The sequence below is a fragment of the Artibeus jamaicensis genome, unplaced genomic scaffold, assembly GCF_021234435.1.
Source record: "Artibeus jamaicensis isolate MK-2021 breed Jamaican fruit bat unplaced genomic scaffold, CSHL_Jam_final contig_240, whole genome shotgun sequence".
NCBI classification, from domain to species: Eukaryota; Metazoa; Chordata; class Mammalia; order Chiroptera; family Phyllostomidae; genus Artibeus; species Artibeus jamaicensis.
This window is the reverse complement of record NW_026521506.1, coordinates 11,394-155,572: the sequence shown is the minus strand read 5'-3', so window position 1 is coordinate 155,572 and position 144,179 is coordinate 11,394. Positions and strand designations below refer to the sequence as shown.

Below are 144,179 nucleotides of genomic sequence, written 5' to 3'. Positions count from 1 at the left end.
GCAGGAATGTTTGCCTTTGGATGATTATGCCCCAGAGCAATGAATCAAATACCCATCACACAACCACATAATAGGTGTTCTCCCCAATTGCAGTGGGCCCTATCTCCCAAAAAAGTCACAGGGAAAGTCTTCATCTCTAATCAGAACAATATCCAGTTAGCACCGCTTTCTGACTCAGTTGAAGATACCCTAGTCTTTGAAAGAGTATATAGTTGCCTCTGCAAGGCAGCCAGTTTTTCAAGCATCCCTGGATACAGACTTCCCTAGGTATGGTGGCCTTAGATGTACTCTGGGTTGTTCTGATCAGTGATTCCCATGTAAGGACCTTGCCAGGCAGGTGAAAAAGAAAAGATTAGATATCAGCCTGGTTGAGGGGAATCTCACCTGTAAAATCAACAAAGTTTTAGAAAACACAATGAATTTAAAATCATCATAAAAATTCTCCTTCATGGCTACTGTGACTTTTATCATATGCTATGTTTGCACTACAGTGAGACTTCTAGCAGCAAGAATGTGTTTTACTTTTAAGTGGAGGAAAGGAAATTAATATAATCTATTTGTCATCAGGAGAGACCACCTTTAAAAAATCAAATAGCTCCCACAATGTCATTTTATACATATGTCAAAGGCAGGAAAAGAGGATCTACTCTTAGATGTCCATCTGGCTGTGTCCTGATTGAAGAAAAAGAATTCAGGTGCTACCAGGGGTAACATAAAATAAAACACAAACAAGAACTAGTGGGTGTGGTCCTCTGAAATTCTTAGGTTTCTATGTTCAGAGTAAAAATTACCCTACCCACAAAATGATCATTGATGACATCATTTATGATGCCTTTGCCCTTCAGTTGGCACTGCACAGGCACTGCTTGGTTCTTCACCACATCTGTAAAGTGCATTGCCACCAGCGGGGAGGTGTAGTTAACCTGTAGGTAGAAGAACAACGAATTCTAAGTGTGAGAAGAGGTGGCTGTGTGAGAGGACAATTGGATGAAAGTGATCAGATATTTAGTGCATGATAGGATAACTTCCAAAAGAAAACAGAGTAAATCCCATGATTCCAAGTCACAAATGGCTAAAGTAAATGATGTGCACTCTCTGCCCTGGGACAGTGGGGAAACACATTTCTCTCATAAATCACTGTCAGATGTCTGATTGTCCTCTGAGGAAAACCAATTCTAACTCAGTATGATATGATTTCCTGGCTATCAGACCATGAATCAAATCAGAACTAGTGTCTGTCAAGTGTTTACTAGAGATGAAGCTTTCACTACCCCAAAGAGAAACAGGTAAGTGGGATTGTTTGGGCAAAATTTAGCACAATGGCAGTGATTTGTCTGTTCTTGGCTCTGTCACAATGCTATGTGACATTGGGCAAGTCACTTCTTTTTGAACCCAAGTTTCTCCATCTGTAAACTGAAGGAGTTAGACCACACAATATCTGAGATTCCTTTAGATTTGGTAGAAAGAAGTGATTGTGATAGGAATTGGTAGAGTGAGCTCCTGGTCTTGGCCAGTAGCTGTTCATTCCACTGTTATTACCTGCTGCTCCCTAATTCACATAGATCCCAGACAGCATTTCCTTTGCCTCTAAATCCCTTTTTGACAGCAAAGACTGAAGGAGGTACAGGCTTACGTGAGTCAGTTTGCCGTAGTAAGGGTAGTAGCGGAGGTCAAAAGAAGCAGACTCTGGGTAGTAATTGATGGATCGGATGTCGTTTTCATCACCTCTCTGTAAGTAAAAGCAGGCATATGTGGGGTGCTGGGTCACTCAGTTGGATCCTGAGCTAAAGGGACCTGTACCCCAGGTGAAGTCACTGTGTGACTCACAACCACCTGTCCCAAGAAGACCATGAAAGCAGAATGGGGTAGAGCTCAACTCAGGCCTATCCCCGGAGGAGTATTTCCAGGGAGACACTGTGTTTTGGCTTTTCAGTAAAAAAAATACTGACTAGAACACCTGGACTGAGGAGGCCAAAGGTGCCCAGTATGGCTCTGTGCTGGCTCCTAGGGAACCCAGACAGAAGGATTCTAAAGGACTTGTAGTACCTGGTACTGCTCTGGCAAGAAGACCTATTATGCCAGCTCCTATCCAAAGAATCAGACTGGGCTTAGCACTCTGTGTTGGACTTTGGAGCTGAGACAGGTGTAAGTTGGAACGTGTTTAGTAAATCCCACCCACAACAACTTACCCACTGTGGATTCAGTTCTGTTGGAAGACAGATCAGATGCAGAGGGACACAGCTTATAATTGGCTCACCTGAACTCATGTCTCTGACCACATTCTCTGTAGTGCTTAATAACAATAGGTGGAGTCAGGAAGATGAACAAGTGGGGCCCGGTACTGGAAATGATTAAATAAACAAGTCTACCCTCATCATAACATGACAGATAGGGGATTGCCCATTCTACTTATGCATTTGTCTTGCCCTAAAAAGCAGAGGTCTGGGGCTAATAAGGGGCAAATTTTATATCACTACTAGGAAATCACTCACTAGGGTCATGTGATGACTTCTGTATATCATTCTTAGTATAAATGACTCTCCTTAATTTATTCTAGTAATTACCTCATCCTGCTTGATTTCCACAAGTGGGTATGGATTTGACCAGTATTTATTACTATAGAATTCATAAAGACCCTTAATGTTTCTTTTTTTAATAAAAAGAAAGTTTTCAGCAAGGTTTCATTTAGGCTGAAAATGAATGGCTTCTACTAGGGAACTATAAGCAGGACTCAATCCAATTAATACACTGGTTTTAGACCCAGTTGGTCTTTACAATTCATTTATATATTCTTCTAAAAGGCAATCAAATTCATTTTTCATGAATGGTTTGTGGAACCAATTCTACTAGTGTATGGTCATACCTCACATGTGTGTATATTTATTTACACATACTCACGTACATGTGAACAGAATGAAAGTCCTTCTACCTTGTTCACCTGGCAAACATGACATGACTTTTCAAAGGTCATCTTCAACATCACCAACCCCTCCCCACCTGCCGTCTGGAACCAACCTTCCCTGGTCAATGTCTCCACTGCACCTTCCATAGCACCTGTAATACTTGATTGTCCTAATTTCAGAGAATGGCATATTTACCTTGGCACTCCCAACACCTAGTAAAGTACCTACCTGATGTATAATAAGTGATCAGTAAATGCTGCCTTTGCTGTTTTCTGATCTGCCACCATTAAAACTGGAGTTTTGAGCTGTATTTCTACTACTGAGATGGCATTACCTGGCTTCACACATTTGCAAGACAATTGTCCAGGGCTAGGGGTGCAGCTGATGTTGTCAAACAGGAGGGAGCTACTGCCAATTTAAGAAGCAAACCTTAGATCTAGGGCTTTTTCCTACAAAGGAGCTAATTAGGGCAGATGAGATAGGAGTTAACAGTCCCTTGAAGGACAGTTAATTAGCATATTAATGGAGTTGTGTTTATACTCCCTTGTAGTCATTTGTTATTGCAACACAAGTGCCACTGGTCATTGCTGCAAAAAGTGAAATTTGGTTTTAAAAGCAGGGACTAATGATTGTAATGAAAGCTGTTTGTTTAGTACAAAGAAATAAGTAATTAGAGCTGAAAGCAAAAGTGTAAACAGAATCCCAATTAATGACTTGGTATATTGTTGTTCCCTGCTGTGGCCCTTTGCTGAGGTTCAGTCTTTGGCTTTCTCAGGTATAAATCAGCACATACACACACTACACGCACAAACACACAGGAATTGAATGCTTTCTGGAAATAGAGAGGCCCTGAAGTTACTAAAGGGAGGTGTGGGTATAAAAAGATTAACTCTTTCCCTAACCCATAGCCAACCATCCATGGTAAAACCTTGGAAGGGATGAACCACCTTTTTGCACGAAGTAGGTGTGCTAATAATGCTTACTCAAAAGGAAACTTTACCTGAACTTTGCAGGAAACCTTCACAGGATCTCCAAGCTCAGGACGAAAGCCTACAATCTATCAAAAGAAAACCAGTGTTTTTTTTTAATCAAACAGATTTGACAGTAAAAATTGGGCTTTTATAAATTCTATTCTACCTTCTCAGAAATGTTACAAAAAGAAAAAAAAAAGCAAAATATCTTCAGAGCTGTGCAACTCAGCTTACTCCTTGTACTTGTGTCTGATATTTTTACAGTGGTAATTGTAGTAAGATAACTCTAAAGATGTAAATAACTTTCTGGTTTCAAGACGGGTGTGCCCAGGAAGGCTCTGCCAAACATAAGACGTGGCAGCAGAGAAGAAAATGCATTTCTTGTGATATGAGCATTGTCCCTCACCCCAGCCCAATGTCATCCTCTGTTCCAAACAGCTCAGGATCTCATTGCCAACAGAGGGCATCAAAAGGGGCAGGTTTGGGGGTGCAGGAGAAGAATGGAAATAGGGAGTGTTCAAGGAGAAAAAAGTATTATTGCTTGATAGTTTGTCTGATCGTTTATATTACTGATGCTGTCAGTAAAAATGACCAAACCAGTAGTGTGTGAAGACAGAGCCCTGGAGAAATGGAGTGTCCAGAGCCCTCCTACCCAACTCATCCACTTATCATCACCAGAGTGTCAAGGACAAATATACCCGGTTCATCTTTAGAAGAATGCAGGGTTGTCCAGTAGAGTAGCCAAAAGTAGGGTCCTCCAGGCCAGAGCAATTCTTCAGGAAGGAGCGCTTAAATTGGCAGGCCTTCTTGTCCTCATCTTCATTTCCATCTTGGATGAAGTACTGTCCCGGGGGACAATCTACATTCATTTCCTCTTGAAGACTGTCATTATAACCTAAAGTGTGTATAGGTGGCAAAGGGCCATGTTAGATAGGAGCTATAGGGGAAGGCCATGTTTTCAATAGTCTTCCTCCCTAGTTTTTTTTTTCCTCCAGCTTGTTTGTGCTCTTCAGGAACCCCCCTAAATCTGCCCTAGGCCCCTTGACAAGGGATTAGGTGCCCAAGGCCCTTCATTAGCAATAAGTCTTGGGGAAGCCTTCCAGGTGTCCCCTCAGCCCACTTTGATTGTCTGCCCCCTTGCTTATCATTCCTTCAGAACTTTTGGATATGCATTTCTGGGTCACTTTATCACTTCTGTCGGGAGCCGGCCAGTAACCGTCCCCAGTAACCGTCCCTTGACAAGGTCGGGACAGCTGAGATGCATCTGCAAGGCAGAGGCAACTGTGGCTGGATTTCCTGTCTATCTCTCCTTACATGTTTGTTTTGGTGATTAAAAGGTGCTGGGATTATTCGACACTTGTATTTCAGGTTCATTGATTAGCATAATTCCAATGAAGTTGTACAAAATAATTTCTTGACCAGAGAACAAAGTTCCCTCTAATGAAATAGCTCCTGAATGTCTAAAAGGTGTTGGAGTAACAGCCCCTCCTTTACCTTGAACAAGAATATATATTAATTAGAATTGAGCAGGCAAAGAAACAGGGAAAGCTTGTTGGATACCACAAACTAAACATGTAGAAACAATTACCAAGGAGTTAGAGCCCATAGTACATAGAGAAACATTTTGGACAGAAAGATAAATAGCTAAGTTAGACATCACAAAGGCCTTATAATGAATTTCCTAACCTCTGCTTGGTCTAGCGTACCTTTTGCCCCATGCCAAATTCTAAGACCTTTAATAAACAATAAGACATTCAAACTCTGTACATAGAGCTATTTCAAATTTTCTGATTAATGGCTCTCCTGGTCAAAACAACTTTTGTTTAACATAACTGAAACTATGGAAAATCTTGTATTTTTCCTGGTTACCTTTGTATTGATTTTTTCTGCTTAATTGATCATGGTGTACTGCAAATGTTAATCACTACCGAAAATGAAAATATAAAAACCTGCTTGTACTTGCAATAAACGGAACAGATCCACGGCAAACTTCTACTTTTCATCATTTCTTTTCAGATATGGTAAATTGTAAATGTAGAGCACTGCCTCTTTTACTTCTAGGAGAGGAGTAGGCACATAAGCAAATTTTGGAAGACGGGCTAGATCATGCCAAGGCATGGCACATTATAAGGCAGCAAAGCTCCTGGGTTAAAGTTCTTTAAGTTCAGCCTAGGAGACATATCCCTTTGAGGTCAATGAGAGGCACTGATGCAGGAGAGTAAGAAGTATGTGTTGTGGAACCCATGAAAGGAGAGGAAGAAGAGGAGAAGGAAGAAACTAGATCTTCATTCTTTACAGAGGGAAGTTAGCACTGCAAAATAGAAGCTTAGGATGAAAGCAGAAACCAATGACAATCATAGTGTCTTCACTGAGTGGGTGAGAGGGTGAGATCTTGTCTGCTGAAACCTGAAGCACTTCTACTTAAGTGTCCCTTTACATTGAATGGAATGCAATATGAGTCCAAGGTACACTTACTAGGGAGAAAGCTAAAAGGGGCTATGTGTGAGCTGACTCTTTGGGTTACTAGATGTCATAGATCTAGGCTTTGGAAGTTACTACTAATTCAATTATTTCTAATTTGGTTCTAAATGATAGTGTCAGACAGTCCTGTTAGATCCAGCCCCTATGCATTCATGTTTCAAGTAGCTCAGTTTTTCAGAAGAGACTGTGTACCTACAATCTACTAGAGGTAAAACTCCAAATGTACTGCTGGATCCTCATCTAGACAGGTTGTAACCTGTGTTTGATATTATTAGGAAGCAACTGGGAATTTTAAATCTATTCTAGTTATGGCTAAGCCTTTATTATTCCTCAGACAAAGCTACATTCAATTCAAGGCTTTGTTTTAATCATGTTTTAGAGCAAGAACTGTGTTCAAATAATAACTTTCTAAATAGATTCTCTAATCACATGTTCATTGTTTCTCTTGAGATAGTTCCATAAAAAAATAATGTGACATGGGCATGACCCTTATTGCAAAATCCCTGGCCTCATGGGAATGAAAATGATACTCTGGGATTTTTATTTCAGAGATATATTCATTTAAAATAGGACACATTATCTATGCTTAGGGGGGGAAAAACAGTGCTTTTCCTCATGTTCCCCACCTCTGTTATCAGGTCAGAATTGGTATTTCTCCATCTACTAGTTTCTCAGAGGAATTTCTTCAGCGGAGATTTCAGCAGTACATTTGTAAGAGCTCACAAGCATTTTAAAAGTAAAAAAGATATTGTTTTGGCTATGATGTCCAATATGGAATTACATGGACTCAGAATGAACCCAGCCCCCCTCATTTTATAGGTGAGGCATCTGAAGTTTAGACTTACCCCAAATAACACTGAGCATTACTTATACAAAGTTGAGTTTCTAATTTCTGGTCATATGCCAGTAGCAAAGAATTATGAAAAGCAGCACTTCTCAAGCTTTAAATGTTATACAAATCATCTGTGGATCTTGTTAAAGTGCAGATCCTCATCGAACATGTCTGGGGTGGGGCCTGAGGGTCTGCCCTTCTAACAAACTCACAGGTGGTGCTGATGCAACTGCTCCCTGGATCATGCTTTGAGTAGCAAAGGTGTCAAAAACATGGGCATGTGTTTAAACATTGATTCTACTGCTGGGAGACTTTGATCATGTTAATTCCCCTTTCTGAGCCTCAATTTGGCCATTTTACAAATGGGGACAATAGACTCTGCAATGCAGTGTTAAAATTAAACGGAAAAATGTGTGCATTTTAATAACACTTCCCATCACGTAAGAGATTGTTTTCCTCTTAATTCAATGTACATTCTACTGGCCACTTCTACCTCCCTTGCCCCACTTCAGCCAGGCCAGGCCAACCAAATTAGTCTAGCTGCCTTTTTCCCCCCACAAATAATAGGTCAGTAAAGCAACCTCACTGGAGCTCCTCTTTTTTGTTTTTTACTTTATACAATCCAATTACAAAATAGGCAAAGGACCTGAATAGACACTTCTCCAAAGAGGACATACAGATGGCCAATACACATATGAAAAGATGTTCAATGCCACTAGTCATCAGAGAAATGCAAATTAAATCCCCATTAAGATACCCTCTCACACCTGTAAGAATGACTGTCATCAATAAATCAACAACCAACAAGTCCTGGTGAGGATGTGGAGAAAGGGGAACCCTTTTGCACTGTTGGTAGAAATGCAGATTGGTGCAGCCTCTGTGGAAAGCAGTATGGAGATACCTCAAAAAATTAAAAATGGATCTGCCTTTTGACCCAGCAATTCTGCCTCTGGGAATATATCCACAGGAACCCAAAACACTAATTCAAAAGAACATACATACCCCTATTTTCATTTCTGCATTATTTACAATCACCAAGATATGGAAGTAGCCCAAGTGCCCACCAGTAGATGAGTGGATAAAACAACTATGGGACATTTACACAATGGAATTCTATGAGCCATAAAAAAGAAGAAAAATTTACCCTTTGTTACAGTATGGATGGGTCTGTAGAACATTATGCTAAGTGAAATAAGCCAGTCAGAGAAAAACAAATACCATATGATTTTACTCATATGGAGTCTAATGAACAAACTGAACTAACAAGCAAAATAGAGACATACTCATAGATGGGGAGCAGGATGACAGCTAGTATGGGAGGGCAGGTTAGGGGGTAGAGGGATTGAGCAAAAAGGAAAAAGGACATGGACATGGACAAGTGTGATGATTGCAGTGGGGGAGAGGGGGTATAAAGGGACCAAAAGGTAATCAACAGAGCTCCTCTTTGGTAGCTGGATAAATACAAAGGCTGTGTACTCTGTGTTTTACCCTAGCCAAGATGCTACCTCAGATTTCATCATAGGGAAGGGCTTCTCAAAAAGCCATTCGTTAGTTCCTAAAACTGAATATGATGATGTTATAGAGATAGGCATCTTGACACTTCTGATAAAAATGTAGGAGTGACTGCCACCCAGAGATGCTTCCTCTAACTCCCTTCTGGAATGCATTAAATAAAGACCCTTGCTCTCTTACTTCAAGATAGCTCATCTCCAAGAAATGAATTATCTTACCTTGAGAAAGTATAGGAGACAGGGATCTTCCAGTTCTGGAGAACACTCTTCTTTTCTCACCGCTACTTCCCTGCCCCCAGAATTATTTTTTTAATAATTGATCATATTGAGCCATCTGGATGTGCCCATGACATAACTAGGTGCTGTAGGGTGTTCAAAAAAAGAAGGCAAGTTCTCTGCCCCAATGGACTTCTCATTTTGCTGGAGAGTTGGCTTATATGCTTTCAAGGCAATGTGCAACCATAAATTAGAACAGTTTTTATCATATCTACAGGTTCTGAGGGGGATGCAAGGTAAGGAAAGACCAGAATAGGCTGGAGTTAGTAAGAGTCTGTCAGGTGAATTTTGAATTCCCACCCATAATCCTTCCAAAGAGATTGGGCCATTCAGAGGAACTTACTTACCCTGGAGAAAACCATTTAGGCTAATCACATAATGCTGCCAAGTGTCAGGTTCAGAAACATTGAAGTTGAAGTTGAGGCTATGGGCGAAGGGTCTGATCATAACTCCTGGCAATGGAAACAGGTTTTGGATATATTAACCCATTCTTGGGATAATATTTTAGTATTGATTCCCATAAAACCATTTTCCCCTAGGCAATGAAAATGAAAAGGACCATAATTTGCCAAGTACCATTTTACTTTTACTCTTAATAATTGAATCTCTAAGTCATTACCGGGAAGAGCCAAAGTTCATTGAGGCTGAACATGCTGTGCAAGCAGATTTCTGTCCAGCAAGTTCTGATAACACAGGGCATTTGAACACTCACCAGGAGGCTTCACCCTCTCAGTGAAGGTTGGCATGTAAGGACTGATGTTCAGAAATAGCGTGTACATGCAGAGAGTGATCACAGCAGCCAGGGAGGCATAGAAGAAGAAGTAAATGACTAAGATCATGCCTGCAGAACAATCAGAGGTAAAAGTGGTCAGTGCTTGCCAACAGCTCTGCCTCCTTACTTGAACTTGTGAACCAATTCAAAGCAGATGGCATTTTTTAAATAATTCCTCAAGATTCAGTATATCTGTCCTTGTTCACTCAGATTTCACCAATTTGAAATTGGTGAGAATTGTGTCAGAGGGCTGATTGCAGTTTACCTTTATAGTATTTCTGATGGAAGGGCTCATTGAACAAATGATGACCATGAACAAGATTAAAGAGGAGTGGAGTTTAAAGTACTGCAGAGGAAAAATTGCTTGGGGGTCCTCTGGACAATAGTTGATGTCCTAAGTACAAATCATTCTTCACTATTCATTAAGGCAGGTGTCCTGAAGAGTCCTAGCAGCTTGGTTCCAGTGATTAGATGTATTTGCAAGGGATAGAAACAGTATTTCTTGTCACATAGCCTGTAATTCAAGCTTTTGATTAATTTCCATGGGACTTGCCTCTACTCAAGGCAAAGCGAAGTTTCACTCTACTTATTTCAAATCTTATTCATCTTTAGCAAAAGTTTAAGTGGCTCTGCTTTAAAAAAAAACCACTAACATAGTATAAGAAAGGAAGGAGTAGGAAACTCCTTAATTACTGACACTTGGTACCCGTGAGCTCTACCTGTGAGCTTGGGCAAATTACAGAACATCTCTGCACCCCAGATTCCTAGCAGGTAAAATGGGAATAAGTTTAGCACTTGCCTCATATCCTTCTCTACATCTGTAACAGTACAGTAGTCCCCACTAATCCATGGTTTTACTTTCTGTGGTTTTAGTTACGAATGGCCAATACTGTGGTCCAAAAATATTAAATGAAAAATCCCCAGAATAAACAACTCACAGGTTTTAAATTGTGCAACATTCTGAGTAATGTGATGAAATCTCACCCTTTCCTGATCTATCCTGCCCAGGATGTGAACCATTACTTGTCCAGGGTATCCAGGCTGTATATGCTCCCTGCTCATTAGTCACTTAGTAGCTATCTTGGTTATCAGAATGACTATCAAGATATCACAATGCTTGCATTCAAGTAACCTTTATTTTACTTAATAATGCCACATTCATATAACTTTTATTACAGCATATTGTTATAATTGTTTCATTTTATTATTAGTAATGATCGTTAACCACTTACTGTATTTAATTTATAAATTAAACTTTGTCATAGGTATGTATATATAAGAAAAATATAGTATATATAGGTTTCAAACACTCACTAGAGGGTCTTGGAATGTATCCCTTGTGGGTAAGGGGGGAATACTGTATTGGGAATTCAGTCCTCCCTTATATCCTATCCTGACCTTACTACTTCGTAACTGTTTAATCTTAGACATGCTGTTGACCTCTCTGGACCTCAATTTCCTCATCTATAAAATGAGAGTAATTAGTAATAGTACTTGAATAACGCATACAAATAGCATACCACAGAGCCTGGAAGATACCAAGTACTTTATAAATTACAGTCTTCATCATTGTTATTATTATTGCTATAGGACCAGAAGCATAATTGTGTGAATTCCTCCTCTGTGGGTTGTATTAGATTTGCCCAGGATTAGGCAGTACCGTGTGAGGTAAATAAGAGTGAGATTGTTGCTGAGAAGCTCTTTTCAAGTCTTCCTTGAGGCTCTCTCAGCTCCACTCACAACACTGACATGATGTTGCAGCTACACATTTGAACTGAATCATGAACCAGAAACTGGAACAAACCATGCAACTTTGCTGTACCCAAAGCCAAATCCAAGTACTAGTTTTCAAATTGAACCATGAACTAAATAAAATTAACCAAAAAATGACTGGAGGAGAGGGAAAAATCCTTAGTAATCCAACTGGAAATGTAACATGGACAACAGGTTGGAGAGTGCCTGTGGGAGCAAGGTGGTGAGTGGGTAGGGCAAAGGAGAGCAATGGGGGAAATTGAGATAACTGTAATAGAACAATAAAAGAGATAAACTAAAGCATAACTGGATTATGAACACATTGATTCAGCTGGAGTCCCTGGAGAAGAAACAGCAGCACCTATGTGGCTGTGATACTTAGCTACTGCTCACTGGCTGTCCTAATGAGATGTGCCCTGTGCCATCTTCTTCATTCCTTTACCCTCACCCCCATCCTAGTAATGGATTAACAGCTGAAGCCAAGCTGGAGGACTGGAAGACTCAGTTTCATGGATGAAAGGAAAGCAATAGAATACAAGGAAACTCCTTTGGAAATAACTTTCTGCTTGTGTGACCAGGAAGCTGTAGATGGGAGAATGGCACTAGCAATGAGTCTCAGTACTTCCAGTACTGCCACTTATTAACTATGTGATTTTAGACAAGTTACTTACCCTCTCTAAGCCTCAGTTTCTGCATCTGTAAAATGGGGATAATAATATTACTACCTCATATGCTTCTTGTCAGTACCCAATAAAATAACATGTAATCCCTAAGAATAGAGGTTGCCCAGCTACCAAAGGAAAAGCTCAGAATATAATAATAGGCGGGTGAATATGTTGGTCATGTTGCTGTCTATGCTCCAGTAGGCACCTAGTTCTCAAGCAGGAGGGCAGCAAGGCATATGCGTGGTGGTCTATATTTTAGTATCATAATATTCCCTTTGCTCAGGGGTAGCTGAACAAAAGAAGCCAGAGTTTACGGACTGTCCTTAGACCTGTTACCAAGAGGCCTGGATATGGCCTACTATGCAGTGTCCCCACTGCCATATCTTCCCTGGCGAACTTGAAACTTCCTCCTTCATCCCTACTCACTGGCCTATCACTTGTTCTCCCTGGGATCAATTGGGATCAGCTCATCTACTGAAGTCCCAATGGATGGCTATTTGTGGGTTAATGTGAGACACCCTCTCCCAGAATCACACTTGCCTTTCACAAGTCCTGTTTTCCAGTCCTCTTTAGGCAAGGGAGAAACAGCTGTGCCCCATTTGGAGCCCCAGTGAATGTCCAGAATTTGTCTACAGCCTCCAGAATGTCGGAATGTTCCCTGAATGGTACATTTGTTCCAGTTGAGCTCTTGAGGGGTGGGCAGGAGTGGGGCTGAGAACTGAGGGGGCGTGAAGGAAGTAGGACTGGCTATTTCACCCTGACTGAGCTGAATTAGAAACATGCACAATACGGGAGAGAATTCTTAGCCAAAGGAGCCTTTAGAAGGCGTGACCATCAACTTCAGCAACCTAGATCCTTGGCACTAGGGAACTGTTATTTCATCCATGGCATCCTCTATTTTGTTTTATTCTCCAAAGCAGAAGCTGCTCTTTTTCTGGGCTGCACAGAGAGTGTGTCAACTGTGGATTTGACCATAGGCAAAATCTATTGAGGAGAAGGTTCAACACTAATAGTTCAAGAGGTGAGTAGGACTCTGGGAGAGGAGTGCTGGGGAAATTGTGAAGTGAAAGTGGTGACAGCATGTGGTACAAAGAGGAAATACTAAGGCATTTGATTCCCCCATTGATCAAGCGATTTGGGGGCTCAGCCTTAATCTCTAGAGATGATCCCTTTAAACCTAATTTCTCTGTGTACACCATGGGAGCAAAAAGCACCAACAAACTGGGGCCAGGGGCAGGTCTCCTGACTCTCCTTCTCTAGCATTTCTAGGTGAAATGATAAGGCTTTATAAATCCTTGGTCAGGTTAGCAGGGACTTAGGTCTCATATTTCAAAAGTAGTAATAGTTTTCAGAGTACTTTCATCTTTACCATTGTAACATCTTATTGGAGCCTTAGGCTGATCCTGTGAGAGAGGCAAGGCAGGGATTATTCCTGTCATTTGGTGAGTGAGGAAACTGAGGCTCAGTGAGGGTAAATAATGAGCCCAAGGCCACACGGATAGAAGGTGACAGGGCTGGGACTTCGAAAAATTTCTGTGGTTTTACAACTCATTGTTACTGTCTCTCTGCATTGCAAATGATTTTGAGCCAAGTGGATTTCAGATATATAATCAAGTTTCTTCAACTACTTGGAGTTTGTTCTGATGGGATCTGCCCATAGTCCAGGCATTTCCCTATGCATCGATCCTTTTACATGATATCTAAGAGAACTTTGCAGACAAGCCCATTCAACATATGGTAAAGGAGTCCTGGACATCTAGCCAAAAGGAAAGGACACCCTACTGGGGCAGTGGGACAACTGGGACTTACTCCAACTCTGACCTGTTCGGGCCAGAAACATCCTTTTTTCCGGATCCCACAGGTATTCGTTCATGATCTGCAATTTCCGCCACCAGGTGTTGCCTGTTGGCTGACCCTGACCCTCTTCCTCCTCCTTTTTCTCCTCTTTTTTTCCCTCCTCTTCCTCCTCCTCCTCCAAATCGGGTACCAACATCACCCGAGCCTCTTCTTCTGCTTCTTCCTCTTCATCTGCTAAGTAGTTCTGGTTCACTTCATCCTGATCGTCCTGGAACAGTGACAAAACACAATTCCCCTTTTGAAAAAATGTCCAGTGGCACATCCCACCAGCCAAATATAAATGGAAAATAATTCAATATTTGGAAATGCTTCAAATTTTCACTTCCCCATAAACATACCCATTGTTACAAAAGGTGTATTTTCTTTCTCTCTGTTATTTTGGAAGAACTATCCTTTATATGACCCATTTTGATCCAATATCCTTTCCATAGAGACACAAATTTTATTATCAGCTTTAAGCATTTGAGCTCTTTCCCTAGGACTGCTTCTGTCACTACTCTGTCCTGGGGCCTTGGCCTCCTGCTTGACTTTGTCTGGCTTCTCAGGACAGAGCTGAGCTCAATGCTGGAGGATGGGGTAGTTTCAGACACTTGTGTCTATGATGGTAAATTCTCAGTCCAAACTAGCTTTATCATAACACCCAGTACACTTTCAGCTGCTGCACCTCACCACTCCAAGTTGTGGTTAAAAATAGCCCTGGGTAGATATCAAGTGGGGAAGCCAACTGCTGGACCCCTTCTCAAAACTTAGACTGCCTTTCCAACAGAAACAAGTGGTGGGGGGCTACTTGCTACTTCTTTGACCGTTATCTGATCTGGAAGCTCTTTCTGCCTTAACCTAGTTGAACAGACCACCTGAGGGCTGGGGCCCCAACTGAGACTTCCTTAGTCTCCACCACCCCAAACCCCCTAGGCAAAAATCTGGGCACATAGTAAGTGCTCAGCACATATTTATTTATTGATCGATTGCAGCCATTACTTGAGATTGGAAACTGTAATCTTCTCTGAGTGGTTCTAAGAAAATTAAACCAAGCAAACAAAAACAAACGAACAAAAAAAAAACACACCAGACTTCACCAAATGATATTTCAAATGCCTCCCAGTCATAGGCCAGAGAGTTGGATCTTTGCTGTTTATGGGTCTGCCAAGGCTCACTGCAGCAGCAGAAAATGAGGTCGCCCTCACTTGTCTCTGCTGTCCAAAGCTGGAGAGTGGCAGGGCCTGTGCACCTGTTGGGGTTGGATGTGTCAAATGATAGAGGCCAGGGGCTCCTTGCTGCCCCCTCCGTGCCTAATTCCTCAAAGGCCATTTAGAGGACACTTGACTAAAAATTCTGCCATTAGTGAGGAGTGGCCTCAGAAAATTGGATTGTTCAGAATCGGTAAAAGTGATACAGAATGATAAGGCTATACTCTCAGCATTCAGTCTGCCCAGCACTATCTAGCTCTTGATTACAAGCACTGTTGAGTTACAATCTAATTTGATAAAATGTACAGCTTTATATCATACACCATATCAGAGCTAACAGTGACCTTGGAGATTCACTTGCCCATCTGAGGCTCAGAGAGGGAACAGAACAAAGCCACACAGCAAGTTCATAATAGAGTTGTCAGTCTCAGAACTTTTGTCTCTCAATACCCTGGACAAGGATGTTTCTACCCTATCACATTGAGCACAGGTGCGTAAAGGTGATTTAGCAGATTTATGGAGAACAACAATGTGTTACATTCTGTGCTCCTGAAAATATTATATATGCTTATAAATGAGGATTTCTGACTCTGACATGGATTCATAGTATAAGGCTTAGGAAAATAAACTCTATTACTCAATGTTAAATGGATTAATAAATGTTCTTAAATCTCACTTGGGTGTGAACATATGTACACATTTCACCTCCCGGAGTACATTCTGAGCACCCAGGGAGCAGGGTCCATATTTTCTTTCTCCTTGATGTCCCGCCACAGTGTGCAGCCCACAGCTAGGTAATGGGTGGGTACTGAACAATTGTTGATGATAACTGCCTGACTCGGGAGAAATGTTCTTACAGAACTCATTGCTCTCACCTCAGCAGTGATGTGAACTGCATTGAGTACTCATCATGGCCCCAGAGAGTCTACTGCAACTGATAATTTCAGAGAATTTGAAATGTAACATTTCATCATGGAGGGATTTACATTCCCTTTATATTTCCTGAACAAGTTCCTTTTCTCCCCTTGTTACCTATATGCCTGCCCTCCACTTTTGCTTCACAGAGGAGTCAGCTGGCCCTGGCTTCAGCCTGATCTTATCTGTAGATATGAGCTCTCGTGATAATCCTATTAAAGATAGCTTGTCATTAAAGCTTTACCCATGTGGGAAGAATTAACCTTCTATGAGCTGATTTCCCCATGGCTGTCATGATGCCTCAGTAATCAAAAGCTTTAAATATCTTTTTCCTCTCTCCTGCTTGCTGGTATAGGAGAACCTCAACAATGTACAAGGGAGGTGCTTTTGTGCAACTATTTAATGGAATCCATCAGGGGATTCTTTGGTAATGAGAGGGTCTGTTTTTGTCAGTTCCCCAAAGTAGCACTTCCCTCAAGTGATAGTGTGAGTGTGTTGGGATATAGTAGTGGGTATGTGCTAGGGCCATCATGTTTCCCTAAAAAGGGAAGAGTCTGAAGAATGGAGGGTAGCTCCATTTTGAGCACTCTAAATATATAAACATATAAACAAATATATAAACAAACAGTATAAAGCAAAGGACAAATTTTTGTCCTGCATTGAGTAATACCCTGTAAACATTTGAATTGGTTAATTAAAAAAAGAAATTAGTACACAATTATTCACTGCATCAAATCATTTCTTTTTAAATTTGATTGTGTTCTCTATAAAGAGCAAGGCCCCCTGATGCATTGAAAAATCCAAACCAGAACAAAATAGAAACAGACTCATAGATAAAGAGAACAGACTGACAGTTTAAAGTGGAGAGGAGGGTTGGAGGGCTGGGTGAAAATGGTGAGGGGATTAAGAAATACAGATGGGTCCTTACAAAATAGTCACAGAGATATAAAGCAGATATATATATACAGCATAGGGAATATAGTCCATAATATCATATAACTATGTAGGGGGCCAGGTGGGTACTGGAAATATGGGGGGGGGCCATTGTGTATAGTACATGATTGTCTAACCACTTTGCTGTACATCTGAAACTAATACAACATAATATTGAATGTAAACTGTAATTGGAAAACAAAAAATAAAAAAACAAGAAGATCCAAACCAGTTGACAAATCATTGAAATTATATTCAACACTTTAGAAACATTACATAGAAAAGAAATCAAGTAAGGAACAGTTACATGTGCCCTAAAGATTGTGACTACTCTAAGAGCTGGAAAGGACTTTGGGATGTCCAAAAAAAGATTCTACAAATTGTGGCTGGAAAGTTAAGGAAAGCCCTTCGTAGGTGGATATGAGGTTAGAAGAATTTATGTTTTCCTCTGCTGGCTCTTGACAGTCTTCATTTAACTCCCTGATTAAATAAGTGGCCAGTCCCAAAGAAAAATGAACTAAGCTTTGTTTCTTTCTGGGGCTCAGATCACATTCCTCTTTGGGGGAGATTTCAGAATACACCTCTTTTTTAAAAAAAAGTACTATGTGTACTTTTTATATATATTCATGAATTATAGCAAAGTAAATGCAAAGAAACTTTGGGTTCAAAGAAATTTGCAATGCACCCTGGAGATAAATGGCAACATCGAAGGCGTGTGTGTGTGTGTGTGTGTGTGTGTGTGTGTGTGTGTGTGTTGGTCAGGGTCAGGGCAGGGTGGCACACAAGATGACAATGAGTGATGGAGTGTCAGAGGGTTGGGGTTTGCATTCCGCAAATATAATGGAAAGCCAACAAGATTAGAAGTGAGAAAACTTTCATTCTCACTTTGGTGTGTCTACTAACTTGTAAGTCACTCCTGTGCTCTGAGCCCCAGCAGCTTTCTTTACATGAGGGGTCCTAGAAATATGATGTCTAGCTAGGTGGTGCTTTTCATTTCCTCTTCCCCTTCCCTTCTCTCTTGGTTAAGTTTCCTGCTATCAGAATAAAACCTTTACTCCCAAAGGTCTTTTTAAATTCTAGGCTCCCAAGAAAATTTCCTGTCATTCTCTGGCATCTTCCCCTTCCCTTATCTTTCTTCCATAGGAAGAGGAGCTTCCTCTTTCATCCCAGAAATTTAGACTGAAATTGGGTGCTGGGAGTCACTGTTCACTCTTGAAATTATGGGGTCTCTTAAACTTCCTGTTCCTGTTCATCCCAAGGAGAAACAGCCACAGGCAAAAACCTACACAACCCCCACTCCACCCCACTAAAAATAGGCAACAAAGTATGCTGTTCCCTGGGACTCACAAGTCTGTAGCGATAACTGTGAGGAAAGGCCGGAGCCCTTCTGGACCGGAGCTGCCTTCTCATGGCTGTTCAGTGGGCAAAGATGCAGAAGCAGGCAAGTGGGTAAAAGTTCTGGAGCTTCTGCTGGTACAGGAGACACTGGTTGCTGGGGCCACTTGGCATCTAGTAAAAGTGAACCCTTCTGGCATGAGCCCTTCCCCAAAATAATCTAATGTGCTCCTCTCTCATTGGTTGGCCCCCTCCTTGAATCAAAGGAAAGCCCTATAGAAAAGCAAGCTCATCATTACAGGGAGGGGGAGATATTCTGGGTCACGAGGATGAGCAACTCACCACCCCCCTGCCCTCCTCTAGCGCCTGGGATACTATGAGCCCAATGGAAATCTTAAGTCGTGTTCTTCTCAATTGAGAGTTGGATATCTGTGTGTTCCGGGGGTGGGGCGTGGGTGGGAGTTGGGAGTGAGGGGAGATGGCTAAGAATAACTTTCTTTTTTCATCTGGCTGATGTCATGCTAAAGGATCTAGGGTGTCAGAAAAGATTCCCTTTGCTCTCCCCACCCCACATACACACACTAAGCCGCCTACAATATTCCTTGTTTGTGTCAATCCTGAAAATGTGGATTATAAATCCTGATTTTAGAGGCAGGGTTTTCTTTACCCTTACCCACCCCAAAGAGGGTCTTGTAAATAATAAAAATCCCTTTTCTAGCCACATGTCAGAATGGCCCCATCATTCAGTGCCCCTCACACACACACACGCCCCTTGGAATCCTGGCCAAATTTCTGTAGTGGTTGAGATCTATATTTATCCCTTAGCATCAGGGCAGGGAACAAGCCAGAACTTTGCAGTGTCAGTTTCCCAGACATATATAACTCCTGAAGCCAATGTGGGATCCAACTAAAGAATAATTAATAGAAACAGCTAAGAACATTGTACAGGATTTTTGGTTGTTTGATCCACCCTACCAGAGCCTGGGTGGCTAAAAGGCCTAGGTAGAGTTTGTAATCTTTCCTTCACAAATCATCCCCCTCCCACTTCATCCAGATGACTGGGAATATTGCATATACTAAGATTCTGGGCATATTCATAATCAAGAAAAATAGCACAATGGCCCCAACTGGGTAGCTTAGTTGGCTGGAGTGTCGTCCCATATACCAAAAGGTTGTGGGTTCAATCCCCACTCAGGGCACATACCTAGGTTGATGGTTCAATTCCCAGTCAGGGCACAATCTATGTTTCTCTCTCACATCTCTCTCTCTCTCTCTCTCTCTCTCTCTCTCTCTCTCTCTCTCTCTCTCTCTCTCATCAGTAAACATATCCTCAGGTGAGAATTTTTAAAAAGAAGAAAGTAAAAAACAAAGAACAAAGAAAAATAACATGATAGTTTAGATACATAGATAGGTAACTGATAGGTAGATTTAGGTATCTATTCATAATTCCAAATCTCAGCTATTCTGATACAGATAGCTTCAATAGTGGTTAATTTAAAATAAAGACTACGTTTAATAGATTGTTACTAATTGGGACTCCTCCTTAGCAGAATCTCCTCCAATACCCTTATTTGAAAACAAAGAGGCCAGTATCAAAAAAAGAAATGCATTTACTCTTTTGGAGTTCAATAAAAGCAAAATAGATTACAAGGGATAAACTGGTATTAGTAGATATCAAGCTCTACCTCTTACACTTTCTCCACTTGAACCTTTTATGTGATTCCTGATGTTAAATGTGAAATTTCTGAAGCCCTCAGAAGCCTCAAAAAACAAACAAAGAAAGGCCAGGTTAACTGGTCTTGTCTTACTAAGCCAGAAAAGAGAGCAAAATCATGTTAGCAAGATTTCAAAAAACAAGAGTGAGAGGCAGCACTATTTACAATAGTGAAGCTATGGAAACAACCTAAGTGTCTGTCAACAGATGAATGGATAAAAATGTGACTTGTTTATCATGGAATATTGTTTAGCCACGAGAAAGAAGGAAATCTTGCCATTAGTGACAACATGGACTTTGAGGGCATTATGCTAAGCGAAATAAGTCGGAGAGAGAAACACACATTCCATGTGATCTCACTGATATGTGGAATTTTGAAACACCAAACTCCTAGAAACAGAGACTAGAATAGTGGTTACCAGGGGATATGTTGGTCAAAAGGTACAAACTTGCAGTTGTAAGAACAAGTTCTGGGGATCTACTGTATAGCAAGGTGATTATAGTTAATAGTACTATTTTATATATACTAAAAGTTGCTAATAGACTATATCTTAGTGTTCTCACCATAAAATATAAATGGTAATTACGTGGCATGATGGAAGTGTCAGCTAACACTATGCTGATAACTATTTTGCAGTGTTTAAGTGTGTCAAATCATATTGTGCACCTTAAACTTACACAATGTTTTATGTCAATTATATCCCAATAAAGCTGGAAAAAAACCATGGGTGGGAGGACAAAAGGGGACTTGGAGTAATGTGACCTCAGGTAACAAAATACTCCATTCTCCAGACTATCTTGTTCCCTAGCGCTGTAGGTAACTTGGGGTTTGCTATATAGTTAATCTATTTCCAATGTATTTTTTAATATTTTTAATTTATCTTTAGAGAGGAAGGGAAGGAGAGAAATATCAATGTATGGTTGCTTCTTGTGCATCCCCTGCTGGGAACTGGCCTGCAACCCAGGCATGTGCCCTGACTGGGAATCGAACCGGGAACGTGTGGTTCCCAGGCCCGCACTCAATCCACTGAGCTACGCCATCCAGGGCTATTTCCAATGTATTTCGATGATAGCCCAGGCTGCCTTCTGGAATGCCAGTTGTTGGGTGGGATAAAATAACAAAATCCCATAGGATCTCAAAGACAAAAACCTGTATTTGAGTCTGCACTAAAAAACCCTAGCTAAAGGAGAAAACATCCCTCCCAATTTTGGAAAAAGAGTAATCAGGTTAACAGTGCAGCAGACTGGAGCCAGAAGTGGCCAGTGGGACTGTAATTGCAGCAGTGGCTACAGTGGCAAGAGAGGAGGGAGAAAGGAGAGACTTTGAATGTGACAGTAGATCCAAAGGCAAATGATTCAAGTCTCTAAAACTACACATGTATGTCCACTCACTGGACACAAGTGTTAGCAGCTGCTTCTATAAGCCCCTTTTCCTAGTTGCCTGTTCCAATAAAACCACATGGTTGCTAATGGGGAACAGAAACAATCTCACAGATTGGGTCCGACTGTTCCCAAAGAAAGAAAGAGATGGTAGCACTCTTCAGGGATATTTGGCTCTACTATGGATAGGTTAGTTTATGGCATTTGTTCTTGTGGGTCATTTCTGCTATTGTGGGGGGAGTGGGAGGGAGGAATGTGTCCCAGAGCTATCAAAGAGCAGTTTTGTACTTCTACTAGGGATTGGCTAAATCTTCAGGGAATCTCTGGGAGATCATGTACAGAGGAGCTTAAGAGTTGTTTGCCATCTGGCCATGGCTGATGTGGCTCAGTGGATTGAGCTCCAGCCTATAAAACAAAGGGTTGCCAGTTCAATTCCCAGTCAGGGCACACACCTGGGTTGCAGGCAAGGTCCCAGGTTGAGAGTGTGCAAGAGGCAACCACACATTGATGTTTCTCTCCCTCTCTTTCTCCCTCCCTTCCCCTCTCTCTAAAATGAATGAATGAATGAATGAATGAATAAAGTCTTTTTTTTTAATTACCAAGAAAAAAAGAGTTGTGTGCCATCGGAGTCACCCAGGTATTGTTGAGTGCTCTCTAGAACCCCAGTCCTTTCCAGCACTCATGACCTTGTAGACTCTGAAGTCATGGGTGATTAAACTACAGGCTGGCCTAGGGCCTGAGGCTGCCTGTGAATGCTGCCCAGCATAGAGCGTCATCTTAAAAGTGCATGGAGAAGGGAAACTTATTTGGGGCTGCAAATATCAGGGAAGGCTTCCCAGAATAGGTGGGGTTTGGGCTGGACCTTGAGGGGCAGTCCTTCAAGCTGGAATAGCTACTGCCTGAGTTTGATAATGCCAGTATGGTCCCCAGTGCCTAAAGTTCCCCCTCCCGAACAGCTAGCCTCTGAGTAGTGGCCAGCAGACGTGTCCAGTAGGCTTACTGGCTAAGGCCAGAGAGTTTCCTTGACCTGAATAGTCCAGATAATGGCCCCAGATCCCTATTTCACTGGGTTCCAGGAAGAACCCTTAGCGCATCACATTTCTGAACAGAGTTTCCATCTGTTGAGTACAGTTGTACTGTGAGAGATGCTTTCATTTTGAGGGACGGAGAACCATAGGTTTGTGACTGTATAAGCCTAGACTCCTAGGGGAAAAAATGAAGACTTGGGACATTATGAGGTCCTTGTGAAGATGCAAACTTATTTCCAGTGGTTAAAAGGCACTAATGAGTATAATGCAGGCAAGATATGTTAGTTCAAACAAACAACTAATTGGAATTAAGAGAAGTGTACAGCAGCTCCTAATGAATGGATATGCTAATTGGTATTCTTTGCTAGCCCCTTGAGCTTTGGCTGTGACATAGACTAGCCTATTAGATGCCTGCTCTGTAATAGCTGCTGAACGCTAGGGCCCTTTATTGCCATGGTAACATTGATGTCTAGAGTCTAGCTGAGCCGGATCTCTTAATTTACTACTCAGGCCGCTACAATTCTTAGGGTTTTATTATTCTTCATGCCCCAGGTGCCAGAATGGCAGTGAATCATGCTTATTCATCCTCTGCACCACCCACAGTGTCTTTGAATAAGTCAGGGTGTCTCTTACTGTGTGTGATGAGCAGATTATTAAGTTAGAGCCTATTTCTGCCTTAGCTAGACTGGTGCCTCTCAGAAACCCAATGTACCTCTCAAGCTGCTTTCTCACTTGCTGCATCAAATGACTTTTGGCAAGCAGAGTGGTGGCACTGCAGTGGGTCTACAGAGGCCCAGTCTCCCAGAAGCCTTGTGCTTGCTTGGTGGGCAGGGAAAAACAGAACAATACAGGTAGGATAGTACCCACTGGAAAAATGAACCTTGGAGTCACCTGCTATAGAAAGAGAAAAGTCAGAGGGGGAGAAGAGTTACTGCAGAGAGGGTCCTAGCTAGGAACTATGATGCTAGAAATTCTAGTCCCTCCAAGGTCAAGGGGTAGGGCTTGGGTGGGAAAGGAGATCACTTGTTCTGATGGACTCCAGAGGGTGACTCCAGAGGAAGGAAGAAGCCCCCAAAGTCTAGAAGGTGCTGGCAGAATGGATTTTACTTTATTTTATAAAAGACTTTTGTTTCAAAAAAAGATGATCACAAGAACCAGCTGCCTCTGAAAGCTGGTAAGCAACTTGTTACTGGAGTTGCCCAAAGTTTGCTTTATTTCAGTATAGAGATGTTCTAAGTATGTATGGCTAGGAGGTGAGGACTAGGGTGGAGGTCTTTGCTTGATGACCTTTTATAAGCCTTCAGAATTTGAAATCCTCTGTGCCTATATATGATGCTATTTCATTTATCTGGACATATGCTAAACTTGGATGATACTATATATGTACATGTGCTTGCTCCAACAGCACATATGCTAAAATTGGGGTGATACTCTACATGTATTTGTCTGTGTCTATCTCCAGCAGTAGATGAAACTTTGCAACAGGTGCAGGGATATTTTCCTGACACCTCTGTCTCTAAGAAGTTGGCCACCTGATACTAAAGATAAATTGTGCAATAACTCCCTCCCCCCAAATTACAAATGACTCTTGCTAGCAGGAGAGAGTCTTGGTTTTTGTAATGTTTTGTTTTACTGCAGTGTTTGACTGGCTTTCTTATGAGAGAATCGGTAGGCTAGAAAAAAACTGTAAGCTATACAAACCACCAGAGCAGCTTTACACAACATTTTATTCTGTTTATTGGAATTGGAGGGTATATAGTGGGGGGTGAGAGGTTTTCTTGAGCTAATTGAAAACTAAGAGGTGGCATTTTCCACTGTGACAGGCTGGACAGAGATCTTTAAACTGAAAGACAATCAATCAAGTGCACCAAGCACAGAGGGTCTGTTAGGCAACATGGGTCTTTTCCCCTAAACCCCGCAAACCTGTTTATTATCAAGCAGCAGCATTTCCCCCACAAATGCAGTGATATTTATCCACCAGAACCCACCCTGAGTTCAGCAAGCAAAAGCCAGAAATCACAGTGGTTCTCAGCTGCTTCTTAAATCGAAACCAAATTCATAAGCAAGAACTTAAGGTCTCTCCATCAACAGCCCTGCTCAGTTACTCATTTGCTGTAAGACCACAGGAATGCAGATTGAATTCTCTGTTGCAACTATCTCTCCACCTTGAAAGAGAGTAAGTCCACTGTCCCTGCTTCTTCATTCTCAGGAGTGCTGTGGCCGTAAAGCTTTTCAGAAGAAAATGGCCAGAGAACTCTGAACTCAGATGGAGTTTTTGCTCATTAGAGAGTATAGCACAGTGTTTAAAAGCATGAGCTCTATAACTGGACACAGATTTGAATCCAGCTCCAATTTTCATAGCTGTGTGACCTTCGGGAAATTACATCATGTTTCTGAACCTCAATTATCCCATCTGTAAAATTATTGAATTGGAATAAGGATAAAATAATATAATTAATATAAAGTGCTTGGCTTAGTTCACTCGATGATAATTATTATTATTATTGATAACAATACAGACAGACACGCCTTGTTTTTCCCAATAGCTCTTTGTTACGAGGCCAATGACTTGAGTGGTAAAGGGGGCAAACCCCTTCAGACTGGAGACAATGACCCCATTCAGCCTACTAATATCTCTCATGCTAGGGATTTGGAGCGGGCAAGACAGAGTGGGTATTTGGAGGTGGAGTGAGAAGCAAATGGTGAAGGCAGACATGCTAAACTTGGGATGAGTCATAGCTAAGCTTTGAAGATAGATAAGGCCTTTGAGGCCTCATTCACACCACACCATTTAAAACAGTGATTCAGCCTTCAGTATACTGAAAGATCACCATAAGAGCTTGCCTACTATGTGTATTCCTGATTATTTCACAAATTACTTATTAATTTCAAAGGAGAAAATGTACTTTTACAATAAAAAGTTCTAGAAGATACCACCTTAAATAAGTGGTCTAATTTAGCATCACCAATGACAGGGAAATACCATCAGAACCTCCTTGTATCATTCAATAAAAAGTAAAAGCATTATTTCTGTAGCATTCTTGCCAAAGATGTTTAATATGAATCTGATCGTGTGGAAATAATCAGACAAATCCAGAGTGTCAACAAAACAACTGACTTGGACTCTTCAAACATGTCAGTATCATTAAGAAAAAAGTCCAAAGTACTATTCTAGAATCTAGTTGAAAAGAGACAAAAGAGAAATGACAACCAAATGAAATGCACAATTCTTGAATCATGTATTGACACAAACAGCTAGGGTGTTTTGGAGATAATTTGAAAACTTTTGATATGGAATTGATACTGGAAAATATTATTCTATCAATGTTACATTTCTTAGATATGATAATGGTGTTATGATTGTGCAAGAAAATGAGTGAATGCTCTTGTTCTTAAGAGATACATACTGAAATATTTACATACAAACTGATATATACTTGCAATTTAATTTCAAATGTTGTAGCCAAATACATACATATTTGTGTTACATATTGGTATGTTTGTGTATGGAGAGAGAGCATGTGTGCAAATCTAAAACATTAACAATTTCTAGGTGAAGGGCATGCTGGTATTCATAATAGCTTACTTACAAATTTTTTTCAAAATAGAAACTTGGGTGTAGGCAGCCCTGACCAGTTGTGGCGCAGTTGGTTAGGTATTATCCTGCAAAATGAAAGGTAGCCAATTCAATTCCCAGTCAGGGCACTGGGTTGCAGGTTCGGTTCTCAGTCAGGGCATGTGCAAGAGGCAACTGAATGATGTTTCTCTCTCACATTGATGTTTCTCTCCTCCTCTTCCTCCCTTCCCCTCTCTCTAAAAATTTTTTTAAAGGTGGGTATAAAGCACAAACCCTTTTCTATAACTCTATCCCAGATGTGCTTTCTTGTGTTCCCAAACTTCCCCTGTACTCCAGCTCTTGTACACCTAATGTTCCCTACCCCATAACAATTGGAGATAGTTGGAGTTACGGAGACATGAAATCAGAGAAAGCTTCATGAAGGCAACTACATCTGAGCTTAGTCTCCAGGGATGCAACATGATTTTGTCAAGCAAAGATAACAGAGAAAGAACTTTCCAGAAACAAGCAACAACTCAAGTGAAACTCGAAAAATATATAGTAGATGTTCTCGACTTTAATGTGCACAGAGTATGTGAGAAGCTTGTTAACTATATGCAGATTTTCTGATCCCAACTGCAAAATTCTGATTCTATAGGTTTGAAGTAGACCCCAGAAAACTGAAGGTTTAAAGAAATCACTAAGATGAATCCAATGCAGGGGTTCAGGACCATGACTTGGGAAACACTGGCATAAACAGTTACTTATTCCATATAGACAGAGAACCATTCCTGTCTCTATCCTGTTCAGCTGAATCTCTTATAGGAGAATTGTCACCAGGGCTGACATGAGCCTTCAGAAGAAAGCCTCTGTACTAGACCTGTTAGTCATGGTGTCTGCCATGTACAATACTCTACTCACTGCCTCCTGCTCAGGAAAGCAAATCAAGCTAGTTGTGGCCTAGAGGTAACCTTGACTGTACCAGGAATGGGTCCAACAATTTGGTGACAGATAAGGTAGCCAGGCACAAAGAGCTGTGTGCAATAAGATCTATAGTAACAAGCTAAGACAATCCAACTAGCACCCTGTGAAACTCTTCCTATGGAACATGTAGGGAATTTTCCAGTCAGTGGCAAGAGAAGAATAGAGAAGACTTACAGAGGGAAACAGGGGCATTATACAAGAGGAAGAAAACAAGACACTGATAACTAAAGCTGCTTTGGAGTCTCATAGTTTTTCAGGCTATATTTACCATAACCTTTCCTTTCTTGAGGTATCCTAAGTGGGCCTTTGTTATTTATGATAAGGTGATTAAATTAATGTCCCTCCTATGAGGTTCCAAGTTATTAGGAAAATCCTAATGCCCACATGAAAAAGGAGTGTCTTTAGCACATGCTGCTATTCACCTGAGGAGCTGGCAGGACAGAAATAAGCTAATTATTTCCTTGTCGCTTGCCTCTTCAAGCAGACATGCAAGTCAAAAAACGAAACCTTGAGCCAACTTTCTCATGATCTTCCCTATCTTATTTATAGATGTCTGTGTCCCAAATGCCTCCCTTCCCCATTTCTTGTCCTCCTTGCTTGGTTCAGGATGAAAACCCCAACTTGTGTAGTTCTTTCTTAAACTGTTTTATTCCCACCACCTCTGTCTCCAACCCAAGTAGAGCCCAGCTTGGTAAATCCATGCCCAAAAATCAACAAGTGAGAAAATCATTATCTGTTCAGACAAAATCAACAGCTGCTGGAAGGGGTCACAGAGGGGATAGCTGAAGGCTGTGAGAAGTTGTTTACAATCCTCAAACCTTTGCTGGTGGGCCATTTGGCCAGGGGGTCAGCCCTCTGGCTGGACTATGGAAAGAGAAAGACTACCATCTCAGGCCCAAAGATATCTACACACGATGGATTTTAGATGCAGGAGGCAAAAGAAAAATTTGTGGTCCAGTCAGACTTTGGGGCTCCCAGTCCTCAGCTCTTTAAGCCACCTTTCCACTCTATTTTTGTGAAAGGAAGCATGGCATGGCTTGACATTGACTTTGCCTTGCCCTTTGTCACCTGAGATTCTGTCTTCTGGCCAGCATGACTAGAAGCTGTCAAAAGAAAGGATCCTCATCCTAAAGTTTCCACTCCTCTACTTTGAAAATAGGCCACTGGTCTATCTATGAACTTACTAAGTTTACAAATGGTAAGGAGAGAAATTTTAGCCCCAGATCTGCTCTAAATGAACACACTGTGATACTGGACTAGTTATTCACTTCAACTCTTTGGACCTTAGTTTCCTCAAAGGTCTGTTGTGAGGATAGCATGTAATCATTTTGTTGAAAGTGCTAGACAAATCATCAGGCCTTCTGGTAGAGCAGTTGTCTGGAGACATGTTAAGTAGAAATGATCTCACTCTTCCACAGCTTCCTATTTCTCTCTTCCCCAACCTTAGGCTGGCAGCTGTTGCTCCAGCTTTAGTGAACAGAGAATTGTTATCTAACATCCCAACATTGTTGAAGATAAAAAGAGTTTGTATATAATGAAGGTAAAATACCTATATGAACAAAGGGATACTTGGGACTCCTGAGATTAGAAATTTATACTGAAACCAATTTCTACAATTAATTTGGGGATTGAAAATACATGGAAATGTGATCTTGGATTTCCACCACTGTATACCCTGTGAACCTAGGTGCCTTTGATGTAAAATTTGATAAGTATCGGCAAAGAATTAAACTTAGCTAGTTATTTATGAGGTATCTAAGGTGCTTCAGTTGTTTCCTCTGGGAATTCCTTTTCATTAATATTAATCTGCCTAACAAAAGCTTGACTACTGCAAGAGCCCTAGCCCTGGGAAATTTGCATGACTAAGAAGATAGGACGATAGACTAAGGACTTCTGTTAACCTAGGAGACAATTAATCAGATGCTTTATACCTCTTCTCTGCTTATTGGGACACCCAAATCATCCAGCTTGAGAAGTAAGGTTAGGTCCAGTGACATAGTTATGGGAAAAGGGCAGGGAGGAATGACATTATATGATGCAGTAACTACCCCTTAGTACAACTCAAGAAGCAACACCATCCTGGGAAAAGTGTGGGCTCTAGAGTCAAACAGACATGGGTACAATTCCTAATTCTGATACTTTTCACCTGTGTGACTGTCAAGACGTAAAGTTTCTGAGGTTTTAAAAATTCATTTTAAAATTATTATTTACATACAATAATATAGTAACTTCACGTGTATAACATAGTGATTAGACATTTATATACCTATGTAGTAATCAACACAATAAGTCTAGTTACCCATCTGACACTATAAATAGTGATTACAATATTATTTTTAAATTAAAAAAATTAAAACTACAGTTGATATACAATGTTACATTAGTTTCAGGTGTACAACATAGTGATTAGACATTTATGTAACTTATGAAGTTATCAACATGGTAAGTCTGATACCCATTTGACACCACACATAGTTATTGCACTATTATTGACTATATTCCCTATGCTGTACTTAACATCCCCATGACTGTTTTTATAACTGACAGTTTGTATTTCTTAATCCCCTTCACCTTTTTCACTTGTCCCCCGACCCTGTCCCATCTGGCAACCATAAGTATGTTCTCTGTATCTGAGTGTGTTTCTGTTTTGTTTTGTTCTTTAGATTGTAAATATAAGTAAAACCATATGGTATTTGTCTGTTTTCTTTTTTAAAATATACTTCATTGATTATGCCATTACAGTTATTCCCCCTTCATTTCCCTCCACCCTGCACACCCCTCCCCCCACATCCCCCCTTTTACTTAGTGTCCATGTGTCATAAGTTCTTTAGCTTCTACATTTCCCACACTACTCTTGCCCTCCCACCTGTCTATTTTCTCCCCACCATCTATGCTTATTCTCTGTACCTTCTCCCCCCTCTCCTCCCCCCACTCCCCTGTTGCTAACCCTTCATGTGAGCTCCATTTCTATGGTTCACTCCTGATCTAGCTGTCCACTTAGTTTACTTTAGTTTTAGGTGTGCTTGTTAATAACTGTGAGTTTGCTGTCCTCTCACCATTCGTATTTTTTATCTTCTTTTTCTTAGATAAGTCCCTTTAACATTTCATATAATAAGGGCTTGGTGATGATGAACCCCTTGAACTTGACCTTATCTGAGAAGTGCTTTGTCTGCCCTTCCATTCTAAATGAGAGCTTTGCTGGATAGAGCAGTCTTGGATGTAGGTCCTTGTCTTTCATGACTTGGAATACTTCTTTCCAGCCCCTTCTTGCCTGTAAGGTGTATTTTGAGAAATCAGCTGACAGTCTGATGGGAGCTCCTTTGTAGGTGACATTCCCCTTATCTCTTGCTGCTTCTAGGATTCTCTGCTTCGTTTTAATCTTGGCTAATGTAATTATGATGTGCCTCGGTGTGTTCCTCCTTGAGTCCAACTTCTTTGGGACTCTCTGAGCTTCCTGGACTTCCTGGAAGTCTATTTCCTTTGCCAGATTGGGAAGTTCTCCTCCATTATTTGTTCAAATAAGTTTTTCACTTGTTGCTCTTCCTCTTCCCCTTCTGGTACCTCTATAATTCAAATGTTGGAACGTTTAAAGATGTCTTGGAGGTTCCTAAGCCTCTATCCATTTTTTTGAATTCTTGTTTCTTCATTCTTTTCTGTTTGGTTGTTTCTTTCTTCCTTCTGGTCAACTCCATTGATTTGAGTCTCAGTTTCCTTCCCATCACTATTGGTTCCCTGAGCATTTTCCTTCATTTCACTTAGTGTAGCCTTCATTTGTTCCTGTAATTTGTGACTAAAGTCAACCAGTTCTGTGAGCATCCTGATCACCAGTGTTTTGAACTGTGCATCTGATAGGTTGGCTATCTCTTGGTCACTTAGAAGTATTGACTCTGGGGCTTTGATCTGTTCTGTTTGAGCCATAATCTTTGGTCTGTTCGTGCCTGTTATGTATGAGAGGCGGAGCCTTAGGTGTTCACCAGGGTGGGGCAACCCAATGGCTGGGTTGTGATGCTGTATGTGGGGGCAGGGTCAGAGAGGGGCAGTGGCACTTGTTCTGCTCTCTGTCAGATTTCAGTCCCCTCTGCCACTTTCCAAAAGCAAATTGAGCCCTTCTGGTGCTGGTTCACGGGTGGGTGGGTTTGTGTACATTCAAGGACCCTGTGGGTCTCTCCAGTGAACTCTCCTGTGAGGCTGGGAACCTCTCCTGGCTCCTCAACCCCCAAAAGTTTTTCCAATCAGTACTTCTAGGCTGTATGTCCTGTCTTTGTGGCCCTGGGTTGCGCAGTCTGTCTCATTGCCCTTTTTTGGGCCTGGTTTATCTGAAGGAGAATGTGTGTCCATGGTCAGCCAACCGCCTTGTGCACCTCGTTCCCTCCCTATACCTGGTTCTGCTAACCACTGCCTCTTCCTGCCCTCTCTGCGGGCCGCCAACTCCTCCCCTCTTACTGGTCTAGATGAATAGTTCGTTGTTGTTGGACTTTGGTACGGTTCATTTTTCTGTCTGTTCTGGTTGTGTTTTTGTTTCTAAATCTTCGTTGTCCTTAAATTTGGTTGTGCGAGGAGGTACAGTATTTCCACCTATGCCTCCATCTTGGCTGGAAGTTCCGGTATTTGTCTTTCTCTGCCTGATTATTTCACTTAACATAATACCCACTATGTCTACCCATGTTGTTGCAAATGGCAGGATTTCATTCTTTTTTATGACTGAGTAATATTCCATTATATATATATATATATATACCAATAAGTTAGCCTACCACATTATTGTGGATGCTGGAAGAGGACATAAGACTCCTGAATCAAAGATAAGGGACCTTATTTTTCACAACAATACTAACAACCAGAGTATAACATTTTCTTCTTGCTTAAACCTCTTCTCTGCTACTCCCACCACTGTATCCCCTGTGAACCTACTCAATTCCTATTGCCCCCAAGTGTCATAGGAGCTACTTGAAAAGGGCCAGGTGACAGCTGCACCATGCTATGGGTTGTGTTACAGGAAAGGAACATTAAGCTTAATGAATCTGATTTGAGCTGAATGAACATTTAAGATGGACAATAAGTATGCTTTTCCTTGCTTCAAAGGGAGACACTGTATCTTCCAAAGCTTTTCACTATACAAATACCTTGAAAAAATAGTGTGGAAAATTGTCAGCCAGTGTCTCTGGTCAGAAGATAGGCAGAAACACAAAAGATATCCACAGGAATTTGTCTCATAATAGTGATCATGAGCAAGTTATCTAATCTCTTCAAGTCTTGGGGTTTTTTTATCCTTCGAATGTGTATTATAATAGTATATACTTCATGGAGTTGTGAAGAGTAAATAAGTTCATACATGTTAAAGCACCAGGCACCTGGAAGATGCTCAACAAATGTTAGCTTCATTCCTCTCACTTTCACTTTTTCACCACTATTACTAGAAGGCCCTGCTATTACACACTTACTGTTCTACTTCTGCAGTCTTCCCATGGCTCCCCAAAAAAGACCTCAGTTTACATCTCACCACCTTTATTACTCATTTGCTAGTTTTCATTAACGTTATGTCAGAATTTAAGTCCCACTTAATGAATTAATTAATTAATTAATTAATTTTTATTCATTTAACAAATATTTGTAGAACAATTACTATGTGTCAGATACTGTGCTAAGTATTGGAGATACAACACAAAATGAAAAAGAAATGTTCACCACACTCCTGGGGTGTTCTATTTAATTAGGAAGATAGATATTGTACAAATAAATCAAAATTATTGCTCATCAGGAAAACATAACATATGGAAGAGAAGATTATCCCCATTTCCCTCATTCAATCTGAGCTTCTTCACTAAGAGACACCGTCCACAAAGAATTGTATCTCTTAACTACTTTTCCTTGATGGAGTCAAACTTTATTTCTGGGCCCTAACTAGGTAAAAGGTCAGTCTAAACTTGTGGAGCAGCTAGGATGTAGAACACTGTCCAAGGAGTGGAGTCCTATTACTTTCCAAGATAGGCAGCAGCATTGTGATAAAAAGGAGAGTCAGGGAAATAAGGCTTCTAGAATCTGCTGAGGACTTGAAAGAACGGATCCCAGTTGATATTAATGGTGTCATTCTTTAAGAGAAAATGCAGCTGCCAAAGGAGTGTTTGAAAGCTCCCCTTTTGGCCTTTATTCTTAAGGAACCTATACAGTGCCTTATTTTTTATAGTTAATTAGCTACATGATCCTTCCTTCCCTTCTTCCAAGGACAGCCCTCACCTCTGGTTTATAAAGCAATGATCATGCACTACAAACCAGTGAGATGTTTCGCTGGTTTGCTATCACACTTCCTCCTCTTACATGAGTTTTTTTGTCTCCAACAGGATTTTAAGAGTCTTGCAGGCAAGATCTGTACCTTACATTTCTCTTCCAACCCATTTTCACTCCTTTCCTTCCCAGCAAAGCCTGCATCTGTTCAGTGACACAATCTGTTCTAAAAAAATAAAAATAAAAATAACTAGCTAAAAAAAGTAATGATACCATAGAATGGCATGGTGTTTACAAGCTGATTCATGGGTAATTATTTATAAAAAATTCCTAGACTGCTTTGGTCAGTCACTCTTATGGTATTAACAGAGACATTTTCCCCAAGTATTTTATGAGCCTAAATGGATTGGTTTCCCCAGTTTCACAAATAGGAAGTCAGGTGTTAATTTGAACCAATCCTGTACTAGTACAGTACTGCTAGGAATAGAAGCAAGGAAACATGATCCCTCACTCTCTCTTTAATCATTAGTTCGACCTCTTTCTTAGTCTAATCCCCCTGGTCATGAGTCAGGGACCTTTCCAAGTGGTATGCCAAGGCTTCTGTCACTGTTACTCCCTGGGGCAGAGGGTAAAGGATGATTAACTTCAGGAGAGGGTATGAAGGAAGAGGTTATTACCTCTCAGCCATTGTAACTTGGAGATCAAGGAGAGAAAACAACTCTTTGGAGAGAATGATATTGGAAGGAACTTTCAAATGTGACAGCAAGAATACCCTCACAAGTAGGGAAGAGAAAGAAGTTCTATGACAACAGCAAAAATTGGCCCAGGAACTCAATATGACTGTTCACTTATCATGACTGGACCTAGGAGACTTGGGTAGTTAGTAATTCCAAACTTGATTCTACAGAGGAAAATGGTGTAATGAGAAATGCATAGAATTTGGACTTTGACAGCCCAGTATACTTAATTAAGTTTAAAATTAATATATTGATGTACCTAAAAATGAGAAACTTAGAGCACTATAACTATAATCATTTCTCTCTAGACATTTCCTTTATTTAAAAATGGGAAATATAATATACATGCAGACTTTTAAATAAACTTTATTTTTAGAGGAGTTTTAAGTTTACAGCAAAAGTGAATAGAAAGTACAGTTTTCATATATGCCCCCTGCATTTGCTCTCACACACAACCTCCCCCACTATCAAAATCCCACACCACGGTGGTACATTTGTCACAATCCATAAACCTACATTGAAAAATCATTATCACCCAAAGTCCATAGTTTATGTTAGGGTTCCCTTTTGACATTGTACTCTCTATGCATTTTGACAAGTGTATAATGGCACACATCCACCATTATGGTATCATACAGAATAGCTTCACTGCCCTATTCTGTGCTACATTAGTCATCCTTCCCTCCTTTCTAGAAACCACTGACCTTTTCACAGTTTTGCCTTCTCCACAATGTTATATAGTTGGAACCATACAGTATATAGGCTTTTTGTGTGGCTACTCTCACTAAGTATATGCATTTAAAGTTATTCCATTTCTTTTTAGTACTGATTACATACAAATTTTAATGCATAAAATATTATTGTACATCCTTAATGAAAAGTCTTAAAAAGCTAACACCATAAGGAAACCACTACCCAGCTCAAAAAATAGAAGATTGACAACATTGTCACTGGTCACACATGACAAAAACTACAAACTTCAGAGTTACTTTAGAGAAGTAATTAAACAAACAAACAAAAAACAGCAACAATAATAAAAACAGAGAAACAAACAAACCATAAAACACCATGGGCATAACAGAATCTAATTTTCAGAGTTGCCACATTGCATTAGAGAAAAATGGTTTTTAAAAAATGTGGCATGCAGCCCTGGCTGGCATAGCTCAGTGTATTGAGCGCAGGCCTGTGAACCAAAGGATCGCGGTTCGATTCCCAGTCAGGGCACATTCTGGGTTGCAGGCCAGTTCCCAGCAGGGGACTCATGAGAGGCAACCATACATTGATATTTCTCTCCTTGTCTCCTTCCCTTCCTCTCTAAAGATAAGTAAATAAAATAAAAAATATATTTAAAAAATGTGGCATGCAAATAAACAAGAACAACTGTCCCTGAGAAAGCCCAGGCATTGGAATTACTAGGTAAAACTTTAAATGAGATATTTTAAATGCGCTCATATAAAGGAACCCAAGTTAACAGATATAAAGCAAAGTATGAAAAAATATCTCACCAAATACCAATTATTAATAGATATAGAAATTATAAAATGAATGAAATAGAAACTAAGAAGTTGGAAAGTAGAATAAGTGAAATAAAAAATTCACTACAGGGCCTTGACAACAAATTGAGCAGGTATAAAAAAGAATCAATGAACTTGAAAATAGATCAATTGAGGTATCTGAATCTGAAAAGCAGAAAGAAAAAAATTAAGAAAAATGAACAGAGCTTGAGGAAACTGATACACCAAGCATAGGCACAATGGAAGACCCTGAAGGAAAAGAGAGAGAGAATAAGGTAAAAAGTACATTTGGCCCTGGCTGGTATGGCTCAGTGGATTCAATGCTGGCATTTGAACCAAAGGGTTAGTGGTTCAATTCCCAGTCAGGGCACATGCTTGGGTTGCAGGCCGGGTCTCTGGTTGGGGGCGTGCAAGAGGCAACCACACGCTGATGTTTCTCTACCTCTCTTTCCCCCTCCCTTCTCCTCTCTCTAAAAATAAATAAATAGACTCCTAGCCAAGATGGAAGAATAGGTAGAAATACTGTACCTCCTCACACAACCAAGTTTATGAACAAAAAAGATTTAGAAACCAGAACACAACCAAAGAGAAAATTGAACTGTACAGAAGTACGACAACAATGAACCATTCATCCAGACCCCATCACGACCCAGCTACCTGGGTTGCCCCGCTCTCGTGAACACCTAAGCCTCCACACCTCATATGTAACAGGCACAAACAGACCAAAACATCATGGCTCAAGAAGAAGAACAGCTCAAAGCCCCAGTGCCAATACTTCTAAGCGACCAAGAGATAGCCAACCTATCAAATGCATAGTTCAAAACACTGGTAATCAGGATACTCACAGAACTGGTTGATTTTAGGCACAAATTAGATTAAAAATGAAAGCTACACTAAGTGAATGAAGCAAAATGCACAGGGAACCAATAGTGATGGGAAGGAAACTGGGACTGAAAGCAATCAAATGGACCAGAAGGAAGGAAAAAAATTACCAAACAGAAAAGAATGAAAAAACAAGAATTCAAAAAAATGAGGAGAGGCTTAGGAACCTCCAGGTCATCTTTAAATGATCCAACATTTGAATTATAGGGGTACCAGAAGGGGAAGTGAAAGAGCAACAAGTGAAAAACTTATTTGAACAAATAATGAAGGAGAACTTTCCCAATCTGGCAAAGGCAATAGACTTCCAGGAAGTCCAGGAAGTTCGGAGAGTACCAAAGAAGTTGGACTCAAGGAGGAACACACCAAGGCGCATCATAATTACATTAGCCAAGATTAAAATGAAGCAGAGAATCCTAGAAGCAGCAAGAAATAAGGGGAAGGTCATCTACAAAGGAGCTCCCATCAGACTGTCAGCTGATTTCTCAAAATACACCTTACAGGCAAGAAGGGGCTGGAAAGAAGTATTCCAAGTCATGAAATCCAAAGACCTACATCCAAGATTGTTCTATCCAGCAAAGCTCTCATTTAGAATGGAAGGGCAGATAAAGCACTTCTCAGATAAGATCAATTTCAAGGAGTTTATCCTCACCAAGCCCTTATTATATGAAATGTTAAAGGGACTTATCTAAGAAAAAGAAGATAAAAAATATGAACAGTGGAAGGACAGCAAACTCACAGTTATTGACAACCACACCTGAAACAAAAGCAAACTAAGCAGACAGCTAGATCAGGAGCAGAACCATAGAAATGGAGAGCACATGGAGGGTTAGCAACAGGGTGGTGGGAGGAGGAGAAGGGGGGTGAAGGTACAGAGAATAAGTAACATAGAAGGTAGGTAGAAAATAGACAGGTGGGAGGGCAAGAATAGTATGGGAAATATAGAATCTAAAGAACTTGTGACACATGAACACGAGCTAAAGGGGAAGAATGTCGGCGGAGGGGTGTGCAGGGTGGAGGGGAATGAAGGGGGGAAATGGGACAACTGTAATGGCATAATCAATAAAACATTATAAATAAATAAATACATACATACATAAATAAAATCTCTTTTTAAAGTATATTTGAAGAAATAATATCAAAAATCTTCCCAAATTTTATATATACAGAAAGAAAGCATAAATCTACACATACAAGAAACACACAGAAAAACCCAAGTGTGATAAGCATTAAAAGACCCACATCTAGACAAATCATAATCAAACTGTCAAAAGACAAGTAAAGGGAATCATCTTCAAAGGAGCAGGAGAGAAGTGACTCATTAGCTATATGGGTTTCTCCACAAGATTAACAGCTAATTTCTCATCAGAAATAATGGAGACCAGAAGGCAGTAAGATGACACATTAAAAGTGCTGAAAGAAAAAGACTGTTAAGGAAGAATTCTGTACCCAGTAAAACTTTCCTTCAAAAATGAAAGACAAATTAAGATATTCCCAGATAAACAAAAACTAAGATAATTTATCGCTGGCAGACTTGCTGGACAAGGAATACTAAAGGAGACCTTTAAGCTTAAGTGGAAGAACACTAGGTAGTAACTCAAAGCTACATGGAAAGATAAACTGATAAGTTTAATTGCATAAGTAAATATAAAAGACAATTAAATGTAGTTTTGTCTTTATAACTTCCTGTTTTGAGCGCCTTCTTTTCACCCCATTGGTGAAGGATGGATTCCCCATCCTAGGGTTATACGGATGGCCAAACATACAGGACCCAACACTGGAAAGATGATATGGACAGCAGTTTATCAGTCACATATACTCACAGCCAATGGGGAGGGCCATGCAGGTCCACAGGGGGTTATATTTGGGAACGGAGTGAATAAATGGGGCCTTTAGGAGTCAAACTTTGTATAACAAGATGGTGAGGTGATACTTGGTTCCCACTGAAGGATGTACTTAATTGAGTAATTCTACAAGCTGACAGGGAACTCATGGAATTATTCAATTGCTTATCCCTTGCTACTCAGGAATAAGCAAGAACTGTGCTTGGTCTATGTGATAAGCAAAGTTTTTGGCTAAGGGAACATTATCTATGGGAGCAGAGTGAGTAGGGAAACGTAGTTAGGCTATTTGAGGCCCTTCTGATTTTACCAGCTGTCAAGGCAGCACTTAATATTAACTTTAGGAATTGCATCACAACTGACCTCTTGAACATCTTGGCAACAATTTAAATCTTGATTATGACTGAGACTTTAAGGGAATAAGAGAAGTGCCTCCCTAGGAAAAGAAGTAGGCACTTGACCAGAAGGAAGAGGCCACATGGCGAGGTGATCATCAAAAGCCATTAACTTTAGAGGTGTCCCAATAATAGGCATTTGAAGGACTTGTGTGGCATTGGTGCAGGGAATGCATGTCCCCAGGGGGAAGGAATTCAAATTAATCAATGTCTGTGGTAATTGTGACACCCATTGGGGAGGTTCATTTTCCACTTTAGAACTTAAATAAGACTTCTCTGAAGAGCTCAGTGTGCCTTTCAATTAAACCAGTTTCCTGGAGACTGTGGGAGAAGTGGAAGTTCCAGTGACTATCTTCTTTTAGTGCCAGTATTGTGAGTTCTGAGAAGTAAAATGAGTACTTTTGTCACTCTTGGTGATGTCTCTAACTCCAAAGGATATAGGAAGTATCCTGGTAAGGCCTTCTACTGTGATCTTAGTACATATAGAGATATGCATGATTTATATTTATGAGACCAGAGATTTCAAAGACTTTGCAAATATGTGCAGATGGGACTTTTTTTTTTTTTTGGCTAGGGCATCCAATGTTAAAATGACTACCTAAAGTATGGCTGATTGTGATGACTCTTGTATGGCATCTTTTTCAGGTACTTTCTGGTTAAGGAATGAAAAGCAGCAACATCCTACTAAACTCTATCAAATATGAGGCGCATTGCCATCTATAAAGTATATGAACCACCACTGTTGGTCATTCAGTTAATCCTAAAGGGGTCCCCAGGTAGTCAAGGATCTGGGAAAGGATTGACCTCCTCCAGCATCATGGCATCTAGCAAGTGACTGAGGGTATGTGAGGCTACCTCTCCTTTTGGTGAAGTCTACTAGAGAGTCCTAGTTTGGCTCCTTCCTGTAGCAGGAAGCCTCAAGAGCTGTGATGTGTTTTGGGGGTGCTGCTTCCATGACACAAGGCATAATAAACAGCTGGGTATAGAAAATCATGGGCTCAAGGAATGTAACAGCCTTAACTTTCAGACCTCAGTATGTGGCCAGCAGTTGCTGTCCTAATGGTATATGTATAGTGCAGGGCTATGAAGGACAATTTCTTGCATCAGAAGCCTGTGGACACTTATGGTCATCATAAGTGGCCTAGAGATTATAGGACTCATGAAAGGAGGTTGTTAAAGAGACCATGAAAAATCTCAAAGATACTAACAGGAATGCTTGTTGATTTCAATTTGGACAGATTCTGGAGCTTATTATTGCTCCATTAAAGTTGGCTCAACTGTCAAGTAACAGCATCAGCAAGATTATGTAAAATTTCTAAATGACAAATATGGTACCTCCAGAACTGAAAAAAAAAACCCTGAAAGACGTTGGACTTGTGTTAACATTGTGGGTACTAAAAGAGTCAATAGCTATTTCTTGACAGTGTCAGAGATGGAGCAGCTTTCTGTTTATCAAATAATTTCAGGAATGTAAAATAATTTTAGAGGAGGTGGGACCTTGCAATATGCACAGAGCAGTGATCTATCCTATTTCTGAGCTCCTTTGTGAATATTTGTAAGCCCCTAATATGTGTCAAATGAATCTCTTTGGAGTAGGATGTCATCAGTGTAATGTAATATCTGTGTTCCTCGAGAAAGGTGGATGCAGTTATGGATTGTATACAATGATGAGGCTGCTGAGATACCCCATGGTTAGCCTGGTAAAGGTGTCCTTTTGGAGGTGAAGCCAAATTGGACTTGAGAAGCTGCTGAAATATATTCTGTTCAGTGTCTATTAGCCAAATCTATAAGAGCAAAATATTTACGAGTTGCTGAGTAGATGGAATCAGTAATTCCAATAATACTGGATATTGGATATGGGGGCCTTAATGGATGGGACCACAGCATTGAGATTGCAGTTATTCACTGTGAGGTATAGTTCATTCTTTCAGGGCTTAAGAACATGCCAAATTGGAATGTTAAATCAAGGAGCAGTGGGGATAATCACCTCTTTAATAATTAGGTTCCATATGTTTTCATCTTTGAAGACTCTGTTTTAAGTTACATTAAGCCATATTAACTATTTTAACTGGGGAATCTATGGCATCTCATTTAGTCAAGGAAATTTGTAAGTACCAAAGACTTTACTTAATTTTAATTTGTTACTCATTAGGTCAGAGTGTCCATGCCCACTGCAAGATATTTTTACAGTAATGCTGCTGTGCCCATGGGAAACTTAGGCAAAATAATTCTAAAGGTTAAAATGAGACATATCTATTTGTCTCCTATTTTATATTCGGTGAGTCCCTTAAGATTATAAAGGGTACCTTGTTTAATTTTTTAAATTTTTATTTAGTTATTTTTCAAGTACACTTTTCTGTCTATTTTTTCCATCCCAGCCCACCCCACCCCGTGCTCCCCACTTCCCTCCCATTCTCACCCCTTCTAGTTATTGTCCCTGTGTCCTTTATACTTGTTCCTACAAATCCCTCCCCTTTTATCCCCCTTAAATTCCCTCCCCTCTCCCCTCTAGTCGCTGTCCCCTTGTTCTCTATTTCAGTGTCTTTGTTTTTATTTTGCTTGCTTGTTTGTTTTGTTGTTTAGCTTCCTGTGAAAGGTGAGATCATATGGTATTTATCTTTCAACACCTGGCTTATTTCACTCAGCATAATGCTTTCCAGTTCCACCCATGTTGTTGCAAAGGGTAGTAGCTCCTTCTTTCTCTCTGCTGCATAGAATTCCATTGTGTATATGTACCACAATTTTTTGATCCATTCATTTACTGACGGGCACCTAGGTTGCTTCCAACTCTTGGCTATTATAAATTGTGCTGCTATGAACATTGTGGTGCATAGATTCTTTGATATTGATGTTTTAGGATTCTTAGGATATTTACTAGCAGTGGAATTGCTGGGTCAAAAGGCAGGTTGATTTTATTTTTCTGAGAAAATTCCATACTGTTTTCCATAATGGTTGTACCAGTCTGCAATAAAGGGTACCTTGTTTAAATTTAATGGGTTCCCAGGTAAAGCTGTAATTTGAGCTCCAGTATTGATTAAGTCCATGAAGTTTTGCCAACTGGTGCATTTCAGCAAATGTTGAAATTCATTCAGAACCTACATTGTAGAGATGCAAAAATGGCCTTTTGTTTTTTTCTGTATAAATTATTTTAGTCAATTTTGTTAAATTCTGTATTTCCAATTATGTCACATTGTGGACCTTTGTTTCAATTTAATCTTTTCCCCTGCAACTTTGAGGATTGAGCTCTTTGTTGCCACGGAAACATAAGCAGCAGAGTATTTACCACAATTCTGCTATGGCCCCACTCTTTCCCCCACAGGGGCTTTCCTTTTCACCTCTTTTCTTGCTGTACAAATTCCTTCATAATAATTTAAATTTCTAGTCATGGAAAACCATTGCTTTCAGATTCTGTGTTTGCCCAATCACCTATGATGTGGACCTTCTTGGTGGTCATTGGAAAATGTTCAGTGGCTCATAGGTGGCTATCTCTTCCTCCAGAGAATGCCAGTAAATCTTCCCGAGCTAGAGATCCACATCTAATAAGATCATTTTGTTTATAGCCTGGATAGGGATCCATCAAGCCCCAGGATCACAAAATTAGTACATTGGTATGCTGGTAAATGGCAGCACTAAGCAAAGCCCAAGTGCATTGGCTAGGGGTTATGCATTGGAAGACTAATTAAGTATGAAATACTCCTTTCCATTTGCTTTAAATCATCAGTACTTGGGCCATGGGTCACCGTGGATGTGCACATTAATATCTTTGGGGGTTAGGAGACCACACTCGGCAGTAGCAAAGGAAGCTGCAGCACAGGAGAGAAGCAAGGATGCTACCCTTGCTTGAACAACAATGAATATTAGGCAGGTTGGGTGCCATGCTTAATTCTTCACATGATGGTGGTCTCCTTCCTTCCCACTAACCTCACAAAGAGATGTTCCCAGAGCTTTCCTGGCAATACACAATCACAAGTAAGTTTTGCATGCTGCCCAGGCTAGACACAGTGACCAGAGAGCTGTAGCCCCACCCTTGATAACTGGGACTCAGGTGCCAACTGGTTAAGATGTTATGTGTGCTGCTTTCCCAGGCCAGAGCCTCAGAGACCACCTGCCAAAAGCAGGCAAAAGCCAATGGCATATCATGACATGATATAGTCAATCAGCAGCAACAATTCCTGTCTTGAGGATTAGAACATTTCGAGTGGAAAGAGATGACAATACCTGGCAAAGACAACACAATGCCATGCAAGCCAAAATGAAAGTCCACCAGTAATTGGCAGTTCTATGCTAGACAGCATTTTCCATATCATGGAGCCAGTTAATTAGCCATGAGCAGTTAATTAATGTTGACCAGATGTCCTTGGTCATGGTTGGTTCATCCTGTTCATGATGCCAGTTGTTTTGAACATCTCCTCTTCACCCCATTGGTGAGAGAGAGATCTTGCCCTCGGGTTGTGGGGATGACTAAACACCAAACACTGGACAGATGAGATTGGCAGCAGTTTATTAGTCACATATAGTCACATCCCTGAAGGAGGAGGAAACTGAATGTCACAAAGAGCCACGAAGAGTTTGCACTTGAAAACAGACTGAACAACCTGGGTTTACGGGAAGCAGGCTTTGTAGTATCAAGAGGATGAGGAGCCCTGGCTGCTGTGGCTCAGTGGATTAATAGGTGGCCTTCAAACCAAAAGGTCATCAGTTGGATCCCCGGTTAGGGCACATACCTAGGTTGTGGGCCAGACCCCCAGTTGGGGGTCTGTAAAAGGCAAATGATTCTCACACATAGATGTTTGTTTCTCTCCCTCCCTTTTCCCCTCCCTTCTCCTCTCTCTAAAAGTAAATAAATAAAATCTTTTTAAAAAGAGGATGGGGAGACCTCTGGTTCTCATGGAAGGATGTGATTGGCTAATTTAAATAATTCTATGGTCTGGCAGAGAATTGAAGACCACTTCTTGGCTATAAGCAGGCACTATTTTTGTCTCCATGACAAGCAGGGTTTTTTGGTTAGAGGACTTTATCTGTGGAAGCAGAATGGTGGGGAATTTTCAGTTAGACTATATGAGGGACCACTGATTTTACCAGACACCAAGGCAACACATAATATTAATTTAAGGATGTATACCGTATTCTTTTTTCCCTTTCTGATTTAAAAGACAACTGCATAAAGCAATCATGACAAATCTGTGTTAATGGACATACAATGTATAAAGATGTATGACAAAAACACAAATAAGGAGGGAAATGGAACTATCATGGAGCAAGCTTCTTGAATAATAATGAAATTAATATGGTATTAATTTCAACTAGGTTTTTAACAGTTAACATGTTAATTGCAACCCCAAGGAAGCCACTAAAAAAATAACTGAATATATGTTAAATGAAAAAACAATATGATAATTAAAATGGTAAACTAGAAAATAATTGATTAACACAAAAAAGGCAGTAATGGAGGAATTGATGAACAAAAAAGACATAAATTTAAAAAACAAAAGCAAAATAGCAGACATAAATCTTACCATTTTTGTAATTATATTAAATTCAAATAGATTAAACATTACAAAGGTAGAGATGGGAAGAATGGATTAAAAGGCATGATCCAGTTATGTGCTTAGACAAGAGACATGCTTTGGATTCAAAGACACAATTAAGTTGAAAGCAAGATGTACAGTTGACTCTTGAACGACATGGGGGTTAGGAGAGTCAACCTGTCATGCAGTTAAAAATGCATGCTTAACTTTTTACTCTCCAAAGACTTAACGACTAGGAGCCTACAGTTGACCAGAAGCTTTACCAATAACAGAAATAGTCATTAACATATATTTGTTATGCTATATACATCACATACTGTGTGTTTACAATAAAGTAAGCTAGAGAAAAGAAAATGTTATTAAGAAAAGCATAATAAAGAGAAAGTACATTTACAATATTTATTGAAAAAATCTGCATATAAGTGGACTCATGCAGTTCAAACCTGTTTTATTCAAGGGTTAACTGTATCTTGAAAACAGTAACCAAAAGAGAGTGGATGTACTCATATCAGACAAAATAAACACCCAAAACCAGGGAGTTTCACTGGTGAATTCTACCAAGTACTTAAAGAATTAACGTCAATCCTTGTGTTTGAGCCAGAAAACTAGAGAAACTTTTCTTGATTCCATCACCCTTTCCCCATGTATCCCAAGTGCTTAGCACAGTGCTTGGCACATAGTGGGCATATACCCATTTAGTCAATAACTATTAAGCTCTTACCATATTTCATGTATTGTTCTAAGGCATTAGACCTACAACAGTGAACAAAACAAAGTCCCTGACCCCACAGAACTTATGTCCTAGGAATTAATGAATAAATGAGTAAATCTTTTAACAGCTAAATCAGGCACCACTTCCCCCTATTCCTTCTGCCTGGGTTAGTTAGGAAGTCCTCAGTCCTAGCTTTTTTATAAATTTCTCTCTCCCAAATAACTGAATCTTATTTATGTCTGGGGCCTGGCACATAGCAAGTGCTCAGTAATAGTTCTATACTATTCAAGGTGTTTTCTAACTTTGGATACTATCTCTACCCTTTCTGGTTCAATTCCACCTCTAGAACCTCCTACACAAATTCACAACTTAATGTGGCCAGGAACACTGGTCATTTTTTTGTTTTTCCTGATTCAAGGATTTATTTTATACATTGGACTATGGGGTGGTGCCTCAGATAAAACCCAGGACTCGAAGTACTTTCAACTGCTCACGGAGAAGAGACTGCTCAGCTTTTTATTTGAGTTTAGAGAGAGTTATTGCAGCTATACCCATTTTGTTCCTTTTGGTCCTCAAAGGCTACCCTGTCCACTGTAATCTTGAGCCTTAATAATTCCAAGCAATGCCCTCATCCTGGGTCATATCATTGTGGTGATCCTGGGGCACACTCTGGCAGGCTTAGGTGAAAGTTTTTCATACTAAGGAAACAAAAATCAACAAGAAAATGTGACTAGATTATCCAACCTATATCTCCCCTACTAGGAAACATCTCAAAACACAGATCCCAGTGAGGAAAGCCAAACATAGCTTGAATATAAAGCACACCATGTCATTTGAGGGATGGTACATGGCAGTCACTTAGGTCTCTGCTGTATGATCTACCCATTAAGGAGTATAATGCAAGTACAGAATTCCTGCAAGTCAGTATAATGACTCCTGTGTTTCTTATAGAAAAATAGGCCAATAAGGATTCATTATACCAGGGGACTCTAGTCATTTTGTGAGGAGAGGCAATTTTTTATTTCACTTAAGCCTTGAGGACACCTGTGAGGAGAAAGGGGAATGTACGTATAATTGTATTGGAGGAAGCTGTCAGTGAAGGCCTTGAAGCTGGAGGAGTGGTTACTAAGAGTGGTAGGTTTGAGGGGACTCAGGGAATAGATAAATGATGATAGGAGGAGGTCAAAGGAGCTAACAGGAAAGACCCTGGGGTGGGAAGGAGGCTGACCATAAAGGTCCTTGGAGTGAGGAGGAACTAACAATCTGACAATGATGACCCCACACAGAGCCATACAGGGGCCGCTGGTGTTTGCTGCATTTTCTTACTGGTTGATCCAGTGTCCTAGTTGGGGCCCCCTGGGCTGGACTAATAATGTACGTGCCCCACTACAATGCCAACATATCAAACAAGCCACCATTAGAACAGGATCGTTTTCCTCCAGGCAGCTGCTTGCTGCAATCATTCTGCTGATTAAATTTCATTCTGGAAAGTACTGGATAGACATTAATCAGGTGTCACAGCCACTCCATCCTATAGAGCCAAAACTTCTGTGACCTTTAAAAATACACCAAACAGTTGCTAGAACACATCTCCTTAAGGAGGACAGGTCCTTGGGCCAGCCCATGGAAATCTATACTGTCCTTGCCCCCTTCCAGCCTATCTTTATCTTCCCCAGACATAAAAAGGGTAACAGAGACTTCTCTCACAATTTTGCCTGGGGGACTCTGGCCAGCCTTCTGTCTTGGTGGTGCCGGCCACCCCCTTCATATGTGGACTTGAAGTTCTAGAAGGGTTTCCCCATCTCAGAATAGCTTCCCCACTAGCCTGACATTTTCACTGTAGTAATCACTCCTCCAAGTTAAACTATTGTAGTCTCCAGAAATCCAGTTTAAACAAAATAAAATAAAACAAGTTTATCTGGAAGAAAGAACCCATAAATAATAATGAAACTTTACAACCACAGAGCACTTTTCCTTGACTTTTTTCATCCTCACCTGAGGACATTTTTTTCATTGCTTAGAGAGAGAGAGAGAGAGAGAGAGGGCTCCCACATTGTACAGGGCTCCTGGTTTTCAATTTACTTTCCCACATGCTATCTTATTTCATTTTTACATCAGTCCTCTGAAGAAGATATTATTATTATCCCACTTTGCAGATGTCAAAATGGAGGCTCAGAGAGATTAATTGATTTGGTCAAAGGCCTAGGGCTAAAAATTGGTCTCCTTATGCCAAGCCTTAAGCACTCTCTGTCACACTACACAAATGAATACTGGCAAATGAGAATTCTAAAAACAGGCTTGTTTTGATGGTAGTGCAGGCAATGGTTGAGGTCACCTTCAAGGAGGGTGTCAGAGCAAGGGCCTGAAAACAGCCAGGAAGATTGGTGGGGACAATGAGCGCCTGGGTAAAGGGGGAAGGGGAAGATGAGGAGATAAGAGGGGTGGAAATCAGCCTGATCTCCTTCAGTTCAGATATTAGTATTAGTGTTCTTCTATTTCCTTTCCTAAAGTCGGTAGGTGGAAAATAAAGTGCCTTATCTCAAGTTGAGCCTTCTTGCCAGAAGTGGTGAAGAGATGCTGGATCTCAGTGAGGCAGGAAGCTCACATATTTGTGTTCTCCTGGGTTTGGCTGCCCTTGATGTGTACTGTAAGCCTCTGGCAGCCCACTCTCTTCAGGTGGCATCCATTCAAGTCCAGGGCATTTGAATGAATATAAGAGCATTATAACACTGTATCAGTAATGTAAGACAGTTCCCTGTCCTTAAAGCATAATGTCATTTAAAATGTAGTGTGTAGCCCTGGCTGGTGTAGCTCAGTGGATTGAGTGCAGGCCTGTGAACCAGAGGATTGTGGTTCAATTACCAGGCAGGGCACATGCGTGGGTTGCAAGCCAGTTCCCTGCAGGCCGGTTCCCAGCAGGGAACACATGAGAGGCAACCATACATTGATGTTTCTCTCCCTCTCTCCTCCCCTTCCCTTCTAAAGATAAATAAATAAATAAATATTTTAAAAAATAAAATGTAGTGTGTAGTAGACTGCAACTTAATTGGAAAAGATGCATTGGACCATTCATGATGTTACAGAACATTTGGCATAGCCATTATAAACTGTTCTTGAGAGTCCAGGAAACTAATTGCAGATGGTTAGGTAATGCACAGCGGATAGAAAGATTTTCCCTAAATAGACTCCATGGTAGAACAAGTACAAGGATGTACAAGGATGTTTATTGCAGTATGGTTTGTAAGTATGAAAAATGAACTAAATTAAGCCCTGGCTGGTATAGCTCAGTGGATTGAGCGCAGGCCTGCGAACCAGACAATCATGGTTCAATTCCCAGTCAGGGCACATGCCTGGGTTGCAGGCAGGTTCCCAGCAGGGGATGCACGAAAGGCAACCATACATTGATGTTTCTCTCCCTCTCTCCTTCCCTTCCCCTCTAAAGATAAATAAAAATCTTTTTAAAAAATGAACTAAATTAAATGTTCAACCATGGTGGCTTGAATAAATAATTCTGAAACATTTACACAATGGAATTGTATGCAGCTGCTAAAAATTTATATTAAAAATCTATATATATTGATATGGAAATATACCCATGAAATAGTATTGGGTTTTTAAAAAGGTAAGTTACAGGATAATATTTATAGTTTGGTTCCATTTTTGTTCAATACCTTGGTGTGTAATTCTGTGTGTATGAACATATTTGTATATGCATAAAAAAAGTGGGAAAGTGTGGGAAAATATATACCAGAATTGTAATAGAGGTTACCTCTGAGAAGTGAGATTGAGGAGGGAAAGACTTTCACATTTTAATTTATATACTTCTATATAGTTTGAAATTTAGGTGCACATTTTACTTTTATAGTTGTTGGCTGTTTATTAAAGGACAGCTGCCTTTATCGAACAACCTCCTCTTCATAATAGCAGGATTCTGGGTTCCTGGGCAGAGCTGAGGGGTGGGCATGGAGTTAGATGCATTTCACCTTCCGTAGAACTTCTTACAGGTCCAACTGAACTGCAATGCAATACAGGTATTTCTTTTTAAACAACAAGATACTGAAATACAATCTCATCAAAGGAATCATCTCCAATAAACAAAGTTGCTCATTTTATTCCTTTCTATTTTCTGTCTTTCCTTCAAATTCCCCCATCCTACCACACTCTGAGTTCCTTTATCTTCCCAGACAAGTCAGTTTCCCAGAAAGCTGAATCCACAGAGTAGACAGCCCCCTGCTGGTGTAACTCCAGGGGCATAGAAAGAGCTGGACCAGAAAAAGTACTCTACTTGCCCACCTGCCAGAACCAACAAACTTTAATTACACAATGAAAGAAAAACACAAATTCCCTTGAGAGAGGTGAAATATTGCTTGAAATGTACATTCAGGCAAGGAAGACTGAAAGCAGAGCCGTGTGTGTGTGTGTGTGTGTGTGTGTGTGTGTGTGTGTGAGAGACAGACAGACAGACAGACAGACAGAAAGACATGTCTTGAGCAGCCCTCAGGGAAAACAGAGTAGAATTAATGAAACATTCATGTGTTTATTTATGAAATAGAATTTGGGGGGATTGCTATTTTTAATAATAATACATGCTCATGAAATATATTTGAAAGATACAGAAAAATATAAAGAGGAATGTAGTCACCATAATTCCACCTCCCATGATAACTACAGTCAATATTTTATGACTGCTTCTACTCATTTTTTCTCTGCATATATATGCGATTTTAAATAAAATTGAGGTCAAACTATATATGCAATTCTTAGCCTGATTTTCATTCATTATGGATATTTCTATGTCCATACCACTTGAAAACATGATTGTAATAGCTGTATTAATATATGCAGCTTACGGCTATGGTATTATCTAGTTAATCATTCCCCTGATTTGGAGAATTTCAGGGGGATTCCAATTTTTATCAGTATTATAAATAATGTTGCCATGGACATCCTTGCACACAAATCTTAGCCCAGATTTTCCTTTCCTAAGCACAGATTCCCAGAAGTGGAATTACTAGGTCACAGAATGTAAACATTTTTACAGGCTCTGTGGAGCAATTTGAACTGGGAGCAAATCTATTGATTCCCAGAAACTACTGAACACAGAAATCCTCTGTAGTCCAGACATGAACCAAGCAGCTGGACACACACACACACACACACACACACACACACACACACACGGCCTGTGACAATGCCAGATCTAATTAGGTGTTTAATGAATGTTTTTTGATGGAAGTAAAGAAAAAGATGTACTGAGCTCTAATTAATTAGAGGAAGGAAACAGGACAGTTATAGCTTAACTGAATCCTGTCATGTCATCACCAACTGCCATCTCTGGCAGGTAAACCAGGCCATCGAAATTGTGAGACGCCTTTAGTGATCTCCCAACCCATTCCTGTGGGCTTAAGGTCACTTGCCCTCATCTCCTGCCTTTGAATCCTTATTAAAAAGTGATACATATGGTGAAGTTTTCTATATAGATCTTTGCTTCAATAAATAGTTTACTGTATAAAATGTGTTCATTGTGTTTATGCATTCTAACCTTAATCCTTATGATTATTTTCAAAAATATTTGTTTGTATTTTTAGAGAGAGGGGAAGGAAGGAAGAAAGAGAGGGAGAGAAACATTGATGTGACAAAGAAACATTGATTGGTTGCCTCTTGTATGTGACCTCCACCCCCAAAGGGACTGAACCTGAAACTCAGGCATGTGGCCTGACCGGAAATTGAAACTGTGACCTTTTGTTTTGCTGGACAATGCCCAACCAACTGAGTTACACTGGTCAGGGCAACATTTGTGATTATTAACCTCTCTTGCATTTGTTCTAAAATTCAAAAAAGCATTATCTAGCCTTTTTTAATATCAAGATTCCCCTAGTGTATTCATTGCTACATGCATTATTGTTCTCTGTTGATGGTTTATGCATTCAAATTAGGAAAATGTGAAATTCTATGAAAAAAATTAAAAAAGACTTTGATCTTTAAAAGAAAGTACCTTCTTTCTGTAGTAAGAAACAGACTGTTCTTCTGAACTTGCCTATGAAGTATTTATTAGAAGTATGTATACCTGTATCATTTTGATGTTTTTGTTAATGTTTCCAAACAGTGCGCTTTGAGGTAGAATGATTTCTTTATATTCATTTTTTGTATAATTCTCCTGATCCTTTTCCTCATGCATTAGTGAACAGAAACGAGATGCAGTTTTCATCCCCTGCTAATGGGAGCTAGTATGTACATGTATTGTAGTGTAAAATGAAGGGAACTTTATTGTGCAACAATGAACTACTGTCAAGTTTGATTGATTTAAAGTGGAGTTTGATATGGTGCATTTGAAAGTGATTAAATGCAACTTACAATGTTTAACAAAAATATATTTAATTATTGAAAAAATTTACCTTTTAAAAAGAGTAACTAACTCTCAAAACAAATAAACAAAAGCATGTATGGAGAAAAATTGTTGTCTCTGGGGAAGAGAATTATAGGGGAGAAGGTAACTTGCTGCATTGTATACTTCTGCAGTTCAGGGAATTTTTATAGTGTCATGTTTTATTTTCATAAGCAGAAAAAGCAATAGATTAAAAGTATCATATATTCACCAAGTATTTTAAGTGCCTACTATGTAGTGACCATTAAAGAAATTTGGACAGCTATACAAAAATAAACAAACTTTGGATTCAATTCTTCATGGGAACACGTAGGAGAGGCAACCCATTGCTGTTTCTCTCTCTCTCTCTCTAAAAGCAATAGAAAAAATGTCTTCTGATGAGGACTTTAAAAATCATCAATATGTACACTTAATACACTTCATTATATACATGTTGAACATGTTTTAATTAGAAAAATATATTTGGAATTTTTGAACCAATAATTCCACCACAATATTATGTCCAATGGTAATAAAGATGCAAAAAACTAGCTCATTGTGCTATTTATAATGTTGAAAAATTTAAAAACATTTGAAATAGTCAATAATAGGGAATGGCAAAGAAATGATGCTCCATCCATTTAAAATCATGTCATCAAAAATTTTTATTGGAATTGGAAACATTTATGATATAGTGTTTGGTAACTAAAGCAAGTTGCAGAATAGGAAGAAAACAAGAAAGCAAAGACAAGTACCAGTTTTGCTCCCCAATGCTATGGTTATTTTCCTAGTACCTAAAGAAAATTACCAGTTGACAATGAGAACCAGTCAAGCTTTCTGGCTGAAATCACACCATCAACTATGGTTCTCTTCAATCAAAATTCGGCTGTTTGTGGTGTGAGAATTGGGTACCAGGCATTAACCTAAGGTAGTCAAGTAGGCACAATGCCAACCTCAATTAGGGTGTTTAGACTCTTTGAGGTGCTCCATTATTCTGAAGCTTCCTTTATATCCTTGGTCAATTCAAGTCTGGGAGCTGAGAGGTGGGTGGTGATAATTAGGGTGGAAAGAGAATGGCTGGGATGTGTGTGTATATACTTGTGTGGCCACCATTTCAAATATGTATGTACATGTATGTATCCATGTAGACATCGTCCCTCTGACCCACAGCCAAAGATTGGGAATCAGGAAGGTACTATGGTAATTTAACTAATCAAATTGATCATCAAAATAGCCTGAGTGCTATGGCTGTTCCCAGGGTGAATGTGTTAGTGACAGAACGCCACCTGGCATTTTTCTAGTGAACTGAAGGCTTCTGGGGAGTGCTCTCATCATTGGTTTGAAGAAAACAAAGAGATGCCTCAACTTAGAGCAACACTATAAGCTTGATTAACCTTGCAGTGAAATAACTTATTTTAAGCCATTTTAATATTTCTTTTTTTATTGGAAACTAGCCAAGTAGTTTTATAGTAGCCTTTACTGGCATGAAAAACCTTTTCTTTCATCTAGGTGGCTTGCCTATTGGCCAATTTTGCTATGAGTCTTTTGCTATTACTGTATCAAATCCACATGTGTTTTGAATAAAATCAGAATGGAGCTCATGAACAATTGCCTATGCTTTTTAATTGTCTGCCTCATTCTGAGTTAAAATTAACTTTCCTTTGGAGGACAGGGGATCTCTGTGTCAGGCTTGGTTGACATATGAGTTTATTTCCCTGAGTTGCCATTCTAGTCCCTCCCCTTATCTCAGCTCTTCTGTCTAAACAAGCACACCATCTCTAGGGAGAAGACTGCTACTACTCTCTGAGCCGCTGCAGCTGCTGCTATTGTCACTGCTACTGATCTCAAAGTCATTTTTAACTTGACTGAGAGTTTTCTGTGTTCCAAGTACCATAAGGTACTTCAAAGACAGTCCATAGGAAATATACAGTGTGTAGTTCTTTTAAATAGCCAGCTACTCTAGCAATTTCTAAAACAATGTTTAATCTTCACTCAGGATCCAGGAATAGAGATGCTGCATAAAGCAAGACTCACCCCCATTAAGGGCACCTCACTAGTTTATGGCTTTGATTACAAAGGTCAAATTACATGTACCCTCTATGTCAGTTGATGACTAATATGCTTCTTTCTACAATGAAAAGTCCTCATTTTCTCCCTTGAAACCCGCATGGTAATAAGTTTCTATTTGGCTTCTTTAGGGATCTCTAACTATATGGTTGCTATAGGGAAGCCAAAATCTCTAAAGAAGGTGTAAAACAGTCTTTTCCAGCCTGTATAAGACCTTATTTTCTTTGAGGCTACTTTCACAGAAACAAAATCAGTTACTGTATTTTTCAGACTATAAGATGCACTCTCCCTCCCCCAAATTTGGGAGGAATAATGGTTGTTAATGGTGCTGCTGAGTTCTGTTTACATTTACATTGGTGAAATATTATGTTATTTATGTTATTAAATATTTTACCACATATTTTGCTTCAATTTTCCCCCTATTTCCCTCCTCTAAAACCTAGGTGCATTTTACGGTCCAAAAACTATGGTAATTATAAAGTACTCCTGAAAATGTACTTCTGATTGCCAGGGTTTTTTTACATTAAATGTATGACATATTTAGAGTTGGGGAAAGAAGTGATAAGTAAACAGATCTGAAAACAAAGATGGCAAGAGTGTAAGTAAGGGATTTCCCTCTGCCTTTGTGGAGCTCATGAAGACTGACACAGAAGTGTCAGCATGATAAAGACGCACACTTCTACAACAGTGGGCATCTTGTATTTATCTATGACATATATCACAGATTCTAAACATCTATAGTGTAGGGCTACTAATAATACCTGACACAGCATTCAGCCTGGTCCCTCAGGTGTGCCCAAGTTCTTTACAAAGGGCTTTCTTTTTCACCTTCAGGAAGCATCTTTCCTTCCTTTGGAAGATGGGAAAGGGAAAGGGCCCTTGGTTCCATTTCCTACAAAAGAAAACAAAGCCTCATAGTAGATTAACAAGCCAGAGGTGGGAAAAACCAAGTACTCTTCTTCATCAACACTCAGAAAAGTTTTATATTTGGCTCTAAGGTGGATTTGTGTGTGTGTGTGTGTGGTGGGGGTGAGGGTGGTGGTCATGAAAAAAGGGCTGCAGCCATCATCAGGGAAAGGTGATTAGAAGGAGACCTCGCAAGCAGAAACTGGGAGCTGTTGCTAGGAAAGAATGGATGCCTTCAAACAGGTCAATTGCTTGGGATGCACAGGGCTGAGTTTCCAGAAGGAGCTGGTGCCCATTGTTATCCCCTTGCTCATCTTCCATTTCCACTGGCCACCAGGCAGATGTTCTGGGGCACTCCAACAAGGCTTCTTCCTGTTCTGCAGCTGCTTTGAGAACATCAGAACTACCTTTCTAAGCCAACAACATAGTGCATCCAGCCCAATATCCTAATAGGGTCTGGATGGACAGGCTGGGGAAGGACTTGGCTGTCATCTGAGATGAAGGACATTCCCACCTTATCCCACTTTCCCTTAGCAATCCACAGTGGATCTCTCAGCCATGACTTTTTCACTCTTTCCAAAGCTACTTTGTTTTCATCCTCTTACACCTCTTGGGGCTAATGAATTCCTTAGGTTTTCATATGGTATAAAGAGTAATATTTCTTTTCAGCTGCCCTAGCAGGAAGAACACTGACCTAGGAATCCGAAAGGTCTAGGTTCAAATCCCACCTCTGCTACTTACTAGCTGGGTGACTGACTACAGGAAATTTTCATCCCTTCTCTGAGAATCTGGTTCTCCATCTGTAAAATGGGGTTCTTGATACTTCTTATTTGTGCCTTGCATGGCTGCTAAGATGAGAAAATGAGATCTTTGACACAAAAGCTCCTTCAATAAAAGCACAAACAAGGGTGTGATGCAGAGTCTGATTTGTTTTGGCTGAATCTCCTTCTAGCTCTTAGGGTGCTGTTGGTTCTAGAATTCTTAGATCTGGTGAATAAGGCTGTGTTCCCTCTCTCCACCTCTGCATAATTTTATACTCTGGTCACATCCCTTCCCATATTTCATATTTCTAGACCAAAGAGTCTGCGTTTGTTTAATCTGTCTTCATACAGCGGTCCCCTCCACCTTCCCGCATCCCCTTGATTATAGGGTGGCCCTTCTCTGGATCATCTCCAGCTCCATTATGTCATTCTGGAAGCACTAAGACCAAACCTACATAAGAGAGAGAGAGAGAGAGAGAGAGAGAGAGAGGTGTGTGTGTGTGTGTGTGTGTGTGTGTGTGTGTGTGTGTGTGTGTGTGTGAGCTCTGAACCTCTGACTCTTCCCACCCCCCAATTATAAATCCTAGAACAGGATGGTTGCCTAAGACCCTCTCTCCAAACTACATAGAAGGCCAATTAGCCTCAGGCTGTAGCCTCCCCCTCTTTCTCTGCGCTTCCCTGGCCCCAAGGGGCTAAAACGTCTCCCTGTCTGGATTGGGAGGCTAGGAGGTGGGTAACTAGGATGGGGGGAGGAGGAGGAGGAGGAGGAGGAAGGGGGTCTTGCGCAAGCGCACGTCGCTGCTCGGACCGCCAATGCTGTTGCCTCGCGAAGCAGAGAGAGGCACAAGAGGAGGGAGGGAGAAGAGTGGAAGGGAGGAGGAGGAGGCACTTGGGCTGCAGCTCGAAAACAGAGGCAGTCTCTCTCTCAGTTCTGGGAGAGACGGGGACCTGCTGCCGCGGAGTAAGATGCTTTGTGGGGCGCCCTGAGCCTGGGGGCGCTTGTGGCAGCTTCGTTGGCTGGGGCAACGGGGCAGCATTCACCATGCATCAGTCCCTGACTCAGCAGCGGTCCAGCGACATGTCCCTGCCTGATTCTATGGGTAAGTCTCGTCGCCTCTTCTAGGGGTGGCGGCAGCAAGGAGTGAGTGCGCTGCTGTTCGTACTGTGAGCGTCTTGACCACCTGGAGAGCCTGGGAGCGGGAAGCGGGGCAAAGGTGGGGGTCCGCAAGCCCCAGCATCTAGGTCTTGGACCAGAGCCCCAGGGGAGCGGCCCAGCGGGGGCGGCGGGGGGGGGGGAACGCACTGAGATTGGAGCGCCCAGCTTGCGTCGGAATCTCCCTGGCCAGAGTGGCGGTGTGAAAGTGTTTGTGTGCGTGTGTAGACAGACTTGCAGCCAGTGGTAAATCCCAGCTGTCTGGGGATCAAAACACTTCCCTGCAACCTGCGCCTTCGCTTGCCATTTGACGCTCCGTCTTTGCAAAGTCCGCGTCACTTCTAAAAGCTCAAGACTGACGATAATTAGAAGAAGCAGGAACGTCGCCCCCTCCCAATTCTGTCGAAGGTGCTCTGAAATACTGAGCCGAAGTGAGGGGGGTGTTGACTTTCACCTCTCTGACTTGGGGGTTTACGCAGCCCTGGGGGATGGGCGGGGTGGGAGAAGAAAGAGGGGGGACTGGCGGGAGGGGAATTCCCGAAGAATTACTCAAGACAGCCCAGTCCTGCCATCTGAAGTGGCAGAACAGACATTCCTAGAATTTGATTCCTATTCTGCTCCAAATACAGGAAATGTAATATGCCTGAGGGTGAAAAGGTGGGGGGTGGGGGAGGTTAAGTGAGAGCGAGAGAAAGAAAGAGCGAGCTCGAGCCCGCGCATCTTCTCGTCTTCTGAAGTGGCGCTTTCCCTCTCTGGGTGGAATAGAGGGGGAGGGGGAACCCACTAGCCTGATTTGGTTCAACACTTTTCCACATCAAAACTGGGGGACAGCTGCCTCTGGCACCAACTTGGCTGCCCCTCGAAGCTGTTTTTGGTAGTTACAAACAAAATACAAACCCAGTCCTCCTCAACTGTTAGGCACCTTCCCAAGCCCTATGATTTCACTGGGCGGAGAAATTAATTTGGAGCCCAGGAGAGCGGGAGGGGGATTGTCAAACCATGATCCCATCTAATATTAATTCGCCTCAGATACTTTAACCAAATCGAATTTTCTCTTTCCAACATACTTTGCATTCTGCAAAATCCCTCCGTCCTCAATTCATGCCATCCAGTCTGCTCAGGTTTTCTCTGAAGAATTTGCGGGAACATCTCGAGGAGAGGGGCAGGGGCAGGGAGAGGGTTGACTCCCCTCTGTGAGCTCCCTATTGCTGGCCAAAGACTCAGTCTCGACAGAATTCGTTCACTAGAGAGACCCCAGAAAGTACAGTCTCTTAGATGGTGGAAAGATCCATATTTTTATTGGTTTGGCATATGCCATACAAGAATTTGCTCTTATGTTTTTTTTAAGGCTTAGTTATTTGCCACGTAGTACAAATGAGGCCAAGGACTCGGGTCCGAATCAGAACCCAGCAGTACCAGACTCCTCCCAAGTCTCTCTCCCTAACACGCACATGCACACGCACATACACGCACACACAATGCACTCCTCACTTTGGCCAGCTGTGGCGCTAACGCAGCCCTGGCTTCTGGACACCAGGCAGCTGCGTGGGAGGGCTGAGGGGGAAGAGCGCGAGGGCTCTGCAGCACCATACCTGCAGCCACCACAACCGCTTGCAAAGCAAGATCCCCTCGCCAGGCCATCGCCTGTCCGGGAGTGGACAGGTTAGTAGCCCACGGCGTAAAACGTCACTATTTGCCACACTAGGTTGGGAAAAAAAACATGAAGAGATTCTCTCTCAGCCTCCCAGGGGCCCTCAGCCAATCTTGCATTTCCTGAAAGGTCTGCGCAACAAGAAACAGAGTGGGCTTCGTCCAGACACTGCGGGGAAAGAATCATGGATCTCTTAAGGACTCGGGATTCCGCTCTGTGCATCCCTCTTTGGAAAGTCTGCAAACTCAGGGCGCGAGCAAATTCCTGAGTGGAGTGGTAACCCTGGGTTTCCACATTTTGGACAAGGGAGTCTCCCTGGAGTTCCCTGGCGCTGGTCCCGTGCAGCCCAGGCCGGAATCAGCCTCTAGGCTACTTAGGAGCTACTCCCACTTAATTCAGCTCTGGCAACGCCACCCTACTTTGCATGGGGGAGTAGAAGGGGGCGGGAGTGGGTTAGTGTTTCAGCCTCCAAGGGCAACATTTCTGAGGGGATTCCCTCTACAGGCACGAAGTAACCGTAGCAAAACAATAAAACTGAAAACAATACAGATACACTGAACCAAGGTGCCTGTGCTGTATGCTTACTGGCTGTCTGGGGATGAGCGATTAGTCCAAAGCTTGGATCAGAGCAAGTGCTTGGCAATAGAAAGATGCTAATTTGACTCCAGTGTCCCTTCATCCCCTCCCAGTATCCCCTTCTTCCTTTTAGCAACACTGCTCCCAGGCACTGAGATACCTCTACCGCATCAGGGCACTCCTTCCCTTCCAAATCACGCATTTGTAATTTGCCAGTGGTCAAAGATTTGCCAAAGTGGTGAGAATTTCAGTGCCTTTAAGGAAATATTTGAGAATTTGACAGAGCCTTGAGGCTCTTCTGTGGGCAGCCATCTGTTTCCATGGATGTTCAAGGCTGGGGCTTCCTGGAACGCTCCCTGTGTGGCCAAGCTAACTAAGGTAAGCAAATCCTAATCAGTTCAAAAGATCAGTGTTGAGAATTAATTGGTCATCAACAATATAGTACACAAGAGAGGATGCTGGGACCCCATCTTTTCTGAACTCAGATTATACACCCTATAATCAAGAGGGTAATCAAGAACATGTATGAGGTAAAACACAAGTGATCAGAGATAACCATGCTACCTGCTGGCAACCCACATCTTGGTTCCCATTGGATACATAATCCTGAAACTGGTGGACATCAGACGGATTGTGGACTAGATTTACAATTACAGTGATAATTGTAGCAGTTATAATTAGAAATATACTTATTGAGTAAGGTACGTAGGATCATAGAGACATGAAATAATGAGTGATTTCAGTACAGTGAACTTGGTCAAGAAAAATTTGGAGGAGGAAGTGAGTTTTGAGCAGGTTTCAGAGGAAGGGAAGGACCAAGATTCAGAGACTGCATTGCAGGAGTATAGGGTGGGTAATAGGACTATGATGGGGTGAGGGTGGAGAAACCCAGAGGAAGGAGAAGCTGGTTATATTTGGAAGGGTGGAGACAGCAAATAATTGGGCACTTCTAGAGCTGAGCATCCTGGTCCTCACAAATCTTGGGTGAAGGTAGAGCACTGCAGAGAGGGAGGGCTGCAGTAGTTCTTCAGGGAGGCTGCTGAGGGAAGGCAATGCCAATGATGGGATTTCAGACTCTCCTAACTGCTGTCGGTTACAGGGGTAGTTGTTGTTGAAACACAAATATGCTGGGCACGTAGTCGACAGGCTAGTGAGAGGTATTGGGGTTATGGCACTAGCTGGTGAGAAGGCTTTCAGTTCTGGGAGCCCTCAGATGTACTCTATTTAAAAAACCAATTCCATTAATGTAGCCCATATTTATTCACACATTCCCCCCTGTGGACTTTATTAGGAAGGAAGCAATTTTGAAATGCCCCTTTGTGTTTATTCAACAAGTATTGACTACTCTTGGGTATCAAACATTGTAATAGGCGCTGTTTTCAAGTCCCTGCTGCTGTATTTAAGTGGCTCATGGTGTCTGAGACTTTTTGATATGTTCATTTACTAAGCAAAATTGGAATCAGGTATTCCTGTGTTTATAGGAACATCTAAGGCAGACCCCAAATTGCACCCTAATAAGAACAGGGCTCTACATCTTTCCAAAAATAAAACCACCAGGAAAATGTCCTAAGCAGACACAATGAGTTGCCTTTTAGGAGCCTAGGCCATACCTTCAGAGAACAGGTGTGTCTTGCTCCAAGTAGATGTCACTTTTAAGCAAAATTGACATTAAAAAGATAAATGGGGGGTGATTGTTCATTTTTCAAAAGGATTCCCCTCCAACATTCCTTAAAATGGTCTACTTGTCAAGTGCAACTAGAAATAATTTCATTTTACACAAGTGTGGTGCTTATAGTGTAAAATAAGGCGTGACATGAAGGAGGAGGAGGGGATGGAGAATAGATATAAAACCTGGTGATGGGAGAGTTTTCTTAGGAATTTTACCCAAAGCAAATCTATCTAAAGTCAAGGCCCTGGTGGAGCTCTAAGATCTTTGCCTGGGTTTCTCAGCTGACTGGGTTTTCAATTCAGTTTCTGAAGCAGGGGGCGAAATAGATTTTCAAGTGACACCATGTGGTTTGCTGAGTCACTTTTCTGACCTGTCTCCTGTGATTTTAAGAGTTAGAGTGATATTTGCAAAAAAGACACAGCAGCTGTGAATAGGATCAAAAGCCAGTTGGTGGGAAATGACCAGGCTAGTGATACCAAAAAAAAAAATCAGAAAGATTGTGCACACATACACTCCCCCAATTAAGTCTCTAAGGTTACATGTGAGGTGTTGAGACACTTTCATGTGTCACAAAGCCCCCGGTGCTGTATCCAGATGTTCCCTCACTCTCTTTTGCCAGTTTGGGGCAGAGATGGTATGAGTGACAAAGGAGAAAGGCAGACAGGAATGGGAAGTGATATTGGTAAGTTTAGGTTAAAACCCCTCTGTGGAACCAATTCTCAGATTCACTAAGAAGGATCTATCATCAAACAGACTTGGGGACCGTGGTTTAGAGATTCATTTAGCGCGCCTCAAAATCAAGAGGAAGGATAAACAGATGAAATAAATCCTGCTTTCCCCATCCTTGCCACTTGCAGTCTGGCTTCTCCCAGGCTTGCTTATCCTGTTTACCACCAGTCAGCTTGCCATTTGCAACCCAAACAGCCCTGTCACAAGAAGGGCCCTGATGTCACAGGTGCCTCATTTCCTGCCTCCTTACCTCTCTTCCCCAAGTGCAACAGGGCACTTTAGCATGTAGGTGCCTATAAAGGCTCATGTCACTTCTACATTTCAATGTAAAATAATCCTAGACTAATACCATAGTCTAAATGACCCTGATGAGTCATATTCCTCACTTTCTAGGCTGACGTCAGGGCATACCGCCAGCCCCTCCCACCTCCCTTGGAGCCTTGCAGGGACTGCACTGGGGAAGACAAGATAGATGATGATGCTAACCAGACTGGCACTGTTGTTGATTTTCTTCCCTATAGCAGGGGATTTATGCTGGGGACTTTGGGGTCAGCAACCACCCCTCCCTCTCACCACCAGCAGGTGTCCAGAGCCCTGCTGTTTTTTTCCCTCCTTCTCTCCCCCTTTCCTCATCTCCTCCCTCCCAGTGGTGCAGTCTGGGTGGCTTCACTTGGCAGCTGCTTACTGAGGCTGCAGTGAGGCCTCCACGAATGACCACATCCAATGAACAGACTCAGGTGGCCTCTTTAGACCCATAAATGACAGTCAAGCCACTAGGTAGACAACCTCAGCATAAGGATTCCTATTGCTTCATCCTCCTCACTAAAGAACTAGACTCTCATAGGGTAACTCATCCCTGGTATTTCTTGTTAAGAAACACCTCCCCAGTCCAGAGAAACACATGCAGAGTAGGGAACAGCATTTGATTCCTTTAAAAAATTAAATTGAAAAGTGAGTCTAGATACCATTTTTCTATCTGACTTAATAAGCCTGTTTTCAAAAAAAAATATTGGTTTGCCCTATCATGTCTGATAAGCACTGAGTAGGAGAACAGGTTTCTCATTATTTATATTTATGTCACCCTCAAATAAGTTTATATGTGTATAAGTTATAATCTTCCCCATCTTCCTCCCCCAATACATATCTTTGTAGACTAATGGCCTCCAAACCCTTACTTTATTACACATATTTGTTATGTGACATATCTTGTCAACACACCATTTTAAAGTTTATACATGAGGTGGCAAATTTCAGAAATAAATGAAAAAAAACCCAGTTCCTATCTTGGTTCTGATATTTACACTGAAAATGAAATTTCATATCTTCAGCTCATGAAAAAAATCTCTTTCTTAGTTACACATTGGCTTTAAAATATTTTCATTTAATACTTCCACATGTACACTTCCCATTTATCATATGTCTTATAATTTAGCCTAAAAAATCACTCTACTAGGTGGGTATGACACATCTTTTATAGAATGTTGAAAGCACAAAAATTCATTTTTTTGTTTTTTTATAACAGGTAAGATTTCTTCTGTTGTTTATTTTCAAACTGGAAATATATATTTTTATTGTGAATATGGCTCCTGATGATTACCAAAAGAAACCTAAAACTCCATTTCTTCCCCATAATTCCACCCCCCAAGATAACCCCAGTTGGAATAGGAAAAGAAATACTTTCTAATGATTTTTTCTTTGAGTCCACCCCTTCCCCAGCTGAAATGAGCAATTTCAGTTTCTCTGTGTACTTTCAGGAGCCTTCAATCGGAGGAAACGAAACTCCATCTATGTCACCGTGACTTTGCTTATTGTGTCCGTGTTAATTCTCACAGTGGGACTTGCTGCAACCACCAGGACCCAGAATGTGACTGTTGGAGGTTATTACCCTGGAGTTATTGTAAGTATAAAAGGCATAGGTAGGTCTCAGTAGGTTGCTGGCTATAGATATTTGGGTTCTACTGTAATGGTCTTCTATTCAGTTTGAGTTTCTACTGTTTGCTTCATTTTCCTTCTTTATATATCTCTATATTTATATACAAAGACAATTCTGGGTTCATTAAGAAGAGCACTGGAGCCCTGGCTGGTATAGCTCAGTGGATTGAGCGCAGGCCTGAGAACCAAAGGATTGCAGTTCGATTCCCAGTCAGGGCACATGCCTGAGTTGCAGGCCAGTTCCCAGCAGGGGACACATGAGAGGCAACCATACATTGATGTTTCTCTCCCTCTCTCCTTCCCTTCCCCTCTAAAGATAAATAAATAAAATTTTTAAAAAAGAAGAAGAGCACTGGACTAAGAATCTCCATTCCTAACTAGCAATGTGACCCTGAGGAAGTCATCTCACTCTTTAGGACCTAAGTTTGGAGATGTTACTAACTAGCAGTGTTAACTTTAGGTGAAGGTCATTTCCCCTCTGGGAATATGCTTTCCAATATATAATAGAAATCTCCTGATGTTACCCGAAGTCTGAGGACACTGGCAGCTTGACACTATGTAACCAACAGCACTGATCTCCAAAGTGATCCTTCGTTCTTATCAGGAAAAATACTTGGAATATTTACTCCTAAGATAGGTAAATTTATTAATTTATAAATTATGTAACTTATAAAACATACAAAGTAGAAAATTAAAAATTAGATAAGAGTAAAATCAATAATTATTTTAATATTTTCATATCAACATTATCTAAATTTCAAAGAATGATATGCGTATCACATGAAGTCTGTTGTTAAAGATGGTGACTATAAATCTAAAGACAGAAAACTGCTTGTCAACAATTAAAATTTTTTAAATTTAAAATAAAGAATATTTAATTAGAAAAAAATCCTTGTTTCAAATAGCCTGCTATGTACTTCTGAATATTTTTGGCTGACTTCTTATCAGATATGATTAAATGGCTATCAGTATCTTATTTTAAAAAGATTTTATTTATTTACTTTTAGAGAGAGGGTAAGGGAAGGAGAAAGAGAGGGAGAGAAACATCAATCTGTGGTTGCCTCCCACATGGCCCCCACTGGGGACCTGGCCCACAACCCAGGAGTGTGCCCTGACTGGGAATTGAACCAGTGACACTTTGGTATGCAGGCCAGCCCTCAATCCACTGGACCACACCAGCCAGGTAGTGTCTTTGTTTTTTAATGTTGCTCTCACCATGTGGCTAACAAAAAGCTCACCCTGAGAGTTAAAATTGTCAACTCTACCATTTTCTAGTTGCTGGCTTGTGCTTACATTATTAGGGTCATCTTCAACTTGTGGTTTCTCAGCAGGAGGCTTTCCGAATTACTTGTTCATTTTCTTGGGACTAATTTAATTAAATTAGATAAGACAGTCTGGGCACCCGGAAAATGCCCCATCATCAACTGTCTGCTTCTTGGAACTTGCTCTCCTCCCACAGGATAGCTCACTTTGTGGCCTGACATTCACACCAAGGGAGGGCGCCAGTGACAGTCTGTTTACTGATTATTTGTGATGCTTAATTCCTTTCTTACTATTTTAGATAAACAATAAGTAAGAAAGAAGAGTTCAAATAGTTTCTTTGCTTGCTTCAGTGGATTGTTTTATTTGCCCCCAGAGTGCATGCAATCCATTTTGGAAACCGCTGCACTCTTTACATACAAAACTTCATTTTATATCAAATTGTCACATTGGATACTTCAAGTATATGCAATTTCATTTATAATTATACCTCAGTAAAGCTGGGGGGAAGGAAAAGCAAAAGAAACAAAAACCTTATTTGGATCTACACACACTGCTGTTAAACCCTTAAACTTACCTCTAAAGGTTGGGTCATATTTTTAATATTAAATGACTTCCAAATTGTAGCTGTTGGTGAACAGGAAGGAATTTTAGGATGATTCATTTAAAAAATATTTTAGGATAGCACAGAGGTCAGACATATTTTTGTTAGTGTTTTGTTTATTTTCTTTTTTTCTTTTGAGAGATGGGGATGAGAGAAAGAAGCAAGGAGAGAGAAAGGGATTAAAAATGGATGCCTTTGACAAGCCAGCAGTGACCAAACCTGACGCCTGTTGCCTAGGTCACCAATTCTACACTCAGCCACCTCAAGAGTCCTAGCAAAGCTGGAGTCTGACATGGGCTGGACTCCCATGATCTGAACTCTCCCCAGAGATGTCCCTTTGCAGCTCTTTGGACTGCAGGGTTCCACCTAGCCAAGGTCAGGTGTTCCACAGACACAGCTTTGTGCTTTCTGTTAAACATGTGATGTGAAAACTCACCCAGTCCACTTCCTGTGGTGAGGCAAGAAAACCACTAGTCAGCAGAATTGGATTTTATTTTTAAACACAAGAAAGGGGGTGGGGAGCAGAAGTGGGAGAAAGGTTGAATTTTGGTGACTGGGAAAAGCAATATATAGGGTCTGTGTGACTTTGTGTCCTTCAGGTAAGCTGCATTTAGTGAAATATTTCTGACTCATGAGCTAATAATGCTCAAGCCAAGATTCAGAATCTCCATGGGTGAGGGGAAGGCACTTTCCATGTTACTTAAGAGTATTTACTCTTATTTACCAAGGGTGGCTATGAACCTTCTTTGTAGAATATCTGATTGTGGGTGGCTAGGTGGAAATACATTAACAGAGAAAGAAGGGTACATAATTGTTGTTATTTGAGTATCTGATGTTCAACTAGGGCTTCAAGGTGAAGCAATCAGGGCATGTGTCTGTGTGTGCACTTTTCACTAAAAGCTTATCTGGAAATGTTAACAGGAGACCCATTCTTAACAGACAGTGTGCCCCACGGTTTAAACTTTAAAAACTTGTTCTTATAGTTCCTGTTACTATAAGGGGGATTTAATTAAAGGAAGTGAAGAGGGAAGATCACACATTAAAAAGCAGAAGAGCCCATTTTGAGTTTATAGGTCATAATGTTGTAACAGATACAATTACAATTCATACCTCTGAAACAGTAAACGTCTGAGAATCAAGATTTGTCCAGGAATGGGACACTTTTACTAACTGAATAGTTTGGTTATTAGAGAGGTAGTATATAAACTCTAAGCCTGTAATTTCCCCACTTTGGCATGCATAAAAATGACCTGGTGAACATGTGGAAAATACAGAGCTCTGCTCCTTGCCCCTAGAGATTCTGATTTAGTAGGTCTGGGTGGGACTCAAGGACCTGAGCTTCCTTTTCCTGAGCTAACCTTTGATTGAAAAAGTAAGACATGCTAAATCTGCATTTTAATGAACACCCCGAGGGAGTCTAATTCAGGTGGACCAGCAATCACCTGGAGAACTAAACGTAATAAATAAAGTATACTTAGCAATAAAAGCAGAATGAGAATAAGGTGGCATTTTAAGATTCCACGCTGTCAAATTGGTCACTTTGAATATAAAATATGATGTATAGAACTGTGAAATAATTTCATATTATTCAGAACCCTGTTGTTTGGACTGTGGTTAAATGTGTTAGTGATATATGAGATGTTAAATTTCAAAATAGACAAATGAGGGAGTAGTTATTAGATTAAAAGAAGGCTTAGCATACAATTCATGTAAATATTGAGATCTCAGGCATTTAAAATATAACTGCATTTGCATAATCATAAGTTACATGAAACTTTTCTGGAGCATATTTTGCCAAAAGAGTTGCCCTTGTACAGTGAGATGCATTATAATAGAGTGTTAGCTACTCTACTTGAGCTAAAAAGTAGTATCATCATCCTTAGACACACATGTACACATGCATCTTTAAAAACATGTTTATCTATGCAAGCTGAATTGTACAGTTTTTAAAATTTAAACCCCACAAATGGCCCTGGCTGGTATGGCTCAATGGATTGAGTGCTGGCCTGAGAACTGAAAGGTTGCAAGTTTGATTCCCTGTCAAGGCACATGCCTAGGTTATGGGCCACATCCCCAGTAGGAGGTGTGCAAGAGGCAACTGACATGTTTCTCTCCCTCTCTCCTTCCCTTCCCCTCTCTCTGAAAATAAATAAATAAAATATTTAAAAACTTATAAAAAATTAAAACCCACAAAGAAAGAAACCAACTTAGGATTTTTACTGTCCTCAAATATTCAAGAGGTAGTCATTCCAAAAGAGTTCTAGTGAACTTTTTACTATGGAGGCCTAAAAAAAAAATAAGAGCCTCAGTTGTATGAAGCTGAAAAAGGCAGGGGAGAGAACCTGATCATTCACTATAATTCTCTAACTTTAGATCCAGAGGGAGGAGGCCTCTAAATGTGTTTCCTAAGCAACCCACAAGATGGAGTTGGCCACCTGATCAGTAATACAGAAAGCCTTTCATTCTCGAACCTTCTCCCCAACTGTTGTACTGATAGGGCCTACACCAGTTTAGGTTTTAGTAGTTTTGGTCCCATTTCCCAGGGTATGTGGGGTCAGTTATTTGAAAATTATATCAGCATTACCACAGTTATTTTATATCTGGTAATGATTATATCAATTATACCAGAATTACCTGAAAATTATATCAGGAAACAAGGACAACAAGGATCATTCAAAACAACCAATAGCCCAGAAACCTTCTTTAGTCTAGTATGACTTGAGCTTCACAGGTAAAGATTCTTGCTATGTCCAACCAAGTTTTGACTAACTCGAATGCTCAGGAAATATAAGGAGCTCTGGATGGTGGGATTTGGTGGTTTATTGTTTGACAGAAATTTTTCCACCTCTTGTTGAAAATGTTTCTAAAATAGTAAATCACTCTAAAACAAAGTTCCTACTTTAGTAAGTGCATTTCAAAGATGAGACTTGTGTCTTAGTTTGCTAGATAAGACTTACAATGCCAGAAGGTTCTCTAACCTTCATTGGCTCCCTATTGCCTCTTTAGCATTGTCATTCAAAGGACTATGAAGATGCCCTCAGCTTGGTCTCCCATTACCTCCCTCTGCCACAATTGTCAGTTCACAGTCCCCTGAAAACAACTTGGGCTTTTCTACCTCAATGCTGTCATTCTCATTGTTCCCCTTGGCCTGGACCATCCACCCTGCTTTCTCTTTCTGTTTATCTAAATGCTCTGTCCTATCCTAACTTAAAGACACAGCAGGGATATTTCTCAACTTCTAGGGTCCACAGTGATGGCTACTGTCTTTGAACTTCCTACCATAGATTCCTCCTACTCATGATTCCTAGAAAATTCTCACATCCTGCTTTATGGGATGTTGGACTATATTCTCATTTAGCTTTGTTTATACAGTTCCACAATCCTTTATCTGAACTCTTGGTTTTGGCTAGATGTAATCAAGAATTTAGACTTCATTTATTTTAGAAAATAATATAGTGAATATATCATACGTTATCTAACATCCCAGGGGGTCTTCAGAAATACCCCATAATTGAGTACCTTTATTTTTCTACAATAAACTGAATTTTTACACTAAGTGGATAAAGATGATATTTTGAAAAACCCCTCATCAGTTTAAGGTCTGATTTTACCACCAAGTTAGTTGGTTTTAAGAGCTTTATAGATTTCAGGATTATCTAAACGGATTGTGGACCTGTTTACCTAAATATAGCTCCTGACTGTTGAGTCTTACTGATCTTGGTATTGTACATGTCCCACCTTACCTCCTGACCTCCAAATTACAGATTCAACACAGTGCCTGCCACAAAGTATGTGTGCAATTGATATGTATTAAATGACTACTCCTTCTGAGCCTCAGCACTGGGCATCTGGGGCAGTAGATGGAAATAGGCATAGGTTATAGGGCCCAGCCTAAAAAAGAATCCTTGACTCTGATTTCTAATGATTTGTCCTTTTTCTTCTACAAGTGGAGGGCAGCCAAAATAAAGCAAACTTGTTATTTGTTCAGGTAATAGGGAATCAAGATGGAGGTCCAAAGGTCTGAATGGTCCATGAATCCATACAGTTCTTAAGGGTGACCACAGAGATTACCTTTCTGAGGCCTTAGGAGCACAACCACTTGATTAGAAGCAGCTGCTCATTTTTAGGAAATTCTGTTGAGTTTTTTCTTCTTTTTAAAAAAATTTTATTGTTGTTGAAGTACAGTTGTCTTCATTTTCCACCCACAGCTCCCCCGACCTCACCCATCCCCACCTCCTACCCTCGATCCTACCTACCTTTAGCTTTTTCCATGTGTCCTTTAAACATGTTCCTTGACAAACCTTCCCCCTTTTTCCTCCATAATCCCTCTTCCCCTTTCCCTCTGGTTACTGTCAGTTTGTTCTTTATTTCAATGTGTCTGGTTATATTTTGCTTGCTTGTTTGTTTCATTTATTAGGTTCCACTTATAAATGAGATCATATGGTATTTGTCTTTCACCATATGGCTTACTTCACTTAGCATAATGCTCTCCAGTTCCATCCACGCCGTTGCAAAGGGTAGGAGCTCCTTCTTTCTTTCTGCTGCGTAATATTCCACCATGTAAATGTACCATAGTTTTTTGATCCACTCATTTACTGATGGGTACCTAGGCTGTTTATAGCACTTGGCTATTGTAAATTGTGCTGCTATGAACATTAGGTTGTGTAGGTTCTTTTGAATTGGTATTTCAGGATATTTTTTCTTCTTTACTTTTAGCCCCTCAGCTCTTCTTCAAGTAGAACTTCTCATTCCATCCCTACAGAGGCCTTCTTCCCTGGATGGCATTCTTACAAACACTGGCTAATGCAGCAAAACATGGTTGAAAGCACCCTTGCTGTTAGTCAGAGGACCTGAGGGCTAGACCTGGCCCTGCCAGTAACTTACTATAAGAGGGGACATGTCCATATAATTCTCTAGGCCTCCATTTTCCTCCCTGTTGAATGGAAATGATATGAGTTTCACCAAATTTCATAACATGACTGTGAGCAAAATGAAAGGCAAATGCTTTTCAAATGTAAGGTGGTTTTAATGACACTGGTGAGTTCATCAGCCTGTCATTTAGTAGAGTGAATTCTTCCAGCCAAGACTCAATAGATATTAGTTCCCTGACTAGTGAACTCTACCTCTCCTTTGAGCTCATCTTAAAATGTCTGCTGCTTTGTGAAATCTTAGACTTACCATGTGTTTAGCAACCTCCATTACGCAAATCACAACTACATACAGGCATACCTCATTTTATGGCGCTTTGCTTTATTGTGCTTCAAACATGTTGCATTTTTTAAAATTGAAGGCAAGTTCCTCCACCAGGAAGTAGATTATCATTCACTGTACTGCAATACTTGTTTATTGCGGTGGTCTGGAACCAAACCCCCAAACCCTCATAGCACCCATGTGTGATAGGTACCATTATGAGTCCCATTTTTTAGATGAGGAATCCAAAGCACAGAGCAGTAAAGGGACTAACCCAAGGTCACACAGTTTATAAGTAATAGAGCCAGGAATATCATAAAAATGTATTACTTTCTGCTCCTATTGAAATTTTGTTTATACCTATAATCTTTAACCCACAATCTGTCTCTTCTTCACTACCTTATGAGTTCCTACAGGGCAGGGGCCCTGTCTTATTTATCTGACAAAAGCACTCACTGAACGTTAGAAAATTGAATGAGTTGAAGTGGAATAGAACAGAGTGGAAGGAAAGGGGAGGGAACTAAATGAAGTAACTGTTAGGCCCAGGATTTCCAGTTCCACAGTGTCTTGTAAGTCAATTCCATGAGGCTTCATCCCACCTCTTCTGGTCACTGGCAGTAGAGACTCATTTGAGAGTGCAGACATAGCTAGTGCCTTTGCTTTGTGTCCTAAGGCAGACTACTGTTGGCTTTCAAGAGACATTCAGTGAATATCTGTGGGCACTATGAACTCCTCAATAAAAGAGTTTATTTTCCATGTAAGAAGCTGCCTCCAACTTTCTCTCAATTTCCACAAGTGGCCCAGAGTGCCATGGCACAAAATATTCATGGAGTTTTTCCTAAGCAATAAAAGCTGCGGAACATCCTGGAGGGGACGGAAAGATAGAACATGAAAGTCTGTTATGAAACAGAGAAAATAACAATAGGATTTTCCAGCTCAAATCATGTCAGAGTTGCTCAAAAGTTAAATGTCTTTCAAAGTAGTAATGGACCTGGCTGGTGTAGCTCGGTGGATTGAGTGTGGACCTGCGAACCAAAGTAATAATAATGATCACTAGAAAAGTAATTAATATTTACTGAGTGCTTACTTTGTGCCAGGCACTGTGCAAAGTTCTTTGAATGTATTGTCCTGGTTAATCCTTACAAAAGCCCTATAACATGGCCACTTCTATAGTTCTTGTTTTTCAGATATGCAAACTGAGGTTTAGAGAGGTCAATCAACTTATTCAAGATCTCACAAAAATAAGTGGCACATGAGCTTGGGTTAGAAGCCAAACTAGTATGATAACCAGGTTTTTTGTTGTTGTTGTTTTTATCTTTTTTTTGATAACCAGGTTTTAATCAGCATATTTTATGACAACACATTTTTAATTACCTTTAAAATAAGATCAGGTGGGAGACAGGTATAGTTTAACCACTGAGTGAGGATGTTCTAGATAGAGTCTTGGGTGGCATGGGATCTGTATACCTTTATGAACTTCAGTTTCTGTTTCGAAAGAGGGTTTGCTTTTCTGAGAAAAATCCATACTGTTTTCCATAATGGTTGTACCAGTCTGCACTCCCACCAACAGTGAACTAAGGACCCCTTTTCCCCACAACCTCTCCAACATTTGTTGTTTGTTGCTTTGTTTATGATAGCCATCCTGACTGGTGTAAAGTGGTATCTCATTGTGGTTTTAATTTGCATCTCTCTGATAGCTAATGATATTGAGCATCTCTTCATGTGTCTCTGAATGTTCTGTATGTCCTCCTTGGAGAAGTGTTTGTTCAAGTCCTTTTCCCATTTTCTAATTGGGTTGGGTGTCTTCTTAGAGTGGAGTCGTGTAATTTCTTTGTATATTTTAGAGATTAAACCTTTGTCTGAGGTATCATTGGCAAATATGTTTTCCCATACAGTTGGTTGTCTTGCTAATTTAATACTGTTTTCTTTAGCCATGCAGAAGCTTTTTATTTTGATGAGATCCCATTTGTTTATTCTTTCCCAGCAATTCCACTGCTGGGATTATATCCTAAGAATCCTAAAACATCAATATCAAAGAACCTATGCACCACAATGTTCATAGCAGCACAATTTACAATAGCCAAGAGTTGGAAGCAACCTAGGTGCCCATCAGTAAATGAATGGATCCAAAAATTGTGGTACATATACACAATGGAATTCTATGCTGCAGAGAGAAAGAAGGAGCTACTACCCTTTGCAACAACATGGATGGAACTGGAAAGCATTATGCTGAGTGAAATAGGCCAGGTGCTGAAAGACAAATACCATATGATCTCACCTTTAACAGGAAGCTAAACAACAAAACAAACAAGCAAGCAGAAAAAATAAAAAACCCAAAAAACAAAGACAATGAAATAGAGAACAAGGGAATAGTGACCAGAGGGGAGAAGGAAGGGAAGTTAAGGGGAAAAAGGGGGAGGGATTTGGAGGAACAAATAGGAAGGACACAGGGACGAGAAATAAGGGGGGGGTGGAAATGGGAAGGAGGTGGGGAGCAAGGGGCGAGGGAGGCTGGGATGGGAAAAATAGACAAAAAACTGTACTTGAAAAATAACTAAATAAAAAATATATATATAAATTATATAAAGAAAATAGTAATGGTGAAAAAAAAAGAAAAATAACTAAATAAAATTAAAAAAAAAAAAAGAAAGAGGGTTTGCTGGCTAGGTGATCCTGCAGAATGAGTCTTTGTAAATTTGTATTCATTCCTTCCCTTCATTCTCTTTCATTCTTGGGACAACCACCCTGTCCCCCTAAACTGCTATAACCAAACTCCTGCCCAGCCACAGGTCCATTTGATTTCCAACTCTAGCGGTAAAAGTTTTGGGACTCAGATTAAAATAGATGCCTCTGTGATGCCTCTAAAGCTACAGATGGAAACCTAGACCATTAGTGAGTCTAAAGAATTATGTAACTACATCACTGAATTTTGTTAACATTTATTGGTCCATTCTCACTACTTTTTACTTCTTTCATTTCTATCCCTGTCAACAGCCATCAGTTAGTGATCGTTTTCAGCTGACACTGGCGGGCTCTGTCTACTAATGGCAGAACTGAGAGGAAAGTGGGATCTGCTACACTGAGCCATCATCCCAACCACTTAGGGAAATTGTTTTTCAGGGTTTTACTCTGCCATTTCTATTTGCCCTTTAATGAATGCTTTCTGTCCATAAATGAAGCAGAGATGGAAGAGGTGAATAACTGCTAACATAAATTGCAGTGGGTCAACCACAAATACAGGCTTTCAAAAAAGAGTTCTTTTTTTTTTAAGTTTAGGTTAAGGTGCTTGCTGATTTCTAAAGTACTTCCTGGGTTTTATTAGTGTGCCAGATGCATCAAAAAATTTGCTATTTCAAACTTTTATTTTGTAATCCATGCATGAGACTGGAAGTTTGCTTTTTTAAAAAAGGATAAAGATAAAATGTAATGCATGCTTTTTACCATTATATGTCTTTATTGATTCACCAGTCACAGGCTAGGTAATGAATATTAAAATTGAAATAAGCAAGCTCTGAAAAGCTATGGTTGACTTTGACTTTTAGTTTTGGGGCACATGCATGTCTTTTTAGGTGTGATTCATATCTACAAAGAAAAATTGGCAAATGGTGTGAGAAATACTTTTATTGAACATACTTTATTTGTGTAAGTAACAACTGCATGTGGCTTTAGCATCTATACCCCAGTTATTTTCCATTATCCTGAATTATATCCAGGAGCTGAATGATTGTGTGGTCAGGCTGACCATCTCCCCACATGCTATGTGTGCCATGTTGCTTTGCAGCTCGGCTTTGGATCATTCCTGGGAATCATTGGATCCAACCTTATTGAGAACAAACGGCAAATGGTAAGTTTTCATTACTATAGAACAAAGTTCTTCATCTGAAAGTAGCACGTTTCTTAAGTTTGCCCAAATTGGGCCCCGGAAGAAACTGGTACTTTGTCTTTTCTCTTAAGCCTCCAGGGAACTTGATTTTCAGTGACTCTGTGGTATGGAACTTGTTCTCATCTTGTCTGATGATGGCCTAGCTAGACTTGCCCTTAGCTTTCCTCCCCACTCCCAAAGAAGTGCCCCAGCCTAAATAGTCAGGTGACTGTCCTCTCCTAGAACACCTTTGCTTCTGTGATTTTTATTGCCGCAGCCCTGGATTACTGGTGACTCTCACAACTTCCTCTCTGATGCATAATCTTTTGAGGAAGTTTTTGCAGAGGGTTCCCACTTTTTAGATTATAATCTAGGATACTTTAATCAAGAGAACAAATATGCTTGGGACACATAGAACACAAAATAAAATTATGAAGCCCTAAAGTATTTCCATTACCCATAGTTGAAACCTAAATATGTTTCATGTTTGAGAGGGAGGATGACCATATGTAACAAGAGGTAAAACTTGGAAACTATGCCCTAATGGGAGCGCACAAGGGCAAGCTGTTGTATTTTCCTGGTTCAGTCTGAGAAAGCTTCCTAAAGGGCAGGAGAAAGAAGGTACAGACCAAATTATAAGCATATTGCAGTTTATAGGGCTTGTAAATCAAGATGCCTGGTAGGTGGTCAGAGGTGGACTGATTAGGCTCCCCCAGTATAAGTATCTGTGGCAACTTGACTTTGATAATGGGGTCTATTTAACAGTAAGTTTAATCAGATAACGTAATAGCTCTAGGGACAGAGAACTCTAACCATATATTCTCCCCCCCCCCAGCAATGTGGAAATTGCCCTCAGGGGAGTTCTAATAGTTCTCTTCTTCCATTTCACCTGGACTCTACCCACCCTCTGCCCCTCCCCTGCCAGTAGTGTTTGCACTTTGGACCTAAATTATTCAGAATAATAGGAGAGTTTTAGTTGTAGAGCCTATCATAGCATAGCTAATAATGCCAATTTCATGACATTGTTCATCCATTATTTACCAATTCTCTGTAGTGCTGTGAAGTGAGATTTATGGGGAGAGGTTTCTGAATAACTCCCAAAGGAGATAATAAGTGTTTCCTTGTAGCCTGTTGAAGTGGGAAAAACTTAGGATGGCCTTAACTTTGATTCCTCCTTCTCCCTGGAGAGCTGCTTAATGCCATGCTATTTCCCCTTCTTATTTCCCAAATACCTCAAGGAAGAAACACACTGAATTCATGTAGTTCTGAGTGTCCACATGGGCAGATAGTGGGCTCAGGCAGCACCTATCCATGCTCCTAGAAATACCTTGAAACACCAACATCCACGCTGGGTTGTAGTATCACCCTTGTAATGGGAGAGAAATTATCAGGAACATTTCTGTTAGCTGACATGGTCAGGGAATAGGGCAGTTTGGTTCAAGCAAACATTTTTTCTTACTTGAAAATTTTGTATATGTACCACACAGAGTTGATCAATTTCAGAGACTTCAACCCTTGTAAAATATCTTTGACATTTAAGTGTTAAGTTGCAGAAGTCTTTGTAAGTTTTTGTGGGGCCTCAAAATCATACCTATATTCACCAGAGCCCACTATGAAGGGTTGGGGAGACAGTGGACTAGGAGTTGGTGAGTACCAGGTTCTTCCATAGACTAGATGTTGATCCTGGACACACACACCACTTCCTCTCTCTGAACCTCCATTTTCACAATAAATAAAATAGAAGATTGGACTACATAATGTTAAAGGTCCAAATTTTTTCTCTGAGTCTCAGAATGGAGTCAAATTCTGCCATGGAAGGTATGCTGGATACCCAGGAAGCCTCCTTCCTCTTCATTTGGTGCTCACAGACTCATAGAGTAAATGTCTTAGTTTGCTCTGAAAATGTTAAAAGTGCTTCATTGGTCCCTTCTCTGTCTTCCCCATTCCTTGGCTCCCACTAATCCTGCATGATTGCAAAGAACATCCTCATGGGGTGGCAAGCCAGAGTTTTGCTTTGGGTGGCAGTCTCTTGGGGATTACCCAGTATCTAGAAGCAGCAAGAGTGGAAAGCTAACAGACACTTTCGTTTTGTTCCCTCCGCAGCTGGTGGCTTCAATCGTCTTTATCAGCTTTGGTGTGATTGCAGCCTTTTGTTGTGCCATAGTTGATGGGGTCTTTGCTGCCAGACACATTGTGAGTATTTATAGTACTGTGTTAAAGTTAATGTGCACTACAGCAAGCTTCATTGAGTCAGTGCTGGATGTGTGCTGAGTGTTGTGAGGGAAACAGAAGAGGGAGAAGACAGTATCTCTGCCTCAAGGATCTGACAGTCTATATGAGGACACCCATGGAAAAACAGGCCTCTAGAGAACTGGGTCTAAGCTGCAGGTACAGACTTTAAGTGCCAGAGTGGCTTATCTTGAACTCCAGAGGTCAGGGCAGGCTTTCCAGTCATATAGATAATAGAGCTAAGCCTTTGGCCTATGGGTGAGATTTGAAAAGGCAAAGATGGAAGGTAGTGGGACCAGAGGAATGGCTTGGAACTGCTGTTGGTAGTGGGAGGTAGGGAAAGAGGAGCAGGAAGCCACATGACTTCCTGAAAGACTTTAAAGTTTTCAGTACATGGCTTCCCTCTCCTTCAACAGCAACAAGAGCAGACCATAAAGACACAGTCACCCTTTTTCAGATGCCTGAACTTTGCTGTCCCTATGGCAGTGGTTGCAGAGTAGAGATTGCGGTCTGGGGAAAGCCCCAGAACTAGAAGCCTCCACTCACAGCCCAGTCCTGTTGTTAAGGTGCCAAATGCTTCCTACTCTGGAGAGTCTGTGCCTCAAGCAAGGCCACTTTATTCCTGATACCAAACCTGCGCTCATTCTCTGGGGAAGCCAGGGATTTAGGGCACTTCCATGTGGCTCTCTACAGAAGCCCTCACCCCCTTTTCAGCACTTCTCATTTCATACTTCTCTAGACATGTGGCCCATGGCTAACTTCTCCATAAGGCACAATAGGCACAGTGCCTATGATCCACAGTACTTTCAAGTTACATAAAAATATTATCATTTCTTTTCAAATCAGAAGAAAAGGATGCACTTTTAGGTCCCAAGAAAGTTTTCACATATAATAATATTAGAAAGTTTTCACATATATATATTCTAATATATACTATTGGAATATAAATATATATACCAATGCAGTCATAACATGTCATTAAAATAAATACAATATCATTTTCAATATTTCTTAATGGAGCAAGGGGCCCACAAAGGCAGAAGTGCCTAAGTCCCAAGGAACTCAAACTGTACTTCTGATCTGGTCCATAAACAAGAATCAAGCCACAGTAAATTATTGAGCCTCCACAACAAATCCAGATACCCATTTGATGTCAAGTGAACCAACATTGAAAATGAAAATATCTCATAAACTAGTTGGAAAAAATTTTTATAAAACAATTTAATGAGAGCAAAATTGTGTTATCAGAATCTTCTGTAGATCAATGATATTTTATTCCACTTCAGTCATTGGCTAATAGTGCAGTTATCCTAAGGGAGTGTCATAGGTATGATTGGATCAGGGAAATGATTTGCAACATTATTATTTTAATTTCAACTTGTTTTTGGAACTTCCTCCCAAACATAAAAGTTAGTCCCATTTTGCCAAGATTGGAGGAACTCATATGATAAGTGCTACCACCCAAGCCATCTCTGAAAGGACATCTTGGGCATTAACTTCTGGGAAGAGGTAAAAGAAAAAGGCAGAAGGGATGGGTCCTTTGCCAAATTTTCTTTTAGGGCCAGGAATATAAATGTAGACCCTTACATTAGACCCACCCCTTCTGATTTTAGATGAGAGCAGCCATCTTGTTCATTTTTTTCTTCTTAAAAAGGCAAATGACACACCAGGAACTTATAACATCCACAATCTGATTACCCTAATATATGAATTCTTATGATTTTTGCATACTATCCTCAGAGCACATACCTATTTTTGTAGCATGGTTGCAGGCAATCATACTGTACATGCTATTTTGTATTCAGCAGAAGCCATCTTGGTAACAGTGATGCCTTGTTTTTCTGTAGTACAGTTAGCTTTTCATTGTGCCTTCACATCTATTATCTCATTTGAGACCCACAGCAATCCTACGAGGTATGTAGGACAGGCATTATTATCCTCATTTGACAAGCAGTATTCACTGAGGCAGTCTCCATGGCAATGTAGGTCTTGTGGCCAAGAAGCCTGCAACAGACTTTGATGGCATCATGAGCTAAAATGACTACCCCCTTTTTCCTCCTCCTCTCATAATCTTAAAAACATTTTTATTGAGATGTGGTTCATATCCCATATAATTCACCCATTTAAAGTGTACAATTCAGTGGCATTTATATCTTCACAGTAATGTGAAAACTGTCACCATATCAATTCTAGAAGATTTTCATCATCCCCAAAAGAAACCCATAACTTTTAGCTATCACCTCCTCATCTACCTATTCCCCCTGGTCCTATGAATTAGTACTTCATTTCTTTTTATGGCCCAATAATATTCCATTGTGTAGATATACCACATTTCTTCATCCAGCTGGTGGACATTTAGGTTGTTTCTACATTTTGGCTATTATGAATAGTGCTGTTATAAACATTCATGTACAATTTATCTATGGACATGTTTTCATTTTCCTTGAAGATGAGAATATATATATATATATATATATATATATATATATATATATATATGAATGGAATTGTTCAGTCATGTGATCACTATGTTTAACCTTTTGAGGAACTAACAGTTTCCCAAAGTGGCTGTGTCATTTTACATTCCCACTGGAGGTATCCAAGTGTTCCAGTTTCTCCACATCTTTGACAATTCTTGGTATTATCTGATTTTTTTATTTCAGCCATCCTAGTGGTTTAGTGGATATGAAGTGGTATCTGATTGTGGGTTTGATTTGCATTTCCCTGAAACTCAATGTTTTTTGATTACTAGACTCAGTCAAAGGCAATGGGGGAAAATCCAAATTATATTTACTAGAAGTTTCCTCTAAATACCCCTACCTGCTTCTGACTCCAGGCCCTGTGTACTTCCTACAGTTAGTGTCCTGGAGTAGTGCATTTAACTCAGGGGTTTGGAATAAGGCTGGATGAATCTCTAAAAGAACATTTGTGCATCCAATGTACCTGTCCTAAGACATTTGCCAGTCCTCACTGACACCCAGAAAGTTTTGAGGAAGGGGGCTTTATTAATTTATGGTGATATCTATTGGCCAGTTAAGGCACATTTTGACCTTCGCACTGCTTGGGTTTGTTAGAACCAGCTTTTTCTGTTTTCAAGGTCCTTTAATGTCATGTTGCCTTGTCTTTTGGCTTGGGAGCATATGAACTTCTCAAGACCTATCTTCCTACAAACTCCTCTAAATGTTTCTTTTTTCTCTCCCTTGTCTGTTTCCTTCCTTGTCCCTCCCCATAATCATTAACTAGATGGAAAAGTCACTTTACCTTTTTGCGCCACAGTTTCTCCTCCAAATAGGTATAATAGTAAACTATCTCTCAGGTTAAGTATGAGGAGAATATGAAGTCATGGGTATGAACATGCCCTAAGAGGGCTTGGCACAGAGTACACACTCACCATAAAGCAATTGTTGTTTACGTCCCTTCACTCCAGAGTTGGTGGCTCTTCAGATTAAAAAAAGTTGCCAAGACCTTGCTGAGTGACTTTTTCTTACCTCTTAATTGCATGAGCTTGTTCCTCTTCTGGGATCTCAATGCAGAATAACAGCTAGAAGCACCAAATGAGCAACCATCACACATGTCTATTTTCATTTAGGGCAGTTGGTGGCTGAATCCTTTTTGCAGAACCAGGAGGTCAGGAGGGCTGTGACCAGCACATCAAGCCTCCCCTTCCGCAGGACAATAATGACTTCTGCCATTACCCAAACATGGAAAATAAACCCTGCCAGGTGTGAACATGAAAACTCTCATTCCTTTCCAGCCTGTCCCCAGGCTAAGGCAACAGGGCAATGTACTTTTAGAACATTAAGCAGCCAGGAGGTTCGTGTACAAGCAGCTGACAGAAAGTCCTAGGTCCTTGATGGGATGGGAAGCCAGGAGGCAGGAGGAACTTGGGTGTCAGGAGCAGTAGATGCTAAATCACATGTGTGGGGAAAAGCAAACACCAGGATTATTGGAAATAGTGAAAGAAATCGGGACAGGACAGGGAGCATTTGGTAAACTCCCTCTGCCAGTGTGCTTTAGCCAAACCTCTAAGGTCAATTTGCATAAACTAGTTGTCCTGTCCCAACCTACTTTTGGGTCAAGCCAGGTCCCACTCAAGGAATGGTTAGTGTCACCCTGAAAGTGAACAACATTCCTTGCCTTCAAGCTTCTAGGCAGCATTGGATTGTGTCTATCTGTTCTATGCCAAGCCTTACCCCTCAGTACCCCCTGCCTGAGAACTCCTTTACCAGAAAGCTGGCCAAGCCAGTGGGGTAAATCAACTGTCCTTGAGCCCCATGTTAGTTTTCTAGGCTTTAGCAGTATTTTTGGAGTTCACTGTCTTTACCTAAATGTAAATGAGTGAAAATGGCTCATAGTTCAGTTGAGCTAAAATCACAGTAACTTCCCATCCCCTTGGGGCTTACTTCCTGAGCTGTTCCTTTTGAAAAAGCTATGGCCATGACTGCCAACCCTGGTTCTGTCTTCAGGTGATGATGAGACCCCATTGTTAGAGCTGCCCCCACCCATTTTGGGAGTGTGATGTTGCAATAATCTGGAGTTTTGAATCTCATTCCTTGGGGACTCTTTCCAAGAAGACAGAGACTAGAAATGAAAGGAAAACAGAGAAGAAATTTCCAGAAACCCATTTCTCAATCAATTTCCTAATGTCCCATTAACTAAGTGGTCCAATGCAACACAGTTATTAGAACATTTTTATCTGATCCTCACAATCTCAGGCTTCCTAGATGCTTTCAGAAATTAACCCAACCTACTGCCTGCTCTGGTGTATGTGTGTGTTTAAGTTTATTATTACTGATCAGAGCACTTGCTGCTGCATTTTCCAAAGCCAAAACATCTTTGGTTTGGTGTTTTCCTTTCCAGGATCTGAAACCACTTTATGCTAACCGGTGCCACTATGTTCCTAAGACATCCCAGAAGGAAGCTGAGGAGGTGAGCCAGAATGAGGCTATTTGTCTTGCCTTTCGGGAAAGTCTTCTTTTCTACCTAAAACCTCTGTCTTCTACTCCTTTCCAGGAACCTAAAGCTGGCTGCTAAGTATCTGTAGTTGATTTGCTCAGTGGATCAGAGCACAGTCCTAATGAGGCCATGGTCATAGGTTGGAGCCTCATGAGGCCTAATCAGGTTTACTTTGTTCTCTGGCCATAGACTGCCCCCCTGACCCCACAGGCAGCCTCTTAGTGTGTGGCTTTGATTCCAAGAGGTACAGATGAGAGTACAGAGGCCACAGGGCAGGTTTCTCCCTAATCTCTGTGGCTAATGTTTCAGTTGTCTGTGGTTCAAGTACCAAAGCTGGAAGAAAAGCAGGAGCCCCACCAAGGCACTAATCCTAGACAGGGAAACAGAGTCTGAATGCCACACACGTGAGGGGTCAGGAAGCCAAATGAAGTTGGTTGAGAGAGCTAGTTCTCTTGGAGTCTCTGGGGATGGCTGGACTGTTGGCCTCATCCATCTCATGACACCCCCAAGAGTCTAGTCAGACAATCCTTGAGTAGGTACAGGAAGGTCTCTCTCTCTCTCCTGCCTCATTCAGATCTCCTTGTGTTCCATATCCCTTCATGCAGAACTGGAGGTGGTGAACAGTGAGGTGAAGCGTGACTCCAGGTCATTTTCGTAGAGCTTTCATTTCAGTACACAATAGTACCAACAGTACCCATCAACCCAGAGATCACTTTCATAGGAAACACTACTGTCCTTCTAGGAACCTTGACAATTTGGTTCTCTGTTAACCTCAACTTGAAAGTCAGCCCCACCCAATAGTTTAAAAATGTTTAAATTTGTGACTTGGAATAAAGAGAGGTAAATGGATATAAAATGGCCACTGTGTTGCACAACTTCAAACAAAGTCATTCTACATAAAATATAATGTGAATGGTGTGATACCCCCACTCGCAAGGCATCAGGGCAAATTTTAATGGCCCCACCATCCTCTTGCTGCCTTTTATTTCCCCAGTCATAAACTTACCATTTTTCTAACTATCCTCAGGTGACAAGGGATGAGTAGAAATGTGTATGTTTATCAGAAAGGCATTGAGCATTTGGATAAAAAAAAACAATATAGAAAAAATGGTCATTGGCTATGAATATACTCTATAACACAACAAAATAAACTTATAAGCACTTATTGTATCCATATGGGGGAAAGAGCCTGGAAAATTTTTTACCAACAGATATGATAAGTGGAAATTAATCTTTAAAAGTTCTTGCCAACTCAAGATGTGTAAAATGTCATTGCTCTTCTCTTGATTTCATTGTGATCACTTTCTTGTGTTAACTTGATGACTGTAAAAGTATTAATAATGACTTCCATAGGTTCACTGGTAACCCTGGTCCCCCTAATCCTATTTTTCCTATATAAGGTCATAAGTTCCTCAACCAAAAATTCTCCTTCTGCGAGGGTTATGAGGAACCTTACCCAGGCAGCTAGAGAGGTACCATTGTACTTCAGAGTGCATGTGACAGTCCCTGTCTTTCCATCTGGTGCCCTTTCCTCCTGTACCCTGATTTGCCTTCCCCTTGTCTCCTCATTTTCTACTGTCCATTTGTTCTTCTGTCCAGCTTTCCATCCACCCTTTCTCCTCTCCTCCACCCTTCATAGATGGGGCACTGAGCACTGTGGCTGAGTCTGGATTCAAGCTCAACTACACAGTGACTTGCCTCATGCACAATTCAGCCAGCTCCTGTCCAGCCCCATCCCTCCCATGCATTGGTGTGTTCATCTCAAAGCCATCTTTGCCATCTCCATCTGTCACTAACTCACATTTCCAATCCCAGAGGGTCCTGCCTCCCATGCAGTGCCAGCTCATCTTCCTCACTGTTGTGTGCCCTCAGGTGAACTGCCCTCATCTCAACCGTGAATTCTGCACACCTCGAATCCGGGGCAACACCTGCTTCTGCTGTGACCTCTACAACTGTGGCAAGTAAGAATATACCCCCCAGGCACAGGACTAATAATGGTTTGATCACAATGGATGATAGAAAGGCTAGGGTGGGGGAAAGGCACACTATAGGGATCAGAGAATTAGAAGACACTGGTCGGTCAACAAATTTCAGCTTACTTGCACTACCTGCTTTCTCTGTACCAGGCAGCATGCCAAGTGATTTAAAATATTTTATCTTTTTAATTTTTGTCTATGATGTGTGTAGAATTAGTATCCCTGTTTTACAGATGATAAGGGTGAGGCTCAGAGGAAATAGATGGCTAGTTCAAGGTCACACAGAACTTGAAAATGGTAGAGATAGGCTTAAAATGCAGTTCTGTGTAAGTCCAAGTTCAACAATACTGAACAAGACACTATTGAGCACTTTCTCTGTACTTGGCTCTATTCTTGACACTGGAGATTCAACAACAAACAAAACAAAAATCTTTGCCTTCTTGGAGATTATATTTTATTAAGGAAGACAGTCAATAAATATATGAATATACAGGGTAGGGCAAAAGTAAGTTTTCAGTTGTTTGTATGGAAAATAATACAATAATAAGTAATAATAGAATAATAAACTATGCATTTCATGTCCTCACAACTGTAAACCTATTTTTGCTCTGTCCTGTAAAACATACCAAGTGTTGATCAAAAGCTCTGGAGAAAAAATGAAATAGGAAAGTCACATAGATAGTGGTAGGAGGGGAATGTGTGTGCTAGGTTAGATGGAGTACCCAGGGCCAGGGAAGGCCTCTGAGAAGGTGACATTTATACAGATACCTGAGTAATGTAAGAGGGCAACCCAAGAAGGTACCTGAGGAGAAAGAGTATGTCAAGCAGAGGGAGCAGCAAGTGCAAAGGCCCTGAGGCAAGAGCAGGCTTGGTGCCAGATTTACTACAACCATTCTGACTCTCTGCCAACCAGTTGTGAAAACATCATTTATTATTTCTTTCAAAACGTATTTAGGAGCTAAGTTCCTACTGCTGAGGAACTCATAGACTAGTAGGGAAGACAGATATGTGAACAAATGATTGCAGTAGAGCATTATAGTGTGTTAAGTGTGGTGAGGAATCAGTGGATATACTGGGGACACTGGCAACCCTAGTGACTGAAAGTAAGAATTGCTGGTGTGCAGTCAATATCAAGGAAAAGTTGATGTGAGAGCTGAGGCTTAAAGGATAATTAGAGGGTTAAAAAACAAACCAAAAGGGGGTGGAAGTGGTGAGGCTATTCCCAGGAGTTGTGGGAGTTGTGTAGTTTATACAAGGGGGTAGGAGGTAAAAGCAGAGTTGTGGTCACACATTAAATCATAGAGGGCTCCTTGACCATAGAAATGCTTTTGGACTTGACCCTATAGACAATTGGGAGCCATTGAAGGGTATAGCACAGAAGATGGATTTGAGTGCTTAGAGAGGAGGCAGTTAGGGGGTCACTGCAAGAGTTTAGGCCAAATAGAATGGAGCCTGGATTAAGTTGGTTTGGAGAAAATAGAAAGCAAAGGAATACTTTAAAGAGCACTTTAGAAAGTAGAATCAGCAGGAATGCATGAGCAAAAGATACAGAGCATGAATGAATAGCCCTGCCTGTGAGGTGTATCAGCCAATGCCTGCCCATGAACATTTCTCTACCAGGGTTTTCCAACCTGTGGCCCATTGGCCACATGCAGCCCAGGTTGTCTATGCAGGCAGCCCAACACAAAATTGTAAATTCACTTAAAACATTATGAGATTTTTTTGTGTGATCATGTGTCACAATGTACTTAATGTGTGGCCTAAGACAACTTTTCTGGTTCCAGTGTGACCCAGAGATGCCAAAAGGTTGGACACTCCAGCGAGACTCTCAGTGCAGAAGTTCTGAGGGCTAAGAGAAGGAAAGAGGGAGGGAGGAATTGACAGAAAAGGGCTGAATGAAGCTAGATACAGAGGAGCAGGTGGGTGTAGTCTCTTCCTCACTCACACTCCCTACTCTCTGTATTGGTTGGGACAGTTTCTCTGGATTGAGGATTAAGACTGGACAGATAGACTGGAGTCAGGGAGGAGAAGGGAGGAACTCAACATCAGCCCTTTACTCTCTTCACTAGCACCAGTCTCATTTTGTTAAAAGGTTTGGGGGAGGAAAGGAAACTTAAAGACTCAAATGAGGTTTGGGGATTATCTGGGAGGTTCAATTATTCATGTTATAATAATAACTAACACTTGTAAAGGACCTCCTTCCTAGCAGCAGTGATTGACAGCTGGCTATAATTGTACTTCCTGATCCCATCCTTCCAAAAATGATCAAAGGAATGCAAAATAGGTCCTGGGGGAATTGGGGTTCTTTAGCTTTCTTTGCTCTTGTTTCTCCTTACTCCTCCCTCCCCTGCTGTACCCTTCCCTCTCTTTTTCCCTCCTCCTTCCCCCTCCCTTCTTCCTGCTCTCCTCTCCTTTCTGGCTTCATGGCATCCTGGGGCAGGGGCTGGAACCTGGCCGGAATGGGGCCTGAGATCTAAGAAGGAGAGGGGGGCCAACTGAGGAGGCTGAGAAGTGATGCCTTGCAGACACACCTTTCTCTTTGCAATTAGGTGTGTTTCTGATGAAGGTTTGAATAAACTAAATCCTACTTTAAATTCCATTTAGCTGAGTCTTTAGGAGAATTTTTTTGAAAGTGGATACCCAAGCCCAGTTTATCTCTCTGCCAATCTGAACTTCATAATGACTTTCTAACTTTCTTAAAACAAGTTATACCAGGATTATTTTCAAGGATCTAAAGGAATTTTATGAGGAACAGTGCTAAACACTGGGCTTCCTAAAGGCAGTGAACACGACTTCATCTTATCTATATCCTTAGGCCCCAGCACAGGACCAGGCATGAGTAAAGACATGGTGAAATAAATTATGGGACTAGGTGACAACAGGCTTCACAGGGACATTGCTCTTAAAAATCTTGAAACCTGGAAATGGTTTTAACCTACCTGATGCCTCGTAACCAGCCCCGAGCAGCAGTCAAGACCCTTTGCAAAGTCTGTTGTGCTAAGATTCCAAGGGAAAGGCCACTAGAAAAGCACTTACTAAGCTTTTAATCAGGAAACCATCCCCAAGTCCATGAGACCTAAGAGATGATGATCCTACAATGGAGTACAAAGTTTTATCTTGACCGAGGGTTTTTTCAGCCAGCTATGAGGAGACCTAAACTCCAGGCCTAAATATAGCTAGCGACAAGCACTCTAAAGTTCAGAGACTTTAATTTTGCCGAATATGTATTTGTTTTCCTCACATAAAGCCTATTTTAATCAATTGCCAGCTCCTCCAGTACATTTCCTGGAAAGGAGGCCAAGAAAAAAAAGTGGGAACAAACATCAGGCAGACATTTGTACAGTGCTACGGAAACAGAGATTCTACTGTCCCCTCAAACCCACAGACTTTCTCCAATGTCAGCGGCAGTGAGGTTTTAATACCAAGCACAGATTATTTCATTTAGACTGTACAGGAAGGTGGCTTTTTCTAGGACACAGCTCCTCAGCAGCAGCCTTTCAGAGTACTTTACTCAGCGTTGGAGAGGTCAAGTCAAGATCACTGGTTGTCAGTATATAACCTGAAGGAAATGAAAGGAAATGGAGGTGCTTTGCAAACTGCTTCAGCTGGTAATAAAATGAAAGATCATAGGTTATTTTCTTTCATTTCCCCCTTTGACAAACTTTTATTGTGCTCCTACTATGTGCCGGGGACTATTCTAGAAGAATACCTAGCAGTAAAACATAATTTTGTCCTTAAGGAATTCAATTTACCAGGGAGACTGTGGGAAGCAGTGGTGGTTAGACAGAATACATGCAGTGAGAGAAATACGCAGAGCACTACCTGTCCATCAAGAGTTGGCAAAAAGTTCCAGGCCCTTAGCATGCTCTTCTGCCTTATCCAGGATCAGTTGCCTCCTACTTCGTTAAATGGGGTCTGAAACACAGAAAGGTTATCTGTTTCTCCAGGCACACCCAGCAAGTTGAGAGCATGGGGATAAGAGCCCATATTGGGTAACCAATCTGTGATCAATGCAGTGCTCAGTCTTTGAACTCAGTTATTCATTCACCAAGTATCTATTGATGACCTATAACATTTCTAACACTGTAGGCAGTAAGGGCGACACAAATGTAGGTAAGAGATGACCCATGCCCTCCAGGTTACAATTTAGACAGAGACATCATATTCACCTTGGCCTTAGTTATAGCTTCAGTACCCAGCACAGTACTCAGTACTGAGTAGACTCTCAATGAACATTGGATTAAATTAATAACTGAATTATTGACATATGCAAAGTGCCTAACTAGGGAAAACAGATTCTCTGAGGCTATGGGAGCCCAGGGAAAAAGCTAATGAATGGGCGCTGGAGTACTTGAAGAAGGCATTGGTGAGGTGAATATGGAAGCTTTGAGTAGTGGGAGAGATTAGGATAGGCAGAGAACAGAAGGTGGTACCTTCCTTGCATGGGGAGAAATCTGAGCACAAGTTTGAAATAAGTACCCTACATGGCCAGTTTTGGCCTTCTCAGAATTCCAGCCTGGCTAAACTGTGGACTGCATTTTGGAGCCAGATTATGGCAGGCTGAGGAATTTGGATCCATTTTCCTGAAGGTCATGAGGAGCCATGGAAGTGTTTTGATTAAATGAATGACTTACTTTTTTTGTGTGTTTTTTTTTTAATGTGTAGGAAGCTTAATCGGGCAGTGGTAGGATCTGGTAGGAGAGCCCTGCAGTCATGGAGGCTTGAGGATAGGAGTGCTGAGAATGCAAAAGATGGAATTTCAGAGGAAGCTCTGCCCAGAGACTAAACCAAATCGAGACATGAATCTCAAACAGAAACAAACCACATTAATTTGCTAAATCCTGAACCAGATATAAGTATTAATGTTCTTGTGCTTCATAGTTCAGTAAAAAAAATATTTCAGTAGCTATTAAACCCACTCAAACTGAAACCAAACATATATTCTCTACAACTATTGAATCTTTTAATTTTTTTAAGACTTTATTTATTTATATTTAGAGAGAAGAGAAGGGAAAAAGGGAGCAAGAGAAACATCAGTGTGTGGTTGCCTCCCACATGCTTCATACTGGGGACCTGGCCTGCAACCCAGGCATGTGCCCTGACTGAGAATCAAACCTGTTACCCTTTGGTTTGCAGGCCAGCACTCAATTCACTGAGCCACACCAGCCAGAGCTATTGAATGTTTTTAAATGAACTATTCATCTATCCCCATGTTGTGGCCTGTGACTTTAAAGTGTTAATGCCTTTTAAGAACAAGATTCAAAGCTTTGAATCATGTTGCCAGAGGCTGGTTTTTAGAAAGGAAAAAGTATAGCTGCATGTTTGGTGGGGGCTCTTATTACATGCTGGAGTACTGGTTTCATGCATTTTCTAATTAAATTCCCAAGGCCCAGAGGGGTTAAGAAAGTTGCTCAGGGTCAGACTGCAAATAAGTGACAGAGCCAGGGTTCAAAAGCAGTCCTACTCCAGAGTCTGCTATGTCATACTGTGTATCCATATGTACTGCCAGACTGCCCTCAGTGTCTTAGGAGATAGGCAAAGCTAATTTTGGGGCAGTCAGAAGCAGACTCTCAAGCTTCTCTTGGTTCCCTACAAGCCCACACTGTCTCTTACACACAGGCCAGCCCTTTCCACTGGATAATCACTGTCCAGCTGTGCCTTTTTTAACATAAATAATCTCTGTGTCCTCCCTGCTCCATTTTCCAGGACTGAGTACAGTGCTAACAGGAGACAGTCATTGTATGCTAGGGGTGGTCTCTTCAGCTATGTTCTGGGAAATAGTGAAATCTAATTAAAATTCCAATTAATTAAAAACACCTTTAAAATTCCACTACGGGCCCTGGCTGGTGTAGCTCAGTGGCTTGACTGCAGCAGACCTGCAAACCAAAGGGTCATTGGTTTGATTCCCCATCAGGGAGAACCCAGGGCCTGGGTTTTGAGCCAGGTCCCCAGTAGGGGGGCGCGAGAGGCAACCACACATTGATGTTTCTCTTCCTCTCTTTTTTCCTTCCCTTCTCTCTAAAAATAAATAAATAAAATCTTTTTAAAAATTTTCATTATGGGCCATGGCTGGTGTAGCTCAGTGGATTGAGCATGGGCCTGTGAAGCAAAGGGTCGCTGGTTTGATTCCCAGTCAGGGCACATGCCTGGGTTGCAGGCCAGGTCCCCAGTAGGGAACACATGAGAGGAAACCACACATTTTTTTAGATTTATTTAATTATTGTTTAAGTACAGTTTTCTGTCTTATACTCCCAACCCAGCCCACCCCCTCAGTGCTCCCTACCTCCCTCCCATTCCCCTCCCGCCTTAGTTTTTATCCATGTGTCCTTTATACTTGTTCCTGTGAATCCTTCCCCTTTTCCCCTGAAATTCTCTCCCGTCTCCCCTCTTGTCCCTGTCAGCCTGTTCTGTACTTCAGTGTCTTTGGTCATATTTTGCTTGCTTGTTTGTTTCGTTGTTTAGGTTGCCGTTAAAGGTGAGATCATATGATATTTGTCTTTCACCGCCTGGCTTATTTCACTCAGCATAATGCACACATTGATGTTTCTATCCCACTCTTTCTCCTTCCCTTCCCTTCTCTATAAAAATTTTAAAAAAGTATTAAAAAATTCCACTATGGAAGCTTACTATTTAAAACAGTGGTTCTCTAATAGCAATGAGCATGTTAACACAGATTCCTGAGCCTCACCCCCCAGAATTCTGCCAGATTCAGTAGGACTGGGGTTGCGCCTAAGAATCTATTAACCAGCTCTTTCTCAAAAATACATACATATACACACAGACACCCATAGGCACATAAAAATAACACACTGACACACACAGGGAGGCACACATAACACAAACACAGATGATTCTGACACAGGTTGTTCTGTAATCACACTGATTTCAACTTCTTAGAGAAACACTGAATTTAAAGAATTCTAATATAAATTTATCTGTCAAGTTTAAAAGTTTTTTCTTGTGTGACTAATCGCTCCCTGATTCATTCTGGACATTAACTTTTTTTCTTTTTCATTTTCAGCATTCTTATAGCAGGGTAGTCACATGCAATAACCATCTTGATACTAGGGTGTTTGGTTGTGACTTTCATTTTAAGAATCACTGTATTTCAGATTCATTATTGCTTCCAGTGGTCAAATTGTAAATCAGTTTACAACAGCCTAGATAACAAGAATTTTCATTTAATTCATTCACCAGGTATTTATGTAGCACCAACTACATCTCAAGCATAGCAGTGAACAAAATGAACCAAGTCTATGTCCTTATGGAGCTCACATTTGAGTGGGGAGACAGACAATAAGAAGCAGGCACATTAGTAAGGAATGAGTGCTACAGAGGAAATAAAGAAGGGAAAGGTCTTAGCTTGGGCTGCCATAACAAAATACCATAGACTTGGGTAGCTTCAGCAACAGATATTTATTTTCTCACAATTCTGGAGGCTGGAAGTCTGAGAGCAGGGCTCCAGCATGCTCATGTTCCAGTAAGAACTTTCTTCCTGGTTTGAAGATGGCAGCCTTTTCACTGTCTTCCTTTGCATGGCCTCCCCTCAGGGGCTGTGTATGGAGATTTCTCTCTCTCTCTTTCTCTCTTTATAAAGCCCCCAATCCTATTGGTTAGGGCCCTACTTTTATGACCTCATTTAACCTTTATTGCCTCCTACTAGCCCTTCTCCAAGTACAGTCATATTGGGAGTTAAGGCTTCAACATATGAATTTTGGAGGGGTGCAATTCAGTGCATAGCAAGTAATGTGATAGAGAACGACTGGGCTGGAGGGGAGGAGGGTGTCTTTAAACAGAGTGGTCAGGGAAGGCCTCTCTAAGGAGATGATAGGTTTTTTTTCCTAGCAACTCAGCTTTAGTTCTTTATTGGGACATTGCTTTTTGTTTGTTGGCATTTTATTTTGTTTTGTTTTGTCTTGAGAAAGGAAGTGCTGAAATCTTTGAAGCCTGAATTCAGATCTCAGCCCTTCCTCTTATGACTTGAGCAAGTTTGTAACCTCTCTGTGCTTCAGTCTCTTCCTTAGTAAAAAGGGAATGGTGATAGAACCTTCCTCATAGGGTACTGTAAGGATTTACAGTGCTGTCTAATAGAACTTATGTGATGATGGAAATGTTCTGTAATGTGCTCTGTCCAGTACAGTAACTAGCCACTAGTGTGGCCCTTACAAGTGTGGCTATTTAGCACATAACATGTGGCCGATTAGACTAAAGAACTGAATTGTTAAAAATTTACTTAATGTTAGCTAATTTAAATTTATAGCCCTGGTTGATGTGACTCAGTTGATTGAGTGCCAGCCTGTGAACCAACGGGTCACCAGTTTGATTCCCAGTCAGGGCACATGCCTGGGTTGCAAACTAGGTCCCCAGTAGGGAAAACATGAGAGGCAACCACACATTGGTGTTTCTCTCCCTCTTTCTCTCCCTCCTTTCCACTCTCTAAAAATAAACAAATAAAAATTAAAAAAATTATATAGCCACATCTGACTAGACACTGCCATATTAGCACAGGTTTAATATGTACACTGTGCCTGGCCCATTACAAATGTCAATAAATGTCATCTAGGATTAGCGTTAGTGATGGTAACAAGTGTTTCTCTGGTAGGTAGTATTTTTTTCAATAAACAGCCATCACAGTTGGATTTAATATAGTGTCTTGCTCCCCATGTGCATTCATGGCTATGGTGCCCCTTATGATAACTGTGTGTTAGCCAATGCCCTAAGGGCCAGCTTGCACCCTGGGACTGACTAAAGTATGCTTCTTCCTGTCCAGCCGTGTGGAAATCACTGGTGGGTACTATGAATACATCGATGTCAGCAGTTGCCAGGACATCATCCACCTCTACCACCTGCTCTGGTCTGCCACCATTCTCAACATCGTTGGCCTGTTCCTGGGCATTATCACTGCTGCTGTTCTTGGAGGCTTTAAGGACATGGTAAGGAAGGGTCTTCCCATTCCACAGACATCCCTATTGGAGGCTAGGGCCAGGCTGGGAGGTTAGGAGCATGGGGACCCATGTTTTGAAGGGAAGAATCAAAAGCAATTGCTTCAAGAATGTAACTGCCTTCAAACATCTCAAGTTGAAGGAGCCAGGTAATGCTGTCTGTCTGCAAACATTTCCTGTTAACATCAGTTGCCTATGTTCTTGAGGCACATTCTGGGGGTGGAGGTGGGAGGGAGGGTGTTCTCACCTCTCTGATTCATGCCATTATGTAAACATAGCCTTTTAAAACTCTCCCCTTTCCAGTTCCCCACACACAGACTTTTAGCAGAAACCTTTCTGGGTAGTTTTTCTCCTAACAGACTTGAGGAGAGATGGAAGGAAAGAGGTTTTTTTAGCTACAGGTAAGATTAATGCTAGTTTCCCCCTCTCAGGAATTTCATCTTGGAGTTTCTCCAGAAAGAGCATCTGGACTCTCCCCCCACCCCACATTTGGAGAGCCAGCCCTAGCCTAAGCTGCTTGCCAGGTCTTGTCCTCAACCTCAACTTCATCCACAATCTCAGCCTCCCTACATTCCCTATCCTCCTTTTCAACTCTTTTCTACCTTTGCATGTGTGTCTTCAAAGGCATAGCAGGACTCAGCACCCAGTAGGTGCTTCATAATAGTGAGCTCTTTCCTTCTTCTGTTTTTAAAGCATTTCTAAGCATTTATTTGCTTATTTAATAAACCTTGATGTCTGCCCTGGCCAGGTAGCTCAGTTGGTTAAAATGTCATCACAATACGCCAAGGTTGTAGGTTTGATCCCGTCAGGACACAAACAAGAATTAACCAATGAATGCATAAATAAGTGGAACAACAAATCAATACTTCTTTCTCAAATTAATTGAAAAATAAGAAATAAACTTTGATCTCAAATTATAAAGATAATAGATTTAGAGCTATGGTTAGCCTCCTGGCTTCCTCTGAGAACAGAATCACTTGTGGTGCTTAAAAAATCTAGATTCTAGGCCCCTCCTCCTGAGATTCTGATTTAATTGGTCTAAATTGAAGCCCAGGAGATTGTGATCTCAGCCAAGGTTGCGGACCACTGCTTTGAAGGAATGTCCCTCATGTATTTAGGGAATTATTTTGTCCCTAGAAATGGCTTTCCTTTGACCCCAGAAATGAGGCAGAGAGCCCCTAGGCCACAGGTGGCAAACACAAGGCCCACAGGCCAAATCTGGCCTTCCACCTTGTTTTATCCAGCCTGGCACCTTGTTTCTACCAGGTGGCAGCACCTAGCTCTCACTTAACTGTTAAGGAGTAGTTATATTTATACAGTCCTCAAATTACATTCGGCACTTTCAAGGCAACCATGAGGCTGATGTGGCCCCCAGTGAAAATGAGTTTGACACCACTACCTAGGCCCTTGGCAATTTCTGTCCCATTTTGGGATCCCTGAGGAACAGAAACCTAAAAGGCAGTTGGTAATTTGACTCTGGACTGTCAAAAGGATAGGTAATGGAAAATGAAAGGTGGGCTAAAGAAAAACTGCTGTTTGGGGCGGGTGGCAAGTCCCTGGAAGAACCGGCCTGACTGGAAGTATTGAGTGTTCCTGCTGGTGACCCTAAATCAAGAGAAATCCTTTCCTGTTCATGCCCAACCTGTCTGTCTGTCCGTCTCTCATTATCTCTTTTCTCTCCCTCTCTTCATATGCGCACTTCTCATTCCCATGCCCTTCCTCCCACTGGGGAAAACCCAAGCACAGAGGAGTAGGCCAAGCGTCAACAAGGTGGGGCCCTAGAGGAGGAGGAGGGAGAAGGATTTCCTGTTTGGGCCTGAGGGAGCTTTTGGTGAGAAAGCGGAAAAGCTGTTTCTGGCTTGGGGCTTCTTTGGAGAAAAGAATGCCCTTTGTTCTTGGAGACTTCCCCCAAGGTGCAAGTGAAAGCTGAATCTGAGACAAGCCTGCTGGCTGGCTGGCAGAGAAGCTCCAGGATTGGTGAGTTGAGGAGATGGTACCTCAGGAAAGGTGTGAAGAGTTCTCTGAATCATTCCTAGAGCTTTCAGATGTGGTAGCAGTTACCCTAAGGCATGAATGGAGTGGATGATAGCTACTTGGTAGTTCAGTGGGGTTCTGCTAAGGACCCTTGTCAAGATTCAGTGGACCATTGATGTCTAGGCTTATTTCTGGACTCGTAATTTCACTGTGACCTTTGCTCTCTAAGAAGGATAGAGGGTTCGTAGACAGTCTGTCCTCATAGGTGGTAGTAATGGCCCTTTACTCTGTACAAAGTGCTTTTGCACAATTACTTTCTTCACTCCTCACCACTGCTAGTAGCTTGTGAGGTAAGTATTACTGCCCCCATTTCACAGATGAGGAAACAGGCCAACAGAGGTCAAGTGACTTGCCCAGAGCTAAACAACAGAGCTGGGACTGAATGAAGCCCAGTTTCTCAGATGCCAAAGCCTTTGCTCTTTCTACTCCATCTCAACTCCCCCTAAGATTTGGTTAGCCTTGTCTGGTTCTACAAGTGTTTTCACAGACATTGCCTACTTTGTTTAGCTGCTTTAATTTTAAAAAAAGTTAAAGCAAGTTGTTTCCAACTGTTGAGCTTCTTTAACAGTAAAGGAGGAGGGCAAGAAAAGTTCTGATGATTATCAAATGCCAACCAAGCCTGGGACCTCAGGTAAGGACCAGTGGGGAAAATGAAAGATGAAAGTAAAGATCAGGGGGGCAAGATATTTGATTCATGAGGTGAGAGAACACGAGTATAAGATGGGGGTACCATGGAGGAACTACTTAGCTTGCTTTATTAAAATTAGCCCTGGCTGGTGTGGCTCAGTGAATTGGGTGCTGGCCTGAGAACCGAAGAATCACCAGTTCAATTCCCAATGCCTGGGGCATGCAAGAGGCAACCACACATTGATGTTTCTGTCTCTCTTTCTCTCTCCCTTCCCCTCTCTCTAAAAATAAAATAAATAAAATCTTCACAAAAATTTTTTTAAAAATGAGACATGGTATAGAAAATCCTGGAACACCAACCAAGTGAACCTAAATAAAATCCTCAGCCTCAGTTCAAATGTGGTTGGTGACTTGTGGTGTACCTCCCTCCAAGTGGAATGCCCTGGGGTCTGCATAGAGACTCAGGGGCACTGGCTGATGAAAACCATTCCCTAGGGAGTGACGAAGGGAGCCAAAGGCTGCAAGCTGGCAGCCCTCAGCTAGGAGCCACCATCTCCAGAGTTGTGGGACCCTGAAAGGAAAAAGAATGTCTTCATTCCCTGACCAGAGGTGCTTGGTAAAAAGAATCTTAAAGAAAATGTTTGATGAAGTATTTGTTGACCAAAGTTATAAGGATTAGACATTAATCTTTCCATAGTGATTATATCTTGTCATTTTCTCCTAATTGCTGTCTCTGGTTTGGAGTAAAGTGGAGAGGAATAAAAGTGGCATTCTTTCCAAAGTTCACAATCATTGTTTCAGAATAGACTCAGTTTTGTCCAGACAAGATTGTTTTCACCGTATCCTGTGCTATCTAGTAACCTTTGCTTCACTGGAGCTCAGAATGCTACTGATCAGTAATGGGGGTCTCATTACTTAAATGCCAGAATTTTAACAGAAATACACACACAGTCCAGTATGCACACACAAATAGGGGCAGTGTCCAAATTTATTATAAAATCAGAATCATTTACTTCAAAATATAACCAGGCCATTATTTGGGGCCATCTCTTTCACTCCTTCCCTGCCCAGATCTTCACTTCACCTCCCTTTGATCCCTCATCTTACCTTGCTGCCCTGTCTATTTTCTCTGTATCCTGTACTCTTGACTGTCTTCTCTCTGTGGCTTTTTGGTGCTCATTCAACCTTCCTCTAATGTTTCTTCTGTTTCTTTCTCTATAATAGCCAACTTCCTTTCAAAGATTTTCCTGGACCCCGAGCCTTGCTGAACCCACACACACAAACTTTTAGAGATAGAGTTTACATTGTATGATTGTTTCACTATGGTTAGGCTTAATTTATTTGCATAGAAGATATGGTTTATTTGTTTTCATTTTGCAAGAGCTGAAAGGTGTGTATTTTTTTTGGATGGGTATTATTGAGACTTCATTGGTGATTTCACTTTTAGGAAAAGAAATCTATAAAAGCAAAGTAATAAGAATGATAAAGCACTGAGCCCAGAAATACTCTAATTGGCTAGCAAATTATGAAAATACTATTTATCTTCTTATGTCTTTAACACAATACAAATAATTCATGCATTATTTGTTTAATTAATTAATTACTACAGCAGGAATTAAAATTGGCCATATGTTAGCTATTCAACTGGGAAAGAGATTTGGAAGTAATTTGTTGTTGTTCTGAGAAAGTACACAATGAAACACTGATCTATTATTATGTATTAGATAAACCATGCTATTGCACCCAAAGTATTTAACAACCAAGTATAAGAATGTTTTCTGATAAACATGGATAATGACTGATCAATCCATCTTGGTTAGTCATCTCTCTTTTTATTATGGAGGGTGTGTTTTTAATTGACAGAAGACCTAGAGAACATGATTTCCGGAACTTCCTCAGGGATGAAATTTCTCCTTAGAATTCTGGTGGAGAGGTAAGGGCATTTCTGAGCACTCTTCATCTGTAATGCGAGCCAACCCTCGGAATGGCCAATATCTGCTCTCCCCCACACATGAGAGAGGCTGACAAACATTTCTCTTGTTGTCTATGGGCTGCATCATAATGACTGAGACTTGTAGTTCTTCAAACCTACTAGAAATGTAAACAGTAACCCACTCCAAGGAAGAGAGCAACAGAACTGTGTTGAAACTTGCTGTAAGGGAGTTTCCCCTGCCAACACCCCAACACAGTTGCCTATGCCACTGCCAAAGCCTGCCCACACATTTTTATCACTTGAGAGGAAGCTTCTGCTCTCTGTTAATATAGAGTAGCTGCGTACCAGAAATAAGACACGTTGATTTTGTAAACAGCTCTCAATTACCCACACAAATGGAGGAAGTGTCAATGACATGGAAAATGGAAAAAATATTTGCCCTACACCTTGACCCATGTGGCACTGAAAAGATAAAATTACAGTCTTTTTGGGAACTAATGAGCAGTGGTGACTTAGCAATACTTTCGCCCTGTTGGGAGCAGGACTCCCATCCGGGACAAGATTAGCTTTAACCCTTGAAGGGCTACACACTCCACCATGTTATAAAAATGGTATTCATTTCTTTCTGCATTGTTTTGGTTGCAAAATAAGAATAATATATTCTGCTTAGTCTTTCATGGTTTCTTTTCACTGCTAGGGTTTTGCCTCCAGCCTGCGGGGCTGATGAGAAATAAAAATATTTTGTGTTTATATGAGAGCTCCTTTATAAGGTTGGAGTCTACCAGAATCCTCACAACTTTTACAAACTCTTTGTGATTCATCACATTTTTGTCACAGCAAGAGTAGTACCCTGTTCAGCCTTGTATATTGTGTATTTGACATTGTGTATTCTGGGTCTTGTTGTTTTAGAAAATCATATATATAAATAATTTTAACTTTTCTATATGTTTAAATTTTTTAAGAGTTTACTTATTTATTTTTAGAGAGGGGGGAGGGAGAGAGAAAAAGAGGGAGAGAAACTTGGATGTGTGGTTGTCTTTTCCATGCCCCTAACTGGGGACCCAGCCCGCAACCTAAGCATGTGTCCTAGACTGAGAATTGAACTGGCAGTCCCCTGGTTTGCAGGCCGGCACTCAATCCACTGAGCCACACCAACCAGGGCTAGGTTTGAATTTTTTTTAAATAAGTTGGGAAAAATGACACAAAAAAAATTACCTATTAGTTGTGAAGGCTTTGGCTGTATAACAAAAAGTGAAGAGTCTCAATTTACCTCCTAATATTACTCCCCTCCCCAGAGATAACCACAGTTAACAGTTTGTTGTGAATGTTTCCAAATTAGTTTCTTTACATTTAAAAACATACTATACTCATATAATTGTTTAGGTCTTTATTTTTATGCAAATTGGAATCATACTATATTAATATAACATAATGGCTTCCTTTTTATTTTTTTATGGTTTTGATTTTGGAAAGAAATTATTCTGAGTCAATCCATTGTGTATCTCCCATGTTTTTTTATCTCCCATGTGTATTTTCATGTTTTTAGGTAGTGATTTGTTAGATGTGGTGGCTTCCTTTAAAAAAAATTAGAGCAGTTTTAGGTTTACAACCAAATTGAGAGGAAGAATTAGAGATTTCCCATATATCCCCTTTCCATACATGCATAGCCTCCCCCATTATCAATATTCCTCACCAGAGTGGTACATTTGTTACCAAGGATGAACGTACACTGACACATCATAATCACCCAAAGTCCATAGTTAACCATATAGTTTACTGTTGGTGTTGCACATTCTAGGATTTGGGTAAATGTACAATGACATACCCATCATTATAAAATCATATAGAGTAGTTTTAGTTTCCTAAAAATCCTCTATGCTCTACCTACTAATCCCTTCCTCCAACCTCAGTCCTGAGCAATCACTGATCTTTGTTTCCATAGTTTTGCTGGTGGCTTGTTTTTGGTTTTTATTTAACAAAATATCTTGGACAACATTTTCTGTCTCTAAATTGTTTATCAATAGCTGCAAGGTATTCTGTAGTATGGATATACTTTGGTTTATTTAACCATTTTCCTAGTGATGAACATTAATGTTGTTTTCTAATGTGTGATTTTCTCCAGAATCCAACTCTCCCAGCACTGAACTGTTCTGTTGAGAATGCTCATCCAACTGTTTCTTACTATGCTCGTCCTCAAGTGGCATCCTACAATACTTACTACCATAGCCCTCCTCACCTGCCACCATATTCTGCTTATGACTTTCAGGTATGTTTTGAGAAAAAAAGAACTATCCATTACCCTTGCTCTCACTCATGCTCTCTTGTTCTCTCTTTAATCATGGAACCTCCCCAAGAGGTATGAGGTAGCCAGGCTTTCTATCCCTGATGGCTTTTTAGCAGCCTGTGTGTACCACTGACTATAAGGACTACATAGGCAAGCAAAGACAGGAAGAATGGGAAGGGTGAGAATGACACAAGAAGGAACAGAGAGATGGAAGAATAAGAGAGAGGAAAAATAGGATCAAGGTGTCTCAAACTGCCTTGACCTATACCAAGGAGAAGATGGTATCGTTACTACTTCACCATAGACCCTTGTCCAACAGTGGCTTTTTCCATTTCTCTGCCACGGGGTGAGGCCTAGTCCTGCTCCTTAGCACAAAGACATTCTGAGCCACACAAGGGATTTAATCAAATCTGTAACAATCCTTTCTTTTTCTCCAGACTTCCTAACTAGGACTACACAGAAAAAAATTCTTTATAACAATGTCTTCCCATTTGTTGTCCTATTACCAAGTAGGTCAGTAATAGTGCTACCAAATTTGCACTTTCCCCAGACTAAGCACAGAAAAACAGAACCAAAAAAGGCACTTAATTAAAATGGACTTACTGTGTGCAGAGAACTTAACTAGACACTTCGGGAAAACAAATGAAATCGTCCTTTAGACATTTTCAGTGATGGTAAACCCTTGACCACAGAAAAGTGAAATTACACTAAAATCTGGTTAATTCAAAATTTGGGAACCAAAGGCAACATCTTTGAAGGAATGGAGGATCATAATGAATTTACTTCTATTGACTAAGAGTCTGTAAATGCTCCAAGGGGACATAAAACCATGAGTATTTAGGGGTACTTCCAGTTAAACAGCCAGTTTACAAATGCAAATCCCTTGGACTACCTAATTTCAGCTTCAGATTAACAAAATAATTGAAACTGGAAAAGGCTACTTAGTTGAACAAAGCATATTTTTCTTTGATTTAGATACTGTTTGGGGAGATGTAGAATTCTGCAATAGTAATACGGTTGACCCTTGAACAGCACAGGTTTGAACTGTGCAGGTCCAATTATACATGTATCTTTTTTCAAGAAATACACAGTTGGCCGTCTGTATCCTGGGATTTTGCATCTGCAAAATCAACCAATAGCAGATGGAGAACAGTATTTTCTCTCTACCACTGAGAATTTACAAATGTGGATGGATAACTGTATGCATTGTCTTATGGCATTTCATGTAAGGGTTTGGGCATCCAAGGATTTTGGTATTTGTGAGAGGTCCTGGAACGAATCCTCAGTGGATATGTCAAGAGACACCTGTACATATAGTGTGAACATGGACTTGCTCGCTATTATAAAATACAGTACTAGAACAAGAAGTTGTCCATTAAAGCTTGGAACATATAATGTTAGAACTTGTTTTAAAACCTACTTATTCACAGGTAAACAATTTAGGGAACTTGTTACCCAAATAGATGATGTAAACTGTGAAACACAAATATATTCAAAAAGTGCATAGATAATTTCATTGGTAAGAGAGGCAAAAGAGGAACCCTTTAATAGAATGCAAGGAAGTTGTAGCTAACACAAGGAGGGTCACCATTCTTTTGGGGCCCCTATAATAAAAAGTCATCCTGAGATACAGGGGCAATACATGGGTTTAGCCAAAGAGGCCACCTCCACTTTTTTATATCAAAGTACACTATATAGATTATATTGATTTTAGGAACATTCACTTTATAATGAGCCCCTTAAATAGAAACAATAATCTCCCTAGTGATGGTTGTTGCAAACTCTAAGAAGCCCCAATTCAGCATATGGAGCTTTCTCTCTCTCCCTTATTCTTCATTCAAACACTACCCCAGGGATGAAAGCGAGATTGACAATGCCGGTGGTGACTCAGGCTACTGGGTTTCCATTCAGTAATGTTTGCTTTGTGTTTCCATGTGCCAGCCACTGTGCTAGAAGCTGTGGATAAAGAAACTGAATGAGGCATAGGCCTTGTGTTATGAATGAGACATAGTCCCTAGCCTTGAGGGAGTGCTAGGGGACAGCAATGGGGACAAGAGTAAATAGACTGTTACCAAGAGTGTTATGGAAACCCAGAAACAGGGTGCCTAACCCAGCAAATGGATCCAAATATAGCCACCTCGCCCTAACCTACACTATGGGCTTGTAGCAGGGTCTCCAGGGATTTGAGGAGGCCTCTACTTTTTAATAACAGCTGCCATACATTGGACACTTACTATGTGCCAAGTACTGTGCTAAGAAGTGTTTTACATATATCATCTCACTTATTCCTTTGAAGGAAGAATCCTTGTCATTGCTAGTTTTAAGATGAGATGACTAAGTCAGTGAAAGTAAGTGACTTTGGCAAGGAGATGGTAAGGGAAAGAGCAAGGATTTGAATCCAGGTCTGACTCCAGATATTGGTTTGAAGGTTCTTTGGAAAAGCTGTAAATTTGAGCATCACCCAGATCTTTCCCCCAGTTAATTTTAAGATATGTATACTTTCTACTGGTATAATTATGAGATTCCTAATCATAAGTCATAAAGGGTCTCTTATTACATTATTAAATTGCTCAACACTACAGAGACTGCTGGGACTCATATCTCTCCAGGTTCTTTCCCTAGGTTCAAGCTGTCTTTTGTATTTCCAGTTCAGAGACTTTATAGTTGTGTGGTGGGGATTGGAGAGGGATGTTAAGTGATTTGTTTCCCTATAGAACTTAAATGGTGTTTTGTCCCAGTGTTTGAGTTGAGCTTGTTTTGTTTACTACATGTCATTCCCTTATAGTTTTATAGGAGGAAATACCAGTCTTTACTCAAGAAAGCCAATAGGAAAGAGGAACATCTGCTTATGTTCTCAGATAGATAGAAAGCATTTAGCAAAATGTATACTAGCTCTGACAATAAAACCACCAGAATCATCCTTAGCAACAAAAAAAAATCCAGAGCTCTTCTCAGATTGTAAAAGGGCTCAAATTATAGCAGGAAAGCTGACCTTTCTACATTTTCTCCTAGATGAGTTCACCATTCTGTTCATTCCCAAACAGGACTATTTATGTGACTTAAAGTTTGAAGACTTCTTCTTCCTTTTTACCCCAAGGCTGGTAGAAGGAAGAGAAGAGAAGGTTTTGTTTGAACCCCTCAGAGTCATATGCTTACTAGGTATTTGTTCAGTTAGGAAGCTTGGGAACATTTCTTTGTGTCAGACATGAGTGAACACTTGGGTCTGGTCAGGTGGTCCTGAGGATGCTGTGAGTGCTGAGCTTGGAGAAACAACACTTTTTCAAATATTGGGCTCCAAGGTGTCCTTGCTTCTAATGAACTCTCCATCCCCCAAGCCAGGAAGGAGATAAACTAAGACTACATTTGCTTTCCTGCTCAACTCCCCAACACTCACTTCTCTTGCCCTTCACCTTCATTTTCCCATTACCTGTCCTTTAGCTTCAGCCAAGTAGTCTAAAGTCTTTCAGGTCAAAAGCATCAATTTCCACCTCTGCTGGTAAAATCAACCCAGTGTAGCTTTATATAAACCCCCTAAGGATTCCAGCCATACTCCCAGTCTCGTCTGCTGGGTCAGTCCCCCTACTTTAGTCTAATCATGGACTAATCCCTTTCCTGTCCATTTGGTGAATTTCCTGTCCAAGTTTAGCTTAAAACAAAAGCCTAAGCCTATGAAAAATGCAAGTACCTCTGTTTATGCTCTTTATTCAATCACATGAGGGTATATACTAGATTTCATCTTAGCTGTAAAAAAAATGACCCATTATAAATTGGAACTATTTAATGAAAGGCTTGCTTTAGTCCTGGGGGAGGCAGTGTATAGTACAGGTTGCTGAGAGCCTTAGAAAGTGTTGCTGCTGACACCCAACTTTTTCCCTTTATTTCTTTTCTCCTGCCAAGATTTTTTTTATTCTCCATATTTCTCTGGTTTCTGACTCCCGTTTTCCTTCCTTTTCCTTTTAGCCACTCTTCTGTCCATCTCCCCTGGCTTTGCTTTCTGGGGCAGAAACCAATGGGGGAATACAAAGACCAGGAGATTCTGGATTTTTCCCCTGGGGACACAGCATCTCTTGCTGGTAACTTGTATCACCCAGTCACTGTCAGGGCTATTTTCTGAGTCACTGCCTCCCAGTGCTCCTGAAGAGGGAAGGCCACTGTGACAGAAATGTACATTGGTTCTGTAGGTCAGCCATCCTGCAGAGAGGGGGCAGGCTTAAGATGGAAGAGGGGAGCTGTGTGTGTCCTGAAAAGGTGATGCTCCTTTTCTAGTGCCATCAGCCTGTAGGCAGCTCAGGAAGTTTGAGCTGATTAGACCTAGCAGTAGGCTCTTGAGATGCTTTTTATGCTTTGTGGTGTGCAAGGATTCAAAGCTCTGCTCCTCTGAGCTGCCTGCCTTGTTAGTAAAGTTGACTCTTAGGCAGGAACCAAAATGCACCAGGCCAATTCCCCAGCTGCAACAAAGCCAGATCTTTCCTAAGGTGCCTGTCTGTTGCTAGGAAACTATGCACTGGTACTGTGGGCCTTCTCCCCACCCCGCCTCCAACAACTCAAACCCCAAGGGTGTGTGGACTGCAGCCAATGAGCTCTGTAGCTCTGCCAGGAACTCTTCAATTTCATCCTTCAGACTCCCAGCATCCTCAAAGGAAGTGAAAATCATCCCATCCCTTCCCCCCTAATACTTCCCAAACATGAAACTGAGAAGTGAAAACCAAAGGCCGTTATACCATCCCCTTTTATTATCAAAGTGTGCAACTGCCACCCACAGCAGTTGCTGCCCACAAAAGCCTTTAAATGCCTCTCAGGACAGAACTGCCTGTAGCTCCACTGTAGGAAACTCACCCCTCCCCTCTGTGGCTAGGAACACATAAAAATGGCCTCCCATCTTTTACCATCCTGGAGCAGGATTTAAAAAGGCAGAGGACCACACCCCCAGCATTAAATCTGGTCCCTGGTGGGTTTTTGCTCTCCTCTCTCGTCAAGTGGTCAGTGTTCTTAGTTGAAGAAAGCAGCAGAAAAGGAGGGAGGAAGAGAAGGAAAAAGGGTTCTGGAGATGGAGTAGAAAACTAGGATATCACGATACTGATGTGATTTAGGCAGTCTTAAGAACATACATTTTCTTGGAGGAAGGAGAAAAATTGAGATTTTAAAAAGGAATCTGGCTTGTCTTGAGTCCACTGCCTAAAGTTGATTTGCCTTGAACAGCTCTGCAGGTTGTATGACCCTGTCATTCCTTCATTCAAGATGAAACAATGGAAGGGGCAGAGCAGGAGGGGAAAGATTGTAGCTACAGTCTCTTTTCAGTAAGGCATAGAAACTTGGGCAGTAGTCAGGACAGGGGATGAAGAGAATCAGCCAGCTGATCTCAGGCTCCAGAAACCTCATAGTAAGGCTGACTCTAGAGTGCCCCAAGCATGGAAAAAGGACATGATCTACTCAGACTCTGGCCAGCAGAAGAAAGTAAAGGTGTGACCTCCCCTAACAGTACTTGAACTCTTGAGAAATTTTGGTGTTAGTGGGTCTTTTTTTTTTTTTTTCAAATATACCAGTTCCTCCTAAAGTTGAGACACAACAGAAAATTACCATTCTCCAGCCCTGTTTGATGGCTTCTGTTTGGTTTTTCAGAGAGCCTAAAACTGGCCTCTTGCCCCTTGCTACCCCAGTAGCCCCCTCCAGCCTTCAGGCCTCAGTTATGCTCCACTGTTGTAGCAAGGCAACAGTCTGCATGAGGTGTGACCATATTCTTTGAAAATAGATATCATTTTTTTAAAATATGACAAGTTCATCTTATATAGTCCTGAAGTTATAGTCACTCATTAAACACTTATTGAATACCTACTACTTGCCAAGCTCTGTTCTGAGCTCTGGGGGATACAGCAATGAACAAAACTGGCCAACTCTCCTTAAGCAGGAAAATCATTAGGGTTCAGGGTATACATGAGCCAGGCAAAGAGAAGTGGCAAATGACTCCTAACATGCCAATTCCCTAAGTATTTCTTAAATTCAAAACCACTCCCTTCTCCAAGACCACCAAAGTTATACAACACAAAGTAAAATGGAATCCTGAGTATCTTGGCAACCTGAAAGATTGCTCTTCCCTTTTATCCGTACCTTTGTTCTTCTTTGCTTTCAAACCTACCCTGCCCTTGCTAAGATGAATTTAAAAATATTGTACTTAGATTAAGACTCCAGATCCAAGAAAGCCACTTAACCTCTCTGACCTTACTTTTTGTTTTGTTTTATTTATGAGATGGGCTCTGTAATACATTCTTACTGCAAAGAGTTTCCTAGGTATTAATGACTTAACTTCAAATGTTCTTAAAGCCCAAACAACCTTTTTGAAGACTAGTTGAGGTGCTATTTCCATAGCTCAGGGAGAAGTATTGAAGGCTTGGTTTATAAACATGGAAAAGGGCTTTAAAATGAGAGGTAGGAGGAGTCCAAGATATCTCTGCGTGAGCTTTATAACCTGAGAGACTGAGAGAAAGTGGGACCAGCCAAGTTTCATGCCCTGCGTTAACTCTGTGAGGTCTTAGGAGCTCTTTGTTGTTCCAAACAGAAACAAATTTGGTCCAAACTTATTTTTTTTAATAACAACTAACTTCGGGGAATTGCAACCTCACTGCCCAAAATGATGTTTTATTTTCATTATACAGCATTCTGGTGTCTTTCCATCCTCCCCTCCTTCTGGACTTTCTGATGAGCCCCAGTCTGCCTCTCCTTCACCCAGCTACATGTGGTCCTCCAGCGCACCACCCCGTTACTCTCCACCCTACTACCCGCCTTTTGAAAAGCCACCACCTTACAGTCCCTAAAGAGGAATGCCTGCTGGCTATTGGAATTGTTGTAGCTTTTGTATTTCTGCTTTAGTGGAAGTGTTTAGGATACACGATTTAAAGTGTGATTCTTATGCATAGTTTTGAGTTTTACAATGGCCTGCCAGGCTAGGGAAAGATAGAAATGAAGCTTATTCATTATCAGTGCCAAGCAGGGGTAGCTAGGCTGAACTCAGGACTTCCAAGAGGAACACTGCACATGCTCTAAGGCTGGGGATCCAGTCAGCAAGAAGCTTATCATGTTTGGACATGCATTACCCTATGGCTCTGCTTCTGTATTCAGAAGTTTAGTTGCCATCTGTTTCATTTGGTGTAAATTGAGTCTTGTCCTCAGGCCCTTAGCAGATTGCTATCCTAGTACCTCAGTTGAAGTACCTGGCTTATATAAGCTCTATCTTTCCCTGCCACTAAAGTCAGTTCCTAAGGAAAATTTCCCAGATGATGGGGCTGCATAGTAGTTCCAATGTAGAGACCTGACAAGGATTTTGTTTGCTTGTATCTGGATGTTGGAAACAGCTGTCCCCATCTCTTACTCCTTTCTTCTCTCTATGAGTATTGTAAAGGTTGCTGTTGTGATTATTCAGCTTGGCTTTTGTTATTGGTACCTCCCAAAGGGAAAAGTGCAATATTCCCTCAACTGGTGGGAAACAGGGTTGATTGCTCCAGAAGCATTGGAATACAGAGTGCAACACATGAGATGTTTTAAGTAGATCTGTTATACATCTGATAACTTATGAGACAGTGGTTCCACTACATATTGCAGTATTACAAAATACATTTGCTACAAACATAAATCTTATAGTTAAAATTCAGAGTTTAAAATGCTAGATTAGGTTCTTGGGTCGTGACATGAATTGTTACTAATCTTTGTGACTATTTAATCTTCAAATATTGTGCTTCAACCCCAGCAAACCGCACGTATCTTGCACCCTTCCCCAAAAGAATCATCTGTGTTTTAATGCCACTGCTCTTATTGGTCCCTTTTCCTGCTGAGACCAATCATGACAGTGTTCAAGATTATGGAATTGTTACAATGCTGCTTTAAATCTGCAAAACCTCAAATGTAGCCAACTTGACTTCTTAAGTGTTATTGTAGATTTAAAATCCATCTGGCACATTGTGGTACACATTTGTACACTTATTTTAATCAGACATGGCTTTAAACCATCAACTTGATGGATTTAACATTTTGGCACACATACCTTCACTTCAAAATGAACACTTTCATTGCAATCTTGTTACCCCAAGAATTGATTTAAAGAAAGATAACCCTACAATCATGTCATGTAAAAATACAGGGGCTACAGGAGGGTACCTAATTAGACAGTTCTGCAAACAGAACACATACTGGAAAATTTTCCAGCCCATTTCACTACCTCCCAACTCTGATTAGAGGCAGCAGGCAAATGCTGGTGCTCCCATCTACCTTGCAGACATCCAGCCATCAAGAATTATCAAGGCACAACAAGTGCACACACTGTTCACAGTAAATGTTTGCAAGACATTCAGTTTAACTTTCAGCATCAAAAATGATGTCTTATCCAGATTTCAAATCTGAAAAACTATAATCCTTTCTGTTAGGTAAAGTACTATTATTTTCTATACTTCTGAGCATATTAAAATTTATTGGATTTCAAAAAGGGACTAATAACCAATTGACTTACAAGACAAATATCAACTTGTAATACTCAATGAAATTTTTTGCTGTTTACACTTTACCTTTTGCTTTAGTGACTGTGTATGACTTAGTTTTTTAGAAGGCACCATTACATAGTATGTATGTCCTACATTTATCACATTTCTTAAAGTGTTAAGATTCTATGACTCATTTCTATGTATTTTTCTTACTTTACAAAATAACTTGAAACAGTACAGATTTTGTAACACTTAATTTGAGCAGCTCTTTTTATTACATTGAATTATATGAAGTGCATGTTACCTTAGAAAAATTAATATTTGCTGCTTTACTCTTTTGCAAAACATTTGCTGTAATGAATTTGTATTTCCAATATGTACCTTGACTGCATTTTGTAATATTTACTGCTTTATTCTTAATTCTGCTTTAAAGTAATGAACTGGGCATGAAACATTAAAATATCAATCCAGAATCTATATAAACTGGATGTTGCTTAAAATCTTTATCACTGCCATGTTGGAAACCCAGACTGCTTTTGTGATGTTTCAAATAAAACTATCCTCCTCCTTATCTACTTATATATGTCTTCATGGAATCCACAAGTGTCATAAACACTCTAAAGTAACTATTTTCAACTGGTGTGCTGCAAGAATTTTTAAAATACACTTTTCCCTTAGTTTTTCAAATTAAAAAATGACAACAGCCAACACAACACCCATCCGGTGTGAATGAATCAAAATTATACCAATTTTTTTTGCCCTGGCTGGTGTAGCTCAGTGGAATGAGCGCAGGCCTGTGAACCAAAAGATGATGGTTTGATTCCCAGTCAGGGCACATGCCTGGGTTGCAGGCCAGTTCCTAGCAGGAGCCAGTTCCCATCGGGGGACACATGAGAAGCAACTATACAGATATTTCTCTCCCTGTCTCCTTCCCTTCCCTTCTAAAGGTAAATAAATAAATAAATAAATTTTAAATTATACCTATTTTTTGTCAGATCAGCAAAAACAAAACAAAACCAAAAACAAACAAACAAACAAAAAAACAGGGTCCGGCACAAATCACACCCCTTTTTTTATTACAAAATCATAAGCATGTAATTCTGTAATATAACAACATCACACTGAAGCACACCATATGACATTTTAGGTGAAATGTTCAAATTAAAACTATAAATGATTACATCCATATTTTTACCCTACCAACTACATTCAAGCAGGCATTACATCTGCCGGACCCTGTATATTTTTTGGTGTGCCATAAAATTTTAGTAATTAGTTTATGTGTGCTCTGAGATGAAAAAGGTTAAAAAACTACTGCTCTAAAGTGACTGACAGCAGCTGACTTACTTTTCACTACTACGGTTCAAGATACATTGGGCATGCAAATAACCAACATATAAACCCAATGGAAAATTTTGTAATGCCATCAGAAATATAGCTTAAACTCTTGCTATAAAAATTGAAAAACAGAATACAAAGGTCTATATAATCTATGAAAAATAATCTTGTAAAAAGTGCACTCAAAAATCAGAATTAAATCATTTTATTTCTGCTGTATGAAGATCTACGAACTAATATCAGGTAACAGTTAATGAAAAGTGGAACTTAAAGTCATGATAGGGAAGATTGTACAAGTATGAATATTACAGCATTAGGTGTAAATGAACACGGTTTCGTATGATTGACAGAGGTGAGGAAGCCAGTGCTGTTGAATTAGCAATTAATTCTTAGACTATGCATGCCTTGACCATACAAAATACCTTGGTGTTTTTTACTAATTTGTTTTATCTTTTTGGTACAACAGGAAATAATGCAGCATCAATTCCTCATAGTAGTTACATGTGGGGAATCATTACCACCAAAATGATAATGCTCATTTAAAATATATTTTAAAGTGAACCTTGTAAGATTGCTGTGGTATTTAAAAATTTTTGCTTAGTTTGAGCAGTTTCACTTTGTCATATCTTTATAACAAATTGTTATTTCAAACAGTTCCTATCCAGAATATTTACAAGTAATCTATCATACGAGCAAATTTGAAGCCAACTTGCGAGAAAAAGTGAAGTTCAGTAGCCAGAAAACTAAGTATAAAATAGGAAAACCCCATGATAAGTTTTAAGCAGTGTCTTGCTCCAGATTTTCAACCCAATAAATATTGGAAGTAAAGACTGTTAGCCCCAAAGGAATATTCCACGTGAATTCCAAACTTTAAATATATAAACTTCTAGAAAAACTGAAGACCCGGACATACATGCAATTAAGAGTCTTCTGGCAAAAATACAATTTAATTTTCCAGTTTTCCTCCTCCCCCAGAAACTCCAGAAGATACCTTCAGTAGGCACAGTTTAAATTCCATACTCAGGATTTACATACAGCACAGCAGCAGTAAAAAATTATACCCATATTACTCAGACTGGATAGTTTTCCATGATAGAATTCCTGGTTTATCATACCAGCCTTGTACAAACTACCACGTTTTATGACGACAAACTAATTTACCTAGAAGTTAAGTCTGAAAGGTCTGGAAGCTCTGCTGGCATCAGTATCATTCACACTTGTGGAATTATGTCTAACTGGTGAAATAGCATTAATGAAACCCAAATTTCCACTGAAAATATTTCAGAATGCACCCTATAGCCAAAGAGTAATGCTATCAATATCTACACAGAAAGGAAACACATTGTGAGTCCAGAGATCACCAAGTCTTAAGTTATAAAGTAATTTAAAATTTTCCAAGGATTAATTTATAAAATGGTTGTTGAAGGTCTAGACTCACAGAACATAAAACAGATGCATATCATTCTAGTCCTTGGTAAGCAAGGGATTATTTTTTCTTTCTCCTTGTATTATTGAAAATACTGATGGTAGCATGATACCCTCAGCTACCAACTTAAGAAACACTGAAAACATTACCTTCAATCCAGCTTACCATCAGGAGAATGACATATATGTGAGAAATTACAATTAAAGCTTTAAGTTCAAAGTCAAGAAATAGACTATTTTTTAAAAATACATGGTTAAGGAGAAAGAAAATACCTATGTTGAATTAAGCAATACTTAAGCAAAGTTACACATGACTAATAACTATGCACAACAATCTTTTTCAGTATCTATTAAATTTTTTCCTTTGCAAAGTCATTTACAGAAGAAGTTCAACAAGTTAATCCTGTTATAAATGCTAGGCTATATTTTCCAACCTGCTTCCTTTTAGTTCTAGCACTTCAATAAGTTTTCACTTTATTTTCTAAGTGTTTAAATATGTGTCATTTTAAAAGGAAGAAAGGTAGTATTTACTGTTCTCAAGATAAATGGGAATCAACAAGCCTATATTACATTCCATATATAGTCTGATTGCTATATTATTGCAGCAATTTGCAGATGGAATGGAACTTATTTTAAAAGGTCCTGCTGAAAGGAAAATACTAGATCACTGATTCAACTATTTCAAATGAAAACTTCCTATTATAGATTCTAACATGAACATTGAAAAATATATGCCAGTAGCCTCCTACCCAAAATATGTAGGAGTCTCATTTCTGCAATCTGTCATGTATAAAGATTTATATAGAATTAAAGATTTATTTTGGTGGCTTACAGATTCAAAATTTGAACATTTCCATAGGACTATTTTTAACCATAATGAGCAAAAAGGCAATCTCCATTCACTTACACTCTCTATGTAAGAGCAAAAATTAAAAAAAAAAAAACCAGCAACAGAACTTTGCATCTCCTTTAGTCTGCATTAGAGAGATTAATATTTTTGCCCACAAAGACCACATAGAAAAAGTATATATACATAGTCCCAGCCACCATTCTTTTCCATACTATGACAATAAAAGCAAGATTTAAATCTAATTAGCTAAAACTAATTCTTCGGATGAGACTTCTCTGCATGGCCATTTTCATGGGGGGAGGCAGGAGGTTGCTATCCATTTGGACTAGCGGAGCACACAACCACATGGAGACTTATTTTGAAATTTCCCAGAACTTTAGAAGTTTGTGTTTACATTTTATGCCATCTACAAAACATGACACATTTATAGTCTCAATATTAAGAAAATTGAGAATTCAGCAGTAAAGTGCTAACATAGAAGGGGAAATTTTAAGATATACTAGGGTATGCTAATAACTCCAGTTATTTTCAAAGAACATTCAGACTGCTTCAAATTCTATTCAGGAAACTATCTCTCCAAGCCTTTTTTTTTTTTGCCTCTTTTAAATGAGCTGAAAGCTAACTATATAAACAGATACCTAGGAGGTGGGACTTTTCAATCTCTACTTAAACTTTTGAATAATTTCTTCTAAAAATTATCAACAAATAATCCAACTAAACTACCTTCAGATGACATGGCAGATCAAACCCTTAATTTTCTTTATAGGTCTTCTGAAAGCCTTTCCCCTTAATCCAAAACAAAACTTTGATATTTCAAGAGTTCAGTAAGATTCTGGTATTATAAATTCAAACTCAGTACTGCCATCTGTTACATTCTGTTTAAAAATTGAATCATTTTCCTGTTGAATAAAAATATCTTCCCAGGTCATTGGTTTGTTCTGAGGAGTGGATGTGGTCCCTACTGGAGGTTCTTTCCCAGCATCAACCTTATACCCAATACCATCATCCTTCATCACAGGCACAGTGCCTGACCTATCAGAGAGGTATGCATATTGTCTGATCTGTAAAGACCTGCAGGGATGTAAACGATAAAGCTTTGAGTCTCCAGAAGGATCTTGACTATGAACTGACTTTATATGTGAAGACATAAACTGATAGTTGATGAAAGATTTGCCACAGGCCAAACATTGATACCTTCGCTCCCCTGTGTGATGAATTTCATGCTTTGTACGGTATTCTGCAAGAGGAAATACCTTCTCACAGTAACGGCAAGGATACTTCTTCTCCCAAGAATGAATGTTAAAATGTCTCCGCAAGCTTGTCAGACAGACATATGACCTTTTGCATACAATACAGATATAATAGACCCTTCCATCTACTATTAACTCATAGTGATCATCGTGTTTTACTTTCATACGTTTGTTTGCTGTCTCACTGCTAGATGTTTTTGGTATCTCATTCTCAAGTCTGGCCTCCCCTTCATCAGGGTCATCTTTAACAGGGATCACTATGTCATACGTATCTTCACCGATATTTGCATACACCTTGCAACCAGTCGATAAGCCTTCAATTTCAGTAGCCGTATCTAAAGTAATGATCTTCTGACCCTCCATTAGATGTTTTGATTCTATACCTGGATCATTAGTGTTTCTAGTAATTATATCTGAAATTTTTAAAGAATTGGAAAGTGGCTCTTGCAGAAGTGTAGGAATCTGCATCTTCTGTATCAGTGATCCATCAAAAGTGGTATTTTGAGGGATATCAGCCTGTGGGACCAAAGATGTATTACTGACGGCCGAATCTGGACTGGAGCTAATAGTGTCATCATCATCATCTATAATTTCCTCCTCCTCCTCTTCATTGGCCTTGTTTCCTGTTAAAACGGCACTGTTTGGTGTCTGCTGATTCTGCACAAGTAAATTGATTGAAGGAGGCATATGATTTGGAAGTGAAGAACTGACATTTGGTGGTGTAGTAAGTGGTGCCTGATTTAACAAAATAATGTTAGGAGTCAGATGTGTCGGGGCTGAAGATACCAGCAATTTTTCACTTCCTTGTGTTTGGCTCAGAGTTGCCTGATTCACAGGAGTAGGAAGTTTCTGAGTAGGTGTGATATTTGTTAAAGGGGGAGAGTTATTGCTAGCACAAGGTGTGACATCTGAAATAGCAACAGAGCCTGGGTTAGGCTGGACCTGTGCCACTGCACTGGTACTTGGTAAAGTTTCCTTTGCAGGCAGAATTTCAGAGCAGAAAATGACGTCATCATCATCATCATCTGAATCAGTAACAATGATCTTTTTTGTCTCATAATCTTCAGCAGATAAGGAAAAAGACTCTGTTATAATAGGCATTATAGTGGCCCCATTATCTTGGGCTTCGTCTTTTGATTTTTGTATTTCAAGGTTCTTGTCACTAGAACCAGGAGGTAAGTTTTCTGCGTTACCATCCTGAGCTGTACCTGAGATGCTTTTAACCTGTGACAATGGGACACCAAGCTCTGCTATAAATTTAACTCCTAATAACTGCCCTGATTTAATTAACTCATCAAGTAAATCTGATCTAACACGAACAATTTTAGAACTATAGATATAATTGAGAATTTCTGCAAAGATCTCTGCTCTTATAAAGCTCAGTTCAACAACTTGCCCAGCAACTGAGAAGAGCTGATGGAAGTAAGTACTAGAGGCGGAAAGAATATTCCTGTGGGCCCGGAATTTTCGGTCTTCCACAATAACGGTAACATCACAGAAGAGTCCATGGCCACGTTGCTCATTCAAGGAGTTCAGCAGACTGCCAGAGTACTGAATGTCTGTAGCAGAAATCAGTTTTCTACTCTCCATGCCTATAAGAGAAAGGGAACATGGGATGAAAGAAGATTAGGAAAGAAAAACAAAAGTACTTTATCATTCAGAATTTTAGCTACAGCACCATTAAATAGTTTGCTCTTGGCTTTTTTTTTTTAAGATTTCATTTATTTATTTTTAGAGACTGAGAAAAGGAAGGAGAAAGAGAGAGAGAGAAACATTAATACCCCAGAGAAACATCAATCAGTTGCCTCTGGCACGCCCCCAACCAGGAACCTTGCCTGTAACCCAGGCAATGAGCTCTTACTGGGAATCAACCAGGGACCCACTGAGCCATACCAGTCAGGTCAGTTCGTGCAAGTTTTAACCAAAGTTTGGCATAACTTTTTGGCTTTTATATAAATTGTTCATATGGACTGGGTTTTGGACCATTTGTCAAATTTCATGACTTCACCCTAAAAAGAAACAATCAAGTTTTAAATTGATCTACAGATGTGAACAGTAGTCTCTTCCTTTGAATCTCAAATACATGCATCACCACTATGCAATTTTTAAAAATTAGAATTAATTTCCTTAGTTCCAATTTTCATTTTTTTCTTCAAGAAGTTAATTTTTAGCTGTCTTAAAACTTTTTTGAGAAAAATCTTCCTCATGAACACATAAAAATTATTTTACCTGTAAATGAATTATTTAAATGTCAGAAAATCTTGGTGTCTGAAATAAATACTCCTCCTAAATTTTAACTTATCTTCAAGAACATATTCAAAAGCTACTCCCTGCAGCCAATGACTGAATCAGCATTTATAAGCACTGAAAAGTATTACCTCTAAACTTCCCATTATGCTTCTGTTCTTATTCAAATCACAGTGCCTCATCACCATTAAACACCTTTCAGTACCCTCTCCTTTCTTCCTCCCGTTTCTCCTTCCCCTCACCTCTCTACTTTTACAATCTTGAGGTGGAATGTTAAAGAGTGCCGAAAGAAGTAAACAAATGCAACTTAAAAAATAAGACAAAGGAAAAGGAAAGTTTACCATTTCTTAATTCTTATTTGCACGAATACATTTTGTTTATAAAGAATTATGTGCATTGGTATGAGAACTTTTTTCACAGCAAATGGGTTAGTGAAAATAAAAACAAACTTATTGGAACAGAGCAGACATTACTTTAGAAAATGGCATTTCTGTGCACCACTCGCAATGTGTTTTGCACTTCTCAATAGATATTCCCAGTAATAATGATATTCAGTGTGACACATATACATATATTAGCTGATAAGTACTTCTGGTAAGGAAACACTTTTATTGTTAATATTCTGTCCCTTTAGAGTTACCGAAATAGTACCACTGTTACAGAACTTTAAGTTATATACACGTGGAAGGCAGGGCATCTCAAATATCTTCTCAATATTTCAAAATTACAGCTTAAAAACAAAAAGTAAGTGGGAAGTCTAGAGAGCAAGGATTTAAATCATCATCAGTAATAAGGCATTGTCCATTAACAGTACCAAGGAATTCCAGGTTACTGTTAATGCATTCATCAGAAAGGGTGACCTTTGGACAGCAAGCCAGTAACCAGGTCTTCAGAAATATGGGAATTTCTAAAGAAGTCACTTTTTAGTCAATAGATGAGTTTTCTGAACACGATTTCACAATTTTTGTCACTTGCAAATGGATTTTTCCAATAGAGACGTAAGTTAAATGGATGTGTCCCGGTGACACTGGGAGTTGGTTTCATTTTGTTTAGGTTTCCTCCTCCTCCCGCTTAGGGTGGGCCCAGGAACAACACAAATCGGTCTGAACTCACCCTAAGATTTGCGACCTGACTGCAAAAGCCATTCCGCAACATTGGCAGAGAAATCCTTCACTGGGGGCAGACGATGGTGGAAAAGCCAAAACGCCATCCGCGAGGGGGGTGAAACAAACTAACACGAGGCTCCCTGCGGCAGCTGAACCCCATCTTCCTTCCTCCACCCCCTCTTCCCCATTTGCACCCAGTCGGCTGCAACCTAGGTTTTTAACCCCAATTCAAGCAAAAAGGCAGCTTCTTGCAAACACCAACGGTAGGAGCAGCACAGTGAGGGCGGGAGTAATAAGACGAGCTGGGGAAAGTAGAAGGTGGAGAAGAGGAGGGTGGAGGTGCTGGGAGGGGATGAGGCCGAGCAGGCGGCATTGTGTGCCCTGGGAAGGGGACGGAAGGGGAGGATGGGCCCGGCAGAAAGGCTCTAAATCAAAGTCGGGGCAAGAAGGAGGGGAAAAAAGCACAAAAAGGCAGGCTGAGGGGCAAGGAAAAAGCCAAACAGGTCTCTGTGGAGGGCTCCCCATGCTCCAGGCCTACCCAGGGCACCAGCAGCCCCCAGGCCCCTGACGGTGAAGGGGATCGCGCCGCGGCCTTCCTGGTTCGCCCCCTCCTTCACTCCTGGGCCCAACAAAGAAAGGACCGGAGGAGCAAAGCCTCCGACTTGGGCGCTTCCTGGTTCAAATGGGGAGAATGCACACACAGGCACGGCCCAGGGATGGAGGAAGCAGCGCGCCCCTCGCCCCTCCCGGGTCGGGTCCCGGACCTCACCTGCTTCCCTGTGCCGCTGCTTCTCCTCGTCGGGCCGCGCCGAAGGATGGGAGTCCTCCAACAACAAGAGGCTGGACTCCGCGGCTATTCGGCTCCTTCTTTAAACGTCGCTCCAGTCTTGGGCGACGTCGACGCGGCTGCCGCCTCCTGCTGCCACCGCTGCAACTGCTGCCTGACGCCGCCGACAGAGGGCACAGCGCGGGGGCGAAGCCCTGAAGTCGAAGTCTCCCTACACTTCCGAGCACATTTCGGGTCTTTCCGGAAGGGCCCCAGCTCCAGGCGCATCTGCTTCGGCATCCCACTCGGCTTTCGGCTCCTTCCGTAAGGGGCCAGAGGAAAACGAGGAAGCTCTTGGAATATTTGGCTGTTTCCTGAGAGCGAAAGAGTGGGAAAAAGGAAAGGGAAAAAATAAGGATAACGCAGTCACTGCGGTGGCGATGCACAGGGCGCTAGACACTTTCATCTAAATTCAGTGAAAGAATCTACAGCGTAAAAACTTTGAAACTGGGTTTCATTTCTTCTGCAAGTTGGAAACTGCTCTATTAGCCTGTTTCTTAGATGATAAAACAGGCTGAAATATAACCTAATTAAACAGATTTTATCAAATTGTGGTAATAAAACTACGATAATAAGATAACAAATACATTACAGTAACTATTTTTAAGAAGTCAATCTAGTGTCTGGACAAGTGCTATCTTCTCAATTAACAACTAAATGATGCAGTACTATGTTAATTCCTCAATTTCACCTATTATTTACTGACTGGCTTGTTTGATCTACACCAAATCTTATCCTAGGTTCTGAGGAATGCAAAAAAGAGCAAGCCAAGATCTCTACCTTTTCGAAAAGCCCAGTAGAGAGACACCCAAACGTGGAAGACGTTTATTTTCTTAATTGTATTTCATTGATTATGCTATTACAGTTGTCCTGATTATTCCCCCTTTGCACCCCTCCACCCAGCACCCCCCACTCCCTCAGGCAATTCCCACACCATTGTTCATGTCCATGGGTCATGTGTATAACTTCTTTGCCTACTCCATTTCCTATACTGTACTTTACATCCCCATGGCTATTCTGTAACCACCTATTTGTACTCCTTAATCCCCTCACCTCTTAACCCATTCCCCCACACCTCCATCCCATCAGGCAACCATCAAAACACACTCTGTATCCATGATTCTGTCTCTGTTCTTCTTGTTTGCTTAGTTTGTTTTTTAGATTCAATTGTTGATAGGTATGTATTTATTGCCATTTTATTGTTCATAGTTTTGATTTCTTTTTCTTAAATAAATCCCTTTATCATTTCATATAATAACGGTTTGGTGATGATGAACTCCTTTAGTTTTTTCTTATCTTGGAAGCTCTTTATCTGTCCTGCAATTCTAAATGATAGCTTTGCTGGGTAGAGCAGTCTTGGCTGTAGGTCCCTGCTTTTCATGACTTTGAATATTCCTTGCCAATCCCATCTGGCCTGCAACATTTTTTAAAATCAGCTGACGGTCTTATGGGAACTCCCATGTAGATAACTAACTACTTTTCTCTTGCTGTTTTTAAGATACTCTATCTTTAACCTTTGGCCTTTTAATTATGATGTGTCTTGGAGCGGGCCTCTTTGTATCATCTTGTTCCAGACTCTCTGTGCTTCCTGAACTTGCATGTGTATTTTCTTTACCAAATTAAGGAAGTTTTCTTTCATTATTTTTTTCAAATAGGTTTCCAATTCTGTGCTCTTTCTCTTCTCCTTCTGGAACCCCTATGATGTGAATGTCGGACCTCTTGAAGTTGTCCCACAGGCTGCTTATACTATCTTCATGTTTTTTTCTTCTTTTTTCTTCCTGTTGTTCTGATTGGTTGTTTTTTGCTTCCTTGTGTTCCAAATCATTGATTTGATTCTCAACTTCATGTACTCAACTGTTGTTTCCCTGTAAATGGTTATTTATTTCAGTTGGTGAGTCCTTCATTTTTGACTGGATCCTTTTTATGCTGCTGAGGTCCTCACTAAATTCCTTGAACATCCTTAAAACCAGTGTTTTGAACTCTGCATCTGATAGATCGCTTATCTCCCTTTCTCTGGAGTTTTGATCTGTCATTTCATTTGGACCATGTTTGTTTATCTCCTCATTTTGGCAGCCTCCCTGTGTTTGTTTCTGTGTATTAGGTAGAGCTGCTATGGCTCTGTGTCTTGGTAGTGTGGCCTAATGTAGTAGGTGTCCTGTAGGATCCAGTGGCACAGCCTCCATATCACCCAAAGTGGCACCTTGATGTGTGCCCTTTTTGTGTGCTGAGTACACCCTCCTCTTATAGTTGAGCCTTGGTTGTTGTTGGCATGTCAAGGAGAGGGCTTTATTCAGGTCAGTCAGATGCAAGGATTGGCTGTGACCACTTACCACCAACCTCTGCCCTCTGTGGAGGATCAGCTGTGCAAGGGCAGGGTGATAGTTCTCTGACATGGTCTGTAGCTGTCCACTGGGTGCAGTGGCCCTGGGGTTTGCTGAGTGGTGTAGGCCAAGGTCAGTCCTAACCTGTGTTCTTCCCAGGGCCACCTTGCCTTCTATAAAACAATCTGAGAAGGCTGCTGCTTGTGCTAGGCTTGGAGATTCCTAGGCAAACCAAGCCATGAATATAGGCTGGCTGCTGCTAGTGCCAGAGACTGGGGCTCACTGAGGCCAGCCGTTGCTTGTTTGAGAGGATTTAGAAAGTTGTGAAGCATGAGCCAAGACTAGCCATTCATATGGAAAGGCAGCTTGGGTGGGCCTGTAACTCATGGGGCAGAGTCTCTGGGGATCTGCAAGGTGGGTTAAACAGTGTTAGCCAGGCTGACAGGGTTTCAGATACGTCACCAGCTTACTGGCTTTGTGGGAGTGGAGAGTTTAGAAAAGGGATAATGGCCTCTGCCTTGTTGCCAGACACTTCAGTTCTTCCCTTTATGCCACCAGTGCCTTTGAAGCTGCTACTCCAGTGCTGGAGGTCAGAGGGAGTGAGTCTGAATAGGTGAGTCCGTGTGTGGGTTCTTTAAGAGAAACTGCTTGGGACTCCAGCGGTTTCTTCCCCTAACTCAATCCCTGCTGGTTTTGCAGCCAGAAGTTGTAGGGACTTATCTTCTTGGCACTGGAACCCTGGGGTAGTGGCCCGGTTGTGCGGTTGGGACTCTTCACTACTGAGATATCCCTCCCAAATTTTTATCCACCACACGTAGGTGAGGGACCAGCCCATTCTGCATTTGTGCCCTTCCTACCAGTCTGGATGGATGTGGTTTTTTAATTCCGTAGTTGTCAGACTTCCATTCAACTAAATTTCTGATGGTTCTGAGTGATGGTTGTTCTATAATTTGGTTGTGATTTTGATGTGGTAGTGTGGAGAGGCAAGCCGTGTTTACCTATACTGCCCCCTTGACAGGAAGTCCTGATTTATTATTTTTATTTACATAGCATTTCCTCCTCAGAGAGCTTTAGTGTCAAGACACATAGTAGGTGTTCAATATTGTTTAATGAATGAATAACTGAGTTATGGTGATTTTAAGAAAATCTTCAAGTAATACTCTTCCAACTGAGTACCAAGATGAATGATGCAAGGGGATTGGTGTCTGGAGAGCAAAATACTTCCCTTTAGGTTGGTTAATGGTCATATTCAACTAAGGAACCAAAATAGTAGGGTTTTTTTTCTTTGACAATAAAAGGACTCATTGGTATCATTTAAAAAATATGTATAGAATAATATTGCATCAGTTTCCAAAAAGTTGAATTTGCACCTGTTTACCTTTCAGTCAATCCCTGTGCTTCTTTCCTACAAAAACCCTACTGAAAATGTCCATCAGGATAAAAACAGACCTAACTACATCTTATTTTCTTCAACATAAAATCAGACAAAGATATAATCACCTATCCATACCCAGTCTAGTCTACATTCTCCTCAATAGAGTAAATCCACATAGCACAACATCAAAGTAGTGTAATACAGTTGCATTTTCACACAGAAATAAGAAATTCACATGATATTCTTTAGTTTCTTCTCCAAGATTTTATATTTGGGGAAAAATTATGTGGGAATTATTGTATCATTGGGTTTTTATTAGGACTTAAAATTATGAAAGTGTCATTGTTTAATATAAACACATTTCATGGGAAATAAGAGTGCTGTTATAAAGGAAACTAAACCAGATGGTAGTATTTTCCTGACAACTGAGTACCTAACAAAACTACTTAGCAGATTAATGACCATTCTTCAGTTGTCCTCCCCCAAAATGTAGCAGGAAAAAAAAGGAGGGGAATAGGACAAAATACATCTTTTTAAAAGAACCTTAAAATTTTATTTTTCAATTATAGTTTACATTTAATATTACTTTGTATTAATTTTAGATATACAGCATAGTGGTTAGACAATCATATACTTTACAAAGTTTTCCCCCTAATATTTCCAGTACCCACCCTGCACCATCCATAGTTATTACAGTATTATTGACTATATTCCTTATGATGTACTTTACATCCCTGTGACTATTTTGAAACTACCAATTTGTGCTTCTTAATCTCTTCACCTTTCACTCAGTTCTTCAACACCCCTCTATTCTGGCAACCACCAGTCTGCTCTCTGTGTCTATGAGTCTTTCAATTTTCTTTGTCCGTTTATCTTATTCCTTAAGTACTATATATATATATATATATATATATATATATATATATATATATATAATCATATGGTAGTAGGATAAAGTATATCTCAAAAGTTTAGGATCTATTTATCTTTAAGCAACTAAGTCTACTAAAACTAAAATGTGACTTAGCTTTGAAATACAGATCACGGTGACATCAGCTGCCACTCTTGATATCAAATGTGTGTTGGTTACCTCTCAGTAAATTTGAAGACATGATACAACTTATTTTGCTGGCCAGCATCAGCACCAAGACCATCCAGCACCAAGGAATGCCTTGCTTTTTTGTCCCCTTTCTGAATAGGCTTTAAAAATGTGGAGACTCAACTGAAGTATGATGAAAACCTGTTAATTCAAAGCACAGGAAACCTTCTTTTTCCCTTCTGTCCATGTCCTTCACCCATAACTTAGCAAAAACTAAACTAAAATTTAAAAGCTACTTATAATTAAAGGGGATCCAATGAGTAGGAAATTAAATGTTTTGTAGGAAAGCAGAGTGGTCCAAGAAACTTGAGTGGCCTTAATATTTGCCTTTGGGACAAGGTCTCTGGAAACCTTCATTAATTTTCTGATTCTCAACAAGTTATTTCATCTTTCACTTTCTTTTTATCTGCAGGCTTAACCCCACTTCACAATCAGTAGGTTTTAAAGAGAAGAACCTATATCAAATGGATTTGGAAATATCAATTATTTGACATTCTAGAAAGGTTTTTGACTGGCTAATAATGGAATCTGTTTCAGAACCATGTGTCAATGTTTGCTTGACTTGTTTGAACTTGGTTATGAATTCTATGAAGGTGGCAACTGTCCTTTCCTACATTAAAATGTCAGGAATCTTGTGGGTGCTTCATATATATTAATTGATGATGACAGAGAAAAAATAACATTCATTCCATCCTAGAGTCCTTCCTCTGAGTTATACTTAGTTTCACAGATTTAGTAGGGTCACTACACAAGTATAAGAAGAAACTATGATCCTTTTCTAGTTCATAAGCATGATGATTAGGTGTTCATGCTCTTTGTGAGATGTGCCTCCCTCAAACCTTGTTATCACATTGACATATTACTGGTCCGGCATGAAAGAGGGGGAAAAAAGAAACCACAGTAGGGTATATTGGAAAAACAAAGACTCGAGAAATAGATGTTAGTTGGTTGGGAGTCTGGTACTGTCAATAGCAATATAACCTTGGGCCTGATTCTTCTTTTATAAAATAGGGATAATAATGCTTTCTTTTAAAAAAAGATTTTGTTTAGAGGGAAAGGGAAGGAGAGGGAAAGGGAAGGAGAAAGACAGGGAGAGAAACATCAGTGTGTGGTTGCCTCTCCTGTGCCCCCACTGGGGACATGGCTCACAACCCAGGCATGTGCCCTGACTGGGAATGTAATCTGTGATCCTTTGATTCTCAGGCCAGCACTCAATCCACTGAGCCACACCAGCCAGGGTAATAATACTTTTCCAATAGAGTTGTTTTGAGGATACATATAGTGCCAAACTGCTTATGGTTTCCAAAATATGATATACTGTTTAGTGCTTCCATGTCCGTACCTGGAAGCTGAGCCTGGAATAACCATTTTCTTGTATCTACATTTTACCTCTCCTGTTGTTTGGTAAGTGCCTGATCTTTTGGAAAGACACAATTCAAGCACTAACTTATTTGTGAAGCCTATTCTGACCCAATAAATGGTAGACAGATATGGTGTCAACCTAATGTTGAATGAATGAGTATCTGGAAGCCAGTAAGTGCTAAATATGTTTGCTTTTTCATCACCAGCCCCTTTTCTGCTTAATCCCAACAACTCTCTGTTTAAACAACTTGTTTAATATTATTAATTCTCCTTTTTATCTTAAAACATTCCAAAGTCAATTGGATAGGGATATATAACCCTTCTAGTGAAGAAGGAGTTGATAATTGCTTGTAATAATGCATTCTACTTTTAAAAAGCAACAGGTTTGATATTTCAACTATGAAAAAGATTGAGGGACTATAATATCCATGAGTCCTTTGTAAAAAAATTACTTAACAATATGAAATCAAATAAGAAAGGAGTCAAAATGAAGAATTAAGAATGGATATTTAAGCCCTGGCTGGTGCAGCTCAAGTGGATTGAGCACGGGCCTGCGAACCAAAAGATCGTGGTTCGATTCCCTGTCAGGGCACATGCCTAGGTTGCAGGCCATTTTCCAGCAGGGGCCAGTTCCCAGAAGCAGATGTGCCAGAAGCAACCACACATTGATATTTTTCTCCTCTCCCTCCCTTCCCTTCTAAAGATAAATAAATAAATAAAATTTTTAAAGAATGGACATTTTACAGTGACCAATATATTTAAATGAAGAGCTAAAACTAAACAAGGTTGATTATGAATATGTGACAGAATGAAACTACCATAAACCCTGACACAACAAAAATCCATTCATTTGTCCATTAAATACACATCATTTAGTATCTACTTCATGCCACACAATGTTCTAGGCACTATGGATATAGTCCTCATCAAAATGAAGTCTCAGTCTTCATGAAACTTAGAAAGACATATAATACACATATGTTTACATATTATCTAAATATAGAAAGTGATGAGTGCTATGAAGTAAACAGTATAAAGTATTACAGAATGATGAGGGTGCTATTGCAGATAGTGTGGTCAAGGACTGCCTCTATGAAAAGAGGAGGTATGAGCAGAGAACAGAGTGAACTAAGGGAAAGAGCCAATGCAAATGCAATGTTGCATTGTTATTGTATGGGAATACTTATACTAAAACATTATTTGTTTTGTGCCTGAAATTTAAATGTAAGTGGTCCTACTGTATTATTTCTTTTTGCTACATTTGACACTAAAACACACTGTCAGCTGACTAGGAAATACTTTGAATACTTTGTGCCTTTTCTTATCCCATTTAGATTTGTCTTTTAATTAAAGGTAGACTTTAAAAATATGTACAGTTGACCCTTGAACAATGTGTGGAGGGTATAGCGGTACTGACCTCCCAGGGAGTTTGAAATTCACGTATAACTAATTCAATTTGAGCCATTACTAAATACAGTGTGTGGCAAAAGTAGGTTTACAGTTGTGAGTATGTGAAACACACTGTTTATTTTTATATTATTATTTACTAATTATTGTATTATTTTCCATACAAACAACTGAAAACTACTTTTGCCCCACCCTGTATTCTACACGTATATATGTATGCACATACTTTATTTATACATATTGTTATATTATTTATACATATATATATGAGACACAGTAAGCACCCAATAATACAGAATATGTAACACACGTATGAACAGAAAACACCTGAAACACAAGAAAAATTGACTGTATTGTTGATAGGGCCATTCTGTGAAACATATTCTGTAGCCATCCTTCTCTTCAGTTATTTCAAGTACAAGGCTGAGAAGACGTGGTCTCCAGTCCGATTTGGAGCTAGCGGTCCCTAGGTGGAACCAAAAGGATGCCTGGAACCAATTGTAACGGTGACTTGTTTAATACCCACACTCCTTTCCTGCAGGCTACAAGCCACGTAAGCCTGGGGAAGAGTATTGCCGATGTACCGGGAATGTTTCCACGGTTTCCTTAGCTTTTGGAGATTGCGCAGTGGTGGGTTTCCTTAGCTTTTGGAGATTGCGCAGTGGTGGGTTTCCTTAGCATTCGGAGATTGCGCAGTGGTGGGTTCTGGGAATTAGGCGGGTTCCCAGGCTTAGGAGGCGGTTCCCTATTTTCGCAACAACAATGGCTCAGGGTACGCTGTCCCCTGCTGGTGGGATACTGGGAGGGTTCCGGGCTCCGGGCTTACTTTCCAGGGAAAGTATCGCAGTTGGTCCAGGACCCTGGAGCGCAGCAAGTCCAGGCATTCCCTGTGGGAGCTACCACTCTCCCTGGCACTCCTGCTCTCGGTCAGGGGATCCAAATGTCTTCGGGCATCAGCTGGGTGGCTGCAGCCAAGGTTACCAAAACCGGCTCTACTGCCCTGGTTCAAGGTATCTTTTGGGAGAGTGGATCGTGGTATCTCACAGCACCTGCTTCGCTTTTGCCTCTTCGGCTGCCTGTTGCAGTCCCAGTGGGAGCTACAAGCCTTGACCTAGCCTCCTGAACTAGAACAGAGAGGAGATGGGTGAGAATGATGCGCCTTTGCTCAGTGAACCTGCCTTCTGAGTCTGTTTCATCTCCCACCCCTACCCCCACCCCCACCCCCCGGCTTTGGACCATTTGCATTTCGCTTCCTTCTACCTTCCTTGCACCCATTTTCATTTTTTTCTTCAGTCTGTCCATAGCAGCTCTTTATTTGCCTTTTTCCTTCCTTAATTCTCACTCACCCTTGGTCCCCTTCTTCACACTGCCCTGGTCTCCCCTCACCCCCTTCCACCTCTGGTCTTACAGCGGACATGGACAAGGCTTGCAGACCTATGTATAGCATTTATTTGTTTTGTGTTATTATTTGTGAACAAGTTTTTATTTTCCACTACACTTAATGGAAAGGAGTTCTATGAATTATTCATCATAAAATTTGTTGTACTTATCATTTGGTAAGAGCTCAACCATTGCTTATTGAATGAATATTGATTGGTTGCAGATGATAACAGGATGTGTAAATGGAAATTCTTTGTAGGGAGTTGGGAAGAATTGAAGTTAAAGGTTTAAATTAGAAAGTAGAAAAACCTTCCTCTAAAGACGTGATTGGATGAATGTTGGGAAAGTGATGTGCTAAAATGCAAAGGCGGCTACCCTCGGAAAGATCCTTGTAAGTTCTATCTCCAGCTGAAGGAAGGAGGGGAGGGTGAGATTAGTTTTCTTTAATGAAAGTGACTGTTGGAGTGGAAAATTAGTTTAAGAAGGAGAGGGAAGAGTTATAATTATTGCTGTGTAAGTATTCATATCTAATGTTTATTGAATGTGTCAGGTAGCATACTAAGTGCCTTGAATGTGTTAAAAATGAGAAATTTAAAAACATTCCAGGTATTGAGGGGTAGGTTGAAATTACAGCAGCTGGGACATGTCTTGATGGTTCTTTTTCCTTCTGGCAGTGAGAGGTAATAAAACATAGTGAGAAAGAGGATAGTTGCAGGTTTATAACTGTCTGAGTTTGAAGCCCTGCTTTGCCACTTAATACCTGTGTGACTGTGGGTGTGGAGAGTTTAGCTAAGCTACTCCATTGTATTGCTACTTTGGCATCCATTTTGTTTGGCCAAGTGACTTGCAGGGACCTTACATTGACATTACTCTCCTCATGCAACCACATGCCCTAGATAGCAGCCCACCAGAGTCACAAGCAAATGTGATTCCTGATACCACTTCCCCAGGAACCATGTGGTCAGCTGTCTCCCCTGCTTCCCAGCACCTGTATGCTGTATGGCCCCCTTAAATATGACTGCCCCAGGGTTGAGCAAAATCTTACTCTTTTAGTTTAAATAGGCTGATCTGGTCTGAGCCTGGGAAACCTAAAACACTCCACCCATAGACCCTAATAAAGGCATATGTCCAGGTCCAGTCTCTGCCTACACTCTGTCTTGACCTCCCTATGTGGACCCTCCAGGCATATGTGTACTTCCTCCCAGATCTGTGAGTAATAAACTATTTCAGTTATTCTTATGGTCTGTTGTTGAACTTTGCCTCACCATCCACTTAATAAATATTAATTAACAAAATCAAAACATTGGGAAAGTTCCTTAACCTCTCTAAGCTTCATTTCTTCACCTGTGAAAAGGAGATAAAAATAGTGCTGACATTTTTAGTGTTGTAATTATCTACTACCTGGAACATAATACATAGTCCATGATTGTAATGGCGGCTTGTTTGCACTAATACCCACATTCCTGTCAGGTAGGCTACAAGCCACATAGGCCCGGGGAAGGGTTTTTCCAGTGTACTAGGAAGGTTTCCACGGTTTCCTTAGCTTTTGGAGGTTGCATATTAGCTATTAGGGTTTCATGGGTGGTAACAAAAATGGTAAAAACAGCCCTCAATTACAGTGGTGACCTACTTCTCCAAGTTAAATGTTTCAGAAAGTTGCCCCCAGTCTGTCAATCAAAAATAAAACAATTTCTTGTTTTAGAATCTTAACCAAAATGTGTAAGAACAGTGTGTATGAAATTTGCATTTGTGCATGTAGAAGATAAATTTATCTTAAGAGTACACCAGTCAGAATGGCTATCATAAACAAAGCAACCAACAACAAATGTTGGAGAGGTTGTGGGGAACAGGGGACCTTAGTTCACTCTTGGTGGGATTGCAGACTGGTACAACCATTATGGAAAACAGTATGGAATTTTCTCAGAAAAATAAAAATTGACCTGCCTTTTGATCCAGCAATTCCACTGCTGAGATTATATCCTAAGAACCCCAAAACATCAATTTCAAAGAACCTATGCACCACAATGTTCATAGCAGCACAATTCACAATAGCCAAGAAGAGCTAGCTGGAAGCAACCTAGGTGCCCATCAGTAAATGAATGGATCCAAAAGTTGTGGTACATATACACAATGGAATTCTATGCAGCAGGGAGAAAGAAGGAACTACTACCCTTTGCAACAACATGGATGGAACTGGAAAGCATTATGCTGAGTGAAATAGGCCAGGTGCTGAAAGACAAATATCATATGATCTCACCTTTAACAGGAAGCTAAACAACAAAATAAACAAGCAAGCAAAATAAAAACAAAGACACTGAAATAGAGAACAAGGGGACAGCGAGCAGAGGGGAGAGGGGAGGGAATTTAAGGGGAAAAATGGGAGGGATTTAGAGAAACAAGTATAAAGGACACATGGACAAAAACTAAGGGGGGTGGAAATGGGAGGGAGATGGGGCGCATGGGGCGGGGTGGGCTGGGATGGGAGAAATAAACAGAAAACTGTACTTGAAAAATAACTAAATAAAAATTTTTTAAAAAGTACAGATGAAACCAGTTAGAAGTAGGGACCATTTTAATGGTGTCCTATCCATGCTGTTGGTGAGGAAGGGATGGCTTCCCTAGGGTTACGGGGAGACTGAACACAGGATACCTGACACTTAACAAATGAGATCCAGAGGCTGGCAAGGTATTGAGACTCACTACCTAGGGATAATGTGGAACTATGCCTGGTTCCTTTGATAAAGAGGGTTGTTTGGCTAGGGGCCCACATCTGCAGGAGCAGAGTGGGGAGGGGAATTTGTACTTAGGCCATTGGAGGCCCTGACTGCAAATGTCTAGGCAGACAGCACATAATATTGTGCCTTAATTTTATGCTTTACACCTTAAGGACTCCATGTCATTACAGTCTGGTAGGCTCCATTGGCCCCTATACTCTTATATTAGAAGTGCTGTTATTTGTGTATTTACTTTTAAGTTGCCTTCTTTTTTTTTTCTTTGCTGGCTATTTGACATTTATTTTTCACTTGGAGAAAAGCACACCATTACAGGGTGTCAGGAAGGCTCATATGTGGAGGAAGGCTCATATGTGGCTTGGATAGCAAAGAGCAGGACTCTCTCAACTCCTTTTTGGTGTTTTGCTGTTTTGATATAAAAGAACCCAACTGTTTCTGTTAGCTGCAGCAACCTGCCTAGTCTATGCTGGGGGTGGGGAGGGGCAAGGGGATAGAGGAGGAGAGTGCAGGAGGAGCCTAGGGCCTCTGGAAGCCTGGTGACTGGTGGTGGCCGCTCAGTATGGGGGCCCAGCTTTGTTTTTGTCAGGCTAGCCTTTGCGCTTCTGGCTTATGGCTTCCCAACCCAGGTCACAGATGATCATGCTGCTGGAGGCCTGGGAAAATTCTGAATGTTCTTGGGACTCACAACACTGTGGCCAAGAACTGGAGAGTGAGCATCCCCAAAAAGCTTGCCCACCGGTGACTTGGCTCATCCTTGGTGATACCAGGGTGGAAGGGGTTGGCTTCCCCTGTGGACTTGAACTTCCACAGGAGCTGTTCCTGGAAGAGGAGCCCATGCAGTGCTGGTAGTAGCTGTGAGTGGCTATAAGCAAGCCACTAGAGGGGATAGCTGCCATGCTTTTGCTTTGTGGGCTGGTAAAAACCTCAGCTGCGGTGACCTCTTGTGGGCACATTCATGGTGGCAGGAACCAGGAGCTAGACCAAGGAGCCCATTTACAGAGCACACTGCACAAGACCATGGCTCCAGGAATGAGACTGCAGGGAGGAGATGCCCCCATAGAAGATTGCCTGTTTCTTGAGGTAGGAATCACTCTGAGTTCCAGCTGTGCATAGTTGTACTTTTTCCCCTGAATAAAGAAGTAGAAATAATGTATTCAAACAATGAAACCAAACATATTTATTTTGTAAAGATTAAAAAAAGACACGAACAGCTGCACTTTGGGAAATTGAGCCCATGTTAGTTCTTTTTTGTTTTGTTTTGTTTTGTTTTTGGTTTATGAATAACTGCAAAAAATAAAACAAACAAAACTGACAAACATAAAGGAACTAAAGAAAAAAAAGAAAAGAAACCCTGAATCTCATAGATTCAGTTTTTGTCACATGGAACTTTTTTCAGAGCTCCTTTTATTTTCTATTACTTCTAATGCTTCATTTTTTTTTAAAAAAAGCTATTTTTACTAATTCCTGGGTTTCTGAAAACTGGAGGGGTTTTTTGTGTTTTTTTTAAACTGGAGTTTTAATCAAACTGAAAAAAATTCCTTTTTTCTTTTATAAATGTGCATAAACAAATGAAGTTATTTCCTAATATAAAACTGTTTCTGTCATAGATTGCAGAAGGTGACATGAGCAGTTGGGAGCTATTGTCATGTATGCAACAGAGAGGATGCACTTGACATTCTCCCATGCTGCATATCTGGCCCAGTCTCTCAAGCTGTCTATAGTCTGTGGGGGCGACTTTGCCCTCAAATCCCCCCCATCTGCCATGGATGAAAGTAAACAAGCACGGGGGGGGGGGCTGGGATGGGAGTAAAAATCAGAAAACTGTACTTGAACAATAATTAAATAAATTTTAAAAAAAAAGAAAGTAAATACTACCAAGACATGATCTGCTTGGGGAGGAGAGGTGGCCAGTTTCTCAGAGGAAAAAGGCCTTGAGCCCTTTCCTCCAGAGGCTTTTATTGGGATGTAATACACAGGAATACAGGGTGGCAAGAATCAAACAGTAGATAACATTTCAAAGAAATCTGAGGGCTCAGTCTGAGTCCGTGTCTGTCAGGAAAGGGGGTTTGCAGAAACTTTGGGAGACATACTCATTTCCTGCTCGGACCCTTAACATATGAATGAAAGCACTCTCAGAAAAGCAGGTTTCACAGGATTTTTAAGAATTCTTTCTTATGCCAGATTTCCCCAGATCCACTCTAGCAAGGCAAGGAGCTATACCACCTCCCCATCACAAGTTTTCAGGCTTCAGTGGATTAGAGCCAGGAAGTGCTTCTCCCAGAGGACATGGGGACTCAGGCTATGTCGCATAGCTGGGGGGCAAGGGTCCACTGCTCCGTCTTTGTCGCAGCCCCCCCCCGAGTCCTTTCATGATGGCCTCCCAAGTGATTGAGTCTGGCTTAGGTTGCCCCTTGCTGTGAGGAGTCTTACCCGTCATAGACATCAACCATGTTTCTGGGGCAGGGAGAGGAAACTGAGGCAGCGTTTGCTTCCAGAGACAAGCCTTGTCTCCTGTGGCTTGCATTCTGGGGGTCACTCATTCATCCTTAGCCATGGGGGGTAGTTACAATTCCTTAAACCAGACAGAGTGGTTCCCAACAGTAGTTTGTACAATTTGATATCAGAACATCAAATCCTAAATGTTGAGTTTACATTTATACCAAGTTTTATTAATTTAAAGTTTAAAATATGAAAGGAAACTTAACTGGACCTGTTGAGTTTCACACACACATACACATAAATGGAAGAAACAGAATTCAGCCATTGAATTACTGACATGCCTATATTGAGAGAGGGTTAGAGAATTGGAAGCTCCTGAAGTATGGGAACTTTCTCCAAAAAATTCTTGTTAAAGGCTGAATTGTGACACCCTCCCCCAGAATGTTGAAGCCGTGGCCCTCAGAGTGACTATGGTTGATATTAGGGCCTTTAAGGAGGTTATTGAGGTTAAACGATGACATAAGGACGGGGCTTTATTTGAAAGTACTGGCATCCTTATCTGGAAAGGAAGAAGCACCAGAGACAGATGTTTCTTTCCACCCCTCCCCCAACCAGGTGTACACAGAGGAAATACCACATGAGAATGCAGGGTAAAGGCAAGAATCTACAAGACAGGAAGAGAGGTCTTACCAGAAATCAACCTTGATGGCACCTTAATCTTTGACTTCTAACCTCCTGAATGGTAGGAAAAATAATTCTGTTGTTTAATAACCCAGTCTGTGGTATTTTGTTATGGAAGCCCTAGATGACTAATATAATCCTGAAATAGAGTAATTTGTAAAAAAAAAAATTTTAATTTTATAACATTTGTTAAATCCAGAATCTCTTGATAAATTTTTATTAAATGAAAAGCTTTAAGTACATTTCATATTTTCTTCTTTCCTGTGATTTATCCTCTTAATCCCTTAAAATTTTTAACATTTATCTATTTTTAGAGAGAAGGTAAGTGAGGGAGAAAGAGAGGGAGAAAAACGTTGATGTGACAAAGAAACACTGATCAGTTGCCTCTTGTATGCACCCTGACCGGGGCTGAACCTACAACCCAGGCATGTGCCCTGACCTGGAATCAAACCAGTCACCTTTTGTTTTGTGGGAGGATGCCCAACCAACTGAGCCTTGCCAGTCAGGACTCTCCCTTAAGTTTTAAAAACATGAAACATACCTAAGAATTAAAACAGGTTGCCATTGGATTTTACCATGCTGATTGTTCTGTTTAACTTATAATTCACGGGATGCTAATTTCTTAATCATAAAAGGGTTCAGTGTTAAAATAAATAATATTTATATTATTTTAAATTACTTTTTTCTCAACTAACTCAATGGTAGATTGCATGCCAGATTTTAGCATTACAAAGGAATTTTTAAAATTCTTATCCAAGGATATGTTTATTGATTTTGACAGAGGGTGAGGGGAGAGACACATCAATGTGAGAGAGAAATTGGCTGCATCTTATATGTGCTCCAGCTGTAGATTAAACCCATATCCCAAGGATGTGCCCTGACAGGGAATTGAATCTGAAGGAGATAACACTGCAACCAACTGAGCCAACCTGGCCAGGGCTACAGAGGAATATTAAAAATAATATACCAGTATGGTTTTGTTTAGTTAATTTTCCTATATCTAATATTATCTGGAAGTTTAATACTTCTCTTCTACTTACTTCTTTTCTCCTTGATGCTGTTCATATACTTTAGGTTGAGTTGAGACAATGTGCTTCACAAGTAAACTTTATAATTTGTGACAGGGTGATAAAGCATTATTTTCAGAAACTGTTCTTACAGATGTTCTTATAGCAACCTGAAATAGAATTAGATTTGGAGGAAACCCTAAAAATAATTTTCTAGGTGATACCTAAATTATTTCAAGTGTAATTTCTAGAGGAAAAGATTATATGATATGAAAATTGCATTTTTAAACTTTATATAATTTTAATAACTCATTTTTGGAATTCTCTACAACAGAATGAGATGTGTTTTTACTGTAGTGTGTGAGGATCTTCTTGCTTTGGGGAGACAAAACAGTTGCTGCTCTGCCATATGTCCTTTACACATGTAGAATAAAATTATGACATCTTCCCACAGCCTTCTTATCCCCACTTTCTTTCATCTTTCCTTATGGCTCCCTACATCTGCTCTGAGATTTCTTCTGAAAATATAAATCTTACGTGATGCTTTCAGTTTGCCTAGCACTTTGTAAACTACTAAATTATTATGCAAGTATAAATGATTATGTAATTATAAAGGTGGTAGACTACTGAGGAGTACTCTTACGAAGTTATTCCAGTGTTTGCTTTTAATGGTTCTTGGATAATCAGTGTCATTACTTAAAAAAGATGTTTTTTTAGGATTTTATTTATTTTAGATGGAAAGAGAGGAAGAGAAACATCAATGTGTGGTTGCCTCTCATGCACCCCCCCACCGGAGACCTGGCCCATAGCCCAGGCATGTGCCCCACCTGGGAATTGAACTGGCAATCCCTTGGTTCACTGGCCAACAGTCAGTCCACTGACCCACACCAGACAGGGCTCATTACTAAAATAATTTAATTCTACATGTTTATATTCCATGGTTCATATTTCTAATTTTTATAACGATGTTCTTTAAATTCACCTCTGATGAACATATACCAGTAAAGGATGAGGAACCAAAGAAAAGCACCACTTCAGCTTCTACATCACAAGGTATGTTTTAAATACAGAGCTTTTTTATTTAGAAGTTAAAAAATAAATTTATAAATAGTTAAACATTAGGCTTCACTTTTGTTCAAATTGTCTATCACACATTCTTTTTTCAGTATTTCAAAAACAATAAAATTGATACTCAGATATATATATATATAGATATAGATATGGATACTTTAGAAGTTAGTTTTTATTTGTATTCTATGTAGAAGAAAAGAAGAAGAAGAAGAGGAAGATGAAGAGGAGGAGGAGGAAGAAGAAGAAAGCATCTAAAAGAAAACACAAGAATTATTCTGACGATAGTGACAGTGACTCTGATTCTGAAACAGACTCCTCTGGTAAGATAGTCACATGATTCTGCAGGCCTCAGCTCAGAACTACTTTTACATTCTAAAGCTTATTTCAGAAGCAGGTTCTTAAAAACAATAATAATAGTCAAGAGTTTTTGGACGCTCACTGACTTTGGGATGGGCACCCAGCTACGTGCTTGCTATGTCATCCACACGGCAACTGTAGGATAGTTCTTCGAGAAGGGGAAAAGAGGCATGGAGCATCATTGTCACACATTTGGGATTCAGATGTAACCAGGGTGACTAGATCGGTTGTGTGCAGGTGTCCAAGGCATGTGGCACCAAACCAAGTTGGGGTTGGGCTGCAAGACATGGTACCAAACCAAGCCATATGGGGCTGCCTCATTTGCGCCTAGTCCTGCCTGATGATCAGCAGAGGCTGCCTCCTCTGGGGACACATTACATAAACGTGTCCCCTCCTCTCCTGTCACCTGGATTTCCTGGCCCCCACTGTCACTTTTCTTTCTCACTGCTGGAAGAACCAACTTTCTTTTTTTTTTCTTTAATTATTTTTCAGCTACAGTATTCTGTCTTTTACTCCCATCCTAGACCACCCCCCATACCCCCCACCTCCCTTCCATTTCCACCCCCCTTAGTTGTTGTCCATGTGTCCTTTATACTAGTTCCTATAAATCCTTCCCCTTTTTCCCCTGAAATTCCCTCCCCTCTCCCATCTCGTCGCTGTCCCCCTGTTCTCTATTTCAGTATCTTTGGTCATATTTTGCTTGCTTGTTTGTTTTGTTGTTTAGTTTCCCGTTAATGGTGAGATCCCATGGTATTTGTCTTTCACTGCCTGGCTTATTTCACTTAGCATAATGCCCTCTGGTTCCATCCATGCTGTGGGAAAGGAAAGGAGCTCCTTTCTTTCTGCTGGGTAGTACTGCATTGTGTAAACGTACCATGCTGTTTTGATCCACTCATGTACTGATGGGCACTTAGGTTGCTTCCAGCACTTGGCTATTGTAAATTGTGCTGCTATGAACATCAGGGTGCATAGGTTCTTTTGGACTGGTGTTTCAGGGTTCTCAGGGTATAATTCCAGCAGCGGAATTGCCGGGTCAAAAGGCAGGCCCATTTTTAGTTTTCTGAGGAAATTCCACACTGTTTTCCATAGTGGTTGCACCAGGGTGTAATCCCACCAACAGTGCACTAGGGTTCCCTTTTCTCCACACCCTCTCCAGCATTTGTTGCTTGTTGCTTTGTTTGTGATGGCCATTCTCAACAGTATGAGATGGTATCTCACTGTGGTTTTAATTTGCATCTCTCTGATGGCTAGTGATACTGAGCATCCTTTCATATGTCTATGGACCCTCTGTATGTCCTCCTTGGAGAAGTGTCTGTTCAAGTCCTTTATCCATTTTTTAATTGGGTTGCTTGTCTTCCTGAAACGGAGTTGTGTGAATTCTTTATATATTTTGGAGCTCAAACTCTTGACTGAGGTATCCTTGGCAACTGTGTTTTCCCATACGGTTGGTTCTCTTTTCATTTTAATACTGTTTTCTTTGGCTGTGCAGAGGCTTTATATTTTGATGAGGACCCTTTTGTTTATTCTTTCCTTTATGTCCCTTGCTCTAGGGGACACATCAGTGAAAACGTTGCTGCATGGAATATCTGAGATTTTCCTGCCTATGCCCTCCTCTAGGACTTTAATGGTGTCACGGCGTATATTTAAGTCTTTTATCCACCTTGAATTTATTTTTGTATATGGCATAAGTTGGTGGTCGAGTCTCATTTTTTTGCATGGAGCTGTCCAGCTCTCCCAACACCATTTGTTGAAGAGGCTATCTTTGCTCCATTTTATGCTACTGCCCACTTTGTCGAATATTGATTGACCATAGAGACTTGGGTTTGTTACTGGGGCTTCTATTCTGTTCCATTGGTCCATGTGTCTGTTCTGATGCCAGTACCAGGCTGTTTTGATTACAGTGGCCTTGTAATACAGTTTGGTATCAGGTATTGTGATTCCTCCTACTTCGCTCTTCTTTCTCAAAATAGCAGCAGCTATTCGGGGTCATTTACGGTTCCATATAAGTTTTTGAAATGTTGGTTCTATATTTGTGAAGTATGCCGTTGGTACTTTAATAGGGATTGCACTGAATCTGTAAATCGCTTTGGGTAGTATGGACATTTTGATGATGTTAATTCTTCCGATCCATGAACATGGTGTATGTTTTCATTTGTTTGTGTCTTCCTTGATTTCTTTATCCAGTGTTGTGTAGTTTTCTGCATACAGATTTTCTACATAAACCTTGATTAGGTTATTCCTAGGTATTTGATTTTTCTTGTTGCTATATCAAATGGGATTTTTTTCCCTGACTTCTGTTTCTGATATTTCATTTTTGGTGTACAAAAATGACTTTGATTTCTGGATATTGACTTTGTATTCCGCTGTTTTGCCAAATTCATTTACTAGGTCAAGCGGTTTTTTGGTGGAGTCTATAGGGTTTTCTGCGTACACTATCATGTCATCTGCAAACAACGACAGTTTTGTTTCCTCTTTTCCAATTTGGATGCCTTTTATTTCTTTTTTCTTGTCTGATCGCTGTGGCTAGGCTTTCCGATGCTATGTTGAATAGAAGTGGTGAGAATGGACAACCATGTCTTGTTCCTGATCTTAGCGAGAAATTTTTCGTTTTTGCCCATTGAGTATGATGTCGGCTGTAGGTCCCTCATATATGGCCTTTATTATGTTGAGGAATGCTCCCTCTATTCCCACTTTGCTGAGTGTTTTTTTTTTATCATAAATGGGTGCTGTACCTTATCCAATGCTTTTTCTGCATCTATTGATATGATCATGTGATTTTTATCTTTGGTTTTGTTTATGTGGTGTATTACATTTATCGATTTGCGGATATTGTATTGTCCTTGCATCCCTGGGATGAATCCCACCTGGTCATGGTGTATGATCTTTTTAATGTATTGCTGGATACCGTTTGCCAATATTTTGTGGAGGATTTCCGCATCTATGTTCATCAGCGATATTGGTCTGAAGTTTCCTTTCTTTGTTGTGTCTTTATCTGGTTTTGGGATTAGGGTGATGCTGGCCTCATAAAAAGAGTTTGGGGGGCTCTTCCCTCTTCTTGGATTTTTTGGAATAGTCTGTGAAGGATAGAGGTTAGCCCTTCCTTGAATGTTTTGTAGAATTCTCCTGTGAAACCATGTGGCCCAGGGCTTTCTTATGTCGCTAGTTTTGTTTTTTTTTTTTTTTTATCACTGCTTCAATTTCATCAGCTGTTACTGGTCTGTTCAGGCTTTCTGCTTCTTCTTCATTGAGTTTTGGAAGATTGTATTTTTCTAGAAATGTGTCCATTTCCCCTAGGTTTTCAAATTTCTTGGCATATAGTTCTTCATAGTAATTTTGTACAATCCCTTCTATTTCTGTGGTATCATTTGTAATCTCTCCTCTTTCATTTCTGATTGTATTTATTTGGGTCCTCTCTCTTCTTTTCTTAATGGGCCTGCTTAAAGGCTTGTCGATTTTGTTTATCTTTTCAAAGAACCAGCTCCTGGATTCATTGATCCTTAGAACTGTGCTTTTAGTCTCTGTGTCATTCAGTTCTGCTCTGATGTTGGCTATTCCTTCCTTCCTCTTGCTCTGGGCTGTCTTTGTTGTTCTTCTTCGAGTTCTTGTAGGAGTAGCGTTGGGTTGTTTATTTGAAATGTTTCTATTTTTTTTAGATAGGCCCGTATAGCTATGAACTTCCCTCTCAGGACAGAAAAGTCCAATTAGATCATTGGCCTGTCTTAAGATTGCAGCACCTGTCCCCCCCCCACACACAGCTCCGTACATTTCTCTCCCCCACGTGGCTTTCTTGCAACATCTCTCTCCTCTAGCACTTCTATTTACATGCAAATACTCCTTGCAGGATCTGCAGGGAGGGGCAATGTTACTTTTGCCAGGTGTAGGTCTTGCTTTCTTCCTCCCAAGAAATTGCTACAGCCTTGCTGCACCCCGCATCAAGCATTTAAAAGCCACTAGGGTGCTTGCTGTAACAAAGACACCCATCAGAGGATAATCTGGAACGTGGACCAGGGCAGAATGCTAGGTTTCCCCGCCAGCCTCGAGCAGAGGTCCACGCACTGAGAGGTCACTTTGTAGAAGCAATCACACTCCCATCCCTGGGGCCCATTCTCCACATGGTGGGTTTAGTTCTCGAGAGGAGAAAGCAAGATTTTAGCCCTCCGTGGAAAGTGCTGTCTTTTCCAGGTCCTTTCCTCCTAATGATACTTTTCTTTGTTCAAATTTACTTCATTCCTAAGTTTCCCCCCTTTTCATTTCACAATACACCCCTTAAGTCGAATTTTGGTAATCTAATCAGGCTTAAGTTTTAGGGGACTTATCATGCTTACTTTAGAATGTTGGGTATGTATATTGCAGAAGGTTCAGGTAAGTTGTAGATGGTCTGTGCAAGTTGAAGAAGGATTGTGTGGGAGGAAGAAGGAAGGAAGAAGAAGGGATTAAGGAAGTGAAGGACAGGGAAGGAGAAAGAATGAATAGAGGAAGGGAAGGAAGGAATAAAGGAAAGAGATATATGCCACATCCATGTGCAGCATGGGAAGGAAAGATATTGGAAGGAGGAAAAGTAAGCATACAAGTCTTTGAAACACTGCAAAATTCTAGACCTGGGAGCTACCAGGTCCTGAGAACAATAGGGTAACTCAAAGGACTGGCAAGCTAAACAGGCTCCAGTTTTAAGGAACGCGTACGTATTTTAGAATGTATTTTAGAACGTGTGTCTTAAAGAAGGGAAATCGACATACAAGTTTTTGAGACACTACAAATTATTCAAACTCATAATAGCTTGCGGGAGCAGCAAGCTCCCTTCCTGTTTTTCCAACACAGAGGGAAAAGTTACATTTTAAAACTTTCCATTTTTCAGGCACTGCTTGAGGTCTGAGCATGATATCTCAGGGTTTTTTTTTCCCTCAGATTCCTGAGCAGAGCGGAGAGGGTGGGGGAGGCCACTCTTAAGGGGAAAACAAACTGCTTTCCAGCTTACTCCCAGGGAATAGCTATCACTGTTTAACACCTTAACTCCCAGCTAAGCTTTTTGCTCCCAGAAAGACGCAGGAACTACTATGACTCTTCCTCAACCCCCTGGAAGAGGGGCTGGGCAGTCTTGCCACTGCCTATGTCAGCTTATGATGTTTTTCCCTCTTCTAGATGGAGAATTGAGAGTCCGTTCCTGCTGGTACCCCCTTGAAGAGGTATCCTTCCTAATTGGTCACAGTTTGATCCTTAAAACTTAAAGAAAGACTGACATTATTTTGGTAACACAGCCTAGCCCCAATATTGACGAGGGGATGGGGAGGTTTGGCCACTGTATGGGACCCTAAAATTCACCCCAAGGCCTAGAGAGGAGAAAGGGAGGGGGTAGTCTCACTGCTGTCCATCTTCACCAGATGGTTTTGCCACCCTGTCATGAGGTGGCCTCGCCATTGTCCATCCTTTGTGTTTTTTCCTTCTCTGGATACCCCTGGTACCGCCAGCCCCCCCTCCAGGGGCAAAGTCAGATAACAGCTTTGTCAGGTAAACTCCTCCCACTGGCTCGGGGGAAGATGTCTCCTCCTTCCCCATGAGAAATCAGGAGTCTATCCCAGATGGAACCCCACTAGGCACACTTTGACCTCAAAACTCTGAACAAGGAAAGACTAATATTTTTTTCTGCGATACTGCTTGGCTCCAGTATCAGCTAAGGGATGGGGAATCTTGGCCAGTATAGGGAGCTTAAATCACAATGCCATATTCCAAGTTGGTAACTTTTCAGAAATCCCATATGCACAGACATTCTTCCATTTAAGGGGCAGAGGAGACCTACACTGCAAATGTGAGCTATGTCCTACCACAATACCATCTAATAGCCATCCCACAGGCATTTTCCCATCCACATTCCCACCCTACAACTGGGAGAGGGAGGCCAGGTTTCAGGAGAAGGGGGAACAGAAAGAGGCTAGGCACGCCCAAGTTCTAGCCGTGCTTATGGGACATTCACAGTCACATCCTACGGGCCCTGCACAGCCTGCTCCAAGTAGCACTAAGTGTCATGTGTGCCGAGAGCTAGGGCATTGGGCCCAGGAGTGTCCTGATCAAAGTAGGCTACCTTGTATGCCCTGCTTCAAATGCAAGACTGCAGGCCATTGGGCAGCCCTCTGTCCCTGAGACCATAGGGGCCCTGAGCCTGAGGCTGCAGCTGCCTTGCAAATGGGAACCCAGGACTGAAACCACCTGCCCCAGTCGGCCCCACCTCAAGAGGCCACCACCACTGGACTGGAGCCCAGGGTCTGCATGAATGTGGCAGGTAGAACAATAAACTTTTACACAGGAACCACCTATTCTGTCCTTACTTCCTCCTCTGGACCCCTCTCCTCACAGTCCTAGGAATAACAGGAAAACCTGCAGTGAGGTAGGAGCCACCCTCATTTATTTGGACAAGCATTGCAGAGGTGTAGAGACAAACTTAAGGCCACCAACATGAACAAGCCAAATCAGGAGACATGGTGTATCTAAAACCTAGAAGGGTTCACTTCAGGTCCTACTCAACACCCCAACTGCAGTAAAGCTCATGGGGATAGCCAGTTGGGTCCTTCCATCTCAAATTAAACCTGTTTCTTATAAGCCCCCACAGGAACCACAGCCTGAGATGTACACTTGTGAATCCATTTAGGACCTCCAGCTTCTCTTCAAAAAACAAAGACCCGATACAAGTAAGTAAAACAACAATCAGGACACTCTTTCTACCAGCCTGTCAGTACTAGTTAGTATAAGATAAAATCCTAAGGCTGGTGTCCCAGTCCTTCCTTGAAACTGTGTCTTTGTCATCTTTGTTTCTGTTTCGAAAAGGAGCGGCTTAGTTTTGTTTTGTTTTGTTTTGTTTTGTTTTTCCCACCAGAGAGCCCGTTGTGTAGACAGTAAAACTTAGGAAGAAAAAATGAGTCATTTAAACACTCTGAATTCTCCTTCTGGAGGCCTAGCAGCTGCAGTCCCAGGAACAGGCCATGCCGTGCTTGATATTTCATGCTCTATCTCTTCGTTCGGGGTCGAAGGACACATCTACTGCAGGGTCGACTGATGACATTCTAGATGATCTCCCTCTAAGTTAAGGACAAGGATTTCCCATCATGCTTTATATATATATATATTTTGTCCCTACCTGTTCCCTCCAGAATTTGGCATTCTGAAAAAGTGAATAAAGACATAAGGTTTCTTTTTTAAAATTTTATTTAGTTATTTTTCAAGTATAGTTTTCTGTCTATTTCTCCCATCCCAGCCTCCCCCACCCCGTGCTCCCCACCTCCCTCCCATTTCCACCCCCCTTAGTTCTCGTCCCTGTGTCCTTCCTATTTGTTCCTCCAAATCCCTCCCCTTTTTCCCCTTGAATTCCCTTCCTTCTCCCCTCTGGTCACTGTCCCCTTGTTCTCTATTTCAGCATCTTTGTTTTTTTTTTTCTGCTTGCTTGTTTGTTTTGTTGTTTAGCTTCCTGTTAAAGGTGAGATCATATGGATGTGTCTTTCAGCACCTGGCCTATTTCACTCAGCATCATGCTTTCCAGTTCCATCCATGTTGTTGCAAAGGGTAGTAGCTCCTTCTTTCTCTCTGCTGCATAGAATTCCATTGTGTATATGGACCACAATTTTTTGCTCCATTCATTTCCTGATGGGTACCTAGGTTGCTTCCAACCCTTCGCTATTGTAAGACATAAGGTTTCTGAGCACAAAAGCGATAAGACCAGTTACTAATAGTAGTTTTGCCAATGGAGACTTTGACTGGAATGTCATACCTGAAGCAGGCATGCCTGGGCTCTGGTTGTCACTAAAAAGCCTTGAGGAACTGGGATTGACTTTCAAAGCTGGTGAAAGCCCACTGAAGGAAAAGCCTGGTACCTTGGTTGGTTGTGCAGTTCGTAGCAGTCTTCCCAGGGAAGGAATGAAGGTTGCTTTCCTAAAAGATGGCTAGGAGGACTTGAGAGAAGCAGGTGCTACAGGTGAGGCCAGATGGCAGGTGTGTATCTCAGCTTCTGTGTCCTGAAGGGCAGACTAAAGAGTCAGTCTAAAGGTTTCTTGTGTGAGTTCCAGCAAAGCAGACTTAAAGATCAATTGCTGTGTTTAGGCAAACAAACAGGAAAAATTAAAAGCAAATAAAATATAACGAGAGACATTTAAATTAAGAACAATCTAACAATAACCAGAGGGGCGGGGGAGGGGGACAGTGCGGGAAAGGGTTTTCAGGGGAGTACTATAAAGGACACATGGGAAAACCAAGGGGGAGGGTGGAAGCAAGGGAGGGAGGGGGTGTTTGGCTGGGCTGCGGCAGAGTGGTGGGGGGAGGAATGCAGACAACGGTAACTGAACAAGAATAAAATAAATTTTAAAAATTAAGAAAAAAGATAAATATCGGCAATGTCTAATGACCATTCTTCAAATAAACGTAACAGATTGTGCATTTACAGTAATAAGTGTTTCTTTTTATAATGGAAAAAAATCTGGATTTAATGTAGTCCCTGTAATGACAATAAGGGTGATCTTAGGGAGAAAAATCATAATTCGAGGGAAAATTACAATACTCAGTGGAGGACATTAGACTAGTACTGCTGTTTTCAAAGTTTGTTTTCATTTGGAAGTGGACACTGGGTTTGTAACATCATTAAAGATGCTCGATTTACAGGCAAGAAGGACCTGCCAAATTGCCACTGTTAAATGTCATTCTAGTAAAGGCCTTGCAACTGGACGTCTTCCGAAAGACAGTCTCGCAGACTCAGAGACTGGTTTGTAGGCTGCTGTGTAAAATTAACCATTTTGCACAGGTTTCCCTGTCCACGTGATGAGCCTCTGCACCTGTTCCAGCCCAGGAGACCGAGTCTTACTGAAGACCTGGAAGACTCAAGGCCCTGAACAGCACCTGGCACCTATGATGTCCTGTTGACAACACATTCTTCTCTAACGCTGATGGGAATCAAGTCCTAGGTCCACCACACAGGTGCTCTAAAGCTACAGATGATTGTCACAAACAACTACCAACCTCAAGGACAGGAGGCCCCAGACATCTATCACAGGCCAATGAAAAAACACTTGCCCCCACCAACAGTTAGCAAGCAGACAGAACCCAGTGAAGTGTCAATGTCCCTTCTGCAGCAGGAAGCAGCCAGATCAGTCATCGCCCCAAAGCCCTCAAAAGTCGGGTTCTGAATCCTTGAGGGGGCAATGTTAGGTAGGATTGACAGCAAACCAAGGCAGGGAAGAGGACGGAGACACAACTCACCCATTGACCCAGTATCCCTGAGCCCAAAGTCCTGAAAAATTTGGGTCCCTATTACTCGAGGGGGGAAGGTTATGGTGGAATGAGTGGCCAGAGGGGAAATAAAGGCAAGGCCCTCATTATTACAATCTAACCAAGAACTTAGCACAGGAGGCTAAAAGCACAAGCTCACACATTGACCCAGAAATCCCGAGCCTGGTCTGATAAGACTGCCGGGTGTGTGTCCCGAACAACAAGTGAACTATGATAGTGCAGGAGGCGGTGGTGAGGGGGGTCCCTGAAAGTCTGTGTGTATCACCTCCACTAGCTGGGAACAGGAAAACCTTGAGACTGTGTCCTCATCTCAAGGCCTGGAAGGGGGAAGGGGAGGGGTCCACCGTGCCCAAAGAAAAGCCCCTAAAACAACTTTGGTTAACTGCCTGCCTCCTGTCACATCTGCAACACGAACAAATAGAGTCTGGAGCAAGATAAGGATTTGGGCTAAGAAACCCCCCACCCACACCTATGTTTGGGTAATCACGTCTCCCTCAGAACGCTGGCTCCACCCTTACCTGCCACTCAAAATGTAACTTCTTCACCCCCACCCCACCCCACCAAATAAAGGACTCTCCCTCTCTTGGCCTCTTCTCTTGGCCCCATGGCTCTCTCATCACACAGGGGGATCCCTGGCCAGCCAGCCTCAACCCGGGGGGCTCCTGGCCACTTCTCTGCTGGCCACCTGGCTTCTAGCCACCTATTCTTTGACCACCGTTGCTCTAGCCACCCTTGCTTCTGCTTTCCTATTAGAACTTAGCATTAGAAAACTTTGCTTGCATGCTCGCAGGCTCACTGGCTCGTAATTCTTTACTGTGTTAGCAAGAAGAACCGAGTTTCTGGGAGTTCTTCCTATAACAATGTGAGTGTCTTCTGTCATTCATTGGGAGCCCTTTTTGAGTTTATGCCATGGAGAGTAACTTGGGGTGGTACCCCTGGATGGCCTCAGGATTGGGCTGGTCACCAGAAAGATCAAGTGATTAGGGGTTGGAACTTTCAGGCTCCCAGGAAAGGGGCAGTGGGGACACTGCTGGTGAAGACTCTAAAGCAACCTATCAGTGGATGGATGATTAAAGAGACATGGAACATATAATGGAATATTACTCAGCCATAAAAAGCTGAAACATGGCCATTTGCCACAACATGGGTGGACCTTGAAGTATTAGGCTAAGTGAAAGAAGTCAGAAGGAACAGGACCAAAACCATATAATTTCACTCATAGGTGGAATATAAAACAAAAAAGTGACAAATGAACTAACAAAACAAAAACAAACCCACAGACATAGACAACAGAATGGGGTTGCCAGAGGAGAAGGGGGATGGGGAGGGTGAAATGGGTAAGGGGAGGTCAAATATATGATAACAGGTGGAAACTAGACATTTGGTGGTGAGCATACAGTGGAGTGTACAGATATCGAATTCTGGTATACCTGAATTTTATATTATGTTATCAACCACTGAATTTTATATTATGAATGAATAATATTCATTCATATTATGAATGAATTTTATATTATGTTATCAACCACTGTTACTGCAATAAAAATTAATTCATCAGTTTTAAAAACCCTCTTGAACAACAAGATTTGTTGAGC

At 40.9% G+C, this 144,179-nt stretch overlaps 4 protein-coding genes and 1 non-coding gene across 9 annotated transcripts; 3 read left to right on the top strand and 2 right to left on the bottom strand.

The window, feature by feature from the left end:
* Positions 1–94: 94 nt before the first annotated feature.
* Positions 95–18,548, bottom strand: ATP1B4 (ATPase Na+/K+ transporting family member beta 4). Of its 2 annotated transcripts, none has more exons than XM_037152106.2 (8): positions 18,403–18,548; positions 13,973–14,228; positions 9,687–9,815; positions 9,322–9,426; positions 4,573–4,769; positions 3,904–3,960; positions 1,634–1,729; positions 95–923 (listed from the first exon to the last, which is right to left on the bottom strand). In XM_037152106.2, exons 1-8 carry the CDS (start codon positions 18,463–18,465, stop codon positions 762–764), a joined length of 1,065 nt encoding a protein of 354 aa, XP_037008001.1. In that variant the 5' UTR covers positions 18,466–18,548; the 3' UTR covers positions 95–761. The 2 variants fall into 2 exon arrangements, with proteins under 2 accessions (XP_037008001.1, XP_037008002.1); XM_037152107.2 differs by having other exon boundaries at positions 13,985–14,228.
* Positions 18,549–55,845: 37,297 nt separating this feature from the next.
* Positions 55,846–108,465, top strand: TMEM255A (transmembrane protein 255A). 4 transcript variants are annotated; one of them, XM_053662359.1, is made up of 10 exons: positions 55,846–56,078; positions 62,511–62,653; positions 73,524–73,586; positions 75,708–75,797; positions 80,694–80,762; positions 82,190–82,261; positions 82,662–82,750; positions 91,536–91,698; positions 98,424–98,567; positions 105,236–108,465. In XM_053662359.1, the coding sequence occupies exons 1-10, from the start codon at positions 56,021–56,023 to the stop codon at positions 105,392–105,394; spliced, it is 1,050 nt and encodes a 349-aa protein (XP_053518334.1). In that variant the 5' UTR covers positions 55,846–56,020; the 3' UTR covers positions 105,395–108,465. The 4 variants fall into 4 exon arrangements, with proteins under 4 accessions (XP_053518334.1, XP_037007998.1, XP_037007996.1 ...); XM_037152103.2 differs by lacking the exon at positions 82,190–82,261 and having other exon boundaries at positions 62,589–62,653; positions 105,236–108,463; XM_037152101.2 differs by lacking the exon at positions 82,190–82,261 and having other exon boundaries at positions 105,236–108,463.
* Positions 108,466–108,577: 112 nt separating this feature from the next.
* On the bottom strand, positions 108,578–116,119 carry ZBTB33 (zinc finger and BTB domain containing 33). The gene is made up of 2 exons (XM_037152097.2): positions 116,036–116,119; positions 108,578–113,505 (listed from the first exon to the last, which is right to left on the bottom strand). Exon 2 carries the CDS (start codon positions 113,501–113,503, stop codon positions 111,485–111,487), a length of 2,019 nt encoding a protein of 672 aa, XP_037007992.1. The 5' UTR covers positions 113,504–113,505; positions 116,036–116,119; the 3' UTR covers positions 108,578–111,484.
* A 5,538-nt stretch (positions 116,120–121,657) lies between these two features.
* On the top strand, positions 121,658–121,760 carry LOC119054258 (small nucleolar RNA U13). Its single transcript, XR_005083484.1, has one exon. It is a non-coding gene; the product is annotated as a small nucleolar RNA U13 (small nucleolar RNA).
* A 2,674-nt stretch (positions 121,761–124,434) lies between these two features.
* Positions 124,435–138,559, top strand: LOC119054247 (NF-kappa-B-activating protein-like). Its single transcript, XM_053662311.1, has 4 exons — positions 124,435–124,666; positions 132,898–132,948; positions 133,158–133,286; positions 138,463–138,559. Exons 1-4 carry the CDS (start codon positions 124,597–124,599, stop codon positions 138,546–138,548), a joined length of 336 nt encoding a protein of 111 aa, XP_053518286.1. The 5' UTR covers positions 124,435–124,596; the 3' UTR covers positions 138,549–138,559.
* Positions 138,560–144,179: the final 5,620 nt, after the last annotated feature.

Coding starts and splice junctions, on each gene's coding strand:
- TMEM255A (XM_053662359.1), top strand. CDS start 56,021: ATGCATCAGTCCCTGACTCAGCAGCGGTCCAGCGACATGTCCCTGCCT. Junction 73,587..75,707: donor TTGAGAACAAACGGCAAATG/GTAAGTTTTCAT, acceptor TTCCCTCCGCAG/CTGGTGGCTTCAATCGTCTT. Junction 82,751..91,535: donor GACCTCTACAACTGTGGCAA/GTAAGAATATAC, acceptor CTTCCTGTCCAG/CCGTGTGGAAATCACTGGTG.
- LOC119054247 (XM_053662311.1), top strand. CDS start 124,597: ATGTCTTCGGGCATCAGCTGGGTGGCTGCAGCCAAGGTTACCAAAACC. Junction 132,949..133,157: donor TTCAGCTTCTACATCACAAG/GTATGTTTTAAA, acceptor TATTCTATGTAG/AAGAAAAGAAGAAGAAGAAG. Junction 133,287..138,462: donor TTCTGAAACAGACTCCTCTG/GTAAGATAGTCA, acceptor TCCCTCTTCTAG/ATGGAGAATTGAGAGTCCGT.
- ATP1B4 (XM_037152106.2), bottom strand. CDS start 18,465: ATGAGAAGGCAGCTCCGGTCCAGAAGGGCTCCGGCCTTTCCTCACAGT. Junction 14,229..18,402: donor ACAGTTATCGCTACAGACTT/GTGAGTCCCAGG, acceptor TCACTGTTCCAG/GACGATCAGGATGAAGTGAA. Junction 1,730..3,903: donor AGGTTTCCTGCAAAGTTCAG/GTAAAGTTTCCT, acceptor TTTTACTTACAG/AGAGGTGATGAAAACGACAT.
- ZBTB33 (XM_037152097.2), bottom strand. CDS start 113,503: ATGGAGAGTAGAAAACTGATTTCTGCTACAGACATTCAGTACTCTGGC.